The following is a 144,179-nucleotide window of genomic DNA, read 5'->3' as shown; positions in this document are numbered from 1 at the left end:
AATTGAACCTCCCCCTGTATGGAAAATTGACCCCCATGGTAAATTGAGCCCCCCTGTTTTTTTCATTCTAGATAATTATTAGAACATTATACATTATTTTAAAGCTTATTAAAGATTGAAAATCAAACATACCAAAAGGGGAGGTAAATTTTCCATGGTAGGAAAAAAAATACCATGGCTTCGTATAAGTGCTCTGAACATGCTTAAGTCTTTACCAACAAAATTTCATTCAAAATACTTATTGAAGCATTATGACTAGACCATGTACCTTGAATGCTTTGGTTATTTGAAATCCTAACATATAAAGGGAGTTAAATTTCCCATGGTAAAAAAGGGGGAGGGGGATCAAAATACCACTGCCAAGTAAAATTTTCAAAACATCTTTTCCAGCATGTTAAATACATACATACAACTTACTGGACTATTATAACTATGTAAAGGAGTTAGAATAGCAAAAATTTTTGAAATTAGAGGTCTATAGTAGGGGGTTCAATATACCATGGCAGGGGGGTCAAAATACCATGGCTAAGTAAAATTTTCAAAACATCTTTTCCAGCATTTAAATACATACAAACTACTTAGTTGAGTATTATTACTGTGTAAAGGAGTTAGAATAGCTAGATTTTTTTAAATTAGAGGTCTATGGTAGGGGGTTCAATATAACATGGCTAAGTAAAATTTTCAACATATCTTTTCTAGCATGTTAAATACAAACAAACTACTTAATGGAGAATTATTACTGTATGAAGAAGTTAGAATAGCTGGAATGTTTGAAATTAGAGGTCTATAGTATGGGGTTCAATATACCGGCCCTGGCAGGGGGGTCAAAATACCATGGCTAAGTAAAATTTTCAAAATATCTTTACCAGTATGTTAAATGCATACAAACTACTTAGTGGAGTATTATTACTATGAAAAGGAGTTAGAATAGCTAGATTTTTTGAAATAGAGGTCTAAAGTAGGGGGTTCAAAATACCATGGCTAAGTAAAATTTTCCATATGGTATTTTGACCCCGGGTTCACTCTTCAGGGGGTTCAAAATACCATATGACACCGGCAAATGAAAATATAAAAAAAAAACACACTAGACTTGCACTTTCTCAATAAGATTTTTACAGGCCTTTTATAGCTGACTATGTGGTATGGGCTTTGCTCATTGCTGAGCAAGTTTTGGTACAGTGACCTATTGTTGTTAATTTCTGTGTCATTTGTTATTTTGTTTTATTGGATATCTTACCACATCTTTTTTTTTATATAATGTTCTACTTTTAGGCAAAAATATATATTAAAATCATAGAATATCTACCAGCTCTAACTCAAAATATGGGCGTTCACTTCCCATATGTTAAAATTTACAAAAAACGTACATTCATTTGCATGTAATAAAGAAATTATAAAAGTATCGAATCAATGAAATAACACGAATAACCTTTTACATTTTGCCGCTGTGATAATAATTATAAGAACTATTACATGTACTCCCCTTTTTCAATTCCAACTACTGTAAATTCAGAAATTATTGCGTGCATTTATTATTGCGATTTTGTAATTTTAGACAAAAATGCGATTTTAATTTTTGCGATATTGAGAAAAATCCTGTTTAATTCATATAAAAGATTTCAAAATGCGAGTTTAAATTATTGCGATTATTACCCTGTCGCATTTTTCGCAATAATAAAAACATCAAAATAATTTCTGAATTTACACAGTAATTTATAAGCATAGCCTGATTTGAATTAATCTAACTTTTTAATTCTGTCCATGAAAAGTGTACTGTTCTAGCAAAACACATACTGATATAACTTTATTAATGAAGACATTTGACATAAAATTTTGCAAAGAAAACAAAATTTTAATACAACAGTAAATTGTTTAAAATATATAGTTTAATATGCACCTCACCATATCCATGTTATTATTAAATAATCATCACAGTTTGATATGTGCCAAGTTTTACATGAATAATCTACAGGGTTGGACCCAGATTTTTTGATAAAGAGGGTGGTGGGGTTACTCCCCAATATTTAAATATACAACATATATACAGCTGAGACAAACTGTTAGTTTTTTGGGGAATTGGAAATCAAAGTTTTCCCCGTGAAACAGTGCACAACCAAAAAATGTACATAAAATGTTTAAAGAGTTCATATTTGTTTTGTATTTTTTATCAATTTCTTTAAAAATTCCAGTCAGATAACCTAGTAGAAGCATGCACAGTACAATCAGGAATTAGTGAGAAACACATTTGGGGGGAAACAAGTATGTAACAACAGGAATCATAGCAAAACGACTCATACTCAAACAAGCATTCTGCAAGTATTGCATGGCAATACATAGTCCCCTACTGGTTAAAAATTCATGTTATTGCCTATTGGAACAAAATTCTTATTTGATCTATAACTTGTCATGGAGTAAACTGTATAATAAATATCAAGTCAATATATCCAAGCATGACCAAAAAAAAGTTTTGAAAACCGGTTAATTAAATGAATTTTCTAAGTCAAAGGACCATAACTCTGCACAAAATCATCAGACCGGGACAAAATTCAAACTTGATATGTTACTTGACATGATAAAACTATGTTCCAATTTTCAAATTAATATCTTCAAGCATGACGTAAAAAAGTGCAGAAAACTGATTATTTGAGCGAGATTTTCGAAGTCAAAGGACCATAACTCTTGCATAAAAACATCAGACCGGAACATAATTCAAACTTGATCAGTAACTTGTCATGATAAAACAATACACCAAATATCAAATCAATATCTTCAAGCATGAAGAAAAAAAGTGTGGAAAACTGATTTGCCGGACTGACGGATGGACAGACAGACGGACAGAGTGCAAACCTAAAGTCCCCTTCGACTTTGTCGGTAGGGGACTAATAATCTAAACTAACAACAGAGTAAATGAAAATTCTGTTTGCAAAAGAAAGAAACTCCTCCCTTTTTTCCGAAAAATCAAATGGTCATTAGTATTAATTTACTTATGGTGTCTGATGTAGACAACATTCTGTATATATGTGCCTGTCCCAAGTCAGGAGCCTGTAATTCATTGGTTGTCGTTTATTGGTGTGTCACATATTTGTTTTAGTTCATTTTTGGTACATAAGTTAGGCCGCTAGTTTTCTCGTTTGAATTGTTTTACATTTGTCATTTCGGGGCCTTTTATAGCTGACTATGTGGTATGGGCTTTGCTCATTGTTGAAGGTCGTACGGTGACCTATAGTTGGTAATTTCTGTGTCATTTGGTCTCTTGTGGAGAGTTGTCTCATTGGCAATCATACAACATCTTCTTTTATATATAACACAGCTGCCAAGCCGCAAATAAATGGTGATTTAGTCAACACACCAGGAGTCGAATTAAAAAAAAAACCACAACTAACATTGATCGTATATGAATTGTTTATGACTTACATTGTACTATCGTGAAAACGACTCCTGGACCCTAAGTGGTCTGTAAATAATGTGTCATAACATTTATCACAAGTACATAGTACAATAAGCATCACTCATTTTAGTGTGGGTATTGCTGTGTGTTTGCTTATTCCACATTGGGTAGAGGTATAGCGGAGGGTTAAAATCATGTTTAAGCTCGCTGAAATATTGTTTGTGCCTCACTCTGTCCCAAGTCGGGAAATTCTGGTCTTTTTTAGTCTTGAGTGTATTTTATTTTTTGCTTCAATTATATGTTTTGCCGTTAAGTTTGACGTCCATTTTCCCTGGACATTATATTATTGTTTAGGGGCTAGCTGGATTTTCTTTCTGTGTTGAATACACATCATAGATTCATACCTATGATGGCTTTGGGTCATTTTCTGCTATTTGTTCTGACATATTTCCTCGTTTCTATTCTCAGTTTTATATAATTTATAATACACATTAATTTTTGTCCGTTTTTTTTTGTTTTTTTTTCCCCATTTCCGTTAAAAAAAATTAACTTTCAAATGATTTTATGGTCGTGAATCACTCTTGTGCTGGGATCATTCGCAGACGATGTAAATTATATGGCGAAGAATCTTCAATAAATGAAGGATCGCTAGAAACTAAAAGAAGAATTACTTACATTATTCATTGTTTGTTTACAAGATATTACATACATTTTACGCATATTTCCGGGTCCTTTTCTAGTGTAAACAAGTGTGAAACTGCATCATAAGCTACTCAAATGAAGATCGTGTTCTAATATTTTCGATCTGCGTTTCAGTATTCATGAAAAGCAGCCCACGTGTTCGATTATTGTGATTTATCTTGTGTTTATTATCTTCTCTCGCCGGCAAGAACATGCCATTACCACAAAACGGAAGTGCATTTGCAACAATAAAAACAACAATAATAAATTTTATAAAATTCTCGAATTACCGTTTTCAATTACAACATTCTTTTGTTATATATTTAAATAAAATAGATTATTTATAATAATCAAAATTAATTATCATTGACAATTACGACAATAGGTATGACTTGCGATATCAATGCGCAACCTCCTGCGCAATTGGCGCGAAAATTTAAACCCGCGAGCTCCCTTAACAACCGATATATACTGATCCACATGGGACACATACATCTGTTTTATTCTGACAGAATAACGTTTTCGAATTAAAGACTTTTCCTGGTTCACAGCGTGTAAGTGTGGTGATTCCATTTACACAAGTGTAGTAGATATCACACCTTCGGTTATTTTCACTTTCATAGTTACCGTTTGCCCGACCTGAGCATTGAATGGCATGTCCTTGATGCCAATTCGTTGGTGGTATTTCTAACCGATCTGTGCATTTGCCATTGTATGGTTCCATGTTGGATGGACAGGGATTTCTACCATTAAAAATGTTTCTTTCGTCTCGACATTCAAAATATTCTCCTGCAATTGGATCCCTATATTTATTCCTGTATATTCCGTCCGCGAATCCAACACAGTCCGGTGTGAAGAAAATGCAGACTTTACATGCTACTCGACAAACAAAGCCTAGTGCAAGGTAGTCGCCTATTTTTAAGAAAACAATGATCAATATTCATTAAAGTAACATTGCTAGAAATTTTCAAAATCTTAAAATGCACAGATGTGTCAATATGCCTAAATATTCGTGGTTTGTATACTATGTTCCTTGCACAAATAATGTTTTATGACGGTGTGCTAAAATATTTATGAAAGACTGCAGATTGTTTAATGTTTGATAATTTCTTAATTGAATATTTTGACCTATTGATAAGAAACTAAACGCATCCTTTGCTTTCAATTATTTGGCTTTTGCTATTCCCGAAAAGAAAGTAATTTCATTCAGAAAATGGTTTCGGACGCAACAAAGGAGTAGGTTCGATAAGGCCCTAAAATTGCCCTTTTTTAAGCCTAAATTTCAAATTAAGATTCGTTGAACAATATCATAATGAATCATAGCTAATACAGTGACTAGTTAGGAAATAAGTCTTTTGTTAAAAATTAACGTACCTGCGTTTTATTCAGGACGTTATAAATAGTACTCATTTTGATTTTCCACGAAAAAATCAATGAAAATGGTAAATTTCCCTTGATTATTGAACAGGAAACATAGAGCTCATACGTCGACATAACAGATCTTTTGAAATAATGTTTGTAAAGACATTTTTCATGTCTAACTTGAATATCTAGTTTGTTGACGCCTACGCTCTATGTTTCCTGGTCCTAAATTTGGTTGAAAACCGGCCGATTTTGTCAAATTTTGCCAAAATCTCTTATCTTGACCTATTTTGGATGTAAAAGTCAACGCTTTAGAATAAAACTTTGACACAAAAAGTTTTGTTTAATTTCTCACATGTCTTTATGTAAACTTAAACATTTTTCATTTTGTAACATTGAACATTATAATCGGGGCCAAATATGGCCCTTACTGAATATTATACAATACTTTAATCAAAGCTGGCTTTATGGTGTACTGACTCGAAGACCCGTCTTATGCAGACAAAACGCGCTTCTGACGTACCAAATATAAACCTAGTCTCAATGAAGAGTTTTTTATGTAACACCTAAGTGGGCACTAAAAGGTAAATAGCTGTCCTCAAAATTCTAGCATCTCCTTTCGTCTATATTTACGTACGTTACTTTCTTTTGTTCTTTGTTTGAAATGACAATATTAACTGTTTATTTCTGTTGTTGATGCTGTTGTTTAGTTCAATAGTCATAAATAGATTAAGCGAAAACAAATCCTGTTAAGCAATATCCTCAATGTATTAAAGGTAAACTTATAGTAATCATTGTCTGTCTTTTGAGAACCATATGTTGACGGCTTCACTACAAACCAGTAAAAGTCTGAAATGGCTTATATCTGTACTTGACTGTACTGTTTTTTACTCGACCAGTCTGAATTGGTCTGAAATTTACTTGATAATACTCGACTGTAGTCTGAACTATATTTAAACGTCTGAACTTGTACTCGACATTTACTCGACCAGTACTTAACCATTTTATACGGGTCTGAACCATGCTCGACCTAGTCTGAACCATACTCGACCTAGTCTGAACCATACTCGACCAAGTCTTAACCAATCTATACCTAATTTTTGTATCTATCTATTGTATTTCATTAATTTAGGAACTATTTTTAACAACAGCTATTTCCCCTGGCTAGAAATTTGAACAATTTGAAATTAAAAATGTATTCATTATAGCATTGAATCCAAATTTTCACAATACACATAATATAACTTCAACACCATATTCATCAACACTTACATATATATATATATATCACCTTTAAAATTAAAATAAAACAAGCTAATCAAATAATCTCAAAACTGAATTGTGACTAAAAGTTTCAATGTTATTCAAATTTTTTTTAATGTTTCAGATATATATGTTATGGTTACTGGACAATTTTCACCATTAACTTAAGCCTAGTATAGATTTATGGTGTCAGTTGAGTTTAGTAAATAATGTAGGGAACATTTTTTTTTTATTAAAATATATATGAAATAGTAAATAAAGCAACTTAATAAATTAAAAAAAATTACACCTTTGTAATGTAAAATAAAAAAAAAATAATATAATCATGATGATAGAACTTCCATACCAATCCTTGATAACCTTTTTAAAAAGGAAATACGTTCCAAAGTTAAGGTAAAAATTTATTTCAATTAAATTTAAATAATGTTTGTCAAAACTAAAGATATGACATACAAGAAGCACTTTAATAAGGTTTAATTACCTCAGTACATGTGTGTTTTACAGGTAAAAAGAAAGCCCTATTTTTCTTAAACTCGTGTATAGCTTACTGTTCGGTGTGAGCCAAGGCTCCGTGTTGAAGACCGTACTGTGACCTATAATGGTTTACTTTTATAAATTTTGACTTGAATGGAGAGTTGTCTGATTGGCACTCATACCACATCTTCTTATATCTAATTACTTATCTAGTGAACTCAAAAGGCCTTAAGTTAAACAGGATGTTACAATTTTGAATGAATGTTATTTAGAATTTAATTCTCTCTGACCAGGTGTGATCTTTGTAATGAGTTTTCCCCAAGCAGGAGGTATTACTTTATACTTCACCACTAATCAGAAGAACAATTTTATTAATTTCTTTAATTGTTTATCCCTTTTTGATATATATTATATATAATATATCCCGAATTATTCTAATATATATATTTCTAATATAAGGTTAAACAATTTCAGTGATTTTGTTGGCTGTTGTTACTTCATTAAAAGATAATTATATAATTATTTTATGTAACCATGAAACATATTTTGTTTTTATTTAGGAATTTAGGAAAATTAAATAAAAAAAAAATGCCAAACAAGAAGCACCTCAATAAGGTTTAATTACCCTCAGTAAAGGTGATGTTTTTAGATAAAGGAAAATCGTTTTTTAACAAAAATCTTAAACTTTAAAATTAATATAATTAAAATATTATATAGGATAATTTGATTTAACTATCTCTATTTGATAAATCTGAGAATCGTGTAAGGATGTAAAAATCTGTTTATATATATATATATATATATATATATCTTTATTCTATTGTGGCTGTTGTCATGCCAGTTAAAAAGAAATTTAGTTTAACAGTCAAATTTAAAAACAAATAGAGGTTATTTGGTCAATTATGGTTCAGACTGATCGAGTATTGTTCAGACCTTTGGTCGAGTATGGTTTAGACTGAAAAAATAGGTCGAGTACAGTTCGAGAATGGGTTAAGATTGTTTCAGACTGGTCGAGTAATAGTTCAGACTATTTCCAATGGCAAAGATAAGGGTAAAGTACAATTCAGTACAGTCGAGTATGGTTAAGACTGGGGTCGAGTAATGTCGAGTAAAATTCAGACCAATTCAGATTGGTCGAGTAAAAATCAGTAGAGTCGAGCACTGTCAAAATTTTAATAACTTAGACTGCAAGTCAAAATTTTTATGGTTAATGACCACTGAAGATAAACATATACCTAAAACATTAAGTAATTTTCTTATCAAGAGTTTTGAATTGAGATCCACAAATTCTGTAAATGACTAAATCTCTTTTAGTTTATCTATATATATTTTAAATTCAAAAAATTAAATTAATACAAATTACTCTATCTATGTGTATGCATATTTCATCTATTTATATGTAAATGCTAAAATATATGCGTTAATAAATTGCAGTCAAATTTCTAAGGTGCTTATCCAATTCTTGCAATTTTTGAAAAGATTATATACATAAATATCTAGTAATTGGTTGCTGTGTGTACATGGGAGAAAACTACCCTTATATCTAATCAGTTGGGGCTGCATTTTCATGCAGCTCAAAACACCATATCTTCAAAGACTATTGGATACTGTTTAAAGGGGAATAATCCTTACATAAATTGATTGTATCCCATATTACTTTCTCTTCCATGTGCATGCAATAACTGTTCATTGTTCTATTGTGATGTATTTTATTTTATTATTACATTGTTATAACACAAATTATTGTAATCGTTGTATGAAATTTAAAACCCGCAAGGGTCCATAATTGGATTATTAAAGTATTCCTATTCTTATTCTTATTCTTATATGCCATTTCAGACTTCTACCGGTTTGTAGTGTTTCTTATCAACATGTACCATTTACTTATTTGTGATTATATTTACTTACATTGATTTTTTGTTTCATATCTAGACCTGCATTTGACCTCTTCATAACTCTGACAGGACATATTTGTGGTAGAGAATAATTCAGGGTAAGGACATTCATGCAAGTAGGCAGGTCTATGAACTATTAGATTGTATCTGTCACTGGTGGGAAGGGACGATACTGCTTGACTGCAGTTATAGTAAAGCTGACATTTATTTGGATGTGGTATAATTTTGTTACCGTCGTACAGACATGTTCGGTTTACATCTGCAAAACAATTGTATTTATTTCGAAAATAAATTGTTAACTACAGGATAACTAAATTATCAGAATTTTTTTAAGCATGCTTTTAATATAAATAGCGATTGTCACAAATACAATTGTTTAACTAATATAAGTAAAGGAAGTGATATCTTAATGTTCTGAAATGTGGCGTAACGGAAAGGTTAAATTCTTGCTTTAACTATGTCAGAGCAGCTAACCCAAAAATATTTATAAAGTAAATAATCAGTGTACACATTTACAATATGCAATAATCAATTCAATACTGTAATTAGTGTTAAGAGAATTGGTGTATGTCATGGGAATAAGACCCATTAATGATCATACAGCTGACCCTATATCGGTTCAGTCATCTGTCATTCAATATTATAGAATGGTGTGAAAACTTATGGTGATATGTTCATTTTAAATTTTCAAAAACATTGTGATTGGCATCGCATTATTTAATTCAGAATTGTAAAACAAATAACTTACCAAATGTTTTCTTTAAAAAAAACAAAGACATTTATCGTTTCTTTCAAATAAAGCAGCAACCAACTTTTGAAACATTCCGTCAAAGTGTTATGGTAAGTAAAAACTTCAATGCATTGGATTTTGCTATTTATTACAAATTTCTAATTACGTCACGATGTTCCAGAGGACAATCGGAAATTTCCATGAATTCTTTAAAACAATTGTTCTTGGCCTTTGGATTTTAATGTCCATATTTTCACTAATTTACGTCACAAATATAGGAAATGTTCGATCTATTTAATGTCATTAAGCAATATCACATATATTTTATAAATAGTATTTGTAACTTTAAAATGATGATATGCTACAACTAGGAAAAGGAAATAATTTTTTAAAACTTTTAACTATTATGAGTGCATAAATCAATGTCACAAATCTTATGTTATTCTTTTATGTGTAAAACAAAAAAATTAATTATGTCTTGCAATTCATGACATACTGCCTTTAATAGACGACCATACGGTATTAGTTTTTCTCATTGTTGAAGGCCGTACAGTTACCTATAATTGCTTACATCCACTTCATTTGAACTTTGGTGGATAGTTTATCTCATTGGCAATCATACCGCATCTCCTTTTTTATATTTTTTATATGCAAGTTTTATCTCACAAATTGCATTTGTAATCTGTTGATCTGTGTTCTTCAATGAAAAGGTATAGAATGATCTTCATTAATCAACAAATTCAACTGAAACTTTTTTGAACTTGCAAAAAATTTGATTATCTAAGTAGGAAGATAAATAAAGGCGCTGTTTAATACGATTTGGTTTATTATGTTCACATGGTAATTTGTGTCAATAATTGAAAAGCCATATCCCTCTTTTTCACTATGAAATCATATATTTAAATATGTTTCTGTTACTTTTAAAGTCATATTTCTTGGGGTTTTTTTTTTTCCTAACGTAATTTGGAGGGAATTTGGTATTTTTTTAAAACATATATATAGTGTCATGTAAGTTCATACGATTGAACATAATTATAAAACGTATTTATATGAAGAAAATATGTTGACATCACTCTTTGTGTGCTTATTCCAAAAACTAACCTTTTTCACACTTTGATCCTGCAAAGCCATCGTGACATAAACAAATCTCGTTCACGCAGGTTCCTCCATTCTCACAAGGATCTATCGAACACAGTTCTATGTTAAACGAAAAAATTTATTTATTATAATGTTTAAAACTGTTAACTGATGTTCATACTTAGTGACATTATCATCATAGTTTGTCAAATAGAACATAAGATTTAAATAGGGTTTAACAGCATTTCCGGAAATCACAAAATAAGCCTTGCATTGCCTTTTCATCTATTCATTTCAACAATCACAATAATAAATGCATGCAACAATATCTGAATTTACAGTATTCAATCAAATAAATGCAAGCCTCTAGAAGCTGTCGACAATTTACAAGAATAATTGTAAACATAATTCGAAGATTCATATTAAACTTAAATATCGTCTTGGATTAACAGCTACAGCTAGCATATCCTCCCAGTCTTCAATATATCAAGAGTATCGTTGATAAAAGACAGTTTAATCATAGGTCTCATGATAAACTTTTCCACTGTAAACAATCGAAAGCAACATATAGAACTTATAATAATTTACTCATTTAGATATATTGTAGTGAAAATATGCATCAGTTAGTATTTAAGCTTTGTGAAATTACAATTTGTAATGTGCATATGTTTAAAGGATGAGATACAATTATTCAATTCCATGAGAAAACGTGTATCGTAACAGCTTTCTGCCTCTTTAAGATGATGGGCAATCGGTAAATTATACCACTTAGCTTCTTTTCTAGATATAAATTCATTAGGAGTATTATCGTGAAACTGCGAACAAAAGATTAAAACATATGGCAGGCTTGCGTAGACAAGATTTATCTAATCGCAAAGATGTTGACTTAAATGTATATCATTGGTAATTTCAATCGAAGTTGAGAAACTGTCGCTTATTTTATGAAAGTATAGATTAAGTTTTGATTAATCTATCAATAATGGAATAACCACCGAATATAGTTTTTCGGGAAGGTATTTAATTTTCCTTTATAGTAATTTAGTCAAAGTTCTAGTCTAACGAACATATGCCAATTTAATGTGAGTTTTTTTTTTTTTGGAAGAACTCTCGCCATATCTAAGGTATAACTTTGTCGGGATGCTGCTTTAGTTTTTCATTGCACAAAAATAACTTAGGGCAACTATAAATACATCAACGTCTTAATGTACCCATGGGCACATAAGCTCTTCCACTCTACGCAGTAAATGTCATCCGTTTGTCCTTTAAAAGAAATCGGATGGATAGTAAACATTTCAAAAAATCACGGTCAGGGCTAACGTTATAAACTAATTGTCTAGCATTGATAAACATGAACACTACTGTCGTTTTAGTGAGAAAGCATACCGGAACAAACATGACTTTCAATTGCTTTATTAGAGTCGTTTCCGCAAAAGGTACTGTATAGTTTTTCGTCTGTATCTGAAATTAGAATTGAAAGGCCAATGTACGATTTGGGGTCAAAGGAGTATGGTCACTAAGGTCTAAATGTAACCATTAAATTAGGCTTTACATCATCATATATAAAAATAAACATTTGTGCTCAGAGCTCAGATGTATTCATATTTCTAGGCGAGTGTTTTCCTGTCTCATGTTTATTTTCGAAAAGTTTAAGTATTTAATATTTTACCACTTTTCAATCATTTGCCCAGTGTAACTGCATTATTAAGGTCAATTTCCTTTTGATTAATAATATCGCCAAAATTGGATTTGATACTAAAAGATGTATATTGGTTCGTTAGTTTTCTCGTTTGAATTGTTTTACATTTGTCATTTCGTGACCTTTTATAGCGTACTATGCTGTATGGGCTTTGCTCATTGTTGAAGACCGTACGGTGGACTAAAGTTGTTAATCTCTGCGTCATTTGGCCTCTTGTGAAGAGTTGTCTGATTAGCAATCATACCACATCTTCTTTTTCAATATTCATATCTTAGCGAACAAATAATGGTGAACCATGCATATAGCCAATGTCGAACAAAATGTCGTCAAAGATACTAGGCTTATATTTTCAGATATGTTTGCATTTGTTTTACATTAATTGCTGAAGATTATTTTCGTGGAATGTTAGGGTCAATAATGACCCTTTATGAAACTACTCCTTTTCCTTAAACTGAATATATATTAATTGTCGACATCCGGATATGGTGTACAAATTTTTGCACCTCATGTTTGCGGTATACCATCTTTTCTGCAAGTTTATTGTTTTCTGTTTGGTAATAGATAAATAATAAGATCTATTTTTTTACATCTTGTGATCCATTTATTTGGCAATCGCCAATGGCAGTCAGCAGGGTTTAAGAACATCTGTTGTTTGACCTGCTAGTCAAATGCGTTTTGTTAAAAAATACTTTTTAACTCATTTGATTTTTTGGAAAATGTTGTTTGTGCTGTATTTAGACCCCTCTACCAAGAAATTTATTTTGCATGCACACGTATTAAAATTGGCGATTTTTATCCAACGCAATCATAGGTTTGAACGTTGTTTTCAATTTAGACTTGTTCATATTTTTTCGTTTGGGCTTGTATTATATTTGCCTTCGGGTTTATATGATCCGTTCATCCTATTTTGACTCTTTCAAAATTCAAGAGTCTATCCTAAATTGAGGTAAATTATATGGCTTTCCAAATACCGTTTCGATTCCTAACATCACTGAAGAGACATTAATTGTCAAAATCCGGATATGGTGTACAAATTTTTGCACCTCATGTTTGCGGTATACCATCTTTTCCGCAAGTTTATTGTTTTCTGTTTGGTAATAAGTTAATTATCAGATCTATTTTGTTACATCTTGTGATCATTTATTTGGCAATCGCCAATGGCAGTCAGCGGGGTTTAAGAACATCAGTTATTCGACCTGCTAGTCAAATGCGTTTTGTAAAAATATACTTTTTCACTAATTTGGTATTTTGGAAAATGTTGTTTATGCTGTATTTAGACCCCTCTACCAAGAAATTTGTTTTGCAAGCAAACGTATAAAAATTGCGGTTTTTATCCAACGCAATCATAGGTTTGAAGGTTGTTTTTAATTTAGACTTGTTTTTATTTTTTCGTTTGGGCTTGTATTATATTTGCCTTCGACTTATATGATCCGTTCATCCTATTTTGACTCTTTCAAAATTCAAGAGTCTATCCTAAATTGAGGTAAATTATATGGCCTTCCAAATACCGTTTCGATTCCTAACATCACTGAAGAGACATTAATTGTCGAAATCCGGATATGGTGTACAAATTTTTGCACCTCGTGTTTGCGGTATACCATCTTTCCGCCAGTTTATTGTTTTCTGTTTGGTAATAAATTAATAATAAGATCCATTTTGTTACACCTTGTATATCCGTTTATTTGGCAATCGCCATTGGTAGTCAGCAGGATTTAAGAACATAAGTTGTTCGACCTGCTAGTCAAATTCGTTTTGTGAAAATATACTTTTTCACTCATTTGGTCTTTTGAATAATGTTGTTTGTTCTGTATTTAGACCCCTCTACCAAGAAATTTGTTTTGCATGCACACGTATACAAATTGCGGATTTTATCAAACGCAATCATAGGTTTGAACGTTGTTTTCAATTTAGACTTGTATATATTTTTTTTCGTTTGGGCTTGTATTATATTTGCCTTCGGGTTTATATGATCCGTTCATCCTATTTTGACTCTTTCACAATTCTAGAGTCTACCCTAAATTGACATAAATTATATGGCCTTCCAAATACCGTTTCGATTCCTAACATCACTGAAGAGACATTAATTGTCGAAATCCGGATATGGTTTACAAATTAATGCACCTTATGTTTGCGGTATACCATCTTTTCCGCAAGTTTATTGTTTTCTGTTTGGAAATAAATTAATGATAAGATCTATTTTATTACACCTTGTGATCCGTTTATTTGGCAATCGCCAATGGCAGTCAGCAAGGTTTAAGAACATCAGTTGTTCGACCTGCTAGTCAAATGCGTTTTGTTAAAATATACTTTTTCACTCATTTGGTATTTTGGAAAATGTTGTTTGTGCTGTATTTAGACCCCTCTACCAAGAAGTTTGTTTTGCATGCACACGTATAAAAATTGCGGTTTTTATCCAACGCAATCATAGGTTTGAACGTTGTTTTCAATTAAGACTTGTTTATATTTTTTCGTGTGGGCTTATATTATACTAGAATTCGGGGTTATATGATCCGTTCATCCTATTTTGACTCTTTCAAAATTCAAGAGTCTATCCTAAATTGAGGTAAATTATATGGCCTTCCAAATACCGTTTCAGTTCTTAATATCACTGAAGAGACCTTAATTGTCGAAATCCGGACATGGTGTACAAATTTATGCACCTCATGTTTGCGTTATACCAACTTTTCCGCAAGTTTATTGTTTTCTGTTTGGTAATAAATTATCAATAAGATCTATTTTGTTACATCTTGTGATCCGTTTATTTGGCAATCGCCAATGGCAGTCAGCAGGGTTTAAGAACACCAGTTGTTCGACCTGTTAGTCAAATGCGTTTTGTTAAAATATACTTTTTCACTTTTTTGGTCTTTTGGAAAATGTTGTTTGTGCTGTATTTAGATCCATCTACAAAGACATTTGTTTTACATGCACACGTATCAAAATTGCGGTTTTTAACCCAACGCAATCATAGGTTTGAACGATGATCTCTATTTAGATTTGTATATATATATATGAGTCTAAAAGATTGTGTAACAATACCGATAAATAGATGGAAAACAAAACACTAAAAAGTGTTGAATATCATCCCACAAAGATGTCAATTTTGATGATCCAATACCTATTAAGTTTACTGGTTGGTAGATTCTTATAGACTCTATATATATATATATATAGATAGATAGATAGATATAGTACAAGTATGTCTAGTTTGCTCAAATTTGCAGGATTAAATGTTAAATTTTTGTATATCGATGAATCTTTCCGAATTTGTTTTAAAATATTTAAAATATATAAAGCCTATAAAAGTCAGTATAATATAAAACGTAAAAAATAATGTGAGAAATAGATGCTATGAAATAATAAACAAGCTTTGCCCAAAAAGATATTTACACAGAAATTGTATTTCATAGTTTACCTACTTGATGACAAAATTCGTTTTTGTGGAAGTTTGTGATCTATATCAATTACACCGAAATGTTCAAGGAATTAAATACTTTTTGCAAAATTCAGGTTTCTAAATACTTTTATATCATATACTTACGCTTGTCCTTTAGCTCTGATAAATGATGTTTAGTTGCTAAAAAGGTGACAACTGCTGAAACTATTACAGCAATCAAGATACAAAATAGTAAAATAATTAGTTGTCTCAATAGACTTTGTTTTTTTCGATGAACCGGATTGTCAGCTTGATTTGACTCAGCATTTAGTGTTGGTGTCATTGTGGTGTAACCATGATTTGATGAATCTCTTTTTGGCGAGAGATCATCGTAAATGGATTTGTCAACTTTGGCAAGACATTCTTCATAGTCTGCAGTATTTTCGTGGTCTGCTTTCTTTGCAACAAAAAAATTGTTAGCATAATCATTTTGTTCCGTCTTTAACATCTTGGCAACTGACGTTGATCCTGTTTTTCACAAAATAAAACAAACTGTCCAAATATAAATACTTCAATTACAATATCTTTAACAGGGGATGTTTATATTCAGGAGATGATACAATCGCCCTTTATTACGAGACAACAGTTGTTTGCTGATGTTCAAAACTCGTAAATTCATAAGGGTCATAAGCTACGAGCTACTAAAAAAATTTAATAGAATATGATTTTAACAAAAAGTATATTTAAATCATTACTCCTTAAAAAAACAAGACGTACAATCCAAGACAACCAACATAAAACGACATATTGTCTGACAGACACAAAATGAGGTGTTATTAAACATGTTTAGGTCCATCTTCGCTTATCTAGATCCAACATTCTTACATTAATTAAAGTTCAATCGTGCAGTAATAATTCTCTTTTAGCAGCCACTTTGGTTCAGTTTTTTGTCAAAAAAGCTATGAAACATTGCTGATGAATAATTCGATCTCATTGAATCCGTATGCATGTGACAATCCATTAAATTCCTTAGTTACAAATGGATTACGCATGAACTAGACGTGTGAAGTTAATAAAAGGAAAAGAATGTCAACATTGATAATGAAAAATGATAAATAATTTGATTGACTGATTCAATCCACGAAAACTCATTTTTATACAGGTAAAAACGTTGATTAACATATATTCTTAACCTAAAACATAAAATCAAACAAACCTCGAAAAATCCAATAGCACGAGTTCGCTATGTACTTATATCTATATTAATGTTTATATTGGGTTATATGACTACGGCTGTCATGGGTAATTATAGTAGGTTAAAACGGAACAACACACGAAAAGCTGATACATATTATCGAGGTCATGCATTGTTAATTGCTTATTTTAGACATATTTATAATTAAAATGTGTGTTGTGGAGAACATGAAGTTGACAGCTAGTGCCCTTTAAGAGGATACGAATCAAGGTTACAAATAAAAACGGAACGAAACGTTTGAACTCCAAAATAGAGCGAGACAGGGTGCATAGACAGTGCATGCGTATCCTGCTATAGATGTATCACCCTTTATGCGAACTCACATTCTGAAAAGTTGTAACAAATTGAAATAGAACATAATCGGTAAATTTATAGATCAGACTGCTATCCTGGCATCTAAAGATCTAAGACACATAGTATCGTCTAACCAATTCGTGATACATACCGTTAAACTAACGTAGTATCGATTTCAATCGATCTTACTCTTAAATGCAAGGAGCATGTGCTTGTTAATAATATCCTTTTAATGTGATCAAGAGTGATGTTAGGTTAAATACCATACAATTAAGAGAGGGAACGTTGCTGCTAAGAAATTGGAAGAAGACAATTGGAAAGTTCAATTCATCACATGTGTCTTATTAAGGATGTAAAAAACAATTTAATAAGGTTTTGGCTCACATACAATTTTGTCAAATAATATGTGTTTGGAATGGCATTTGGTGACCAATCAGTCCTTGCAAAAAGTAAAATGACAAACATACCGAACTCAAAACTGAAAGTCCCTAATCAAATTGCAAAATCAAAAGCTGAAACACATCAAACGATAAGATAACAATTGTCCTAGTCCTAACTTGGTATAAGCATTTGTAGAAAAGGGTTGATTAAACTTGGTTTTATAGCTAGCTTAATCTCTCACTTGTATGACAGTAGCATACAATTCCAGTATATTGACAAATATATGTGAACAAAAAAAACAGATATAAAAGATAAAATGTCAAAAAATGGTACAGCAGTCAACATGGTGTTATTATCTTTATCACTATAAAAACAAACAAATAAGTAAACAAATAAAAACGAAAAGGCATATAGACAAAGCACATAAGCAGAAACGAGTCATAAAACTAATGAATAGTGAGCATAGCAACATACAGTGTCCCTCATTTTGAAGTTTATGTATACAAATGAACATCAATACCCTCATGGTGAATTTCAGTATATAAATATGATATACAACAGAATTAAAATTATTCAAATTCATCGCCAGAGAAATTGTAATAAAACAACCTCCAAACAACCTAGTTTGAATATTAAGTTGATATGTGTAACCCTCAACACAGCCTTCTGTTGATGGCGTATATGTATGGTCTGCAAAGAGGTAGTCCATGTAAATTAAAAGAACGAGACAACTGTCGAAAGGGCTGTGGTAATCTGATAAGAAATTCACCCATTAATACTTTTTTATTCATTTCAAAACATTCATTGTTAAAATCCAATAGGGTACAATCTTCAAATGACAACAGATGGATGCCACCAAGGATTTCGGATAGAACACTTTCAAAGCCATTTCAAAAATAGAAAAATAATGATAACACCTGTAAATATACAAAAAAAAAAACACAAAAAAACACGTCTAGGATACCAGGATTACACGTTAAAAGTTAAATAACAAAAATCCCGGTCTCCGAGGAAAACTCTAAACGGAAGTTCCCTAAGCAAATGGCAAAATCTACAGCTCAAACACATTTAACGAATGGATAACAACTGTCATATTCATGCCTTGGTACAGGCATTTTCCTTTGTAGAAAATGGTGGATTAAAACTTGTTTTGTAGCTTTCTAAACCTCTCACTTGTACGACAATCGCAAAAAATTCTATTATGACAACGATGTGTGAACAAAACAAACAGACATAATAGGTAAAAGTGTCAAAAATAAGGATACATCAGTCAACATTGTGTCATAATCAGTACAAAACAAGCAAATATGTCAACAGAGACAAACAAAAAAGCATAAAGCACATTAGCAAAAATGAAAGACAAGAATACAAAAATTTACAATTGCACAACAACACTATGACAGGATGTAAAAGTACCGAGCCACGTCAAATGAGAACTGCCACAAATAGGCTCAACAGTTAAAATAATAAATTTCAAAGACAAATAAAACAAAAATAGTTCTAGAACACGTTATTAAGATGATAAACAACGGCAGTACCTAGAATCTATACTTCAAGACCATCCTGTATTATTTGTGAAGTTGATACGGAATATATATAAAACAAGGTCTTGGTATCTTCGGATAATTTTTTAACGAGACGTTCTTTGGCACATTCTTGGTTCATCAACTTTCTGCGCTGACACTGGTGATGTTTTACAAAATCTGAGTAGCAGCTGCAAACTCTTGAATGCCGAATGGGTTGGGAAATGTATATTACATATTTCAACGCGCGTATCGTCGACAAAAGACTAATCAGCGGCGCTCGAGTGCATTGACAACCAAAACTTCCGAAACATTGTTCAATTGCGAATAAACTCTTCTCATAAAGCATTAGTCTCTAAACTTGATCTTCAGAATTCAAAACATTTACAACTTATATCTGCTATGTTTCCCTAAAGCATATTTTGTCGGCTTAATCATTGCAGAAGACGCCACTCTTATATATATTTGAATAACTGTCTAAGAACCTAAAGGTTTGAACCAATTACGTTCCGTATGTGTTATACCGGTATTGACAGTTGTGGGTTCCTTCAATGCATATCAGTTAACATTAACTATTTTAGTGATCTGGAATTGAGCCACATAAGCCAGGTTTATAAGTTATGTCTTTCTAAGGCTTGTTTATTTTAATATTAAACGGATCAAATTCTAAAAGAAGTAACCGAAAATATTCCACAAAAAACTTACGAGGACATATTGATTTATGTTTCTTTTATTCGTGGATATTTATTTATTAGATGGTTTGTGTTTGTTTGGTGTTTTTTTTTTTATTTTATTTTACTGTTTCTTTATAGAAAACAATATCTGCAAAGAACAAATTTACACATGGTTTAACTTGGGTGCCTATGAAAACATGGCAAACTTTTCATGTCTCGTAAAACCGTACAGATATACTTTACAATAGTCTCTATCATTACATTATATCATACTAGGACAGTACATTTTTTTTCCAACTATAATTTTTAGAACTTCTACAGATCATAGTTTCTACCGTCAAGAAAAACTAATTCTTATATGTTTATTTTTTATCTCCAGTCTATGTATAAAAATAATGGCTTTCACACATAGTCTTTTTCAAAATACGTTCAAATCCTTAATGTAGGTTTCAATCATAATTTCACACTAAAGCTTTTGATATAAAATTTAGGTACCGGAAGAAAGCGGTTGTTTTGGTGTTCTTTACATGTGTTTGTGTGTTAGACGTGCTTTTCAACTATTCTTTTTATGACCCCTTTGGTCATATGGCTCGGTTTGTTTATGTATTTTAACGTCCAATTTTTTTAGTTTGAGCGGTTCTAATGAAGACACATTCTAAACAGCGAATAATACCCACAACATGTGAATTTCATATTTGAAAATATTTTGCTTGATGTGATACTTTTCTCCAAAAAATATAATTGAATGGTTAAACAGAGATAATTTATATTTACCAATTGACACAGTAAACTAAATGAAATAAAAGTAACATTTCCAAATTGTACTGTTTACCTTAATCCTGAACTTCCGCTACAATATCCAGTCGACTCAAGTATGTTCAAAATATGCATTGTTTTGAAAACAATATTAAATTTTTACCTAATAAGATAACAAGCGTTTAAAAATAATCATATAATAGAAAACGTTATGCATTTTTTCTTCAGAAATTATATTCTTTTCTTTTAACGACAAAAAATTTTTTAAATGCAAAATAAGTTGACAAGGAAGTATGATAAATAGATGGACCAATAACAACTGAAATATAATATAAAGAAATACACTGAATGGGTTTAATTATATGAGGTAGAAACATCGAACGAAAATTTGTTTTTTAAAGTGTCATGGAATTGATCAGTGTTATGACTACGAGAAAACTAGCCAAATAAAACGTTTCTGTATGTATGATGACCATAACGAACTAAACTAAATTGGGTGTTATAGTATTGAGTTGATAGTTAAGAACGACGAATTATGATATTTGTTACATGCAAACACTCTGTTTAGATATTATTAATGAAAAGTTGGTAGAGTTGTCTTTGGGCGGTTTATATTATGAAAGTGCTCGATCATCGTAATATTCAAAAAGGAAAATGTTGGTTAATTACAAACAGCGTTAAATAACAAGCAAATTCAGATTTTTGAAAACGACGGAAATTACTAAATATTTGTCTATAATGAAGAAGAACTTCCCCCTCGATTGAACTCTATTTTGGGGTGAATTTGCAAACCTATATTTTCGAAAACAGCCTTAATAAGCGCAAATCCACTTGCCTCCACTAAGGTGAATTCATCAGAAAGGTCAATAGTTTATCAACTTTAGTCGGGCTAGGATTTTGAAATATATTGCTGTGTACGGTAAACGTAAATATTTTCGGCGATGGTGATATTTTGCTTGTTTTTGCAGTCCGGAAAATTGTGTGAGAATTTCCTCTATGCAAATATCTTGTAGAAATCAACTATATTGATTTTAAGGGCGAATCCTAACATCATCTTAAAGTTTTGAGTTTAGCTATCCAAGCATATTCGGTAAGTGCACTATATGTGAAACTCATTGCCTTAAATCTAACAGTTTGAGTCCCGTAACTCTGAAACGACTACCACAAAAGTATCGATAAAACGAAAAGAAAACTAATTTCATCTGTTCAAATATTTCATACAAAACTAATTATATTTTATCAAATTTTCTTCTCGAAACACAACTTACAAAATAAAGAATTAGAACGAGGATTTTACCACATATAAGGCAAAATGTGAAGAAGAAGACATTAATGTTTATGCGAATGTGTTCAGGCTTTGAAGTCGCTTATATAGAAATCATAAAATTTCATGGGTATTTCAACACTCGTACTACTTTTTTTTAATTCATCTATCGTCCAAGTTTAATTCAAGACTAATGTGTGCTCTCCTCAAACAATTCCAAACCAGTATTGAAACATATGCAAACCGCTTGATAAAGGAATAAAGTGTAGGCAATCCACATGAATAACCAACATATATACCAACGACAAACACTGAAGTGGAAATCCTGAACAATCAAATGTATGTTTTATGTTCTTTTGGAAAATAAACCAAAAAGGCAGAAAAACTCATCAAAGATACCAGGCTCACACTATTTATGATCTTTCAAATTTAGATCTTCTACCACTTTACTGAAATCCATTACACATAAGTGTCCTAACAAGCAACGTTATAGAGAATTTGCAGGTCAAATAGTTTAGGTTTTCCGTAAATTCGTAATGTTATTGAATTAGCTGTAATGCGTACACCAGGACTTTATGGTTTGCCAACAACATTCTAAAAAAATAAAAATTGAATAATGCACCTTATGTTTGCGGTATACCATCTTTTCCGCAAGTTTATTGTTTTCTGTTTGGTAATAAATTAATGATAAGAATTAATGGACTATGGGTATGACGTAGATATACCTAGCTATAAATACTGCGGCTATTACCTGTGCCAATCATGATTCAAAGTTTGTTTGTGCAACCAAAACAATTGGGATGGGCAAACAGTACCCTCCAAACTGGGTGGGTAAATTGTTACATCCTCTTGAGTCTCAGGCTCCATTACTTGAATGACTCTCATCCTTCATATTCCAAGTTATACTTGGATGAGAGTCCATTCTACTAATTACGCTCCTCGGCTCTTCGAGGATGTAACTATAGCATATTCAAAGTGTTGGCTCAAACAAGTAGTTCCCTGAACAAGAACAACTAACAGAGAACAAATCAGAATTTGCTGAATCAGTCCAGAATATACTGGAGACAAAGATAGTAGTCAATCTAACTAATCTTTCTGACTTAATAATAAATATAATCTAAATATTAAGGTAAAGTACCAATATTGTTAGTCCAGGTATAACAAATAAATAGTTTCAAAAACATTTAAAGTAATTTTGAAAATAAATATACAACAAAATATCTATTTCTCTCAATATATTTTGAAGTCTGAATTTCACTATTTTCAAGAATAATAACGTATTCTATACATTTAAGACAATTTCTCTTAACTATATAAAGAGCATAACACTCATACCACATCTTCCTGTATCTATATAACAAGTTTTGAATTTTCAAAATACCATTTGCCTGATACTTGCTTACAAACCAATAATTGTATATCTAAATATCTACTGACATATTATTCGGCAACACTTTTCTTAAATATTTGAAAGCGTTTAATTCTTTAGCCCTTCTTTTTTTTTGTACTCTTCTAACATGACACTCACTGTAGTTCAGATGTGTATGAAAAAACAAGAATTTGAAGACAAATTCAGGAGACAGTAGTTTAAATAACGATGTACACACAGCCAGATACAGATTTTTATTAGCCTTCAGAAGCTTTCAATATTATGTATACATGATTTATCTAATATTAATCCATGGTAAAATATCTAGTATATTTACAAGCTATAAAATGTCACTGCAAGTTCTACAAGTATTATCCCTTTGCTAACATTTGCAATTCAGTCTGTCTTTAATATTCTAAGAACAGAAAAATTGAATCAAAAGCTCAAGTAAGCAACGAAAGCTTCAAATAGTGTTAATATTCATAACTTTAACATAATTTAGCAATCAAAAACTCCTCTCTGAGTCATATTAAAAAGTCATAAATAGGTGATTACTGTCACACTAAGGTCACCTGTCAATTAAAGGATGACCTTTTTAAAACTAATTATAGATGTAAAAGATGATCAGCCTCTACTGTAGTTCTTATTCAGGACACTTAATAAAGTGACTATATTTACAAGTTTCTTCTTATTCATTTGTATCTAGAATATACCAACTACAATATAGTATTTGATGTCTGGTTCAGTAAATTTACATTCCATGTTTGTTTATGACAATGAGTATGTAGTATATGAGTAATATATATTTATATCAAACAGTATTGATAATAAATTGAATCTTAAAGTCCAACACTTCATACAGACTAGGTCTGCATCTAATGTACCATTCTGAAGTAAATCATCTAAAAAGTATCATCGTTATGATATTTCATTAAGTATAAACAAATTATACAAAAAACAAGTGTAGCTATTTAATATCTTATGTTATAAGAATAAATATAGATCAATATATCCAGAATTAAAACTTGATCCAGCGTGTTCTAAAAATCCTTAGATTTGAGTAATACTGTTCTGTGAACACTCATCTGATAATCTGATAATTTTCTTAAAAAAGAACTGGAGAAGGGTTACATAGTTTAAACTTCATTGTAAACTGTTAGAATTGAAAATGACCTTCACCCATCCTGATATCCATACACATGTTGGATATTGAAGGAATATAACTATTATTTTATATTAACCTATATCAGTCAAGACTTGAACTGCTCCTTTGTACAATATGCTTATGATACATCTTACATGTACTATTTTTCTATATATATACATCTTATGTTATATATGGCTATGTTATATTTAAAGCAATATAACTACATGTAATTAAGAAGAGTAAATTTAATTCAACTGAAAAGAAAGTCCAGTGTACATGTAAAGATTTAGGTGGTAAGCAAAACATAAGTTTGCAATTTGTTTTGCAAATTCTAATGCTTTATAGAATACTTTTCAAAGTTGCATTTCTCGATGGAGCATAAAAAATATATAAATGATATATAATATATATATATATATATATATATATATATATATATATATATATATATATATATATATATCATACTATGAATATGTCAGTTTCTTATAAACTGATGATACAAAAGCATCAATATAGCAATTCTATTTCAAGTTCATGGAGTCTAGAAAGATCACCATTTTCTATTTTAATTTCCAAAATGGATTTCAATAATACAGATGCATAGATGCAATATAAATTCTACATAAATTCATGTAATACTACTTTCTTCAGTATTTGCTATCTAACATGACAAATGTGTAGGAGATTAGTCCCCTAAACACTTATATACAATTGATTACAGAGATATGACTTAGCCTATAACAAGGCAACACTTAGTCACATAAAGATTAGTGATGCACATATCCAATGTACATTATAGTATTCCTTTTTTAAAAAGGAAAATATGTCAGATATTTCATGTCCAACATCAAAGCAAAATTTGCATGTTGAGAGAAAAATCTTCCTGTTTTGTATAGTTCTTTAACATTCATTGCTGCTACCATTTGCAATTTAATAAATATATTATAGCTTATCATATCTAGTATCATTACTGTGATTGTAAAGCACAATTTGTCTTATCAAAATAAGCACATTTATACAATATTTTCTGCAAGTCAAAATAGGGACTTTTGGAAAGAATCTTCCTTTCTTGGCAGAATCTAAATAATTTTTATAGTTGTATCTCAAACTATATTTTACAGTAAAAAGTTGTTTACTATTACTGATACCTTGTAGACAGCAAGATCAGGATCTACAATTGTGTTCTGATTAATGAGAACATAACGTTGAACTATTTCTTCAGAAAAGAGTAACTGTTTATCTATTCTAAGGCTTTGTTTGTTATATTCATAATTAATGTTATAACAATGCCAAGATATAAGACTGAAAAAACTCTATTGTCTTATTACAACTATATGAGGATATCTTTTAAAAAGATATGGAAATAAATGTACATGAATGTATCATTTTAAAAGTGTCAAATAATTTTATTCATAATCTGAAATCTACATTGATGAATTTCAAGGCAATGATAAAACCATCCAATGGAAATTATTTTTATTTCCTTCCACACTATGCATATATATGGAAGTTTTTAACGACCTTGACTGACATAAACAGCCCTTGCATGGTCGGTAACACCATGGATGGTATGTCAAACATCATAAAGATTATCCTTGAAAAAAGGAATTTACATCTGACCAATGCATGTCATATATATAAATTTTTCAGAAGATCCTTTGATCTTTCTTTTTTAATATTTGATATCAACTAGTATGCTTTGATATATTGGCATCACACTTCTCACAATTTACAAAATTATTATCATATTGTACTTATTCTTTTTCAAAAGCAAAGAACTTAAGTTAACAATAAGCAATGGGCCTCTGCTTTATTTTTTGCCAAGATAAAGATATAAAATTTTGCAGGATATTGTTTGTTTATCTTAATCATAGTAAATACATGAGATTAACTTCATGTACAGAATTATGCAACAAAAGTTATCAATCACATAATATTATTTCTGTAAATGTTTCAACTGTAACACAGTTTTACTATCTCACTAAGAGCTTATTCATTACAAATATACATATTCTGTACATATTCTTGATAGTTTCAACAATATTGTAAGTTCATTCGGAACAGTTGTCACATTTATGACACACCAAGGACTTATAAAAGTATCTAGGCTCATTAATTGCTTTAGACAAATAAGCTTTTAAAAATCAGCTATTTGAACATTATTTGATATAAAATATCTTTAGCAAAGGTTTTCAAATACCTTAGATTGGAAGTGGCACATAATACCTTCCGTATTATCACTAACTTTGTCTATTTATAGTAACACACATACAGGTGTATATCGACAAGTAGTCTAGCATATTCCAATGCACTACATTACAGTTTCTTATATTGGAATAAGAAATGTATTTTAAGCACAACATTTTGTGATAATAAAAACTCAAATATATTTTCTATATTTTCTATAAACTGTACGTCACTACGTGGTTACATTATAGCAAGAATATACGAGTACACCTTCGTACATTTTGCACTTACCTTGAAAATCAAGAAAGATATTCTACTCATATACTTCTGTATAGAGATTCATTCGTATTAATATAACTACGATAATGTATCAATTTATTTAGACAAAAAATGTCAAAATTATTAAAAAGTGAACACGTTCGGTCCACCATTGATTACGTGATAAGCACCTGTGTGATTCACACTACAGTACACGTGTATTTTAGAACAAGGTTTAGCAAAATATAAAAGAACAACGATAAAATACGTTATATTTAACGAACTTGGATATTAAGTTCTCAAGATAACTAATGTTTATAAAACATTTTTTACTGGAACAACTTTCTCAGTTTTACAAAATCTTAAAATTCTGGACGTTGTCACATATTATAACGAGTTAGACACCTCGCTGCTCGAAAAATAATATGATTGGCACAGGTAATAGCCGCATTATTTATAGCTAGGTATAGCTACGTCTTACCCATAGGTCAAGGATTTTGACCTCTTTTAAATGAGATGCCTCGTTGTACATCGGGAAATGAATGCTATAGTTACATCCTCGAAGAGCCGAGGAGCGTAATTAGTAGAATTCGGGTTTATATGATCCGTTCATCCTATTTTGACTCTTTCAAAATTCAAAAGTCTATCCTAAATTGAGGTAAATTATATGGCCTTCCAAATACCGTTTCGATTCTTAATATCACTGAAGAGACATTAATTGTCGAAATCCGGACATGGTGTACAAATTTATGCACCTCATGTTTGCGGTATACCGACTTTTTATGATCCGTTCATCCTATTTTGACTCTTTCAAAATTCAAGAGTCTATCCTAAATTGAGGTAAATTATATGGCCTTACAAATACCGTTTCGATTCTTAATATCACTGAAGAGACATTAATTGTCGAAATCCGGATATGGTGTACCAATTTATGCACCTCATGTTTGCGGTATACCAACTTTTCCGCAAGTTAATTGTTTTCTGTTTGGTAATAAATTATTGATAAGATCTATTTTGTTACATCTTGTGATCCGTTTATTTGGCAATCGCCAATGGCCGTCAGCAGGGTTTAAGAACATCAGTTGTTCGACCTGTTAGTCAAATGCGTTTTGTTAAAATATACTTTTTCACTTTTTTGGTCTTTTGGAAAATGTTGTTTGTGCTGTATTTAGATCCATCTACAAAGACATTTGTTTTACATGCACACGTATAAAATTTGCGGTTTTTATCCAACGCAAGCATAGGTTTGAACGTTGATTTCTATTTAGATTTATTTATTTATATAGATAGATAGATAGATATAGTACTAGTATGTCTAGTTTGCTCAAATTTGCAGGATTAAATGTTAAATTTTTGTATATCGATGAATCTTTCCGAATTTGTTTTAAAATATTTGGAATGAAGCCTATAAAAGTCAGTAAAATGTAAAACGTAAAAAATAATGTGAGAAATAGATGATATGAAATAATAAACAAGCTTTGCCCAAAAAGATATTTAGACCGAAATAGTATTTCAAAGTTTCTCTACTTGATGATAAAATTCGTTTTTGTGAAAGTTTGTGATCTATATCAATTACACCGAAATATTAAATACTTTTTGCAAAATTCGGGTTTCTGAATACTTTTATTTCATATACTTACGCTTGTCCTTTAGCTCTGATAAATGATGTTTAGTTGCTAAAAAAGTGACAACTGCTGTAACTATTACAGCAATCAAGATACAAAATAGTAAAATAATTAGTTGTCTCAATAGACTTTGTTTTTTTTTCAATGAACCGGATTGTCAGCTTGATTTGACTCAGCATTTAGTGTTGGTGTCATTGTGGTGTAACCATGATTTGATGAATCTCTCTTTGGCGAGAGATCATCATAAATGGATTTGTCAACTTTGGCAAGACATTCTTCATAGTCTGCAGTATTTTCGTGGTCTGCTTTCCTTGCAACAAAAAAATTGTTAGCATAATCATTTTGTTCCGTCTTTAACATCTTGGCAACTGACGTTGATCCTGTTTTTCACAAAATAAAACAAACTGTCCAAATATAAATACTTCAATTACAATATCTTTAACAGGGGATGTTTACATTCAGGAGATGATACAATCGCCCTTTATTACGAGACAACAGTTGTTTGCTGATGTTCAAAACTCATAAATTCATAAGGGTCATAAGCTACGAGCTATTAAAATAATTTAATAGAATATGATTTTAACAAAAAGTATATTTAAATCATTACTCCTTAAAAAATCAAGACGTACAATCCAAGACAACCAACATAAAACGACATATTGTCTGACAGACACAAAATGAGGTGTTATTAAACATGTTTAGGTCCATCTTCGCTTATCTAGATCCAACATTCTTACATTAATTAAAGTTCAATCGTGCAGTAATAATTCTCTTTTAGCAGCCACTTTGGTTCAGTTTTTTGTCAAAAAAGCTATGAAACATTGCTGATGAATAATTCGATCTCATTGAATCCGTATGCATGTGACAATCCATTAAATTCCTTAGTTACAAATGGATTACGCATGAACTAGACGTGTGAAGTTAATAAAAGGAAAGGAATGTCAACATTGATAATGAAAAATGATAAATAATTTGATTGACTGATTCAATCCACGAAAACTCATTTTTATACAGGTAAAAACGTTGATTAACATATATTCTTAACCTAAAACATAAAATCAAACAAACCTCGAAAAATCCAATAGCACGAGTTTGCTATGTACTTATATCTATATTAATGTGTATATTGGGTTATATGACTACGGCTGTCATGGGTAATTATAGTAGGTTAAAACGGAACAACACACGAAAAGCTGATACATATTATCGATGTCATGCATTGTTAATTGCTTATTTTAGACATATTTATAATTAAAATGTGTGTTGTGGAGAACATGAAGTTGACAGCTAGTGCCCTTTAAGAGGATACGAATCAAGGTTACAAATAAAAACGGAACGAAACGTTTGAACTCCAAAATAGAGCGAGACAGGGTGCATAGACAGTGCATGCGTATCCTGCTATAGATGTATCACCTTTTATGCGAACTCACATTCTGAAAAGTTGTAACAAATTGAAATAGAACATAATCGGTAAATTTATAGATCAGACTGCTATCCTGGCATCTAAAGATCTAAGACACATAGTATCGTCTAACCAATTCGTGATACATACCGTTAAACTAACGTAGTATCGATTTCAATCGATCTTACTCTTAAATGCAAGGAGCATGTGCTTGTTAATAATATCCGTTTAATGTGATCAAGAGTGATGTTAGGTTAAATACCATACAATTAAGAGAGGGAACGTTGCTGCTAAGAAATTGGAAGAAGACAATTGGAAAGTTCAATTCATCACATGTGTCTTATTAAGGATGTAAAAAACAATTTAATAAGGTTTTGGCTCACATACAATTTTGTCAAATAATATGTGTTTGGAATGGCATTTGGTGACCAATCAGTCCTTGCAAAAAGTAAAATGACAAACATACCGAACTCCACGGAAAATTCAAAACTGAAAGTCCCTTATCAAATTGCAAAATCAAAAGCTGAAACACATCAAACGATTAGATAACAATTGTCCTAGTCCTAACTTGGTATAAGCATTTGTAGAAAAGGGTTGATTAAACTTGGTTTTATAGCTAGCTTAATCTCTCACTTGTATGACAGTAGCATACAATTCCAGTATATTGACAAAAATATGTGAACAAAAAAAACAGATATAAAAGATAAAATGTCAAAAAATGGTACAGCAGTCAACATGGTGTTATTATCTTTATCACTATAAAAACAAACAAATAAGTAAACAAATAAAAACGAAAAGGCATATAGACAAAGCACATAAGCAGAAACGAGTCATAAAACTAATGAATAGTGAGCATAGCAACATACAGTGTCCCTCATTTTGAAGTTTATGTATACAAATGAACATCAATACCCTCATGGTGAATTTCAGTATATAAATATGATATACAACAGAATTAAAATTATTCAAATTCATCGCCAGAGAAATTGTAATAAAACAACCTCCAAACAACCTAGTTTGAATATTAAGTTGATATGTGTAACCCTCAACACAGCCTTCTGTTGATGGCGTATATGTATGGTCTGCAAAGAGGTAGTCCATGTAAATTAAAAGAACGAGACAACTGTCGAAAGGGCTGTGGTAATCTGATAAGAAATTCACCCATTAATACTTTTTTATTCATTTCAAAACATTCATTGTTAAAATCCAATAGGGTACAATCTTCAAATGACAACAGATGGATGCCACCAAGGATTTCGGATAGAACACTTTCAAAGCCATTTCAAAAATAGAAAAATAATGATAACACCTGTAAATATACAAAAAAAACACAAAAAAACACGTCTAGGATACCAGGATTACACGTTAAAAGTTTAATAACAAAAATCCCGGTCTCCGAGGAAAACTCTAAACGGAAGTTCCCTAAGCAAAACGATGTGTGAACAAAACAAACAGACATAATAGGTAAAAGTGTCAAAAATAAGGGTACATCAGTCAACATTGTGTCATAATCAGTACAAAACAAGCAAATATGTCAACAGAGACAAACAAAAAAGCATAAAGCACATTAGCAAAAATGAAAGACAAGAATACAAAAATTTACAATTGCACAACAACACTATGACAGGATGTAAAAGTACCGAGCCACGTCAAATGAGAACTGCCACAAATAGGCTCAACAGTTGAAATAATAAATTTCAAAGACAAATAAAACAAAAATAGTTCTAAAACACGTTATTAAGATGATAAACAACGGCAGTACCTAGAATCTATACTTCAAGACCATCCTGTATTATTTGTGAAGTTGATACGGAATATATATAAAACAAGGTCTTGGTATCTTCGGATAATTTTTTAACGAGACGTTCTTTGGCACATTCTTGGTTCATCAACTTTCTGCGCTGACACTGGTGATGTTTTACAAAATCTGAGTAGCAGCTGCAAACTCTTGAATGCCGAATGGGTTGGGAAATGTATATTACATATGTCAACGCGCGTATCGTCGACAAAAGACTAATCAGCGGCGCTCGAGTGCATTGAAAACCAAAACTTCCGAAACATTGTTCAATTGCGAATAAACTCTTCTCATAAAGCATTAGTCTCTAAACTTGATCTTCAGAATTCAAAACATTTACAACTTATATCTGCTATGTTTCCCTAAAGCATATTTTGTCGGCTTAATCATTGCAGAAGACGCCACTCTTATATATATTTGAATAACTGTCTAAGAACCTAATGGTTTGAACCAATTACGTGCCGTATGTGTTTTACCGGTATTGACAGTTGTGGGTTCCTTCAACGCATATCAGTTAACATTAACTATTTTAGTGATCTGGAATTGAGCCACATAAGCCAGGTTTATAAGTTATGTCTTTCTAAGGCTTGTTTATTTTAATATTAAACGGATCAAATTCTAAAAGAAGTAACCGAAAATATTCAACAAAAAACTTACGAGGACATATTGATTTATGTTTCTTTTATTCTTGGATATTTATTTATTAGATGGTTTGTGTTTGTTTGGTGTTTTTTTTTTTATTTTACTGTTTCTTTATAGAATACAATATCTGCAAAGAACAAATTTACACATGGTTTAACTTGGGTGCCTATGAAAACATGGCAAACTTTTCATGTCTCGTAAAACCGTACAGATATACTTTACAATAGTCTCTATCATTACATTATATCATACTAGGACAGTACATTTTTTTTTCCAACTATAATTTTTAGAACTTCTACAGATCATATTTTCTACCGTCAAGAAAAACTAATTCTTATATGTTTATTTTTTATCTCCAGTCTATGTATAAAAATAATGGCTTTCACACATAGTCTTTTTCAAAATACGTTCAAATCCTTAATGTAGGTTTCAATCATAATTTCACACTAAAGCTTTTGATATAAAATTTAGGTACCGGAAGAAAGCGGTTGTTTTGGTGTTCTTTACATGTGTTTGTGTGTTAGACGTGCTTTTTCAACTATTCTTTTCCAAATTGTACTGTTTACCTTAATCCTGAACTTCCGCTACAATATCATGTCGACTCAAGTATGTTCAAAATATGCATTGTTTTGAAAACAATATTAAATTTTTACCTAATAAGATAACAAGCGTTTAAAAATAATCATATAATAGAAAACGTTATGCATTTTTCTTCAGAAATTATATTCTTTTCTTTTAACGACAAAAAAATTTTAAATGCAAAATAAGTTGACAAGGAAGTATGATAAATAGATGGACCAATAACAACTGAAATATAATATAAAGAAATACACTGAATGGGTTTAATTATATGAGGTAGAAACATCGAACGAAAATTTGTTTTTTAAAGTGTCATGGAATTGATCAGTGTTATGACTACGAGAAAACTAGCCAAATAAAACGTTTCTGTATGTATGATGACCATAACGAACTAAACTAAAGTGGGTGTTATAGTATTAAGTTGATAGTTAAGAACAACGAATTATGATATTTGTTACATGCAAACACTCTGTTTAGATATTTTTAATGAAAAATTGGTAGAGTTGTCTTTGGGCGGTTTGGATTATGAAAGTGCTCGATCATCGTAATATTCAAAAAGGAAAATGTTGGTTAATTACAAACAGCGTTAAATAACAAGTAAATTCAGATTTTTGAAAACGACGGAAATTACTAAATATTTGTCTATAATGAAGAAGAACTCCCCCCCCCCCCTCGATTGAACTCTATTTTGGGGTGGATTTGCAAACCTGTATTTTCGAAAACAGCCTTTATAAGCGCAAATCCACTTGCCTCCACTAAGGTGAATTCATCAGAAAGGTCATTAGTTTATCAACTTTAGTCGGGCTAGGATTTTGAAATATATTGCTGTGTACGGTAAACGTAAATATTTTCGGCGATGGTGATATTTTGCTTGTTTTTGCAGTCCGGAAAATTGTGTGAGAATTTCCTCTATGCAAATATCTTGTAGAAATCAACTATATTGATTTTAAGGGCGAATCCTAACATCATCTTAGAGTTTCGAGTTTAGCTATCCAAGCATATTCGGTAAGTGCACTATATGTGAAACTCATTGCCTTAAATCTAACAGTTTGAGTCCCGTAACTCTGAAACGACTACCACAAAAGTATCGATAAAACGAAAAGAAAACTAATTTCATCTGTTCAAATATTTCATACAAAACTAATTATATTTTATCAAATTTTCTTCTCGAAACACAACTTAAAAAATAAAGAATTAGGACAAGGATTTTACCACATATAAGGCAAAATGTGAAGAAGAAGACATTAATGTTTATGCGAATTTGTTCAGGCTTTGAAGTCGCTAATATAGAAATCATAAAATTTCATGGGTATTTCAACACTCGTACTACTTTTCTTTAATTCATTTATCGTCCAAGTTTAATTCAAGACTAATGTGTGTTCTCCTCAAACAATTCCCTACCAGTATTGAAACATATGCAAACCGCTTGATAAAAGAATAAAGTGTAGGCAATCCACATGAATAACCAACATATATACCAACGACAAACACTGAAGTGGAAATCCTGAACAATCAAATGTATGTTTTATGTTCTTTTGGAAAATAAACCAAAAATGCAGAAATCTATTATTGGATTAGCTGTAATGCGTACACCAGGACTCTATGGTTTGCTAACAACGTTCTAAAAAAATAAAAATTGAATAATTATTCGTGTGTTTCTTTGTCCTATATGTTCTCCCATTTATTTGTATTGTGGTCCTGTCATGTGATGTTGTCGTTTTGGTGTTGTGTTTGACGTTGCCATAAAAGCGGGAGGTTTGGCATGCCACAAAACCAGGTTCAACCCACCATTGTTTTTTCTTAAAATGTCCTGTACCAAGTCAGGAAAATGGCCATTGTTATATTATAGTTCGTTTTTGTGTGTGTTACATTTTAATGTTGTGTTTTTGTTGTGTCGTTGTTCTCCTCTTATATTTGATGCGTTTCCCTCAGTTTTAGTTTGTAACCCGGATTTGTTTTTATCTCTATCGATTGATGAGTTTTCGAACAGCGGTATACTACTGTTGCCTTTATTTTGGTTTTGTATTTCATTTTGGGGTACGAACGATGAAAGTACTTATAGTTCTTTAGATTTTGAATAACATTAAAAGGTTCCTAAACAGATATTCTTTATCAACACTTTAATGGTAAATAGTTACTACTCTTGCTGGAATCAGATATATATAACGGCAAAAGGTACGACTGGTTGGCTTTCCTTTGCTGGAGCCTTAAACGTTGAAAAGAGGACTAAGTAAGTAAGTATGTCCTCCTCAGGTTCAAATTTTGCATAATTATCTATTATGATCCTTAACGCGAGGAAGAAAACTTAGTAGGTAGTCATGTTTCAAAAACCAAGTAGAGGCAATTTTTATACTTTAATATTTCTATATTTTAACAAAGAATTTGTTATGTTAAAAATCATCTTTGAATTTCCATTAACAACCGTTAAATATGGATCCGCATGGGTTACATGCATTAACTGGATTTTGGCAGAACGAAGATTTTGAATCAAAGACTTTTCCGGAATCACAGTGTGAGAGTGTGGAGTTTCCATTCCCACAAGTGTAGTAGATATCGCACCTTCCCATCCGTTCACTTTTATAGTTACCGTTTGGCCGACCGGAACAGTCAACACCATATCCAACCTCCCAATAGGATGCTGGTATTTCAAATAAGTCTCTGCATTTCCCATCGTAAGGTGCCATGTTGGTTGTACAGGGATTCGGACCACCATACATATTTCTTTCATCTCGACATTCAAAATATATCTCTCCAGGAGGTGAAACATATTTATTTCTGTATATCCCATCAGTGAATCCAACGCAGTTAGGTGTGAAATAGATGCAGACTTTACATGCTCCAAGGCAATTATAGCTTACCGCGAGGTAATCACCTACATTAAAAACAAAGGCAAATTTAACATCCAAATACATTGTTAGTATAAGCAAAGTAATCTGACGATGGACAAATGCAAATCAATTTGTTAATATTCGTGATTTTATACGAGAGTTTTTTCTTGTTTTTTTTTAGTTGTTTGCACGATATCATTTTTTACGGTGTTGTATTAAAACACGTATGAAACCAATTTCTATAAGCACATCACACAGTAAATCATTTGTGAAGTACTGCAGCTTGTATATCCATGTATGAGGGCATGCTGTGATCACCGACAGGAGTATTTTGACGTAGGTCTGAAGTGCCATTAGCCTTCCTGAATATCTATCAAGCATGTTTGTCCAATTCCAGTAAAAATATACTTGAAGTTTAGAATTAAAAAACTTTTGATGAAGTCTATAAAAGTAAATTATTATTATTTACATGCCATGGCTAGGAAGATATTTCACTTACTATGTAGAAACATTGTACTACAACCGAAACAACAGATCTACAAAAACTGTTTTATAACAGGGATCATTATAAATTATAACAAAAGTTTTCATATATAGTTGATGAAGTAATAATTGTTTTTCCCCTATTAGTCTCCGTTAAAATGGTATTTCTCATAAAATTGTGCAGAATTTATCTTTTTTTTCAAATAAAGAAATACTTGGCATGAGTACAGTGTTACCCTATCCAGTACTACAGTGAAAATTTCACATAATATTTTATTGCATATAAGATGATGACCATCACCGAAAGTAAACCAATAAAATTTTCAGCCATTTTTTCAAGTTTTAGTAACCTGAAGTTTCCAAAATATTCTAAAAATCACCAAATAAAAAAAGAACGGTGTTTTGAAACAACAAAGATATATATTTATAACTCAGATTTTTTTTTCTTCAATGAAATGCAGGTTTAACTTCCTACAACTGTCAAATCTTAGAGAATATTTGTTTCGACCCTTTTTCGTATGAAACCGGATGTGGCGTACTATGATTTGGTGGTATTAAACCTATTATTATTACTATGTAGAAACATTGTACTACAACCGAAACAACAGATCTACAAAAACTGTTTTATAACAGGGATCATTATAAATTATAACAAAAGTTTTCATATATAGTTGATGGAGTAATAATTGTTTTCCCCTATTAGTCTCCGTTAAAATGGTATTTCTCATAAAATTGTGCAGAATTTATCTTTTTTTTCAAATAAAAAAATACTTGGCATGAGCACTTGCTTATACTAACATAGAATGTCTTACTGATTCATTAACAGAGTCCCAATCACTGTTTTATCAATATACTCAACTTTTCCTTTTTATCTCTGAATTTTATTTGTGCTTAATGTTTCTTTTATTTATCTTCAACTGACGAAATGTTCTTTTGCATTTATATTTTCGGTTGTGTTTGTGGAGTAGTGGAGTTGTAGAGTTGTCATTCATTTTCAAGGTAACATTTGAAGTATAGAAAATGTCTCTATGACATTTACCATTTTATTTTATTTATTTTTTTTTTTTTATATTTACTTACATTTGTTTTTGGTTTCGTGTCTAGACCCGCATTTAACGTCTTTGTAATGTTGACAGGACATAGTTGTTGTAGAGAATAGTTCAGGGTAAGAACATTCGTGCAGGTAGGCTGGTCTCAGAACTTGAGGAATGTGAGGATATAGTCTGTTCTCTGTTGGAAGTGGAGACACCACTTGACTGCAGTTATAGAATAGCTGACATGTATTTGGATGTGGTATAAGTGTATCGGAGTCGCATTGGCATGTTCGGTTGACATCTGAAAAACACCATTTTTATTTCATAAAATATAAAAGGTTCATATCAATAATTATTAAATTTATCCTGCATAAGGGTGTCTTATCATACATTAACCACCCTACAGATGTCGCTAGCCTGTATCTGTATACTATACAGATATCGCTTTGAAGCTCCGCCCACTGCCGGACTACGTTTGTGTATTGCTGTTGACGAGTGTTGTATGAACCTCCGTGCGTGACCTCAGAATGTGCATTGCAGTCGCATTGCAATGACATATTGCTTGACCTTGTGTGAACTATATGTTAATTTGCGTTCTGTTTGTTTTCAAGCATTTCTTTAAAGCAATATGAAATACACCCATTTTCTACTAACAGACAAACATGAATAGCAGGATTAACTCCATTTTCTACGGCACTTATCTTCAAGTTCAAAACTTGAACGTGTACATGAGTAACAAACATAATCAACTATGCAACAATGTCAATTTCAGCATGTTCAGCGAATGTCACGTTCAGTTAAAAATTCTGAAGCATAGGACAAATCATACACTTTTGTTTTAAATCGGACAATGTTTTGTTTTGTTTTTTTGTTTGTTTTTTTTTACTGTTGCAATTAGTTGTTATGTTATAATTAATAACTATTTACTTTGAGCGATGTATTATTGTTGTCCATGCGAGATTCTTTTCGGCGTACCCATCAGCTGGTTGTATGATTTTTTTGTAATATAACTACTCTTCAAAGGTAAAATAAACAGAAACTAATATATTTTAAATCGAAAATAAATGCAATAATTGTGAGTTTTTATGTCTTATAAAGAAAAAAAAATGTACAAAATAAATTGCAGGATAAAGACAATAACTGTTTAGTGTCTTTGAATATCAGCTGTATTTTTACTAGGCTCGAAACAGGGGTAATAGCTCGCTAAAGCTCGCATTACACCTGTTTATTAGCCTCGTACAAATACAGCTGATATTTAAAGACACTAAACAGTTATTGTCTATGTATTTTTCACATTTCTCGCAAAGTCTTGTCTAAATGTCAATATAATGATGTGGTTTTATGATGCTTGCATAAAATAAGGAGACATTCAATATTCATCAATTTGACCACTCTAGATTCGGGTTGAGATTTTGTGCGACGTTTGGTTCCTGCTAATGTTGATTTATACAAATAATTGGATCTGGCTTCCTTCTTTATATCATTGAAGGTTTTCTGTCCTACGAATTATTTATTGAATAAATGAGTAGAGACCGTCTCATGTCTGCTTAGTTGACTCAAATACAAGAATAACATTTCACTTAAACATTGTACGATATATAACTTGTTTGCTAAATATATAAATTAATTCGCTGTCATAAATTATGAAAAATTCGTCTGTTAAGGCAAATATATATATATTTATACATTGTGTACGCATTCGATCTAAAATAAAACAAACCTATTTCACACTTTGATCCAGCGAAGCCATCGTTACACAAACATGTATCATTTACACAAGTTCCACCGTTCTCACAATGCTCGATCGAACATGGCACTAAAATCAAAGGCATATTTTGTTCTTTTAAATGCGTTCTCTGGGTTAAGTTTTAGTATACAGTAAATCCATTTGCGTACTTTATGAAATTAGGTTTAAAGAACATTACTTTAGTTGCAATGAAATACCCTGACTTTTCAGTCAAATCATAGGTTTATTTGAAATAGATCCAGTATTTCATTTCTGTGATTTCATACACCAATTGTGTTGTCTGATTAAATGAAATAAGAGTGTGTAGAAATAGCTAGAATTCTTTGTGAACTTAACTTTATTTACATCAATATTAGTGCAAAAGAAAAATTACCTATGCAAGTTAATTTCTTACATGTGATTACAATCAAATCAATCAAATGGAGCTTTCAGTCTTCATAAATTGCTAAAAGCTTATCCCATCATTTCAAGATGAACTGATCATACATTTTGTCATATCTTGAAAACAAATATCGCAGAACCGAACTACTCTTTTGATTCCTTGATAGCTTATAGAAGACTTAATTTGTTCTTATTCGAATTCAACCTTTTCAATCCAAACAACAAAAAACAAGTGTCAAACTTTTTAACCGCTTGCACAAAAAATAATTGTTCAAGAGTTCTAATTTCTGTTTTTAAAAAGTTATATAAATCTTACCTGTGTACATACGATGAAGTTTTTGTTCCATCCGAAGAGTTACCTGCTTCATCTCCGACAGGCTTTGAGAAATCTTTATATAACTATCTACATCTAATTTCGTATTTCCAAAGTTTGCATTTTGAAAATCTGAAACAGAAGTGGAACATTGTTCCGAACTGACTAAACCAAACAGGGATATCTTTAAAATGGTTCTCAATAACATCACTTTTGTACTGTAGTTCATATCCGCGAATTTCTTACAAATGAACCCATCGTCTTTTGTAGTTTTATCATAATCTATAACAATATTTGTGTTTCTGTGAAAGCAAGATATTCTTAACACCTGAAGTGTTGATCGTTTAATTATTTAGTACAATATAATAAATATAATAAAATATCATGATCAGACCATGTAAGAACAAGTTTGTTTAAATATTACGCACTCTTCAGGCATAATACTTGAAACAATGTTTATCATGAATCACCAAATAACATCCTTACAACAAAGTTATATCTAGATATTATTTAGTTTGTGTTGCCGTCTTATTGACATTAACTTCACACTTCATGCTATTTATATAAGTATTGTTGACTTTTTTACATGCAGTTAGATAATGAAATTTGGTTATGAGTTACAGATCATTACAAATCAAAGAGGACAACATTTTATTTATTTTTTTGCAACTCTAGTGGTATTTTTAACATTGCCATATAAGCGGGAGGTTTGGCTAGCCATAAAACCAGTTTCTTAAAATGTACTGTACCAAGTCAGGAATATGGCAGCTGTTATCAAATAGTCTTTTTCTATGTATGTTGGCGCTTGTTTTTGTTGCAGAGCAGTGTTTCAGTTGTTCCGTTGTTTTCCTCTTATAGTTGATTTGTTTCCTTTGGTTTTGGTTTGTGACCCGGATTTGTTTTCACATAATCGATTTATGACTATTGAACAGCGGTATACTACTGTTGCCTTTATTTATCGATGTTCAAATGTACTAAATCGATTAAGAAGAGACAAGTCAATAAAACAAACACTGAGAGAATCTCATGATCTCCAAAATGACCGAGACCGACGGATTCGACAGGGTATGCGTCTCCTCATGGATGCATCACCCGCAATGTGAATCATTATTCTGTCAAAATGTCACAATCGGGAATAGGACACAATCGGTAACATTACAGATTAGACGACTTTACTAGTATCTAATGATATAAGACCGCGAAAACATGTCGCTAGTGAGGTGAGGCACCGACACATCGGTCAACTAATTCCTGATAGAGACTGTAAAATTTATGAAGTGTCGATTTCAGTCAATCTGCCTAATAACTGGAGCAGTTTTGGTGTAAAGAGACACTTCATATACATGTAATGTAGTCCGCATAGTGTGAACATGCACGAACTAACGTATTAGCTGAGATATGTTAACGCATTACGATGGGACAGAGGGTATGTTACTGCTGAGAAATGGGAAATTGACAATCATAGATTCTAGTTTGAATTCGTCCACCTTTGAAAATATCGAGGAAAAGATCGAGAAACGAAAGCAGACCTTCTACTTTCCAAAGTATCTTTAATATCAGGTTCACTAGGATATATGATATGAGATGTAAGCACTCATTCAAATGTGGGTTATTGAATGACAGGACATCATCAATATATCTGAAAGTAAAATGAAAAAAAATAGCAACATTTTTTTTTCTTTTTGTCTTTCAAAAGTAATTTGATGATATTATTTTCGGTATGAATTACAGTTTATGGCCAAATGTAGTAAATATCTTTTCAGATTTTATTTACTTGATCAGATTAAGATATTCCAGTTTCACACGGGAAACTCTTTACTAGAATTTACGACAAAAGGGACGATGATGGTCCCTAAGCTCTATCTTACGGTGTTTATATATCACAACTAATTCGCCCATGCCCATGTCTTTAGTCACGTAATAGATTTCAATGAATGATATCTTCGTATCACTGGTAAGTTATTTGTCAGGGATTTTCGTTTTTGTTACCGTGAATACGATAGCTTGAATTTTATCAGACGTTTCAAACACTAATATAATATACGGTAACGTTTGTGTTCCTTTAATGATACAATTGCAGAAAATAAAGAATATTAAACCATTCTTTCATGTCAACATAAAGCTGTTTTATTTGTTTTGAAGTATTTTTACGAAGCATATATTACCTTACATTTCGCTATATCATACTTAATATAAATCAAAACACTCTGATCGATTACAAATAAACTGATGCAGACTTCATATAGGGGCTTGTCAGGAAGAATTAAAAGAATCTAACAGTATCCTTCGACTTATAGATGATGTCCTCTCACTAAAAAAATTCAAAATATGGTGGCTATGCTGAACGTCTCTTTTGAACTTGATAATGAAATAATGGACAACAAAGATACAGTTCAGTGCCCTTCATATTGTACTTACATCTAAAAATTTATAATGAGGGTCGGTTGAGAAGATGAGAAGAAAATTTACGACAAGAGAGATGATTTTAGATCTCCATTTGATAACTTCCCATTTTATGAAGCAACATTCCAGCAATGTCTGCATATAGAGTATAAATCTCCGAGTTGATACGATATTCCATTGCTAACTGTTCCTGTTATGATTTCCTTGGTAGAAAGTTGTTACTTACAGGGAAACTATTGAATCAAAGGCTCAAAATGATTAAGTTGAAGTCATTCCTTCTAAATTTTTACCACTACCATGATTTGGTTGATAGTTATTGAATATCTGTGTCATAGATAATCCGAACTTATCACCCAAGTCTTAATTGCCATGAGCAACACGACGGGTTTAACTATTGGAAAAGGATCTGCCTACACCTCGGACGGATGAAGCTCCAATTTTAAGTTGGGTTTTTGAATACCTCGATGCGTAATGAGCATTATGACCAAAACGGACATAAAAAAAAAGAGCCAGATTCATCTAAGGTCAATTTTCAGTCCTCGGGGAGTTGGAACCTTAGTTTCTTTATAACGGCAAAATAGTTTACGAGAAAATACCAGAAGTTAACTATTTAACTCCAACAACCTGAATGAATTCAATTCTATTTCACATGTTCTCCCTCAGGCAAAGATATCCTTGGATGAATTTGGATATTTCTTTTTGGTCCCTTTCGGTCATATAGCTCCTAACGCTTCTACGTACATCCCTGGCTTTCAAATCTTAAGCTTTGACCGTTCCTGATGAAGGTAAATCCAAAAGTAGCTTTGTGAATATGAAATATTTTAAGCGTTATTTTAATTTTCTGTATGCAGTAATCAAAAAGTGAATAAATTCATAAAATTTAACTGATGAACAGTGATAATCAATTTGATCTTAACAACTTGTGTAAATTAAAAGGCATCTCTTAAACTTTCCTGTGTAACAAATGTACTGTAATCTCTATTGTAATTTCAATATATTCCTCGGTCTTATCTGTGTAAGTCTGTACATATGAATTACGTAATAATGTCAAAATGTGTGTATCTTCACCCATAAAATAGGGAAATATAGATATACTAGTATATAAATCTATGAAAATTTAAGACTCATACTTCCGTTAATATGGTGCGGTCGCATTAGGTATTGTACTGGGATAGGTTGATTTATGAGCGTTGTGTATTGTTGATTGTCATACTTTTGTTTCATTAACATTTCCAATTGATTTTACTTACATTTATTTTTGGTTTCGTATCTAGACCCACATTTCACGTCTTTGTAATTCTGACAGGACATAGTTGCTGAAGAGAAAAGTTTCGGGTAAGGACATTCGTGCAGGTAGGCAGGTCTCAAAACTTGTGGAATGTAAGGGTAAAATCTGTTTTCTGTTGGAAGGGGAGATACCACTTGACTTCAGTTATAAAAGAGCTGGCATTTATTTGGGCGTGGTATAAGTTCGTTGCTGTCGCGCTGACATGTTCGGTTAACATCTAAAAAAAATATAATTGTTATGCAACACAATAAAAGGCTTTTATCTTTGATTATGAAATATATTTGAAAAAAATCTGACACATCTATATCAATATCGTTATTTGCTTCTCTTAAGAGTAAAGCCACCAACCATTTGGCTTACATCATAAATACAGTGGCGGATCCAGGTGGAAGCGGGCGTTGGAACCCTCCTTGTTTTGACGATCAATGCTTTTGAATGAGGACATATGGTTGGAACCCCCCTTTATCCTGGGTTGGGAACCCCCTTTTAAAAATGGCTGGATCCGCCCCTGTTGTATAGACATATAGTATAGACACTAATCTATTACTGATCCCGTGTGTTGACCTCTAGTAGACTTGAAGCTGTCTCAGTGAGGAAATATCGCAAATCTATTCATTCAATTAAACAGATAAGTGTAAATTATTTCTTCCATATATAAGCCATGAAATGCATGTTATCATTAAGATTGTATACTGCAGCAATTAAAGAGAATTCAGTATTTTTAAATTTAACTCAAATACAAAAATAGAATTTCACTTAGATATTGTAGGCTTGATTGATACGGTGTTGCTTAGTCTTTAGTTTTCTATGTTGTGCCATCTGTACTATTATTTGTCTGTTTGTCTTTTTATTTTCGGCCATGGCGTTGTCAGTTTGTTTTCGATCTATGAGTTTGACTGTCCCTCTGGTATCTTTCGTCCCTCTTTTATTTCAATATGAAATGCATTTGTTAAGGAAAAAATATACCTGAATGGGTTAAATACAAAATACAACGAACCTTTTTCACATTTTGATCCGGCGAAGCCATCGTTTCACAGACATGTGTCATTCAAGCATTTTCCTCCGTTCTAACAATACTCCATCGAAAAAGGCGCTAAAATCAAAATAAGGCTTTGTTCATCTAAATGTAACTGTTTTCTGCGCTTTTTTATAATGTAAGGTAAATATCAAATAAATACCAAAACAATCATTTGATAAATTATTTTTGGGTGATTTTTGTATGAGTGTTTTGTTCAATAATTTTGCTTATAATTTCTGCTTTAATTCATGTTTTGTGATGATCTAAAACCAAACACGCCTCTCTTATGGCGGAAGAGTCGGTTTCACAGCACATTTTTATTAATTGTCATCGCCCCTTTCCCAACTCTCAGTTTTTAGGAGAAATTCTTTTTGAAAATCATGAGTTCGCCACAATAACTGAAGTGCATTCTGGTTCGTTCAGATCAGTTCAAATATTTCAAAAATATGAAGTCAATTTTGTACGGAAATGTTGCTTGCAGTCAGTTAATATCGGTTCATTTAAATTTAGATTTTATGAATATTTCTCAAGTCTTGAATTGTGTTTTCATTTGTTGTTTATATTTGTGATCAAGCTCATCCTATTCAATCTAAAAAAAAGTTTCAAATGTCTGCAACACACTTTTAATGAATACAAATAAGAATTTGCTTAATTTGATTTCTTACCTGTGTACATATGGCGAAGTTTTTGTTCCATCCGAAAAGATGCCTGTTTCACATCCGATAGTGTTTGAGCGATATCTCTATAACTGTCCAAATCTAACTTCGTATTGCCGAAGTCTGCATTTTGAATCTTAGTAACAGTAGTGGAATATTGATCTGAACTGACCAAACCAATGATGAATAAAACTAAAATTAATGACAACATTTTGTATAATGTGTCAGGTATCGTCGAAACAGCTGGAGTAAATAAACTCTCCTTATTCTACCAATACTTGTGTATCTGTCAAAGAAAGCTATTCTAAAAGCTAAAAGTGGGAAAGTTCAAGGTAAGAAAATGTCATGATCGGACGTAATTATGTATCATGGCGTAATTATGTAATACCGTTTAATATTTTTCCAGCTACTCTGCACTTTGGTTTTATAGTGATTAAAATTGTATTACAATGTTGTCTGCTGTACCTCTATTTGTGACATTTTTACCTATTATGTCTGTTTGTTTTGCTCACACATTGTTGTCAATATAATGGAATTGCATGCGACTGTCATACAAGTGAGAGGTTTAGCTAGCTATAAAACCAGTCTAATCAACCATTTTCTACACAAGGAAATGTATCTGTACTAAGTCAGGATTATGACCGTTGTTTTCCATTCGTTTCATGTATTTGAGTTTTTGATTTTTGCTATTTTATAAAGGACTTTCCGTTTTAAATTTCCCTTGGAGTTCGGTATTTTTATTATTTAACTTTTTACGAGACTTTTATGGTGTATGTCCCAACTGTAATGCGGTCATTCTGGTCATGCAAAGGGAGATATTTATGGAACGGCAAACTGTCATATGATATAATATGTATCGCCTTTGATAAGTATTTAGTATGACGATAATTTTTCACTTCTGTACTCGTACTATGAACAACAAATTTATTTTGTAAACAAATTTTTCGGTACTCCTAACAACAAAATTATTATATTTAAATTTACCTGTGTACGTTACTTTATTTAACGTCATTTTGTCCTATGTTAAAGTTGTCTTTTTGACATTGATACATCTTTTTTATTTATATTGTGTCATATATCAAACTTATTCGTTCAGTGTATATTTACTTGTTTGTGAATATGTCTTTTTGATCGAGTTAAGCCATTTCAATTGATATTTTATTGTGTGTCTTTTTATGTTGTAATGTTACACCACTGTTTCAGGTTAGGTGAAGGTTGGCGCATGTTAAAACTTTTAAACCCGCTGCATTTTTATTTACCTGTCCTAAGTCAGGAGCCTGTTGTTCAGTGGCTGTCGTTTTTTTTTTTGTTTTTTTTTTGTGTGGTTCATAAGTGTTTCTCGTTTCTCGTTTTTTATATAGATTATACCGTTGGTTTTCCTGTTTGAATTGTTTTACACTTGTCATTTTGGAGCCCTTTATAGCTTGCTGTTCGGTGTGAGCTAAGGCTCCGTTTTGAAGGCCGTACTTTGACCTCTAATTGTTTACTATTTACACATTGTGTCTTGGATGGATAGTTGTCACAATGGCACTCATACCACATCTTCTTATTTATATTTTAACGTTGAATGGTTCTTTATTTGTTACTAGTGTATCATTGTTATCTCTATGTTCATTCTTTTCTTTTAATGTCACCTCTTTGCACTATGCACACTTTTTATTCTTAGACACGTTTATATCGTATAGTGTTTCCATTTTGAGGTTTCTGTCCAACGTTTATGTGAGAAAGATAACTGACGGAAATTTAAAGTCGGTTACATTCTATGATAAAAATGAATTAGAACAAATATTGAATATATGATATATTCATGAAGGTTTTCAAATGAAATGGAGAGAAAAATATTATTCATTTGATGATTTTGTATAAAAACACTTGTTAAATCATTTTAATATGTATGTACATAGGTTGCGTTTAAGGATGAGATCAGTCAAAACTGGTGAGGTTAAATGGTTGAACCTCATCAAAGTTCAAAAAAACGTTCATAATTACTTTTACATTTCATAGAAGTACATTTTGTATTCAAAGGTCACTTTGAATCCACAATTCCAATGTTTGTTGTATAAAAAAAAATGTTGCAAATTGCATATTTTTCATTTGAATTATATTCTTCATTTTTATCAATTTTTGTAATGTATGCTACGGAAATGAAAAACTTGCAACTTGTGAAAAGTAACTGTCAAAAATATATGTGATTATTCCGCACTGCATTCAAAAGTTTGCAAAGTTTGGTAGTTTGACTCCAATAGCTTTCAATAACAAAAATATGAAAATAACGTGATCATGCACATTGATATCTATAGAAAATACTGAAATTTAAGCAGCAATTTTGCAAGTACTTTTACAAGAAGAACTCAAAATTCAAATGTAATCTCGAGCTCTATCGGCCGAATAACTAATATCAAAATGAGAAGATGTAGTACGATTGCCAATGAGACAACTTTCCACCAGAGACAAAATGAGGTAGAAGTCAAACTAAATAGCCGATTTTTAGAATTTAAAACGGTGAGTATAGGCTACAGGATACAACCTGCAAATAAGTGAGCCGTCTAAACTCGAAACGTGCCGGGAAAGTGGATAAGGTACAGTGGTGGGTTCGAGGGATTGGTCAAAGAGACAACACTCCAGAAATCTGTTTATCTACATTGAATAATATAAAACAAATTGCAGCCCTTTTTGTGGATTAAAAACTGTCTGTGCCTTGTTCCTTTGAAAAATTGGAAATGTAATGTAATAATCCACGGGATTCCAACATAGATTAGTGAATTTGAAAGTTCAATTTTCTCGTCTATACTCAAGTATGGGTGACGGTAAAGTAATCTTATCAACTACACAGCGTATGTGTATTTATATTCGCGCTTCGCTCTAGCTCGCCCCATATGGAATTTACTGACCCCATATATATCGTATTAGGTCACCAGCACACTATGTAACTAATAATATTCACTTTGACTTTTATATCTTACTCATTTGTTGTCTGAAACTATCCCTAAAAATATTTTTATACAAAATAGAACGAACAATTCAAGTCTTTCATAATAATTATTCCTAAAATGGACTTGCACCTGCTATAGTGCAATCCATGCATTTAGTATCTGATAAAAGTGTACCTTTAAACATTTACATTGTACATATAATAGTATATCTGTGGGGGCTAGGTGAAAGGTCGCAGACATATTGTAGAACGCAGACAGCGTTGTATTCGTTGAAAAGCAGGCAATAAAATAGTCGCAAAAGCAGAAGTTTCTCCCCTTTTCTAAATATTTACAAATTGTCATATTTGCCGAAATTGTACGCATATTGTCTAAATACCGGAGTCCTCTATCGGTAGATTGTGGCAAGGCTATAAATTTCTGAAATAACTATCGCGTGTTTACAAATGTTTATAAGAAAGGAATGTGTGTCTTAAAAGAAAGAGGATATGAGGCAGGCAATTAAATTTAAAATTTCAAAATAAATGAAAAAGGGATGTTGACAAGGGGACGAAATGAAAAACAACAGTCCACAAAACACAACATTCAACACACTTCCTGATAAAGTTGCTCTAGATATTTCACTAATCTCGTTTTCGGCCAGAGAAAGTCAGCATTAACACCGATCAACGTGTTAAACTGCACAGCGTTCTAGATAACTACTTAATTTGAACCTAAGATCTAAACTATTTTTATCAATTTGACAATGAATTTCAATGTACCGGAATGTATAATGCATACGGATAGTAATTCCTAATTTTATCTAAAATTCCTACCTTATCGCCAGTTATTAACTCAAAGACTATTTTACGCAAAAAAAGAAACGGACTACACTTTTTGACTCACATTCCAGATAACTAAGTTCTGTAAAAAAAAAACATTCTCCCGAAAATTTGTGTTCCCTGTGTAGTAAAAACGATACCGTAGGTCAACATTTTGGCACAAAAGTAGTTTCTAAATTCTTTAAAACTTAATAAAACAAATATAATTCAGCCAGTTATGTTGCCTAGACATAAAGGAACTTATACACATTGCATTGTGAATAAAAGGATCGAGTTTTGTGGTATACTTCAATGAGACATCATAATACTGTATGTGTTCCACTAGATGTATTTAAGGACCTATGTCTCCTTTTATTAACAATATCCATGACTTCAAATATTTAATAAATTATGTAGATTCCAAATAAATATATTTCTTTCCGTTAGCCTTGTAACAACACTTCCGTGCATGCCAGTATGACGAATTTGACCGCGCACTTTGGAACCTTGAAGATAAGAAAGATATAAAACGTGGTCTGATAGTCGACAGGTCTACAGACAGAAGAACAGGATGGGATCGTTTTCTTTGATTTGGTTTTTTACTTTTGTTGCCTCTGGTTTTGCATTATTTGCAACTCACAATACATTTAAATGGTCCGACTGTTGTAAGTATTCATTTTTATATTTGTAGTAACTGTCGGGAAACGGAAATTTTTAGGCAACACCTTTTATCATTATAAAAGTGTTTCCTGAACGGGATACAAATATTTTGATGAAAAGAACATTGTTGTTCCTCGTTTGACAAGCAATTCAATAGAAAAAAATATTTGATGCATGATTTAAAAACATCTGTTCTTAATTACACCAGTGTTATCATTATTTTCTGTTCCTTATTAAGTCTATCAAATACCGATTCGGTTGTATATTAAACATGGCAAATACTGATTTATAGCATTATTCAATTAAAGCTCACTTGACATTTTGTTCTTAAGTTATTAGCGTCCGTCGTGTGTAGTTTTCTATTAACCGTCGTCAGTCGTATGCCTCATCCATCGTTAACTTTTTTCTAAAAACTGTCTGCATTGAAATCTACGAAAGCGTATTAGGGACATAGTAAAAATAAAATTGGCAGTGAACTTTTTTTTCAAAGTCGATATTTTGACATTTCAAATCTTAAAATTTCGACTTTAACTTGAAATTTTAACTTTTCAAATCTCGAAAACTTTTACTTTAACTTTAACTTGAAATTTTTACTTTTTTTAAACTTGAAATTTCTACTTTTTTTAACTCAAAATTTCGACTTTTTTTAAACTCGAAATTTCGACTTTTTTTAAACAAAAGATTTCGACCTTTTTTTAAACTCAAAATTTCGACTTTTTCAAAATTCAAAATTTCAACTTTTAATGTCTCGAAATTTCGACTTTTTAAAACTGAAAATTTCGACTTTTAATCAGTATTTACACGTTTGCGATTATCACATTCACAGTTATTTATCAGCAAGCGGAGAACCATATACATCATAAGCTTGATAAGCATTTATTAATAAACTGAAACATTTTAAAGAGGTAATTTTAGATAGAAAAATAGTTAAATCAAATACATAGTTCAAGTTTGGACTTCAGATATGTGTATCAGGACAACCCCGTTATTCCGACACACCTATATTACGCCATACTTTTATTCAACAGTCTAATATATAAAGACAAGGGTTAATAGTTGTGTCATAAGAATGCCAACTTGTAGAGTTTAATCAATGTTCCAGAAAAAAGAACCAACATTTCAAAATTCCAAAACTAGATAACTGAGCAGCTCATGAGCCGTCCTGAATATGTATGGCATATTTACCACTTGATTTACCATTGCTTAAACAAGGCAAAGTCAGTGACTTGCTTTTGGGAAACCAAACAGGCCTTTAAAACTAACCATAAAACATGGGATGCTAAATGTCCTCAGATCTGACGATCCTATGACAGTGTCGTGGAAACTAAAACATTGAACATGGGAAAACAACATTTTTTTTCTGTCAACATGCATGTTCTTTCCGAATGAAACTCTTCAATATTAAATGCTAATCCATATCATAATTTAAGAACAAAACCAATTTCTGAATATAAATTTCTCAAAATGTGTGGATGACGCTTTAATAATTTGCGTCCATGTCTCCTACTTCTAAAATTGTAATAACTGTGTTTGAATACTAACTAACATCAAAGTTTACAAACCTAGAAAAAGTAGAAATTTCGAGATTAAAAAAGTCGAAATTTTGAGTTTTAAAAAGTAGAAATTTTGAGTTTCAAAAAGTAAAACTTCAAGTTAAAATCAAAATTTTGAGTTTTTAAAAGTTAAAATTTTGAGTTTTAAAAAGTAGAAATTTTGAGTTTCAAAAAGTAAAACTTCAAGTTAAAATCAAAATTTTGAGTTTTTAAAAGTTGAAATTTTGAGTTTTAAAAAGTAGAAATTTTGAGTTTCAAAAAGTAAAACTTCAAGTTAAAATCAAAATTTTGAGTTTTTAAAAGTTGAAATTATGAGTTTAAAAAAGTCGAAATTTTGAGTTTAAAGTCGAAATTTTGAGTTTACAGTCGAAATTTTGAGTTTAAAGTCGAAATTTAGAGTTTTTAAAAAAGTTAAAATTTCGACTTTTTAAAAAGTCGAATTTCAAGATTTTAGAAAGTCAAAATTTCAAGATTTGAAAAATTAAGATTTCGAGTTAAAATATTTAAATATTTAGGGAACATTAAATTTATGTAAATTTGATGGTGAAATAATGAATAAAATTTATCTTTTTGCGGTAAACGCTTTTATCAAGATATTACATCTTTAAAATTCAAAACTACCAAAAAATACAGATTTATTATTCAAAAGAAGGGATTTCAATCATTTTTTGCTAATTAAACTGCTTGCTTCACCATTATATAAAAATCATTATTTATCATGATTAAGTTATCATTTATTTAAAATGAGATTTCGTAATCAAAGATCAATTACAATGAATTAAAAAATAATAATTATGAGCAGTGCAGTAAGTATTAGTGACTATTAAATAAAGCTAAGCCAAATAAATTTGAGCTTTGATAAGGAGAAACGCACAAAATTATGGTTTGCAGACAGCATACACAGAATACGACAACATCTATCTACTTGTTCGGAGAGCTGCTGTTCTACCACTTCTACCACCGAACACAATAAAGATGCTTGGTTTAGAAAACATCGATGGCGCAGATACTAATATACCAACCTTGCTTTCACTTATTTCATTACTAGCTGCTGGCCTGCTGGATGGAAGGCAACTACAGTCTATGGAACCATTACGCAACAGAAGGTCATAATACACAAAATCATCTGGAAAGCATGCACACGCGGCGGCACGGTAGATTGAAGAAGTTGGTACCACACCCAAACAGCTTTAGTATGATCAAGCTGTTAGAAACGAAGAAGCCATCCACGCATGCACCCTTTTCCAATAAAGAGCTGGGGAAAAGAAAACATGTTCCCAAGAAAGAAAATCGACAACCGACTTGAAACATTGAAAACAGGACTACAGAATGAAGAAATTACTCCGATTCAGTATGCTGATGCTCTTGCACATTGACTTAAACTTAAGGGCTACTGAAATGTGTCTTAATGATAATTTTGTACTACTATGTATTCAATTTGATAGACATTATGCTAATACTATATGCTATAAAACCATTAAAAATTATTGTCATATATAAAACGTTTTCATTCTCTTTCATTTCCACAAGTTTTACCTGTTTTTACCTTGAATAATCAGTCAATTGTTGTTACAACATAATCCAACTTTAATCCAACTTAATCTCTTTGTTAACAAAATAATTCTGGGAACTCCAACATGAATTTTAATATTTTACAAATAAAATTCAAAATGTAGGAACAGCCGGGCATAGGACATTTGAGACAAAGTAAAAAATGCACATAGGGTCATTTGAGCGCCTACATCATAGGACATTTTAGCGCCGGAATATTAACCTTACCTGGATTTTCAAATAGGACGTTTCAGCGCCTGAATAAACCGAGTTTAAAGTTTTAGAGTTCATTCGTAAACCTGCATGGAAAATTTATTTCACACACAATGTTTAGATACAATTTGGTTGCATGTTCAAACATGAAGCTGTGATAATGCGAATATTACTATTGGTTAAAATACTGTTTGAAAATCGTCCTAGATTGAAATAATTTCAGTGGACATTAGTCCTATCCCAAGAAGTTTAAATACCTTATCTTATTTCAGCCGATCCAAATACACGTGTGCTTCATATGACCGGTTTTGATGTTTCTCCAAAGCCTGTACACATACCAGGAAATCTAAGTGTAACCATTGTTGGCGATCTTGCACACAGACTTCAGACGAACAGTCACTACAGATTAAATGTTACCATGGATAAGAAACTTCTAAGTAACTGGCACGCTGTTCCATGCGCTCATAAAGTTGGTACATGGTAAATACTTTTTGTATGTTATAAACACTACTTCATGGGTTTTCTTGTAGCTTCATACTTATTTTTACGAAAATAAATAAATGCATCAGACGCGCATTTCTCGACAAACTTTTCTCGGAACACACAGAGCCAAATCGTTGAAGACTCAATTCAAAGTCTAATGGACGCATTCAAATCATTTCATATAAACTGAACAACCGACCTTAGGAATAATTTTTAATTAGGGAGGTCGAAACTTTTTATGGGAGTCGGTGGGTTGCATTTCTTTTTTAAGGAGTTTTTTTTTTTTTTTTGGGGGGGGGGGGGGGTGTGGGGGTGGGGGGACGATATAGCCAAATTTACAAAAAATTCTGAACAGTCTTCAGTAGAATATCAATTCTTAAAATATAGTACGTTAAAACAATAACAAAAAAGAAAAAAAGAAAATTAGGAATTTCGTACTGTATATAAGCAACTACTGAACAGGATGACTTCATATCTTTCTTAAGCTAGGCAGTGATGAGTTGTAATGGGTGTGTGCTTGTGGTATCGGTCACACACCTACTTTCTTTTTTTTAGTACATTGCATTACGAGTTGGGGTATGCTTCGTGTTAAAATAAAAATTTGGACCCATCAGTCATTAGAATTTTGAAATTAAAAATCATCTATAATTTAAAACTTCTAGATAACTTTTTTTTTATTTTTCAGCGTTTACGACGATCCATGTGAGTTCTTACAAACATTCTCTTCAAACCACACCTGTCCACAAGCCTTCATCGACAATGGTCTAAGCTGTACATGTCCCTTTGATCCTGTCACACTAAATGTCAAGAATGCAGCCGTTGAAGTAAAAACGATTCCACAAGCATGGAGTTTCTTGGCTAATGTGAGTATATTCAAGGCATTGCATGACATTAAATCGTATCTGAAATAGCAGTTAAAGTTCATTACCTGAATAAAGTAAAAAATCTACATACCTTCATCTTCGCATTTCAGATTGAACATTTTACTTTGACGTATTTTTTATCATATTGTTTTTTTTTTTTCATGTTTGTCTTTGGTTTTTTTTTTTTCGGGGGGGGGGGGGGTAGGGGGTTGAACTAAGTAAGACTTAAAGAGACCAACAACTCGTGCAATCTCGTTGCCAAAAGGTACACTGGTTTGATAACAAATGCGTTCTGTACTTTTTGTTTTTGTTTTTGTTTTTCTCTTTTTTGTTATTTGTTTGTTTATTTCTATTTTTTCACTTTCAATGTTATTTAGCCTTTGTGCTTTAACAAAAACATTGCACTGATTAATCGCCGGTTCTATTTAACAGTTTATTTGTTTGGTTCTCCTTATCTGTAGAGAGATACAGCATAATCAAAATGCATTTCTGTGCCGTTTTCAAATATCCAATTTTAAGCAGTTTTGCCAGCATTGCGGTTTTTTTATACGCTCGTCAAAATTTTGACGGGACGTATTATGGTATACAAATGTCCGGCGTCCGTCTGTCCGTCTGTCCGGCATAAACATGTCGCACCGTAACTTGAGAACACCTTATCCAAATTTCATGAAACTTAATATAGTTGTTTCTTATAATGATCAAACGATCTGTATACTTTTTGGTGAATATAAGATTAAAACTTTTTGAGTTACGGGACTTTGTAACTAAAACAGGGGTGTGTTTTTTCACATGTCGCGCCGTATCTCAAAAACGATTTATGATTATTGCTTAAAACTTTACACACTTCTTAGTTATATTAATCTAAAGATCTGTATACTTTTTGGTGATGATTCAAAATTTTATCTTAGAGTTATTGAGTGTTTTGTAAAAAAAAAAGGGGGGTTCACATGTCGCGCCGTATCTCAAAAAAGATTTATGATTATTGCTTAAAACGTTACACACTTCTTAGTTATATTAATCTAAAGATCTGTATACTTTTTGGTGATGATTCAAAATTTTGTTTTTAGAGTTATAGAGTTTTTTGTAAAAAAAGGGGGGTTTTCACATGTCGCGCCGTATCTCAAAAACGATTTATGATTATTGCTTAAAACTTTACAAACTTCTTAGTTATATTTATCTAAAGATCTGTATACTTTTTGGTGATGATTCAAAATTTTATTTTAGAATTATTGAGTTTTTTTGTAAAAAAAGGGGGGGGTCACATGTCGCGCCGTATCTCAGAAACTATTTATGATTATTGCATAAAACTTCACACACAAGACGACGGGCGTATCATGTGCTCGTGGCGCAGCTGTTTATTTAATAACGGACACAATGCGAATAATAGGGTGCAAATTACAAATAACGTAATGCAAGTGACAATTTCCATCTTGTAGTGAATAAAATGGATATAGCTATCTGATGACACTCTCGTATTAAATGTGATGATTCTTAAACTAATAGTACATCTGTTTCTTCTTTCCCATCGTCACATGAACATCACGATCACGATGTGTTATATCTTTAAGAAACATTGGTTTACTCTACAAAACATCTGATCAATCATTTTGTCTGTCTATTGCAGGGTGATTTTAGAGCAAGAGTTGAAGTACTGGATGGTTCCAAAATGATCGGATGTTTACGAGCAGAGCTGTCCATTACGATACCATGTCATGGATTTTTGTGTGGTCGTTGATAAAAAGATCCCAAAAATTGCAATAAAGTGAAGTTATATGAATTGACATTTCCTATACTATTCATTAATATTGTTTGGGGTTCATTGCAACCTATCATACATGCATCATTATCGTTGTCTCTTTGTTTGATAAGCGAATCTAGCTCGACGAATTACGTACGTACAATCTCTCTCATCGAAAGATAACTTGACCTTGAAAAATTATCTCGTTTTTTTCGAATGTACATATTACAGTACAATTGGAATTCGGTAGGATCCAGAATCCTCCTAGTACAAGTTGGAATTCCAATATCCACTAGTAGAAATTGGGATATCCAGATTTGTACTAAGAGGATCTTGGATTTTAGGAGGTGATTACTAACAAAGACACAATAAATGAAATGTTTTGTTCTTATCTATAATGAAAATAAACAAGATAGCTAGTATGACATAATATATATAATCAAACTTGTCTGAACCTAAATGGGTCCATTACATTTGCGCGCATTTGGGGATTGAAGTTTATTACGTTTGCGCGCAGCTTTTGATTACATTTGCACGCATTCATTTTACAGGTAACACAGGTAAAAAAAATCAAGTCATTCATAATGATAAGTATGACTATAGTTATTATGAATTTTGAAAATACTTATCAAATTATATATTTTTCATATTGAATTCTAAAAAATTATAAAGTGATCATGAAAAATCCCGTAATAGCTTAACACATATTTGTAACTTAATTGCAAAATAAATAGTAAATATGTTTCCCAATTACCGAATAGTGATAGCTTTAGTATTATTTACTGAAGTTAGTTTGTAAAGTTGCGTCAAGGCAGAAACATGGAGTTTCGTTTGTCAGAAACAAGTCTGAGGAAAAAAATCATAAGTGTACGATGGATTTACTTTCCGTATCGATAGAACATTTAAATCAGGGGATATTTCATGGCAATGCACCGTAAATAATTGGAAAGGTATTTCAGCATATTCTCCATTTCCTCCAAATCTTTGGGCATCACGACCATCAGCAGAATCAATGCGTACTACAAACAGCCCGGAATCATTCTATGCTCACTACAATGAGCAATCTTATGCAGCACATTCATGTACTTATAGAATTTTTGTGTTTTGTGTTTTCTTAAAGCAGTGGGCTTCACAGATTCGGAACGTTACGACATGTAAAATCAGAACTTAAAATCTTTAGATTTGCTATGTTTTTACATTATTGCATGTATGTATTTCCAGGACTAAGTGCTTGTGCATAATAAAACGGACTTATCCTGCTCGAAAATAATAGTTAAAAATGAATAAATAAGTATAATCTTCCTGTATTCACCTGAGTTTACCTGTGAAATAAAGCGCGCAATTGTAACCAAAAGCTGCGCGCAAACGTAATGATTTTTGCGCGCAACAAATGTAATGGTAATGGTAATGCGCGCAAATGTAATGCACCATACTTAAATATTGTGAAACACTTCAATTTTGGCACAGTTTTAGTAAGTATCAGGACATTCTTAACCAAAACTAAAATTTTATTGGAAGTACTTTAGATATTGTCTATCATGTCTATCAGATAAAAATTAATTCATTTATGATTATGATATCTTTCGATACAAAATATAACAAAAACATGTTAGATGTTCAATAATGTTTCAAAATTTACATTCCGAGGACAACCTTGTTAATAAACGCAAAATATGGTGCTTTGCTTTTGCCCCAATTGGACATCATTTGCGCCAAAATAATCTTTCATTTGCGCCACAAACTATATTTCATTTGCGCCAAAATAAAACATTTCATTTGCGCCAATAATACAGGTAAATACAGGTAAATAGTATAAAAAATAGTTTTATTCAAAAGAGACTTTTAATAATAACTTTAAACACAGTTTTTGCTTACATAATAAAACATATTCCTCCGAAATCAGTCATCGTAACCACTATACACTGGAGTAAAATCAAAAGTTTGTTCTGATACAAGACTTGTAAGCAACGGCTCGAATCTTCTCATTTACACTGGATAACCTATATGTGTGGTCATAAAAAATTACAGACTTACTTCCTCTATATACAAATAAGGAGATATGATATGATTGCCAATGAGACAACTATCCACCAAAGTTCAAATAAAGTGGATGAAAGCCATCATAGACAACCGTACGGCCTTCAAAAACCCATTCCGTATAGTCGGTAATAACGGACCCAACATGAAAAATATGAAACAATCCAATTCTGAGAAAACTTACGGACACTAACTCAGAATTGACAAATTATGTCCTTCTTGACACATCAAACATGTGAACACTATATAATTTTAAAGCTAAACGAATCTCAGTTTTATATTAAAAAATAAGTATGAACTTAAGTTAGTTATCCAAGGGGACTACTTAAAAAAATCTTATTCACGATGTAGCAATATATATTTTAAACTTTTCCGTTATACGTTACCTGTAAAATGGCGCAAATGTAGTTTTTATTTTTTGGCGCAAATGACATATAACCTTGTGGCGCAAATGAAAGATCGGATTTTGTAAAAATTGGCGCAAATGCAATGCACCCCCAAAATCTGTTTTCTGAACTCTGTGGTTCATGTTGTAAAGTTAATACTGTTTGCTTATCAAAATACCATGAACAAAATATTAGCAATTAATTATAAATAAAAGAATTTAACGAAAGTTTATGTATTTTACCATATTTTGTTAGTAATGAAGTATTGAAAGTGGCATTATATTATTATTTTTCTACTTATCAAATACATCAGTAGATATAATGAATACTTGTAATAAAAAAAATTCCAGTAGAATCCAGAATCATACTAGCTATTGATTTTAGTAATATCTTGGATCCTACTGGAAATTTAGTACAATGCAGAATTCTCCTAGTACAAATCTGGATATCCACATTTCTACTTTTAGATATTGGAATTCTGATTTGTACTGGATTTTAATAACTATAAATCAGAATTCCAATTTCTACCAGTAGATATTGGAATTCCAATTTGTACTAGGAGAATTCTGGATCCTACTGAATTCCAATTTGTGCTGTAACAAATATATCGTTAAATACCAGTCTCGACAAATAATATGACGGTTTTGTTACTTTTAGAAACGGATGGTCATGGGATCGATATTTGAATCTGAAAGCAGTGTCATTATCATTCCTGGACACATATATGCGTTACTAGTTTATATTTTTATATTGTGGATTATGCATACTAATATCTGATATTGTAGTGTACCGGTGTACTCATTCCGTCATTAGATCAACCCTTCTTTTTTACCTCTGAATAAAGATTAAATTGTATGGGTATAGCACTCTTTTTGTGGGTAATCATATCTTTCCCTTTTTAATAAAAGTCAAGAAAAAAAAGAAGAAAAACTCTTGAAAGCGTACGACGCAAACAAACAATAAAACCCATCCAAGATATAAAAAACAGAAATACAAAGACAAGGCCATATAATAATAGTATAATACATAAACCGCGACACCTTGGCGTGGTGGTGACACAATTGTGTCCTGTTTAAACCGATTTACCAGGCACAAGTACCTAAATTTCGTGTCTAAACAGCAAAACAAACAATCAAAACAAAACAGAAGAGTACTTACCGGCAAAGTTACCGAATGATTGGTCATCAGTATTTGTATGAGATTAGCAAATATTTAAAAATGTCAAACCGTGTGCAGGTGGAAAAATTCAGAAATAGTTAGTATATGGTCATGGTTCAAAAGTATAAAAGACGGCTATGATTGATGAAAAATAAAAAAAAATATGTTTGAAATGCCTGTAACCTTGTAAGAAAAGACAAATGTTGCAAAATACACACGCCATAGGAGAAAACAGAAGGTCCTCAGTTCTAATGACTGCTTCAAATAGGAGCGGATTAGTTTTACGTGTTCTTTAATACAGGGTTAAATAATTTTATATATTTTTTTTTGTCTTTTGGAAGAGACACAAATGTTTATCTTCACCGCTTACGTTATCAGATAGATATAATTTTAATTTCTCATTTATATTACTCTCTCAGAGGAAATGCTCTTCGTTTTCAAGAATATGAAAAAGTTTACACAGCCTATCTTCTCTATGAACTTTAATAAATCTACCCTTTTATAGATTGTGATCACTGATACGGAATTGGGTGAAACACTTTCTTCTAATGTATTCCCAATATAGACTAACAAAACTTAATAAGAAAATTTCAGAGGGGTTTTGTTTCTGTAAAATAAAATGGATCACAACTTCTCCTTCTTCTTTCGGTTTAAATCTTAACCCTATGGTTGGTCAAACAACTATCATTAAATAACATTTCCGAGTTGTAAGTTGTATATCTATTTGCCAAATATACTACTGCGATTCTGAATAACCATAGAATTGGGGTTTTTTTATGTAAGAGTAAGCTTCCAGTTTTCACAAAAATCACTCACGACAGGTTATTTATACTATACTTAACAACACAAATAACGCGCCATATCTTACCATAATTTAGTTTCACAATTTCTTGTTTTTACTACAGATGTGTAGAAATATATTATATTTTGAGCACAACTTTCACATTAATGCAGAGTTTACAGAGAAATTTTCATTTTACAGGCCACAAAAGAGATTTCAATCTCAAAAGTCAAAAATTAAAAGTCTGAGAGAAGTCAATTTCAAATTGGTCATTAGACAAGAATTCGATTGGGAAACTGAAAACCAAAGAAATTTTCGTTGTTCTAAGGTGAAAAGTACACACGACTTTAGTTACAAATTTGGCAACATTTTTTTTGTAAAAAATGTGTTTTTTGATATGTTAAATATCAAAATTAAGAAAATTCTCATTTTCACAGAAATTGATGTTGATGACTTCAGAAACGTTGTTTCAAAATTTTGACGCATTTCAATCAATTTTAAAAAAGTTATATGCAATAGAAATGTTTACTCCAAAGAAACTAATAGATTTGATTTGATTTTTGATTTTTTGGTGTTTTAACGCCACTTTTAAGCACCGCTTTTGGGCTATTTCGTGGCGGCCAGTTTTTATTGGTGGAGGAAGCCGGAGCGCCCGGAGAAAACCACCGACCTTCGATAGGAAAACTGACAATCCTAGTCAATTAAGATTGGAGTCGAGTGCACCCGCACGAGCGGGGTTCGAACTCACAACCTCAGTGTTGACTGGCTAGTGATTACAGTAGTAACTACTTAGACCACTCGGCCACCGAGGCCCCAGAAACTAATAGAGGTGGTACGTTTATTTTGCTGTTGAGTATAGTTTGAAGAACTTCTTTACTCTCTGAGAGTATACTAATTAAATCATCAGCAAATAAAAAGGGATCCAAGTTGGAGTCATCTAATGTTGGTGGCTTGCAGTCTTAATTTGTTGTGGCTTGCTCGGGAACAGGACATTTGTGCTTTTTTACCTGTAATACAAAAGGACATTTCCGCTGCAAACACTATGGACAATTGCGCTTTAAATTTTGAATGAGTAGCTAGCGTTTTTTTTTCATTCAAGAGTCAATGGCCTTTGAAATCACATATTTTACTATGATACTAGCGAGTAAATTTACAAAACATAAAACTTAGTTAATGAACTCTGTTTTACAAACACCTGTGATACAAATAGTCATCCAAAATAAACTATCAATAGACCAATTGAAAGGTTACTTGAGTTGTTAATGTGCGCGACATTGGATAGTATATGAACAGGGATATACTATGAAATAAAGTGCTCGGGACAAGCCCCTCGCTCTAAATTTTATAGTACATACCTTTTCATAGACTAACCAATACATGGATTCTTATCACTGAACAACAGTCGGTTAACTACATTAAAATTCGTTATCTTGATGAACAGGGACCTCAGTCAAGATTTGAGAAAGAGAAACTAGAATATTTATTTGAAATGTGGGCGAAATACCAGTCAGGACAGATTACAAGAGCGATATTTGTTCATTACATAAGCTTCAGATATCAAGCGAAAACTGACCTGTGATGACTATACGTGTCTTCATGTCTTTGGAATATTTACTTTTAGCTATATATATAACTATTTTGGTGTGCTATGAAATGACTTTCAAACACGAATGTGCTATGAAAGGACTATTAAACTTTTAACCATAATGAACATTATGACTTTAACTCTGCCAGGTCAAACCTACCGGTCCTAAGCCCGGATAAACTAGGAGAAATGTCGTAAGAAGCAAATATTGTAAAAGCGCAAATGTCCTATATAAAAAGCGCATATGTTCTTTTTTAAATAGCGCGTGTCCTATTAATTGAAGCGCAAATGTCCTATGAAAAATCGCAAACGTCCCGCGCCGGCTTGCTCAAAGTCATTAATACAAATATTTAAAAGGCTATTGTTTTATTATTCCCGCATTTATTTTGGGGGAGGGGGTGAAGTTTTTTCACGGTAAGGTCGCTTCACGACTTTTGAGCCAAGAAAATCGTTGTATTTGTAAAAAAAAAAATTGACGCAAAAAATCAGGAGTCGTTGTTGCATTATTTGTAGATTTTAGACAATCTAAGATAATTTATTGTGCCACAGATACCATAATTTGATGTTTTTTCAACTGGTATTTTGATTGCATAAGTGCATAGTCCACAACTTTGATAATGTGCAAGTGTTCTGCCGTCTATGTGTATGTTGTTGAAATCATAAATTAAAATATACAATGGAAATGTAAATTCAATTTGAAAGTGTTTGTCAGATGAAAACATAGTACATTTGACTAAAAATAATTTATTATTCCAATATTTAGGCTTTATAAATGACAAAAGCAAGAACAAATTGTTGTTAATAATAGTTGTTCTAGTAAGCAGTAGGTCTTATTTCACCGCAGAGAGGTTGATGGAGCGAATGTTTGATTTTGAATAATCTCGGCATAATCGTTCGCGTCCGGAGCCAGTTCTGATAAATTGTTGGTGTAATGTGTGTGCAGATGCATCTTGGAAATTCTGTTCATATGCCATATATGACATATATAACGAAGGTCAAATAATCCGTATTCCATTCCCTGGCTTTGTTTAATTCTAACATCTTATGTAACTTTCAATTGATAAAGTTTAAGTTATCGTCCGAGTTGAGTTCTCAGTAACAAAGAAATGGATCTATATGGCACAGGTCAACTGCCTTCAATCAATAGAAGGTGACCCTTAATGACATTTCATTCTTTGACTTTGGTTAGCGTATGGGTAGCACTCATTGTTGAGGGCCGTACGGTAACCTATATTTTTTAATTTCTGTGTCATTTGGTCTCATTGGCAATCATACCACATCTTCTTATTTTTATATTTAACAGCGAGATGCATCCAGATTGGGAAATAAGAGTAGATGGTAACACTTTTAAACTACTATTATTGTAAGATTGAATTGATGTTTGAAATATAACAGAAAAATTACTGAAATATCTTAAACATAAATAGAAGAAAAGGAGGTCAATGCAGCCCGAGCGTTATCTCTAATATTTTGGGATTTTTAGACAACCGTTAAATTAGAGTTATCGATCTTTGAACGTTTCTTGTGTGTTTATTTTTTTCATTTTTTTTTTTTTCATCGGTTGAGTTGCAGTTACTTTAATGATATTGTAAAATATCCTGAAAACTTTTCTATACTTTTTAGCATTTCAGTACGTTAACGCAGAAATAATACATGCATTATATGTCTCTGTTTACCTAAGGGGTATCTTGTTTGTAAACCAAACTTAAGCAACTAAAAGAAAATCTAAAAAAAAAAATCAACATGACCAAACAACCGACCGTTCATCTTTTGTGGGGCATGTTTTTATTTTTTTTTTAAACAAATTGTTTGATTCCAAATTTAAAAAAAAAAAATTTGTTTCAGAAGGCAAATTAAAATAACGTAGTTTGTTTCCATTGAGAGGAAGGGGAAAAAATGAACATTATGTTTGAAAAAAAATTTCGTTTTTGTATATGTAAATGAAAAAAATAGTTTGTTTTTTATTTAAGTCGAAACAATTATTTGTGACGAGAAAAAAAAACATAACCCCCCCCCCCCCCCTCTGAAAGGTGAATAATCAGTGTCTAATGTTTAGAAGTTTCCCTAATCTCATAGACACATCAATGATTTTACATGCTATTCTGATTAATTTTCAAAATCATTTCAATGTTCACAAAAGTTAGACCATGACCAAGCAATGTGAGTTTGGTAAAGACTAGTATTAAAGATAAAGTTTTATCGTATGCCAAACAATCGACGACTCCAAGAGTCATTACTTGCGTTTGAAACCCCCTTTTCGAAAACAATTAAGAATTTTTAGAGTCGTATGTTATTTCAGACGTTGCCTATTATAGTTGATTTTTTTTTTTTGTCAAATCATTCAAAACCCGTCGTCTAAGAAAATTTGCATCCAATATACAAACAAAAATTATTGGTACGGGTTGTGACTAATGCATGAACATATATTGGTCCTATGCACGGGCCTGTATTGTTAGAATCATAAATGTAGTTCAGCGAACTGTTTGTATAAAGCTTGTTACTTCAGCGGGTAAGCAACATTGGCAATCCTTATTTGCTTATGAAGCTTAATAGCACGAAATTTTAATGTAAACTTATTAAATTAAGAAAACCAGCCGAAATGATAAAGAAGTTCTATCGAATAATACTGCAACACAGAAAAGGGGGATCATTACTTATCTAGATCACACAAGGTTCAATTCTTGAAAGAACTGATTTAAAATGTCTAAGGGCTACTACCACAGCTAATGAAAAGAGGTTACACTATGGCTAAGGGAAGCGCTGCTTCACACCCCAAACTTAAAAGTTGTTACACCATAAGAAAGAGCACACCGGCTGAAATACCTCGCCTACTTTACTGAGAATGATTGAATTTAATTTTGAAATTCTGTAGGGTCGGACAGGTATTAAGACAGACATGTACACCTTACAACCATTCTATAAACAAAATAAAGTTTATCTTTTGCTTATAATGATCTTGATGAATGACTGTTTAAAGTCCAGTGGCAAATTAAATGCAAATTAAGGACGAGAACATATTTTAAAAAATATGATATGAATATGAACACTGCTTTGTACTAAACCGACACGAAGAACTTGATTTTTAGCGTGCAAGTTCACAAAGTAACATTTAGCAGGTACTAGTCCCCCTACTCGGACACATTGTTCTGACACTCCGGACCAACAGTCTTCGCTCTTACTCCTAAATACCAATTTACCGGCAGGGAACGAACCCATGACCTACCGCACTCGAGGCGAGCACCCTACCACGAAACCACCAAGTCGATTCTTTTTTTATATTATATCTATCGTTGACCAACGAATGACATTTTTACTGTTTGCAGTTTCTCTCTATCTTTTATAATTTTTGCCCAAAATTAAAATAAAATGTCATTTAAGGGCGGCATTAACTCCTATAAGGAGACTACTGACAATCGGCCATGCGGGTCCTATTTGTAGATCTTGTATTTCTTATCCTTTTTGCTGTTTATAGCTTTTCTTTATCCGTTAAAGTTTTTGCCAAATATGAAAAATTGGTAGAAATCATCATTAAAGGGAAATAACACATATACGGAGTTGACAGAAAATTTCGGCCGTGTTGAAATATTTGTAGATCTTGTCTTGCCGATATTTTTTCTATTTAAATTTCTATCTATTACTCTTGGTTTTCAAAATAAAAGGCAAAAACGCAAAAATAATTGTAATAAAATGCTCCGACGCAGCTTGATACGACTGCAGAGGTTTGAACAGTTGCGGCAAGTATGGACACAACATTCGAGCTTGATATAGCTCTGAATTTGGATTGTGATCATTAAATATTTGACACAGCATAGGTTTCTGATACAGAATGAATGTGGTCTAAGAACTAAAAAAATTGAAATTGGACATTTACCTATTATGGTCAAACATAGATATAATAGCCATTATATAATGGCTATTATATCTATGGGTCAAATATCCAAAATCTAAATACATGGTTGGATATACCATATCAAAGAACCCCAAGAATTTAATTTTTGATGAAATCAGAGACATATAATACAATTATTATTGTATTATATGTCTCTGATGAAATCAAACAAAGTTTAATTTTGGACCAATTTGATAACGGGGCCCAAAATCCAAAATCTAAAAACATGGCTAGATTCAGCATATCAAATAACCCCATATGTTCAATTTTTGTTGAAATCAAACAAAGTTTAATTTTAGACCCCAATTTGGACCAACTTGAAAACTGAGCCCAAAATCACCATTAAGGGCAATAACTCATATAAGGAGTAGACTGAGGATTCGGGCCATGTTGACTTACAGTATTTGTAGATCTTGTCTTGCTGATCATTTTTTGATATTTAGATTTTTATCTATATATTTTGTTTTCAAGATAAAAGGCAAAAACGTAAAAAGTTGGTAAAAATCTTCATTTAAGGTTTATTACTCCTATAAAGAGTGAACTAACAATTTCAATTTTTCAACTTATTTGTAGATCTTGTCTTGCTGATCATTTTTGCATTTTAAAGTTTCTGTCTATCTACAGTTTTCAAGATAAAAGGCAATAAAATGCTTTGCTGGGGCGCAGCTTGATACGACCGCAGAGGTCGAACCCTGAACAGTTGGGGCAAGTATGGACACAACATTCAAGCTTGATACAGCTCTGAATTTGGATTGTTATTAAATATTTGACACAGCATAGGTTTCTGACACAGAAAGAATGTGGTCTAAGAACTTGAATTTTTTTAATTTACCTATTATGGTCCAATGTCCAAAATCAAAATACATGGTTAGATTCAGCATATCAAAGATCCCCATATATTCAATTTTTGTTAAAATCAAACAAAGTTTAATTTTGGACCCCAAATTGGACAAACTTGAAAACTGGGCCCATAATCAAAAATCTAAACACATGTTTAGATTCAGCATATCAAATAACCCCAAGAATTCAATTTTTGCTAAAATCAAACTAAGTTTAATTTTGGACCCTTTGGACCTTAATGTAGACCAATTTAAAAAATGGGAATTAAAATTAAAAATCTAAATACACGGTTAGATTTGGAATATCAAAGAACCCCAATAATTCAATTTTTGATGAAATCAAACAAAGTTTAATTTTGGACCCTTTTGACCTCAATATGAACCAATTTGATAGCGGGGCCCACTAATAAAAAATCTAAATTCATGGTTAGATCCAGCATATCAAAGAACCCCATATATTCAATTTTTGTTGAAATCAAAAAAAAATTAATTTTGGACCCCAACTTGGACCAACTTGAAAACTGTGCCCATAATAAAAAATCTAAACACATGTTTAGATTCAGCATATCAAAGAACCCCAAGAATTCAATTTTTGTTAAAATCAAACTAAGTTTAATTTTGGACCCTTTGGACCTCAATGAAGACCAATTTAAAAAACGGGACCCAAATTAAAAATCTAAAAACACGGTTAGATTTGGCATATCAAAGAACCCAATAACTCAATTTTTGATGAAATCAAACAAAGTTTAATTTTGGACCCTTTTGACCTCAATATGAACCAATTTGATAGAGGGGCCTACAAATAAAAAATCTAAATACATGGTTAGATTCAGCATATCAAAGAACCTCATATATTCAATTTTTGTTGAAATCAAACAAAGTTTAATTTTGGACCCCAATTTGGACCAACTTGAAAACTTGGCCCATAATCAAAAATCTCAATTCATGGTTAGATTCAGCATATCAAAGAACCCCATATATTCCATTTTTGTTGAAATCAAACAAAGTTTAAATACTGGACCCTATCTTGGACCAACTTGAAAACTGGGCCCATAATCAAAAATCGAAACACATGTTTAGATTCAGCATATCAAATAACCCCAAAAATTCAATTTTTGTTAAAATCAAACTAAGTTTAATTTTGAACCCTTTGGACCTTAATGTAGACCAATTTAAAAAACAGGACCCAAAATTAAAAATCTAAATACACGGTTAGATTTGGAATATCAAAGAACCCCAATAATTCAATTTTAGATGAAATCAAACAAAGTTTAATTTTGGACCCTTTTGACCTCAATATGAACCAATTTGATAACCGGGTCCACAAATAAAAAATCTAAATACATGGTTAGATTCAGCATATCAAGGAACCCCATATATTCAATTTTTGTTGAAATCAAACAAAGTTTAATTTTGGACCCCAATTTGGACCAACTTGAAAACTGGGCCAAAAATCAAAAATCTAAATACATGTTTAGATTCAGCATATCAAAGAACCTCATATATTCAATTTTTGCTAAAATCAAACAAAGTTTAATTTTGGACCCTTTGGACCTTAATGTAGACCAATTTGAAAACTGGACCCAAAATTAAAAATCTAAATACACTGTTGGATTCGGCATAACAAATAAATAAATGTGATCAAAGATTTTACAAATCTAATGCGCCATACTGTGCAATTAAAGATTTCTTCTTGAAATTTTTCAATATTTGAAATTTGAAAAAAAAATAATATTTGAGGATAATTTTTTTAATTTCTGAAATCTGAAATGAGAAAAAATTGACCCCCCACAATTTCTTTTTATCCCCCCCCCCTTTTTTCCCCCAAAAAATTCTTTCCCTCAAGATATGGTCATAATCTCAATTCAAATTTCCAATGGAGTTGGCAACCATAATTACCCATTTAAATTTACCATAGTGCTAACTTAATCTATTTTATAATAGAATTAAAAATATAGTGTCAAATCTTTCATATGGATTTTTTTGTAAAAAAAAAAGATGCAACATTTGCAGATATTTTTACTGGTCTTCCTTTATAAATATGCATTTCTTTAAACATAATTTAAAAGCAGTGTAAGGGAAGTAACCAAAACGTTGTATTTGGATTACCTCCCTTACACTGTTTTAAATTATCTTTATAGTTCATTAACCATTACTTTATCCATAATTTAAAAGCAGTGTAAGGGAGATAATTTCAATGATGTATTTGATTTATCTCCCTTACACTGCTTTAAATTATGTTTTGTACTAAAGTATTTATCCATTAACCAGGACAACCTTGTTTTTCCCCCTTTTTTGCCCCTAATTCCTAAACGGTTTGAGCCATAACCCCCCAAAACAAATCCTAACCATCCCTTTGTGGTATGGAAACTTGTAGTATAATTTCAGAGAGATCCATACACCGTTCCACAGTTATTGTCTGGAAACTAGAAAATGCTTATTTTTGGCCCCTTTTTGGCCCCTAATTCCTAAACTGTTGGTATCATAACCCCCAAAATCAATCCCAACCTTCCTTTTGTGGTATTTAACCTTATGATCAAATTTCAAAAAGATCCATTTACTTAAACTAAGTTAGAGTGCGAAAACCAATGTGTCTTCGGACGACCACGCCGGACGACGACGACGACGACGGACGACGACGACGACGACAACGACGACGCCAACGTCATACCAATATACGACCACAAAAATTTTTTGCGGTCGTTTAAAAACACGTCAAATTGGTAAGAATCATCATTTAAGGGCCATAACTCCTATTTTGAGGTAAACGACAATTTCAGCAATACAACTTATTCGAAGATCATGTCTTGCTGATCATTTCTACAATTTAAAGTTGCTATCTATCCTTTATGGTTTTCAAGATAATATCAAACTAACTTAAGCAGAAAACTGACAATGAAAATTGCTAATTAATTCAGTCACTGGACCATGATCCAGGGAGCAGGGCCTAAAAATAGTCGTCAAACTGATATGTACTGCTAGTAATGCAACTTCATACAAAATAGCATTGATCTATCACAAGTAGTTCCTACCAATCTAACAAAACACAAAAAATTGGTAAAAATCATCCTAAAATAGATCTGGTCTTGCTGATCATTTTTGCTTTTTATAGAATTTCTGTCTATCTATAAAAAGTTTACCAGATAATACAAATGTAGTCAAATATGAAAAATAAACTGTTTACACAGAGATATGTCTCGCCTGTCCGCATAAAATTCTTAAAAAGACAATCGGATGGACATTAACATTACTAATTAATTCTAAGTCGCTGGACCATGGACTAGTGGGCAGGGCCTCAAAATGGTCAACAAACTGAGATATACAGACAGTAATGTAACTTTATAGAAAATATAATTGTCAATTGTAAGTAGTTCCTATTAAAATAACTGAAGAAGAAAACTTAGCATTGAAAATTGCTAATTGATTCCAAGTCACTGGACCATGATCTAGGGGATAGGGCCTCAAAATAGTTGTCAAACTGATATGTACTGCTAGTAATGCAACTTCATGCTATCACAAGTAGTTCCTACCAATCTAACTTGGGCAGAAAACTTAACATTGAAAATTGCTAATTAATTCCAAGTCACTGGACCATAATCTAGGGGATAGGGACTCAAAATAGTTGTCAAACTGATATGTACTGACTATAATGCAACTTCATACAAAATATCATTGATCTATCACAAGTAGTTCTCATCAAACTAACTAAGCAAGAAAATTTAACATTGAAAATTGCTAATTAATTCAAAGTCACTGGACCCTGACCTAGGGGGTAGGGCCTCGAAATAGTCGTCAAACTGATATGTACTGATAGTAATGCAACTTTATATTAAATATCAATGATCTATCACAAGTAGTTCCTATCAAACTAACTTAAGCAGACAACTTATCAATTGTTGATGCCTTCCTTGCAGCCGTCGCAGGAAAAGCAATAACTCCTATAAGAAGTCATCTGACAAGTTTTGATGTAAATGGACTGTAGTTAGATCTCATCATATTGAACATGTTTGCCCCTGTCAGATTTTCTCTATCTATAGTGGTTTTCAAGATAATAGACAAAACTTGCACTTTACCCCTTTGTTCTATTTTTAGCAATGTCAGCCATGTCGTTTGACATGCGTGATCACTGGATACATTTTTAAACTAGATACCCTAATAATGATTGTGGCTAAGTAGTTTCAAAGGAAAATTTCTTTGTAAAAGTTAACGGACGACAACAGATGCCAAATGATTCAAAAAGCTAACACTTGCGCATTGGGCCAGGTGAGCTAAAAATGAAAAAATTCATAATTTCAGGGCAATAATTAACTCCTAAAACAAGTCGTCTGACAAATTTGCCCCTGTCAGATTTTCTCCATCTATAGTCATTTTCAAGTTAATAGATAAAACTTGCATTTTACCCAGATACCCCATTGATAATTGTAGCCATGTTTGGTTATAATTGGCCAAGGATAGAGGCCAATTGATGAGAATAGACCCTTCAGTTCATGTGAGCTAAAAGTCTGAATAAAAATAAGTTTTGTAGTGGTCATTGAACCATTAAAATGAGGTCAAATACAACGGACATGCCAGATGGAAACACTAGACCATAAGGCATATAGATATCAGATAATAATTTAATTTTGGATGTAACGCGTCTTCTGATTGGCTGACGTTGTTTTGTTTATAAGCTCATAGACATAAATTTTGTCATGTGACCGTGACGTCATCAACGTTTTTTCATGGTTTACTCCGGTTTAAAATGGAATTTAGAATTAAATTATAAGAAATGACTGTAATATTTTTTCTGTCTATTTGAAATAACATCAAAAATGTGGTGCACACTTTAAAATAACCCGCTACACGGGTTATTCAGTGTGCACAACATTTTTTATGTTATTTCTTCATAGACAGAAAAAATATTACAGTCATTCCTTAATGAATTACTCAGGTCCTTCTACCTTCTGAAACATGAAGCTTTATACAAAGAGTCAACTCCATCAAGTGTCCCTACTCTCACATTCTATAACAAATTTCTGACATCAGGTAGTCACAGGCAGGACAATTACAGCAATCAACATTAAACCTTAACTAAGCTCCTTAACCATCAAGTATTTTCACATTGTTTTATGTTTTGTCATTTTTTTTTTTTTTGTCCATAGTACAAATGTGACGAGTCTATCACTGATTTTTATAGTTTGTTCTAATGTTGTGTTTTTACACCATTGTCTAAGTTAGGGAGCATTGTTGAGCACTTGAAAACAAGTTTATGCCTGTCCTTAGCCAGGAAGGAGGAATTAGCTAATTTTCATCTTTTGAATTGCTTCCCATTTTGTAATCAATGGCCCTTTTATAACTTGATATACATCATGAGTTTTTCACATTGTTGAGGACAGTATGTCAACCTTAGTTGTTTGCATCTTTTTCCCTTGGTCTTGGGTTTATAATTATCTCATTGGAAATCATATCACATCTCTTTATTTTAATTTTAAAGGAATTCTCCAGAACACAGTTAATAGAATATTTACAGCTCTTATGGGAAACATCACTACACATATATAACAAATCATATTTCAAATAATTTTTTTTATTTCAACATTCATTATCACAATATAGAAAAGGTTTTAGTATAATAAATAGAAATGTTCATCAGTTAAGTTGGTTTCATATATAACGTCAGGTCAACATTTCACACAAAAATATTATTATCTTTTACATGGAACCTATTTGCTGGTTGATTCTATTTTCTCTTTACTTTTTTTTTCAGAGTCTGATACTTTTTCTTTTTTTTTCTATTTACCAAATGTGCCAATAGCATTGAAAAATACATTAAATTTACATGTAGTTTCTTTTTTAAAAGTTAAAATTTTGTATTCAAAAGCATGCACAGGAACATTTTGTACCTACATAAAGTTTACTAATGTTTACTGAAGTATATATTGTGAAAATTTGTTATATTTTTTGTCATAAACATGAAACTTGTTAGAGATGAAATGCTTGGCACATTTGTTTTTTGTTTTTTTTTTTCTTTGAAAAAATAACTTCCTACTCTAGTAACAAACAACAACCATGTACAAATTTACATGTAAATATTTAACAATAAATAATTAACCACTTGCCATACGATTCCATGTTTTTGATTGTTCAAAGGCATGTTACGCCATAATGGCCTGATTTTTTACACAAAATGACATCGTTTTAATATGAAGAATTACCAAAAGGATAGATATTACTGTACAGCAATTTGCTGTAGATATAGGCAAGATTTCATCTTGCAGCAAAGCCCTAAGCAATAAAATATTTATTTCAGGGCAAATCTGTACTTTTCCATATGGCCATATGAAAAAATCTTAAGCTGCAATGCCAAAAAGGTACTAATAGCAAAAAGCCTAATTCTTTCAAGTGTATGGAAGGCAATATACAAGGCCACATTGAAAAAACACAAAAAAGCTCCTGATCTTATTTAGTTTTACTTCCTGGATTTGTTCAAGAAGTTCTTAATAATTACTTTCTCATATATTATGTAAGTAAAGGATCTCTAATATACATTTATTATAATATATTTTCACATCTTTTTAGCACTGTTATTTAATTTATGTTACTCTAATTTCAATAACTTAACCAGGGTCTCAACACATCTTAAACGTCAATTGAAAACTGATGAAAGCCTTGAATACATGCAGATTTAATTCTTTCAACCTATAAACATGATAAAATTGCATTTAAATGTTTAAAAAGCAATAATTACAAGCAAAACCTGATTTGCAATGATAATTCTTTCTCTTTCATGTTTCTATCCTGAAGCATGTTTGCGCCTCTTTTAAAATCTTTTAAATCTATTTATCATGAATATTCAATGCTTGCATCATTTTTCACATTCAACTTTGAGATGGCTTCAACCCCATATACAGATCTACGATTCCGTAACATAAACATAGGGTACCTATCATTCAATGCCCAACAATTATTGACTGTTATTATTTACATGTTCGTATGAATGACTATGATATGATATTAATATTTGATCGACGGAATGAACATACATGTACATGTATTTGAATTCAATGAATGTTATGATGTAATAATCAGTAATTAATTACATTCGATTACATTAACCATACCCGTACGCTATTCAAAAACGCAAAATTAGACTCTATTAATCTCATTTTTTTATAAGCACTCTTCAATTATCCTAATTTTGCATTAATACTGTTCAACAATATAAAAAGTGATATTTTGACGTTTTTTATCAGCACTTTTTGTCTTGATCAAATCAAGATAGTATCATCTTTTCAAATGAAGGACTATATGCAACTATATAAATTAAACTTTTTGAAAATAAAACTTCCTATTCAGAATTAAAATCATCTTTTTTCTTCTAATAACAATATTAAAAATGATTTTTCTGAACAAAATTGAACTTTTGGCAAACATTTTTTTTTGTATTCCAGGAAGACTTGACTCCTTTTTTGCACCAATATTCAGAATTATGCTTTTTGACTTAAACTAGCTTCAAGGTAATATGGATTTTTATCGATAAAAGCACTACAAGAACGGGTTCAAACATTTAAGCAAATTGCATTTTTGAAAAATGTAAGGTTAATAAATAACGAAAACAAAACTTGTTATAAAACAAAAATACATCACAAGAAGAGAATGTTAACTTACATTGTAAGTAATTTTTGATTTAGTCAACTGAACTATCTATGCATTTCTTTTTCTTTTATATTTGCATTTACAGCATATCTAAAGTAAAGGCCGAAAGTCAATAACTTTTCTCTTATCGAAAAAAAACATCCCTGAGAAAAATCTTGACTATGTATATCGTCTTTTTCAAATGAATTAATACTGTTTAACAAACTGACAACTTAGTGGCACAATGTACTAACTCGTCGTAAAAACATGACTTTGACAATGTTGACCTCTCAAAAGCTCCACATACAATATTAAAGTTTGTTCACTACTGAAATGCTGTTCAGTCACAATCTCATAATGAAAACTAAATCTACCCTTATCATTGCCATAAAACTAGCAAAGATCTTACAATCATAACATCACTCTAATGCTTTGTGTGTTTGAACAGATTTTGCCCAAAAAAAATGGCTAATCTCATTTCGTATAACATGTTCAACATCATTCACGAACCATTTTCAACAAAAACATACATTCCCAATTGCAGCTTAAATGAACTATAAATCAGGATCATCCCAATTTTTGTATTTTAAAATTTCTATCCTCCCTGGAACTAATCAAGATTTCTTCATTTGATAAAACATTTTTGCTAAGAAAGGTAAACAAAAAGTAGTACAAAAAATGTAGTAGCAGACGACAGAAAATTTATATTACTGAACATTATTCCATACAACTTTTCTATTGAAAATGTCCTTGACATTGCTATTCAACTTAATTCAAAATGGAAATTATGATCGAATCAATGATGAAAAAATGAAATAAGTAAATAGAAAACTGAAATTTGTTAAATTTTGACATCAATTCAGAAAAATTTAATAGATTTCCCCTGTTCATTAGTTCAAATAATCTACAAGACACTTAAATACAGTCACAACAAATAAAAACAGTATCACTTATTAATGAAAGACTATCACAGAAAAATGGCCACTACCCACAATGCACCATTGGCCATAAGACTAGATACATTGTTCGATTGTTTTTTCACGTCATGTGCTGCATCACTGCTCGTAGGGAATACAGTAACTCTCCTTGTAACCGGGCTTCTAACAACATTAAGTTCACATGTACCTGGAATAATAAAGATAATATTGTCAATTTGGGTTTTTACTTTTATCCATGGAAGTATACAATGTTTAAATAGGATGGTAGTGGATTTCATTGGCAAACAAAATAACAGTGTCTGTGGTTATACATTTTGTACATGTATGTTGTATATAAAGTTAAGACTTAAACATACTTTTAAGGTTACTTAAAGCTAATCAACCACATGTTTAGTGTGTAAAGTGTGTAGTCAAACTTTTTTTTCAATATGTATGGCAATGAAACCTACAAAATTCTATCCATAATAACTTTTTTTTTTAAATCGAATATGTCCTTTAACAATTCAACATTGATTTAGTTGTTGAGACAATGAAGATACTGTGCTTCTTTCAAAACAAATTGTTGAAATTAATTGAAAAAGTTATTCAATAATGTTCATAACACAAATATTTTTTTCTTAAGAATATATGTGAAAAAAGCTGCTCATTTTTTTAAGCTTTTTTTTTTCTGTGTAATTCTGATTAATGCATCTAATATTTTATTTGCTTTATCTGTGCATACTTTTGAATAACTCTTACAGATTTTCAAAAATACAATTTTCATTTTTATAATAATTTTCAACATACCTTTTCAGAATGTCTGAATTCCTGCATACAACTGTCATAATCCTTTTTAGTCAGTCTTTCGGGATAACATGTCACAGTTTTTATGTATGATTTTAAATTCCTATCTAACAATTGGTTAACTTGGGAGTAATTAAAGTCATCATGCATGATGCCATAAAGGCAATGTATGTAATTCCAAATTGCACATCTGAAAGCACTGGTATCAACATTTTTCACTTTCCCCATTCTGTAAAAAATAGAATAACAACAATTAAAAGCTTGCCACACAATTATTATTCTAATTTTCTATATTCAGTCAATATTGTCTCAAAACTTTTTTTCAAAAACTTGTGTTCATTTTAAATGAAACCATAAATAAATATATGTATAAAATAAGTATGAAACCATATAGCCGAATAGTATACTTTGACAAATGGTTAGAGTTACCTCCCTTACACCACTTTATAAGATTTGCACTTGATAGATATAAGAAGATGTGGTATGAGCGCCAATGAGACAACTCTCCATCCAAGTCAAAATTATAAAAGTAAACCATTATAGGTCACAGTACGGTCTTCAACACGGAGCCTTGGCTCACACCGAACAGTAAGCTATAAAGGGCCCCAAAAAATTACTAGTGTAAAACCATTCAAACTTGATGCCTAAAAGAATGGAATTAGGTACTTACGTGTAGTATGTTAAATTTATGGCAATGTTGAATCGATCTTCTAAATTACTTCCTATGTCGGATAATAAACGATTAGCTAATGAGAATCCATGCTCCTCCCAATTATAATCTTGTGCTCTGAATGTAGGTATAGAGTCTAAATTGTCTCGTTTAGCAAAATCCTGATAGCAGAACTCAGGATCTTCACAATATTTTAACACTTCTACTCTAGGTGATGGGATCGATGAACTTATTACTGAAAAATTAAGTTTGAAAAATGACACTCATGGTTATTTCTAAACTATCTTATTGTTGGATTTATGTGTATGTATGTTATAAATCTAAAGTTTTTTGTACAAAATACAATGCTACTATTACTCTAGTATTGAAAAATATTTTGTTTCTGAAATTTTTTTTATTCTCTTTAGATTTTCCAATTGTTTGTTGGTGTGAAATCCACTTTTAGCACGCTTGCAACCAATTTCTATTGGTGGAAAAATCCTGGATGTTTGTTTGGATATTTTGTTCCATAAATCACTCATGTATCTTTTGCAAAAATGGTAACTATACAATAGTAACTTGTTGAGACACTTACATTCAACACTTTGATTTTCTATTGATTCAAATCTTTTTAATCTTTCTTCCTCTGTTGGATCATCACTGTCATCTTCATTTAATTTTTTCATCCTTTCCATCAAAACTTCTATTTTTACTTCTGGTTCATTTCCCTAGAAACCAAAACAAGAGATTTATAGCACACATATATATAATAAATTTTAAAATTGAAATAATCAAACATCATTTCTCCAGCATTTTACATAGACTAGGGTAGCCTAAATTGAAGGATGATGGACAGCAATTTTTCCCTAGTCAGAATTGGAAATAAGATAGCTTTAACGTTTCTCCTGCATTTTAAACAGGCTATGTAAGCACAAATTGAACAATGGACTGCAATTTTTTCCTTGCCATAAAATGATTACACCAAATAAAAAAAAACTATTTTTAAAAGCCAAATACCTTTTCTCTTACAAAGTTTTATTTTATCAACCTTCACCAATTTAACCAAGGTCGTCACTTGCGATCAAATATTTAGTTCATCGATAAAGGTGAATGAAATTGATAATCTCCACGTTTAGTTACAGGTGATGTAGATAAATTAATACATGATTACCTTTAAATCTTTTGGTATTACATCTATTTTTAAACACTGGACATTAAGCAAACAATAATTCATCATTCTATATTTAATTTTAGTCACAAGAATTAGTTCTTACGTGATAAGAATAACTTCCTGAAGACTGATTAATAAGTTAACAACATGCAATGGTTACCTCAATCTTATGTTGCACTTTGTATATACAATAAATATATTAAAATTCTATGACATTAAACAATCCAGAAACAATCAAATTATAATTCAAGGAACCCTATTATCTACTAGGCACAATTGTGTGAAATTAGTATACAATGTATATGATTTATTCCAAACTGCCCAAGAAATAAAATCTCCACGTACCTGTGTGTCACTATCGGAATCATCGCTCATCGATAACCGGCGGTGTAATGACTCTCCATTATGATCCAGCTCATTCCGTACACCACAACCATACACAAAACTACACATGGCATGGAAGTGTGCCATTAAACATATAGCCTGCATTAATTCTGAGAGTGACCAATTGTCTTTTCCTCTTGTTAATTTCTGAAAAAAATAATACGTTTTTTTTATTATTTAAATTCTTGAAGCACTTTTTATTTTTGTCATGTGTATTATCATTTGTTCAAGTCATCATCTTATCTAAGTAGATGCCAAAACAAATTGAGCAGCATTTAGGACAAGAACTCAAAGCGTTTTATTTTATTAAAGTGACATTCAATATAAAACTTTTAGCAACATACAAGTAACCAGTTAATAATGAACAGGAAACCAGAACTGACACTTCCTTGACCAGTAGATAGTTCATTTGATAAAGACATCATTATAATACTTTTAGGATAAAACTCTTCTGGCCAGAGATGACAAGAGTTATAAATACTACAAGGTTATCCAAGTGTATAATCTGTCATTAGGACAGTCCACTCATCATGTACTTGTACAAATGTCTAGTCTAATAAGTGTACCCACTGACTACAATATAGCATGATTCATTTCTTCTTCATAAATGCAAATTCTGCTTTATTTTTGTTGGCATGGAATTCAAAGCTTCAAACAATAATGAAGTTATTTTAGTTTACATTCATTTTTTTACATTGCAACCAAAAATGTTAGGCCAAATATTCACATTAGCAACTTTATAAACTCACTTCAATATGAGATTTATTTATCAACCATGGTCTGTGTGCCATTAATTTGTTCAGTTCAAACAGGTTCCTAATTTTCTTTGGAATATGAGTTGGTCCCTTTAACCAATCAGGATCTCCATTTTGTAAGATGAACTCTTCTTCATGAAGGTGTATTAAATATGTACACTGATGTCGTGATGCAGCCTAAAAGAAAATTGAAAATATACTCCATTAGTTTATGAACAATATCTAAATGCAATACAAAATAATAAAATATAATAAAAGTATTTAAGATATATTTAAATAAGTTATTTGATTTGATTTCTGCTTTAAATATTCTCTTCATTTATAAAATTTGTTTCAAATTATCATTTTCAGTCTGTTTTTTTTTTTTTTTTTTGGGGGGTTTTATAACAGAGATACAGCCACCTGGCCAATATTTCTTCAAGTAGCCTTTCAATTTTAATTCAACAAAGGGGCTTCAAACAAAGTAAAAGGGACATGCTTGTTACACTTGAATGAACCCATTTTAATTTAAATTTCCAATAGAGCTCTTTAGAATCCAATAAACCCTTAAGACACATTTTACGACCTTTGTAATTGGAGACCGTAATGACATCATTGTATAACCAAATCACGCCACAAGTCACACGAGCGATTTACATTTGTCAGCTGTTTAAAAAAACTGTGTTTGTGGTAAACCAAACGCTTGTCACTTATATGTAAGTTTGTTAGTTGCTACAGGCCCTCCCATTTAAATTAGTTTGTGGCTATACATTATTATGTACAGTGTGTGTATTTATACCAAACCTAACATTAGACAAACATTGCAAAATTTGTGTTTACATGTATCTTGGCATCAGCTTTTTCCGCTGACCTTCACAAAATAAATATCTAACAATCAATTACAGGTGTCTTTGTCAGCTAAAACCAATTACGAACTTTATGTTGTTTTTGCAACTTAAGCAAAAAGGATGAAAATAGCATTTTTCCATTATTTTTTCATCCTTGACAATAGCACTACTTTACATCTATGATTATAGTCATTAAAAGTTGTTTCAAATCACCACTTCACTAGTAACTACATGTATACTAATAATAGTTATTTAAAGTATTTTTATCCTTACCATGATGGCAATGTAGTGTCTGAAATGAAATGGTAAAGGTCCATCTCCACGGAGCAAATACTGCTGAGTCCGCAGGAAATTTTCTAAGTAAGTTGGGTGGTAGCCCATCAATTGAGTAAGATGGTCCAGCCTGTTATTTTGTAGAAATGCGTCTATAAATACCATTTGTGTCTGCAAAGACAAAAAAAAACATCATAAGAAATGTTAGTCTATATTTCAAACTATTTCATCCAATCAAAGAACATTAAAATGTAAAATTATTGGAAGGAGATGGTCGGGTGGTGTTCAAAATCCATAGGCCTCATAAAATCACAAGCTTTAAATACAAACTAGTTGCATCTTAAATTATATATACAATTTGTATAAAGGCAATATTATGAACTTTGTGAAATCTGATAAGTTTCGATTTAGCCAATGATCAGAGAAACTTTCTAAAGACCCAGGACTTTATTGTATTAAAGAAATTTTATAACCATATTTTTTTTAACTTATTACCTATTTACAAAATGCCAATATTTTTATTTTACAGTTAATCTGCAAATTAAATCATTGTATTTTAAAGATGAAATTATCTGTTTTAATCTTTCTTATAATGACAACTGGATGTGTGTACATAATTATGTTATAAATTTTAATATTGAATAAACCTAATAAGAGTTATCAAATTAAACAGGTAAATTATCACCTGACAGATGGGAAGTGTGTTTGCCTAGCAATTTACAATTTTAACACTTTAATTATGGTTTTCATAAGTTTATTACACTCTTAATGATATATTACATAATTCCAACAAAATGCCAAAAAAACTTGTCAATATGATAATCTAGAATTTAAAAGACAAAGCTCATTGTCTTGATTAAACATCAATAATATCAGTGCAGTGATCTATCAAAAATAGCTGTAATCAGCAAGCTCTGGCTAATTAAGTAATAATTTAATTAAAGTCATGTTTATGAGTTCTGTCAAGTGTGACTGACTGATTACCTGTCAACTGTGCTTTGACAAATACATAAAGTAGAAGGACATAACATCCATTAAATTCAGTTATTTTTGGTAAAACATTAAGAATACACCCTCTCTGCACAAATCTATACTTTATATTTTTTAAATTAAAAAAAAAGTTATTGATTTCATCTGTTTTCTTAAAAGGGTGATTTATTTCAAAATGTAAAAAAATGTCTTCTCCCAAATCATGTGAATCAAATCCCAAATGAAAAATTCCTTTTCAAAAAGTTTACAAATTTATACTGAGATATTAATCACAAAAAATTTCATTTAAACAATGGTCTTAATTACATTACATGTAAATACATGTACCTCTTAACTTTCTTTCAAAAAATCTTACAAACTTTTTTTAATTGTTCTCGCTAACCAATGCTAACTGTTATTTACCAAATTTTTTCTAAAATAAATATTAATAATTCTACCTTCTTATTTTGAAAATCCTGAAGTTGGATCATCATTTTTCTTTCATTTAGTATATAATCCACAAAAACAAAATAAAAACTTTCACTGATATACAACTAAATCACAACCTAACATCTCAACATCCTTGATTAGAATAACAAGATCCTAACAGTTTCATCAGCTATTTATGTATTTCTTGATTGCATCACCCTTCCACAAACCTATAGCATGTAATTGCATCAGCACGTCAACTAATCTACCCAATACAATTTTCTTTTTAATACAATCCTTTTAAAGTGATTTCCTTTTTAAATAGAATTTTAAACTAGTGTCAACAGGAACAAATTTTTGAAGTGTGACCATTGGTTAATATGATTATAATAACTTTTAGTTTTATTCACTTGTTTAAATGAGAAACAGGTGAAAAATTAAATATTGAATAAAACATGTTACAAATGTATGTATTGATTTATGTAACAATTATGTATTTTAATATTGAGGTTTATGCAATGTTTTTCTTCTTAGCATAAGAACAATCTTTAAAGGAGACATTTTAATTCTTGCAGAAAACTTTGTAATAAATTTATATAATTTAGCCCTAGACTTACTTTGAAGACGAAATGACAAATGTAAAAGAAACAGTCATATTTTTCAATAAATACTTGTGTAACATTCTGGAGTGAATCAGCCTGTATACACATGTTTCAGTCCTTACCCTGGACACATATGTTTCAGCCCTCACACTGGACACATGTTTCAGCCCTAAGACTGGACACATATGTCTCAGCCCTAAATAGTATGAAAAATTTATCGAGAGGAAAAGGTGGATGAAAATTTAATCAAGGTTAATTATTGTTCACAACATTTTCAAAGGATGGTGAAAGGGGATGGAACTGAGTAATTACATTCTGCCACTGATTTTGCAATGGACCAACTTATCTTTCTTTAGTAGACCAATAGTGTCCTCTGCTATGATATATAAAACCTTCTGATTTGAACTTTATGTGTTCATAGACAGTTCAGTTGTTTAAAGTTGAGCTATCTTGGCTAGCAATTTGAGAAATACTTCTTAAATAGTACTTCTCCTTATATTACTTTATGGAGAATGTGATCTACTTGCCAAAAGCAAATATCAACTGATTTAATACTTCTTAAAAATTGTACGCATACAAATCTATATAAAAAATTAGTTGTTTCAGAATCTAAAGGACTTATGGGTAATTTCATTGTTTGAACCCCAAATGAAAATAATGTTACATCATCAGTTGCATTTCCAATTATCAAATAACAACCTCTTGGTGTACTCTTTTGAAAATATTACCCAGAATGCATAAAGATTCTGAAACAGCAAATTATTTAATGTGGTAATTACCTGATCTTCAGTAGTGTTGACAGGTATAATCTGAAAAGAAGGGAAAAAAATATAGAATTCAAACAAAAATTGATTTTGTATTGAATTAGAAAACAATTTCATGAAATAATAGTTACAATTTTTTTTTTAACTACAGAGTATTTGCAAGCAAAAAAAAAATTTTACCATAAACTTTTAAAGGTTTTTCTTTGCACACCAGGAACGGTAGAGATTATCACTAAATAATTTTCAGCTGATTTAGTATTTACATGTAATTTTTTTGACAGAATGAATGATATATATAAAGTTGAGTGGACATAAGTCAGATGACCAAGGATGACCACTGTGCATAGGTAGAAAAAGCTTAATCCCAAAAGGTCCCAGTGATCCTTTGCCTACTCAATTTTAAGCAAGCATAACTTGAATATTAAGTTGCCCAATCAGCCAATATCATCCTATAGTTTATTTTGTTTAGTTTTATGGAAAAGATTTACTTTACTTCTATGTTAAAATTCAAATTACATTATCAAATTAAATCGAACTATAAAGGTTTCATTAACAAATTGAAGTAAAATCCCCCAATCAAAAAAGTATCATTATTAAACAAACCAAACACAGTCACAATACACATTTAATTAAATATGCATTATATCGATTTGGAATTTCCAAGTTTTCAATATATTTAAAGGCTGTGTCTTCTAGCACATTACCTCGACAGTTGTTGTATAATGTATATTACATAACAATGGATTGATTGTCTGACAAGACCCAACACATCCTTTTAAACCGGCCGCTACTTTTAAATAAACTGAATAATTTTCTTTACTTTTAAAAAAACCTTTTATTTAATGTTGGAACAAATGCTTTTTTTTTCGATTAAGGATATCGACAGAATCCTAAAATTCTTTGTTCGCCGTCCAGTCTAAAAACAGCTGACCGTAGCACAATCGGACACCTGTCAGGGGTCTTTCCCACGGGAGATTCAGCAAATGTCTAGTTTACCGGAGATTGGCCGGCGAAACAATACAATAGTTTTATTTTTTAGTAAATTTCATATGTCTGAGATAGAATATAATACAATTAAGATAGTTTTAAATAAAATTGTAAGTGCCTACCTCTTTGAAAATCATACTATCATTTTTTGACAGACGTGACTTTTTCCGTGGATCTTGGAGATATTTATTCCTATTGCACATACCACAAAAGGGTAATATCACAGTTACCGGCTCCGTATTGCCGTTTATGAGATCAAAATTTAAATTGCAAGAGCAATTATCAAAGTATCCTGATAAATCATACATTTATGTTTGCACAGAAAATATAACGTGTAGTTCCTTCGTTGGATTTGAATGAATTAAAACAGCTGATAAATTTCAACAATGATGTCAATATATGTAAATTTTATTCATGATGACCTTTTAACTCGTGATATAACCAACCGCAGGCGAGATACGAGTCACATGTTCAGAAATTTTCCACAAGATAAAAAACAAATTACGTGCCAATTTGTTTACATTTCTCGACTTAATACCAAAATTTGGCCGAGGTTATATAGGAATTACTCAAATACGTATTAAAATATGGCGAATAATAGAAACAGTTGAAAAGAACAAAAATGTACCGGCTTTACAATGTGCCGAAAGTCAAATTTGATTGGTTTAGAAAGAGGTCGAACGACTACGTGCAATTTATTGGCTAAAACTGGAGGTGTGTATCGAAACGACCTTCAACTTACTATCAAAATATCATATTGTGAAAAAATATCTACCTAATTACGTTTTGAGATGTAGATCCAAGGTTAAAAGAACTTTTAATGTTAAAAATAAGGTTATTTTCTTAAATTTGGTCAAAAATTAATCCTCTCCACTTTTTTTACGATCTATACAAACAAACATACATACAAATAACAAAGTAACTTTTAGTCATATTTTTACCTCATTGTCATAAATAAATTACTTTATTGGTATTTCAAATACAAAAATATTACATAATAATAACTTGTTGTTTTGGGTACTATGGTTTTTGTTGTAAAAGTTGTTTATTACATTATTTGATAAGACTAAAATAAGTCCTAAAGTAAAAGTAATCTTAATCTCTTGTTATCCTACCAGATGATTTTACTCTTTGGTAAACCTTTTTTTCATCTTTTTTAAAAACTCAAAATATTCAATACTGTTTGTGACAAACAAAGATTAATAAAGCAGCATAAGCGAACATTTTCTATTCTATGAACCCTTACCCTGAGAGAGTCATCCATTCAATGCGCTTATTGTAACACCAAATATATCCTGACTAAAACAACTTTTTTATTGTAACATCCTTGTGTGTGGGTATTTATCTTCTATGTATAACAAAAATATTTGTGTGTTCATGGCATTTTACATGTTCATTTATTTTTTACCACTTAATCTCATAAAATTGAATGATGCAAGAAGAGAAAGAAACAAAACTTGAATTTTGGCCAAAATAATAAGAGATAACCAAATTATCATCATGTGTTTGTCAATTTGCTTTAAATATTAAAGGATACTCTAATTTTTAAAGATTGAAAATAAAATAATAGGTGTCTGCTGTAAGGAAAAAGAGTGCTTTTCTTTTTATTTTACCTTAAAAAATTGAAAATCTGCCTTGAACAAATTTCAGCTTTATTCATGTGAAAAATAGGTGAAAGGTCTGGCACGGGGGGGGGGGGGTCCCTTCCTATATGAAGGTATACACATATGTGCCGCTGGAATGGGTCCCTTTTTTGATACGTCAAATATATCAATGGGGTGCAATTTTACCGAGGAAATATATCAATAGGTAGTAATTGACCAATTGTGATATATCAATGGGTCATAATTTTTCAGTTTGTTGTGCAACGATCTTCACTGAATTTCCAAAACTCTTTGTCATTAAAATTTCCACATCTGCTGAAACTTATTGACACATATAGGTACTATTTGAGCTGATAAATATATGAATGGGTTATGATTTCCCTGTGAAATATATGTATTGGTAGGGATTTCACAATTATTCAATATATGAATGGGGGGGGGGGGGGGGGGGGGTGGGGGGGGGGGTTAAATCCCAGCTGCACAACTGTACCCAAAATCCCACGTTGAGACCCCCCCTCCCCACCCCCGTGAGGTCTGGGAAACAACCATTGGTTCTAAAGCAAGTTGTCGCAGCCCCCTTAAAGCTCCTGACATTTTAGGATTTAGCTGTTTACATTTTCTCTCTCTATCACAGGCCCTGCCTATCTGATATCATAGATATCAATTAAACCTACTGGTGTAGTGCATAGTTTGGGATAAAAAGTTTTACAATGTTAATCTCTTTGTGTTAACACACAATCCCATTGTTGTATTCATTTTCGTTTTAGTAGTACTGGTAGTCAAAATGTTTCGAGTGCCTCAAACCAACTCGGTGGTCTCGTGGTAGCAACCTTGGCCTCCAGTTCGGTAGGTCGGGTAAGGTGACATGTCTTCCTGCACTGTTACCATGTGAACTAGCACGTTAAAAATCCTGGATATGCATACTGATTGATATTTTAGTCTTAGATGCATGATTTAGTTGTTATTGGCTTTGAACTAGCTGTCAGCAACCTTGGCCTCCAGTTCGGGAGGTCGGGTAAGGTGACATGTCTTCCTGCACTGTTACCTTGTGAACAAGCACGTTAAAAATCCTGGATATGTATCCTGATTGATATTTTAGTCTGAGATGCATAATTTTTTTATTAGTTGTTATTGGCTTTGAACTAGCTGTCAGTAACCGCAAGTACTCTCAGATCTGTACTTAGTGTCTTTTTGTTGTGAGGATGTATAATTACCCTGCCACGTCCACTCTGTGTTTTTGTTAGGTAGATGTATTTCTGATGTATGGACCTGATGAGTTAAGCCCTTTTCAACTGATTTTTATAGTTTGTTCTTATGTTGTACTGTTACACCACTGTCCCAGGTTAGGGGGAGGGTGTGCGCGCCTTCAAACTAGTTTAACCCTGCCACATTCTGTATGTGCCTGTCCCAAGTCAGGAGCCTGTAATTCAGTGGTTGTCATTTGTTGCTGTATATCATATTTGTTTTTCGTTCATTATTTTGTACATAAATCAGGCCATTAGTTTTCTCATTTTGATTGTTTTACATTTGTCATTTTGGGGCCTTGTATAGCTGACTATGCAGTATGGGTTTTATTCATTGTTGAAGGCCATATGGTGACCTATAGTTGTAAATTTCTGTGTCATTTGGTCTCTTGTGTAGAATTGTCTCATTGGCAATCATACCACGTCTTCTTATTTTTATAGTAATTTTTTGCTGGATGTTAAGCAGCCAGCCATCATCATCATCATCAAGTGCCTCAATACTTGATGTCAATGTCATCATCATCACCAAGTGCCTCAATACTTGATGTCAATGTCATCATCATCACCAAGTGCCTCAATACTTGATGTCAATGTCCCTTAGAAAACTGTAAGCATAGTTTTGGACAGAGATTCACTAAATTTTTAGAGAAAAAAATCATAAATTTCTGGAATTTGGTTTTAGCTGAAATTCATTATGATCTGTTATTGTTGTGTAATCTAATTGGAAATCTTTAAACATTGAACATCATTGCATATTTTTTGTCATAATTCTACTTAAAAAATACTTCCAAAAGTAGTCATTTACTTGAATGATGCATCTACAAGATGCTATATTATCAAGTAATGGTGATGAAGGAAAGAATTTTATTATATTCTCCCCAAATTAAACAGTCAGCATGCTTTGATTGAATGTATCTGATGCCAAAATTTATTTAATATGCTTTGAAACCATAGAATAGAATATTTATGTTCCAATTAAGGACCCTTGATGGAAACATACAAAACAATACAATATGATTTGAAACATACTATCAACTAGAGAAAAACTGTTTTTGTTTTCAACCTGGAACCAAATATGTTCTCACCTATTTACTTTACAGAAGTCAAACACATGATAAGTTAATAGTACCGGTACATCATCTAAACACCATACTAGTAGGCTTTAAGGCCATAGTGACCCAGAAATTGTAAACAAAGTGGATTGCTGAGGCTACACTAATAGTGCATAATTAGAGGACTATCAAATCATAGCATATTTCTATTGACTGGATATTCAATTGATCATAATTTTTAGTTGGTTTTATGGCCAATAAGTAAACTTCTTTCCCTTTCAGGACATTTACATTGTAGGTATAGAAAAGAGCAAGCAGATTGTGAAGTTGACTACGACTGGAGGTAATTTTAGAACTGGAGTATCCTTTACCCATGAAAAGGCAAAAACATATACACATTGTTCAGTTATAAACACTACAGTCTTTTGTCATCCCCTTTTCTTCTTACTTTAACATGTTTATTTAATGATACAGCTATTCCAGTTTTGTCTTCTACTTTTTACATGTTTTTCAATTGCTTTGAGTGGGTCTTGATGTATTACTTTATAAGCAAAGTATTTAAACTGAAAGATGGACTTTTTGATATGCTCTAAGTTTCTATGGGCTTTATAAGTTTTGTTTGTTTTTTGCTGTGCATGTACTGATTTTGTGTCCCCATATTCTTTGTTTTTCAATTCTAGTCACTTCAGCTAAAAAAATTTTTTTTTTAAATTGTCTTCAGTAATTTTTCTACGTAAAGGATCAAATTCATTTTGAACTATGGAAACCACACAGGATGATAAATCTGCAGAAAACAGATTTAAATCATGTAGGAAAATCATTGTAATAAAATGTGACCATGAGAAATTATTGTCAATATATACAAAGATCAGCTGATTTTATAATAAATTTGGTTGTTTGCCTCAGAGCATTATACATTAAATTGGTCATCCAAAACAAACTTAGATCTGTATGTAACAAACTACAGATAAATATTGACCGGGAGTCAAATCCACAGGCTATTTTTCAAAATTAAATAACATTCATCTTACGTTTTTATGATAAACGAAAGGAAAATCATTGTTTAAATGTAACCAAGCTTTTTGGCCACTTCCCTTTTCTTTCCTTTTTTATTGATATTTCAGTTTTATTCTTTGTGATCTTTTTTTGCCAGAAAAATGGAAAAAATGCATTACTTTTTGCAAATTTAAATCAACCTATACCATTCAAAGAAGATAAATGAAAGCTTTGCCTTCACTTCTATTCTATTAATGGAATATTAAAAGGAATTTAGTTTAGGATGCATAAAACTTAGATGTGCAAAGTTATTTGTTCTTGAAATTTTTATATATATCTGTAATGCTGAAATCACTGCATAATATCAGAGACATATAAATACATAAATATTTAGTATATATGTCTCTGATAATATACTTTGGATATATTCATTTTCGTGGCTACTAATTTTTGAGGATTGAGGAAAACTTGCATTTTCATTGATATTTGATTTCGGTTTTGCAAATGTCCGCAAATAAGTCTATAGAAAATTTGTCAATTGTTGAACTTTTAAATTCGTGGTTCATCTGTACACACGAAATTCATGAAAATTGGTATCAAACGAATAGTAATTAATCCAGAGTACAAATGTAAATCTATTAGAAATTTTGCACATAATCTATTCAATTATCCTACATTTCATTTTAGCCTTGCATTATTGAAAAAAAAAGTCTTAAAATTAAGCTTAAACTTAACTTAGGATCTTGAATGCTTAATTTTGAATAATTCCTGATTAATAACATCAAAAGGTTGCATCCATCAAAACTGATTTCAAGTCTTCAACATCCTTGACCTAGCTTTAGATAATTAGAAGCATCCAGCTGTTAGCAGGTGTTATATAATGTCAATTGTCAGCTTAAAATTATATAATTTATTTATTAGGATGAATATCACATATTATGGACAAAAGCCAACCCTTTGTGTACAAGATATTAATTAATTAATATGTTAAATTAATTTCTGGTGTGTTGAATACCAGATTGGACATCATAAGGCAAAGATCAAGAAGGCATAGACCAGGCAACATAATGCACAGACCAAGCATGGAACATCATAGGCATCATAAGGCACAGAACAAGCATTGCACATCAAAAGACATAAACCGGGCACCATAAGGCACAAACATGATGCAGGCAGAACAAGCATTGGACATCATAAGGCACTCACCACAAATCTTTATTGTAGTTAGGGAAATTTTTTTCAAGGGGCAAACATTTTAGACTTTGATTTAAAACAAACTATTCATTTCAATGATATACAAAATGTACAGGAACAAGAGCTTTTTGGTATTCTCTCCTGGATCCTGAATCTTCTCTCTCCCCCCCCCCCCCCCCCCCCCCCCCCCCCCCCCAACACAACCCCCTTTCACACATAAGAAGATTTTAGTCTTTGCATACAAGAATGGCCATTTAACTATGAATGGAAGTTTATATTTTTTTTCAATTCCACTCCAGCCTCAATTTTTTTTTGCGCACAAAGCACAATTTTTTTTTAACAACTTAACATTCAATTTAATGGCATGATACCTTCATTCAGAAATTTGTTTTCACTCTTTTCTCCCTTGTCAATATATTTTTTCTGCAAAGATTTTTTTAATAGAAATGTAAACCATACCCTTCCCTCAGAGTTGAATGTTACTGTCCCTAAACAGTCCATAAAAAAGCTGTAGAAATCTACAAACAGAAAATAAATAAATGGGGAATGTGTCCATCTGACACAGATGATGCCCCCGCATGCATATCATATAAAGTTATAAAGGGACATAACTGAAGAATGGTAAAAGTGACGTTACCCAAATTTGTACTTGATCTAAGTTTTGTGGTAATAAGTATTGTGTATAAGTTTCATAAAATTTGGTTGAGGCAAACTTAAGTTAGAGAACCGAAATGAAAAATTCAGCAATTTTTCCATTTGTCAAGGGGCCTAACTCTAGAACAATAAAAGTGACACCCCAAAATTCAAATTTGATCTGTATGTTGTGGTAATAAGCATTGTGTATAAGTTTCATAAAATTTGGTTGAGGCAAACTTAAGTTAGAGGACAGAAACGAAAAAATCAGCAATTGTTTCCATTTGTAAAGGGGCATAACTCTAGAACAATCAAAGTGACACCACCAAAATTCAAACTTGATCTGTATTTTGTGGTAATAAGCATTGTGTATAAGTTTCATAGCATTTGGTTGAAGCAAACTAAAGTTAGAGAATGGAAACGAAAAATTCGGCAATTTTTCCATTTGTAAAGGGGCATAACTCTAGAACGGTTAAAATGATGCCACCAAAATTCAAACTTGGTTACTTTTATAAATTTTGACTTGGATGGAGAGTTGTCTCATTGGCACTCATACCACATCTTCTTATATCTATTGATCTGTGTTTTGTGGTAATAAGCATTTTGTATAAGTTTCATAACATTTGGTTGAGGCAAACTAAAATTAGAGAACGGAAACCAACTTTGGGACGTACGTACAGAGACGAACATGGGTATAACTTTATGCCCCCTCCGCTATGGCGGGGGCATAAAAAAAATCCCAGGTAAAAAGTCTTTGTGTCCATCCTGCTTATAAAAAGTTAAAAGTTATTCTATTATTCTTCAATGTATGTTTACTTATTAACAAGTGGGGTTCTTTTTTTTGACAGTCTGGTTTGATTTGGAAATTAGAAATAAAATAAAACATTTTAAAAACAACAAATGCAATATGTATACAATTGTTTTCCATAGTTTTACTCTTTGTTTCAGAGATATTCATCTCTCCTGCACAGCACCTATTTTACCTTGTCATCTACCTGAGCCATGCTTTTAAACACCTTGATGGATTGCATCACATCTAAATATAGAAAATCACCTGACAAGCAAAAATAAAACATGCAAGGTGACTTTCAATTAGTCAACTTAAGATTCTGTACAGTTACATTGCATTCTACCTAATAAACAAGACTCAGTTAATGAGTTTGAAAGTGCACATGGTTATCTTTGATTAGTTCATTCATGTAATCAGTAATCTGGATAAATTTTGAATAGATCAAATTTTTTAAAAATAAAGGTTTCACTACTGTTTAATATATCCTTTAATTTTGGTTACATTTAAAAAAAAAAGTTGCAATTGTTAAAACTTAGCTTTCATAAAAGTTATTAAAGTGGTTCTGATTTTCATTTGATGATAAATCTAATTGAGTTACAATATTAGACTCAAAGGAACAAATATGTCTGTCTCAAATTATGGTGCATCACTGCAATCATGTATTATGAACCCATCAATAAAAAATAAATCAGAAATCTTTGTAAAAGGTGTCTTTTTTACCCTTCATTAAAAGAGGTAGCACCAATTTCCAAGTATTTGTTTCACTCCCAGGGCCAAAATGTACAAGATATGAAATTCTACTGGAAAGAATCCATATCTTATAGTAAGATATTTTTCATCATTTTAAATAATTTTGAGGGCTATACGTTGCTGTTGAAAGTATTTAGATACAAAATTGCAAATTTTACATATTAAGGATATATGATGCTTACCAAAATGAAGTATTTAGTACTCTAAATATAATTTTTAGTTTTTTCAAAAATTGTATTTTTCATGGATATTTAATTTCGTGGTTTTACTTACTGTGGATTCATTATTATTCGTTGGATACCAATTTTCGTGGATTTCGTGGGTACATGGAAACCACGAATTTAAATGTTCAACGAATTACAAATTTTCTATATCATTATATGCAGACTTTTGAAAAACCATGAAATCAAATATCCACGTAATGCAAGTATTCTTCATTCCACGAAAATTGGTACCCAAGAAAATAAATGAATCCACAGTTAGTCTGCATACAAACCTAAAGAAAATTTGTACTTCATTGAAAATTTAAATTTGTGCTTCACCTGAATCCATGAAATCCATGAAACCTGGTATCCCACAAATGATAACGAATCCACAGGGATATCAAAAGTCGTTCAATACAAATTGCCAAAATGTTTTCAGTGGTAAAAATTTAAATGAAAAAAAGAAATGTCTGACTAATGACTGGATAATAGATTTTGATCATCACTAGACAAGAGATTAAAAGTAATGCCATTTAAACTACCCATTAACCAAATGAAGTAACGGTAAGCTTTAAATGCAAGATTCCTTTTTTCTACATAAAATTTATCACCCTAACATTTTAATCCTTTTTATAATAAACCAGAAGTTGTTTTTTTTTTAATCATAGGAAATTAAAGTTTAAAAACTAATTACACTTCATCTAATAAAAAAAAACCACCAGACTTAAGATTCAATTTCCTTATATATATATAACAAGGCCAAGAGATTTCCTCAATTATGTAAACACCATGACACCACTAATTCATCCTCATTTAGAAATAATGGAAAATTTACATCATTTTTTATTCTACTCAGTAGTTTTCCAGTGCTGCAAAAGATCAATAAGCCATGGTTTATTATTGATGATATTTAAGGTAGATTAAAAAGTTGTTGGAGTCTCAAATCCAGATATACATTGCACTTTAAACATAAAAAAATAAACTATTGTCCCTGAGGCTTGCATGTGGTAAGCTATATGCAACTCACAAGTATAAAAATAAGACGATGTGGTATGACTGCCAATGAAACAGCTCTCCACCTGGCAATTAGACCAAAAGTTAGCAATTAGAGGTAACAAACAGCCTTCAACCATGAGCAGAGCCCATACCGCAGGGCCAGCTATAAAAGGCCTTGACATGAAAAATGTAAAACAATTCAAACACAACAAACAACAATAACTGAATTCTGGGCTTCTGACTTGGAACAGCCACATACAAAGTGTAGCAGGGTAAAACGTGTTTGCAAGGTCTGATAAAAAAATATATATTGAACCAGGGGCCCACATGTGTCAAGCTAAGTAAATCCCAAGAAACAACAGAATTAAACAATATCATATTGATTAATAAATAATGTATATTTATTAACTGTGTATGGTTACCTATAATTGCCTACATCCACTTCATTTGAACTCTTGAGGATTATTTGTCTCATTGGCAATCATACCACATCTCCTTATTTTTATATATAAGTTAAAGAAAATATATATTTTGCAGAAGATTTATAGACCAAAAGTACCAAACCTTTCAAATTTATTTCAACTTGCAATATTATAACTTAGTTAAAATAAAATGCCAAACTCGTTTTTAAAAGAACAGAACTGAAATTTGTTTCAGAGTAAAACTGTTAAAACTGCACTGAGGGTCTTTGTTTAAACTTTTTCTGGTGTGCAGAAAAAGTAAAGAAATAAAAGATGTATGAATGTCAAAGATGACCTCAAAATTTTCAAAATCTTTTTGTTATTTCTTTGTGTCATTGAGTTGCTTGCTTTCTCAATTCACATATATTTCTGTATCTCTTACAATCTTCATATCAACTTATTTCATAACTTCAAAAAAAACATAACTCAACAACAAGATATATGGATATATGAAAGTATTACTGAATTAGGTTCAGAACCCAATGTAGAACTTTCATTGTCCAAGTCCAGTTTGCAAGTTATTCAAATGTCTATTGTACAATGATAAAAAGGACAGCTAGACATATAAAAACCCTGATAAACATTTTAGTGACATTTTTTTTGTGCTCAAAAGGAAAAGGAAATGCTATAAAAGCCATGTTTTTTTACAAGAACCAAATAAACTTTGACAGAGTGTCAAGCAGTTATATCAAACATAATCATAAGTGACAATTTTTTTTATTATTAGAAAATCTCCTAATTAAGTGACCAGTTTCCTGGGTGTGTGTCAGTATGTCCAAATCATACAAATTAAACTATATCTATCTGATATATGACTTGGAAAAAATATTAGTAAGACGGACCAGAAATCCAACAACACAAGTTAACCAAAACAACATCAAGAGATCAGTTCCTTCTATGCTAATTGATATATTATTAACAAAATTAATAAAACTTCCAAAAATAAATAAGTAAACAGGTTCAGACATCAACCTTACAATTAAAGCAAAACAATTCAGAGATAAGGTCCTTCTTTGTCCATTAATTTTAAATAAATTTTAAAACTAGATGTGTCTGTATGACACGAATGGCCCCACTTGCAAATTTTTAAAAGTCCAAAGCCTGTAATTTCGGCAAAAAATCAGCAGAGAGGAACCAAACGTTATCTCAATCTGTAACTCATCATAGTAGACTCACATACTAAAAATCAGCTCAATAAGTGAAGACGTTCAGAAAAACAGTCTGTATAAATGCTATTTTCACTAAATTTTTAAAGTCCAAAGCCCGTAATTTTTTTCGCAAAAATTAGCAGAGCGAAACCATACCTAAACTCAATCTGTAACTCATCATAGTAGACTCACATACTAAAAATCAGCTCAATATGTGAAAGTGATTAGAAAAAAGTCTGTATAACTGTTTGTTGCAGAATGACAGAATGATGGAATGAAGGATAAGGATATAACTGTATGGCCCCGACAACTTTGTGGCGAGGCCATAAAAATAAAGGCAAACAGGTTATGCCAACTAACCTACAACAAACAAGAGTGCACACACTGGAATGTCTCGCCTTCTTTACTAACCATTGATTTTATGTTGATAGTCCTAAATATAAAGCTTTACTACAAGTAACACATAAACTTAACATGATCCAAGAAAATGAGGTCAAGGTTAGATAAACCAAACGAGAAATACATGTACACCTTACAATCATTCAATAAACCAAACATAGTTGACCTATTGCTTATAATTTCGAAGAAACAGTCTTAATCAAGAAAACTTAACATTGACCAATGAACCATGAAAATGAGGTCAAGGTCAGATGAACCATGCCAGGCAGACATGTACACCTTACAATCAATTTATGCATTAAATATAGTTGACCTCTTGCTTATAGTATCTAAGAAACAAACTTAACCATGAAAACTTAACATTGACCAATGAACCATGAAAATGAGGTCAAGGTCAGATGATACCTGCCAGACAGACATATACACCTTACAATCCTTCCATACAACAAATATAGTTGATCTATTGCTTATAGTTGAAGAAAAACAGACCAAAACACAAAAACTTAACACTGAGAAATGAACTGTGAAAATGAGGTCAAGGTCAAATAAAACCTGTGAGACTGACATGTACATCATAAAATATTTCCATACACCAAATATAGTTGACCTATTGCATATAGTATTAGAAAAAAAGACCAAAATTCAAAAACTTAACTTTGACCACTGAACCATGAAAATGAGGTCAAGGTCAGATGACACCTACCAGTTGGACATGTACACCTTACAATTATTTCATATACCAAATATAGTAGACCTACTGCTTATAGTATCTGATATATGGACTTGACCACGAAAACTTAACCTTGTTCACTGATCCATGAAATGAGGTCGAGGTCAAATGAAAATTGTCTGACGGGTATGATGACCTTGCAAGGTACGCACATACTAACTATAGTTATCCTATTACTCATAATAAGAAAGAAATTAACATTACAAAAAATGTTGACTTTTTTTTCAAGTAGTCTGAGTGACTGAACCATGAAAATGAGGTCAAGGACAATGAACATATGACAGACGGAAACTTTGTAACATAAGGCATCTATATACAAAGTATGAAGCATCCAGGTCTTCTAGCTTCTAAAACATAAAGCTTTTAAGAAGTTAGCTAACGCCGCCGCCGGATCACTTTCCCTATGTCGAGCTTTCTGCGACAAAAGTTGCAGGCTCGACAATAAAACCAAAACAATGTAAGAGATAACCTTGGTTTTAATGAAAATCATTCAAATTAATTTTCATCAGAGGTAAGAACTTTCCCTATGAAGGTAATAAAGTATGAAGGCATAAAAAGTTGACAATTAAACAAGTCCTGAGCCAAAACAAATTTGGAAACTAGTGCTGGTGAATAACAACCGTATCATTTTACACCATTATTGTTATGCAACAATGTATCCGTACGCTAATTTTGAAAGACATTTTCTAGATTCATGTAAACAAACATTAACAAAACAATTCATTTGCCTTTGGTTGTAAAGGAAATGTCGGACTTCAACAGTACAAGTACATATATCTGGAGAAATTACATAACTGACTGTCACCATGATATAACATTAGTGTGATTATACTTAGTACTACCACTTACATATCTATATTTTTAACATCAGCAATATGTTTTTCATTTCCGAAACGGTAAAAATGTCAAATGTGATTATTCTGAGAGTTTATATGTCTTGTATATGCAATAATATACATTCATTCAGAGAGTACTTAGTCAGAATGGTTGCTGCTGACATTCAAAAGAATTGTTTGGATTGTTCTTAGACAGGACCGTTTTATGAGGTAATTATGATTGGCAACTGACAAACAGGACAGCAACCGAACCCTTGTAGGGCATTGGAAAAATTGGATATAATTATCTATGGTTAACTCTGATGTCAGGTATTGTGGAACCTTGGTTTTTTTACAAAGTTTATTAAACTAGAAACAGGATAGTCCTAAAAAGCAGCATTTATAGCCACAATAAAAAATAAAACTCTGTCAAGATATATCAAGTATCATTGGAAGTCAAAATCCTTATCGGAGTCAGTCACCTAATTAGGTCTATTGAAGTATGAGAACTTTACTTTAGGATACCAGTATAAAATTAATCTATCCAGTGCAATGTTCTCACAAATGCCAAAACAAGCTAGACTTAATCATTAAGGTAATTTCTCCAGAGAACCCTTTACAGCATGCTGAAGTCTTGTTGTGAAACAGAATTCAACATCCTAAGAAGTTGTTTGCCCTGTTATGTCTAAATAGGTAAATGTTGTGTTCATGGTCACTAGACTAACCTTCCAATTTCAACCCAATTCAATTTTTTTTACATCTGAAACAATAGTATTTCACAGACCAACAGTACCATTTTCAAATTTGTAACAGAGTCACCTTATCATAATAAGGAAGACAATTAGTATTTGTAAACAATAAATTCAACCACCATTATAATAGACTGAGCTTTGAGCACTGTCTTTTAAATACAGAGGATGTGTTGTAAAATGTTGGCAAAAAACTGAATTAACACAAAATTTTGTTATGCAAAAGACGGTATTTTTCATTGAAAAAGCTCATAAAAGATTTGTTTTTGTTTCTTATTGAATTGCAAAAAATTCAATCTTATCTGTGGTATTTCAAAAAATCCAACCACATATGTAAGAAGCTATTATAAAACTAAAAAAAAAAAATATAAAAATAAGAAAATAAGACAATATTTCTACAGATTTTACTTAAAACACAGATATATGTCGTGCAGATAATAAGGCTACCTCTAAAAGTGTAGATACAAAGTTGGGTCATAATTTTCGTCTTGCAGCTATAACGGACCACTCCAAAAATAAGGTACCTCTAAAAGTGTAAATACAAAGTTGGGTCATAAATTTCGTCTTGCAGTTATAACGGACCACTCCAAAAATAAGGTACCTCTAAAAGTGTAAATACAAAGTTGGGTCATAAATTTCGTCTTGCAGCTAATACGGACCACTCCAAAAATAAGGTACTTCTAAAAGTGTAGATACTGTAAATTCAGAAATAATTGCGAGGTTTTTATTAATGCGAATAATGCGATTGAGTGAGTGTCGCAATAATAAGAACTCACATTCTGATATCTGATATAAATAACTGTATGCAGATTTTCCTGCAATCGCAATAATAAATCTCGCATTTTTGTCCTTTTCGCAAAAATCGCAATAATAAATGCACGCAATAATTTCTGAATTTACAGTACAAAGTTGGGTCATAAATTTCGTCTTGCATCTATAATGGACCACTCCAAAAATAAGGTACCTCTAAAAGTGTAAATACAAAGTTGGGTCATAATTTTCGTCTTGCAGCTAATACGGACCACTCCAAAAATAAGGTACCTCTAAAAGTGCAGATACAAAGTCGGGTCATAAATTTCGTCGTGCAGCTAATACGGACCACTCCAAAAAGGTGTTTTGGATTATTTAGACCTTTACCTTCTGAGGCTTCTGTCAATAGTATATTTTACCAAACATAGCCTGATTAAGGTCTGGTACATTTGTAACATTTGAACATGCACTCACACAAATATAGACACTCATAGGTTATATTAAATGTCATCTTGTTAAATGTGAAATTCTGTACCAGGACCAATAAATTCATGAATTAGTCCCAAATATATCACAAAATAATGAATGGCATTATCCATTATACAATATTTCATTATTATTGTATCAAATTAACAAAAGAAACTTAATATCATTAAAAGCTAGTGTTTCCCACCCCCACACCCCCACAATTGATGCATGAAACATTACATATGTAACTATGTACATACATAAGTAAACCTGATCATTATAACTCTTTATGGGCAATTTATATGTATCTGGTTAAATCTTAACAGTTTTTGACAAAGTCATTAACCATAGACATGGGGGAAATCAAACTGCAAGCTTGCATATTTTTTATAGCGGTCATCAGATACAAAAAGATAACCTAAGGCCAAAAAATGACATATTTATGAGCAAAAACTGTGTATTACATATAAAAAAGATTGATATCTAACTAGCCAATGGTCATGGATGTATGATTTTATAATTTTTTCATATATGATCATAGATAATATTGCCTTTAATATATTTTACATATTTTTTAGGGAATAAAGATTGAAACAAATGTTACAACTTTGAGTCTGTTAAATCTCATGAAACAGTCGCCAGATATGACAATTTGATATCACACATAGATAGTTCTTTCTGGATTTTTAAGTGTTGATGGCCAGATAGAATCTAAAAGACCTTTGCCTTTGGGTGAAATTATTCATAAATAGTATACCATTAACAGATTTTACAAGTATTTAATTCTAAGAAAAACTTCTCTTTTTTTAACTTTAATTTATATCACAAAACTGCTATTTTCCTCTGAAAATTTAGCATTCACAGAGTAACTCAAGTTGAATCTAATAAAATTTTATTGAAAATATGTTTGAAGTTCGGTAAATTGAACTTAGATTTATAATTGAAGTCCTTAGATACTGGACAGTTTTTACCATCTTAAAAGAACTTTAGATCTGTAATGTCAGTACATATAAGGAAATAATATGAGAAAGAACACAGACCTCAACTATTGATAATCTATTATGTTTTTAACTGTGACTGGTCAAAATTAATGCATGTAGTCTACAAATTATGCAAGTCTTAGCAGTAATTTCAACTCTATACCTTAGTGCAGGAAGTGTTCATAAATAAAAAAATGTGCTTTTGTCAATAACAGTATTATGTAATTGTTAAGAACAGTTGACTTGAATACAATTACTAATTATTTATGTGTTAAGCCTTTTCTAGCTGATTTAAAGGCAATATATGGTCATAATTTTGTATCTTTGTTGTTGTATATTATTAAATAAAGAAAAGCTTCAAATTTGCCACATTCGCTACAATTATTGTGCTGGCTTTATTTTTCTGTTCAAGAAAGTCATAAAGATTACCTGATTTACAGTAGGCAATAGATACCATTAGGACAAAATTGTTTGGTTTTTTCGTTTGTTTTGCATCACACCAATTTTTTAAACCTACTAGCAGAGAAAAACAATTCAGTGGTTGTCGTTTGTTGCTGTGTTACATAATTGTTTTTCGTTCATTTTTTTGTACTTAAATTAGGCTGTTAGTTTTCTCGTTTGAATTATTTTACATTTGTCATTTTGGGGCCTTTTATAGCTGACTATGCGGTGTGAGCTTTGCTCAGTGATGAAGGCCGTACAGTGACCTATAATTATTAATTTTTGTGTCATTTAGTCTCTAGTGGACAGTTGTCTCATTTGAAATCATACGACATCTTCTTATTTTTATAAACACACCATTTAACATGTTATATAGTTGATACCTGTTTTGCCATCAAAATCTTTAATAAATCACTCATCAGTATAGAATGTTTTCATTTTGAAATAATGTCATTTTTTTTTGTTTGTCTCCGACCACAAAGAACATACATTTGCTAATGTGTAACAAACGAAAGAACAACTTTGACAATATCTGTGGAAAATTAGATTTTCTTACATACAGTATGCTGATGAGAAAGTCTGCAAAGTAGAGGCGAAGGATACCAAAGGGACATTCAAACTCATAAGTCCAAAATAAACTGACAACGCCATGGCTAAAAAAGAAAAAGACAAACAGACAAACAACAGTACACAAAACACAACATAGAAAACTAAAGACTGAGCAACACAAACCCCACCAAAAACTGGGGGTGATCTCAGGTGCTCCGGAAGGGTAAGCATATCCTGCTCTACATGTGTCACCTGCCATGTTGCTAATGTTAGTACAAATCTGGTGATAAGAGACAATGCTTTATACTAACATAATGAGGTCTTTCAATTCACTTGAACAATAAACACATTTTGAGAGAATTTAAGGCTTATCTAGTACTGAATTGTCACTGGACCTTATGATTTAAGCAGACAACAATCAATCGCTATTGAAATTTGTATAGACTCACCGAACTATTTGGTATGAAGTAACTTGGTCCCAAAGTGGAAGGTTTTGGCAGTGTTATATTTTCTCTTTCCTGCAAAGACAAAAATAAAATGTAAATTTCAACCTCACACCATACATAGACATAAATTACATCATTTAATATGCTCTCAAATATAATTCAATTTCCAACAAAAAATGTTACAATATCCTTCAGATCTGTTGAGCATTTAAGTACCCACTGAAATATATAATTATCAGACTGACTTGAAACTTAAAGGTGTCATTTTGTATACATTTGGGTCACTTGTGAAATTTTCACTCATGGGCCTGCACTAAAGTTCTAATTAATAACTTAATTTCTTTTAAAATCATATTTAATAATTTGAAAGTATAATTACTTGAATATAATCTGCCAATTTAATTGAAAAGACCTGTCTGTAAATTTAATCCAATTGAAATCAACTCTTCTATATTGTTACCCTTAAGAGAGCATAGCTTTCAGTAAAACAGCAAATTTATGAAATCAGATAACTCTACAGGCACTTTTCATAATTACACAAAACGCATTGAGTTTCAGCAAAATCAAGTACATGTATAGAAAAATTAAGAAGAATGTTTTTTAAAACACAGACTTCTGAGGACACCAACATTTAACACAAAGATAAAATCAAATAATCAAAACTAAACACATTAAATAACAAAAAACAAAAAAAAAAACTTTAAATAACATACATTTGAAAGGAAGAAGGAGACATTTGGTATACAAATAGGTAAATACTATATTATTCCTTTGTAGTCTTTCTTAAAGGTATAAAAACTTATCAAAGATACCAGGCATGTAATTAAATATGCCAGACACCTGTTTCATCTAAAAATATACAAGACTCATCAGTGGAAACAGTTGGAAGGCCAAATCAATGACAAAGTGTTTTTGAAATTCAATAATTCCCAAAAGGTGTGTAAATGCCTGGGGTTGAGGAAAACCTAAGTGTTAAGAAAAATGATACCCTGGGGGGCAAAACACCCACTGGAATGACAGAATCCCAGTGGTTTTGTTAAAAAAGACAAAGATATATTGATTGATTGATTGATTGGTGTTAACGCCACTTTCAGTACTTTTGGCTATTTGGTGGCAGTCTGAGTTTTTATTGGTGGAGGAAGCTGAGGAGTGGCCAGAAAGAACCACCATCAATTAAGATTGGAGTGGAGAACACCTACATTTTGTACCATGTGTGGGGTTTAAAACTCACTTTTGACAGGGTAGTGATACAGTAGTTGGACTACTTAAGACTACTCGACCACTGAGGCCCAATTCAGACAAAGATATAACATTAAGACCTACTGTTTTTTATGTGCAATGGGATGTCATATTTTTTTTCAATGAAAATAGTATAATAATTTAGCATACTCTTTATTTAAATATGGGTAACAATCTATCTTTCTGCACAGCAGATGTTCTTTTCCAATAGTACAAATTTATTATGCAATAATACTGCATGTCAATTAACACAGTTAAAACCCTGATCAATCAATTACGAATATATATCAAAGACCCTGACCTTGTCAATCTCTCACCAGCTTGAAACTTACACATCATTCAATTCAAAGGATAAATATAAGTTTATTTGCCCAATTTTTCATCACCAGATATCAAATTTTAAAACTTTTCACCACCAGATAGTCAGTTTTAAAACTTTTCATCACTGATTTTGTTTATTCAAATGCTTTATTAACACAAATCATATTTGTGCAAGCATTTTATCAAAAACAAACAAATACAACATTTGAAAGACAAGTCTAATGACCTGTTTGTACTACACAAAGCAGGAGGTCCACCTATTTTTAATAGCAGCACCACATGCACTTTGATGTTAAAACAATAAAAATATAATCTCCCAGTGATTTGTAGTTAAAACAAAATAAAAAAAAAACACTGGAGAATAACTGCTGGACAGGGCTTCATATTCTGCATGCAGCTGAGGTGCATATATGTTATGTAACTGGATCATCTTTAATAGATAATTATTTTGAAAAGAGATTTATCTTTATAGTCTGATTTCCAACATTTGTTCTAGTGCAGGCAGGTCAAACTTAAAGTCCAAAAGCCACACATACTGTTAAAATTACACCATATTACTTATATGACAAATTTTAACACTTTTCTGTGTAATAAATATTAAATAGGATTTGAAATTTGAAATCTATACATTGTTGGGAAACCAAGGGTTTTAAAATCATTTAAGAGTAAACTTTAGAGTAAACTTTGGTTTTTTTTCCTGAGAACTAACGTTTCATTTTGTAAATATGCATCTACCATCCACCAAAGAATAAAAGTCCAGACCTTGAAAAGTCTGCAAAAGTTCAGATAAGATAAAGCCTCAGTCACCATATAACAATAGCGATCAATTTGTCACTCCTGAGTCACCCAAAAATATGGTCAAGTTGACAACAGATTACTAAACATTTAATTTTGGAAAATGACTCAATTCTCTGATTCTGGCAAATTTGCTGTCTTCGGATAAATTTATCAAACAGATATAACTGAATATATTTATAACAGATACTTACTTGACTTTGCAATTTTGGTCTTTTGCAAGATAAATATAAACCAGAAGGAAATTACACCAAACTGACACATAACCACAATGTTTAGATGGGAGAGTTTTTTTAACCATTATACTGAGGGTGGTAAAGGGTTATTTTCGTGCAATGTGATCACCATTTTTTATTTGACATTCAACGTGTATTTATACTTTTTTATGTGACATTCAGTCGTGCAATACAGGTGCCTAGTTCAATGTGTTCTGATTATTTAATTTTACGTGCATCGTGATTTTCAAATGCTTAAATTTGCGTGCTCAGTATTTTTCAAATGATTAAATTCATGTCTGCGGTATATTTGCATTTTAAAAGTTAAGAAGATCCTTATATTCTTTTTTAAAAGCTGTAAACCATTTATATCATAAATGTGTAGTTACTAAATCGGGAATATCAAGTAAAAAAGAGAGTTTATAATAATAATAATAATAATTTTTTTATTTCCAATTGAGAACCCATTATGGGCATAATGAGTACAGTGATTTTTTTTTTTTGATTTTTTTTATATATATACAGGAAGACAGTGAATTAGTCACAAAAGGTTCACATCAAAGTCTTGATTTCATGATAAAAATAATTTCACGTTCAAACAAAGTGACATTATGTCTTATTTTACGTTTTTTCCGTGCAAGCACCCTGACCCTCCCTTTACCACCCTCTATACTGGCTAAAAGGTTTTGAAAATTTGACAATATTTAATAAATTAATACAAAAAAAAACCATCAACCACTAAGAATGTCATATTATAAATTTAGATATATATTTAATTATTGCAATAGTTTATTATTGCCAAAATCCCAACAGAAAAAGTATTGCAAAAACAAAAACTTGCATATAAAATTTTGGTCGCATAATGCATTTCTTTAAATAGTAATTCTTACAATTTTTTGTCAATTGTTCAAAAATTCCAGTTATAATTGCATGAAAAAATTTCAGAATTTATAGCAATTCAGCAAAAAACTTGCACCAAGTGGACTAGGTACTAATAATATTCAGTGACCATATATCTGTCCTTCTGACAAAGTACCTCTATTAACATGATCAAGGTAGATAGTTTATGGAGACATGTCCCTATACTGTCCAATGTAAAAACAGACCAATAAAGTCACAACCGTCAGTATCAAAGAGAAAACTCTGAGAGTAAATCATTATTTTATGTGTCAGATTTTACTGAAACTTCACAGGAGGCATACCACACACAATAACAATATTGCTATAAATATTCTTGTAAATTGTACAATATGTGTGACCAATTCATAAAATTTTGACCAAGGTTACTTAAGGCTGCTAAATTTGTAATAAACAAATTGCTTTATGGTTTGAACTCTCATAACTAGAAATAACAAAGTCATAATAATATTTCCATAAAAGAAAAAATAATGTAATAAAATTGTGAACAGGTACCAGGCTTTTCATTTTTTTTTTATTAATTGTGAATTTTCAGACTAAACATTTTTTTTTAAATTAGACCTGGGAATTTCCCAAAAAGAATATGTTGAATGGCTTTTCTCTCTATCAAAATTAAAAATAAATTAAAAATATAAATTAGCAAAAATAAAATTGAAACCTTAGAAAAAAACACAGAGATATCTGCCTGCATGGTTGGTTTACATCTAAAGTTGTTTCAATATATTTGTTTAAGCATTGAAATATTAATGTTGATGAAAACAGGAATATATTTTTTTTAAAAGTTGTATAGAAATTATCTGTTACAACGAACCAAGGAAAGATGTGTGCAATGCTGTTATCATATCACAGTCACCAAAGTATTGAAAGGTTGCATTTTCATGAATATGGCTTTTTGATATTGTGCTAAGGTGATGAACTTAACATGTATAATTCTTATATTTTCCTTGCAAATCGAATAAAAAAAAAAAAAATAATTTCTGCTGTTAAAATGGTCATTAATAATTTTACATTTTTTGCTAAATTGGTGAAAAATCTGGCGCTAAAATGGGTTATTCATTGGCGCTAAAAGGTCCAATTTTTTTCTGCTAAAATATCCTATTGATTAGGTTAGATAACCTCAGCTGACTTAAATTGGGGCACTGTAAAGATTTGACCAACTATATATATATTTGGTATTAAGCTAATCAGTATATTTGATATTGATCTTTTCACTTAACCTAAAGTAAATCAATGTAACAATGTAAATGAGGTCAACAGAAGAATAAAAGAGAGGCTTTCAGTTTTTATTAATGTCTCAATTGGGTCAAGAAATCCACTAAAATATTATTTATCAATCGACTATTTTCATATTACCAACTTTGACTCTAGAGTATATAATTTTTTGACAGGTAACCTTCTCTGTGGAAGGACATTCTGGTACTCAGTCAAGTAAGAGCAATTAAAAGAAGTAAAATCAAGCTTACATTCGGTGCAATTTTGGAAAAAAATTCACGGTTTTCCGATGATTGTTGTGTATAGAAAACTTAAAACATTTTTTTTTCGGAAAATTACACCGATTGGGTGAAGGAATCAGCTAAAATGTTATTTATTTATCAATTTGAGTCAAGAAATCAGCTAAAATGTTATTTATTTATCAATTTGGGTCAAGAAATCAGCTAAAATGTCATTTATTTATCAATCTGGGTCAAGAAATCAGCTAAAATGTTATTTATTTATCAATTTGGGCCAAGAAATCAGCCAAACTGTTATTTATTTATCAATTTGGTCAAGAAAGCAGCTAAAATGTTATTTATCCATTTGGGTCAAGAAATCAGCTAAAATGTTATTTATTTATCAATTTGGGTCAAGAAATCAGCTAAAATGTTATTTATTTATCAATTTGGGTCAAGAAAACAGCTTAAATGTCATTTTTTTTTTCAATTTGGGTCAAGAAATCAGCTAAAATGTTATTTATTTAACAATTTGGGTCAAGAAATCAGCTAAAATGTTATTTATTTATCAATTTGGGTCAAGAAATCAGCTAAAATGTTATTTATTTATCAATTTGGGTCAAGAAAACAGCTAAAATGTCATTTTTTTTATCAATTTGGGTCAAGAAATCAGCTAAAATGTTATTTATTTATCAATTTGGTCAAGAAATCAGCTAAAACGTTATTTTTTTCTAATTTGATTGTAACCAATATTACATAGAAATTTTAAGATATCCTTTACAATAATTTTAGGCCACAGCTGCATACTGTCAATAGTATCATTTTATGTGTACGCTTGAGTGTGCTGAAAGCATGATTTCGGATATAAAATGGCTCATGAATAGGTAAAAGGAACTATAAACATCCCATAATTGACCGGCAAAGAAAGGTGAAACAAGTGAGTTATCCCCAACTCCTAGTTACATGAAACCATAAGGGTAGATAACTCAAGGATTTTATTCACTACTGACTGCTCATCAAAATTCAATTATGTCTTCCAGACTTTAAAGTTACTTTATATGTCTTTTTGAAAGACAATAAACAATTTAATTAGTATATTTTTCCCTTTTCATTTTTCAAAATGCAGTTAAGTAGTACCGGGGGTAGTCTGATAAAAAAAATCTTTTGCAATTCCTGGAAATTCCATATTTAGTCGCCTCCATACCCAACAAGAAATGATTGTAACAGGATGCTGTTACGAAGTCTCCCAAACGAAGCTCCCATAATTCGTAATTCCCAGGGTCGCCTGACATTGGGCCACATCCAGTGAAAATTGGTTTGGTCCAGTAAAGTTATATGCATTAGTGATGCCTGGGGACTAACCTTGTATATCATTCAAATCATCTTGGCATGACAAACCAGAATATATATGGTTTAGGGGTGGGGATCTCGACCATTTACAAGATACTAGAACATTGGGGGTGGGGAGGAACCCCTGGGGACTGGCCCTATACGTCATTCAAATGTTCATTACATGAGGAACAGGAATATATATGGTTTAGGGGTGGGGATCTCAACCATTTACAAGATATAAGAACATTGGGGGTGGGGGGAACCCCTGGGGACTGACCGTATACGTCATTCAAATGTTCGAGACATGACAAATAGGAATATATATGGTTTAGGGGTGGGGATCTCGTCCATTTACAAGATATTAGAACTTTCTCAAATGGCAGGGGGTCGGGATGACCCCTGGGGACTAACCTTGTATTTCATTTGATGTGCTTTATCATGACAAACCAGAATATATATGGTTTAGGGGTGGGGATCTCAACCATTTACAAGATATTAGAACTTTCTCAAATGGCAGGGGGTCGGGATGACCCCTGGGGACTAACCCTGTATATCATTCAAACCATCTTAGCATGACAAACCAGAATATATATGGTTTATGGGTGGGGATCTTGACCACTTAGAAGATATTAGAACTTTCTTAAATGGCAGGGGGTGGGGGTGACCCCTGGGGACTAACCCTGTATTTCATTTGATGTGCTTTATCATGACAAACCAGAATATATATGGTTTAGGGGTGGGGATCTCAACCATTTACAAGATATTAGAACTTTCTCAAATGGCAGGGGGTCGGGATGACCCCTGGGGACTAACCCTGTATATCATTCAAACCATCTCAGCATGACAAACCAGAATATATATGGTTTAGGGGTGGGGATCTTGACCACTTACAAGGTATTAGAACTTTCTTAAATGGCAGGGGGTGGGGTGACCCCTGGGGACTAACCCTGTATTTCATTTGATGTGCTTTATCATGACAAACCAGAATATATATGGTTTAGGGGTGGGGATCTCGACCATTTACAAGATATTTGAACTTTCTCAAATGGCAGGGGGTCGGGATGACCCCTGGGGACTAACCCTGTATATCATTCAAACCATCTAAGCATGACAAACCAGAATATATATGGTTTAGGGGTGGGGATCTTGACCACTTAGAAGATATTAGAACTTTCTTAAATGGCAGGGGGTGGGGGTGACCCCTGGGGACTAACCCTGTATTACATTTGATGTGCTTTATCATGACAAACCAGAATATATATGGTTTAGGGGTGGGGATCTCGACCATTTACAAGATATTAGAACTTTCTCAAATGGCAGGGGGTCGGGATGACCCCTGGGGACTAACCCTGTATATCATTCAAACCATCTTAGCATGCTAAACCAGAATATATATGGTTTAGGGGTGGGGATCTTGACCACTTACAAGGTATTAGAACTTTCTTAAATGGCAGGGGGTGGGGGTGACCCCTGGGGACTAACCCTGTATTTCATTTAATGGGCTTTATCATTTAGAACATTTTCAATGTAAAAGATTGTGTCTATCACAAACGGTTTTCAATTTATAATCATTTGAAAATTTTAAAAAATAAAATCCCATAGGGTTCTATAGTAAAACCCTCTTTTCCTTTTGCCCCTCAAAGTACCCCTTTATAAACCCCATTGCACAAACAAAACCCTGATTGCACCACTAGACATGTTAGTCTAACATATTGTGAAACCCTAAGTTAATCTGACAAGCGGTTTTGGAGAACGGGTGCGGACAAGTTCAAATTTAAAAGCGGCGGAAGAAGAAGAAGAAGAAGAAGAAGAAGAAGAAGAAGAATAATAATAATAATAAGAACTGAGCAAAAACAATCAGTCTTCCCAAACTTCGTTTGGGAGACTTAATTATCACCATAAACATCAACATGGTTTAACAGAAGTCATAGTAAAGCAATGAAACCTGACACTTTTATTGAGCAAAAAACCAGAATATCCAGGGAAAAAGACAGCAATCAAAGTCAATCATGTATCAAATTTGATATGATGATATAAAGAATTGATTATCCATGTTTGGATTGCTATTTCAGAATTATACTTTTATTAGTTTTAATAAGACTGAGTTTCCTAAACAAGTAATTACATTGAATGATTGTGTAATTTGTTAGTAGCTTCCTGGTTATCATAGCATGCTATAACTTCAAATGAGCTCATTGGGTGAAAGAAAGTTTCTCTATAAATGATTTCCTGATACATTTTTCCTAGAAATACTGTGAAATGAGATACAAATAACTTAAGTCTGCTTATAATAATACGTGACTGTGGGGAAACATGCACAAAATAAGAGTGAGAAGCAATGCATAAATACAACATTGTATAGAATGCACAGTCTACTACTAATAGAGGGGAGATAATTCATGAAATGTTACTATAATTTGCCTTTTATGGAATTGCCAGGCCAACTGTAGCAATAAAATTGCATAGTGAGGATCATTCACTCACTGGTTTCTTTATAGGGCCCTGTCTGTCTTTAGAAGGTTAATGAATGATTAAATTTTTTCTTCCAAGGATACTATAAACAAGAGTGCACACCTGAAATGTCTCAGCTGCTTTACTGATCTTTGAATTTATGTTGAAAGTCTGTAGTATGAAAGTTTTGCTACAAGTATCACATAAACTTAACATTATCAATGATAAGAGGTCATGGTGAGATGAACAATGCCAAAAAGACATGTACACCTTATAATCATTCCATACACCAAATACAGTGGTCATATAGTTAAAAGTACCTGAGAAACAGATCAAACCACAAAATCTTAACGTTTACTAATGAACCATGAAAATGAGGTCAAGGTCATATAAACCCTGCCAGACAGACATGTACATCTTACAAACATTCCATACACCGAATATAGTTTACCTTATAATTGCTTATAGTATCTGATAAACTGACAAAATTAGAAAAAACTTATCATTGACCAATGAACCATGAAAATGAGGTCCCTGCCAGTCCATAATGTACACCTAACAATCATTCCATACACTAAATATATTTGACCTAATGCTTATATTATTGGAGATACAGACTTGACTACTTAACGTTAACCTGAATGACTGATCAATGAAATGAGGTCGAGGTCAGGTGAAACCTACCTGATGGACATGTAGATGTTGCATGGAACCCATATACTAAATATAGTTATCATCTTACTCATAATAAGTCAGTATTTCACTCGCCAAAAAACTAAAAAAAATTTCAAGCAGTCACTGAACAATGAACATATGACAGACGGAAACTTCACAACATGAGGTATCTGTATACAAGGTATGAAGCATCCAGGTCTTAGAACTACCTTCTGAAATATAAAGCTTTAAACAAATAGTTTATCCATCGCCGGTTTGTAATCCCTGATTGTAGTCCCTTTCGTTGTAGGCGAGACAACAACTGATTTAGATATAGACACAGGGAAGGAACACTTGGTTTCTCTAGTATAAGACTCAGATTTGATACACTTTACTGAGTGTGCTACTGCCACCTAACTTGCTTTCGTACATTGCAAACTATAAACTCAAGATATACCCAAAATTTACCAGAATACAGAATAAATCTGAGAAATGCTAAAGTAATGAAGCTAAGTATGTTTAGAGTTGCCTGAAGTTTCCATTTATAAAATAAAACGTATCATTTTCTCTTTATCATAAAAATTGATTATATTTGTAGTATTAAAACATTAAATAAGATTCTTTAGGTACAAGAACATGGAAATTTTTTCTGACCAGCTATAATTCTCTCAGAGGATTATTGTTTTAATCAACTCGGACAATATATTTTTCCACTGAATATTGAACTCAAACATAAGTAAGTAAACATAACGTCAGGTGACGTAGTATTGACCACAACAATTGTCATTTTTAATATAATCGGTAATCTTGTGGTCAATGTGTTTAATTGGCAACCCTCCTACATATTTACCCAATCTTTATACAGTTTAATCAGAGTGTGAAAACAACATAAATGTAAATAGGAATTCATTAGGTTAATAGAACTACTGGACATTTGCCACCATACAATAATTAGTAAATCTGGTAAATCATTAACCAAGATCTAGATAATCAAAAATGAATGAAAAATATATAATACATTAAAAAATATTATGGTTAGGATTATTGTAGTAATTTAATTTCTTTTAGTGAATATTTTCCTTCCTCTAAACTTGAAAAAAAATTGTTCTTCATGAATTAATGATTGAAGCATTGCAATAAAACACTGTCATGTAATGTTTTTGTCTTTATTTCTATGGAATAAAATTACAAAAATAGCTGAGATAAAACTGTTAAAAATATTTTTTTGCTCAATGATACAATTTAGAGATATATTTTGCATAGAGTGCATTAAAAAGGGGGAGATTACTTTTACTTAAAAAACGTAAAAAACACAAAAATTAGACAAAAGTCTAGTTTCTGTCATATTTGACATTTTTAAAGCTCTTGTGTATAGCTGATAATTTTTGCTGCTAACAGTTTCTACCTATGTATTAGAGTTTTTGAGATAATACATGCAAAAACATGAATATTTGTCAAAATTGTAATTGATGGGCAACAACTCCTTTCAAGAGTTGTCTGATAATTTTGATGAAATAGGAAGTAGGTAGATCTTGACTATCTGAGCATTTTTGCCCCATCATTTCTTTATAAAAACTAGAGGCTCTAAAGAGCCTGTGTCGCTCACCTTGGTCTATGTGCATATTAAACAATGGACACAGATGGATTCATGACAAAATTGTGTTTTGGTGATGGTGATGTGTTTGTAGATCTTACTTTACTGAACATTCTTGCTCCTTACTATTATCTCTATCTATAATGAACTTGGCCCAGTAGTTACAGTGGAAAATATTTTGTAAAAATTTACAAAAATTTACAAAATTTATGAAAATTGTAAAAAATTGACTATAAAGGGCAATAACTCCTTAAGGGGTCAATTGACAATTTTGGTCATGTTGACTTATTTGTAGATCTAACTTTGCTGTACATTATTGCTGTTTACAGTTTATCTCTATCTATAATAATATTCAAGATAATAACCAAAAGCTGCAAAATTTTCTTAAAATTACCAATTCAGGGGCAGCAACCCAACAACATGTTGCCTGATTGGTCTGAAAATTTCAGGGCAGATAGATCTTGACCTAATGAACAATTTTATACCATCAGATTTGCTCTAAATGCTTTGGTTTCAGAGATATGAGCCAAAAACTGCATTTTACCCTATGTATTATTTTTTTGCCATAACGGCCATCTTGGTTTGCGGGCAGGGTCATCGGACACATTTTTTAAACTAGATACCCTAATGATGATTGTGGACAATTTTGGTTAAATTTGTCTTAGTAGTTTCAGAGGAGAAGATTTTTGTAAAAGATTACAAAAATTTACGAAAAATGGTTAAAAATTGACTATAAAGGGCAATAACTCCTTAAGGGGTCAACTGACCATTTTGGTCAAGTTGACTTATTTGTAGATCATACTTTGCTGAACATTATTGCTGTTTACAGTTTATCTCTATCTATAATAATATTCAAGATAATAACCAAAAACGGCAAAATTTCCTTAAAATTACCAATTCAGGGGCAGCAACCCAACAACGGGTTGTCCGATTCATCTGAAAATTTCAGGGCAGATAGATCTTGACCTGATAAACAATTTTACCCCATGTCAGATTTGCTCTAAATGCTTTGGTTTCAGAGATATAAGCCAAAATCTACATTTTACCCCTATGTTCTATTTTTAGCCATGGCGGCCATCTTGGTTGGTTGGCGGGGTCATCGGACACATTTTTTAAACTAGATACCCCAATGATGATTGTGGCCAAGTTTGGTCAAATTTGGCCCAGTAGTTTCAGAGGAGAAGATTTTTGTAAAAGTTTACGGACGACGGACGCAGGACGACGGACGCAAAGTGATGAGAAAAGCTCACTTGACCTTTCAGGTCAGGTGAGCTAATAAGGAGATGTGGACTGTGATTGCCAGTTTAATGGTGCCAATAATATAAAGACAATTACAAACATGTATTGCATTTTACGATTCTGTTCTACTTTTAGCCTTGGCGGACTTGTTTATTGACTGACAGAAATAAAATACACAAATTGTATACGAAGTACTACCCAATGGGTGATTTATTTCAAGTTTTTAACATGGTTGAAATTGGTATTGTAGTTTCAGAGTTAAAGATTTTTGAAAAGTTAAAGACATCAGACAAACGATGACGGCTGACACCAATTGATGGCAATATATACCTCACTTTGCCTTTTAGCATCAAAAAGCGACAACCTAACATTATTTCGATTCAATTTGCTGTGTTTAATAGAAAATTCAGAGTTTTTGCATAAATTATATCAAGGTCCCATATCATATACTTGAAAGGATTTTTCCATAAAGATCAATACTATATGTTATTTATTATTACTTGTAAGATATCATTAGCACCCATGGCCAAATACCAGATCATATAATACAGTGTGTACTTTAACTGTGAACACCTGACAAAAATCTCTGACCCTTGATTTTGAAATGCGATTGTCATTGTTTTATTTTAATTTTCTTCTTAGATATATACATGTATAGTGCATAACAATACATTTAACCGATATCAGGGGCAAAAATATGATATTTGATACAGATCTAACTTTTTTCAATTACATCTTTTTTTTTTTTGGCTGTTTGGAGATCTAAAAATAAGTGGTCTGTCATCTTTTTCAATTTCTCTCTTTTAGATCATGAACAAAAAAATCAAGCTTCGCCAACCTGCTCTTTTAAATTCTAATTTTCAACCCACATGCCCCATATTTAATCTTATGATCTACACTGGGTCAAACTTAATTCAAAAATATTTTGGCAAAGATTTAAAGTAATATACTTTACTAACACAAATACCTATATATATAAGTATAAAAGACAATATAGACTAAAATCCATGATAAAGGTTTTAAAAACAGGCGATACATGTACTTTACTTCAACCAGAAATATTCCATAGGATTGGTAATACAATCACTTTACTGTAAACATTTTAATAAGCACTTATAAGTTAAGACCATCGTGTCCGAGTACTGAACACCTTCCCTTTTACAATTGTCAATGAATTTAGTATATCAATATCCAGTAAAAAAACAAATCGGTTAAGTTTTTCATGCAAAGATTTCAGTACAAATAGATTAACTGGTTTTTGCCCTCTGTTAGTTATTTTTTTTGTTTTAGTTTCATAGTAAACTAAAAGTTTTCATTAACTGCTAAAAAAATTCTGTGAAATTTCTAACAATTTCAAAAGAGAATAAATCAGCCAAAATAGGAATAAAATATGTACTACCTTCCCATGTTTTATGTTTCTATGTGGCCATAGAGAATAAGGATAAAAGTTGACAAGTTGGCAAGGCTTACAGCAAAAAGAAATCACAGCTTCCAGATGCTCCCTAAATTGCACACCATTAGAAAAGTAAAAAAGAGATTAAATCCCAAAATAAAATCATAGTAGCTCACAGTAATTTTAAATAACCATTATTATTTGGATTCCATCAATTTTACCATTTTGAGACAATTTTAGGGATATAAAAGTTCTAAATCAGTGGAATTGAACTAGAGTAGGCAGTAGCTATTAGCAAACTAAAGTAATCATCTGGAAAGCTTTTTCGCTATTTTGAGACATTTCAAGGGCTGATATAAAGATTGCAGTACAGTAATAGTTGAAATCAGTCTAGTATCTGGTCCAGTATTTCATTGTAGGTAGTCATGAGGGTCTGGTTGGGGGGTCCTTCATTTCTATACCGGTACTCTTTAATTTTAAAGGCCATTTTTCTCTATTCTTATACTTTTTGTCGATTATTTTCTAGTCTTTATATCTAGCACATCATTATTCTCTACTTTTTATTTTTTTGGTCCATTTTTCTCAATTTTTTTTATATTTTTTGTCTATTATTCTCTATTCTATATACCCCCATCCACACCCTCATTCATGCTGCGAACTTATAATTTCCTACTCAAGAGCAACATAAAGTTATTTACCATTAAAAATTGTTTGTTATAGAAGGACAACAGATAAAACCCAAACGGAATTATTTCAATTCTCAAGAAAGTTTCACTTATGTACAAGATTTAAGTTGTAAACATCTTCATGTATGTTAAGACAAGGTAATTATTAATGTATTGATACAAAACAGCCACAAAAATTTGCTGAATGAAAAATGGTTTTTATCATTGCTGTTATAAATCTGAAATGGTGGAGTGTTCAAAAATAATTATCTTAAACATGGCAGAAAAATCTTTGGCAATTCAAACTGCATGGTAGGAATAAAACCTTTAAAATGTTCTAGACCTTCTTTGTTACTGTGGATTCATTTATTTTCATGTTTACCAACTTTCAGTGGTAAAGGCACCCAATCTGATTTGTTCTCCCATTTCTCAGGCTGCATTCTTTTGTGGAAAAGATTTGGCAATCGCATTGCAATGTCAGGCTATATTCATGAAAATATTTATTTACATTTTCTGGTATTATTTTGTTGTTGTGATGTTGTCTTATTGACATATAACAGACCTATTTTTGTATTCATATTATGTATTTTCAGAGTCTGTTTATCATTCTTGTAAACAATGTTGATTTTAAAAAGTTGAAAATGTACCTGCTTATGTTCTGAAGACCAACAAAGCCAAAACAGTTCAACTAAGGCACAAACTATTTTACAAATTCTTGAAATAATTATTTTAAATTTTTAAATGGTTCTTGAAAGGATAAATTTAAGGCAGGGATCATTCATTTCATGCAATTTTAAGTCATCAGGTTAATTTATTTCTTTTTTTCAAAATTTACTTAAAGTATTTAAACAATACAAAACTGACAACCCCCCTTTTTTTGTTCCTGATTTTACATGGTCATTTTGGCCTCACCTAGTTTAATCCAGTGAGTTTCCAGCTAGTGAAAAAAACAACAATTTAACCTTGACCCTTGACCAGTACTGGTACAATGGTACCTGTCTGTTTACCACAAAACCCCTCTCAATTAAGTAAATAATCAGGGATAATAAGCTTTCAACAATTTAAGTCAACAAAATAATGGATGACAAACATTACGCAATAATCACCAGTTCATCTGGACATTTAATTTGAAAAAAAAATCGGTGAATTGTAAAATTGGACAATATAAATAATCAATTCAATTGAAAGTTTAACATAAATAAGGAAAACAAAGTTAATCCTTTAGAAGACAGGTTAAATCTAGTATTTGCAATCAACCATTATGATGACCTTGCAATTTTTACATGTTGGACAAAACCCATCAAATGGGGATGTGTTATTACTGCCTTTTCCCAATAGAGGCAATAAATGTGAACAAAATACACAAGATTTATTTTTGGAGGATATTTTTTCATCAGATCTAAAAAAAAAATAATTAATAATTAAATTTTAACTATATTTTTGTGACAATTCAAATATAGGTAGTTATTTTTAAAATCATTAAAATTAATATTTTGGCATTTGGTTGGGATATTTTATAAGGGAAAAAGTACATCCCTTGGAATTATTAAAAACATGTGTTGTTGGTCATGTATAGATATGTATAAAGGTAGATAAAACAAGAATGTACATGTTAAAGTGCTAAGTATTCCCCCACTCATATTAAAAAGTATTGGAAAACAGGAAAAAAGTAAATTATTGATCTGAAGAGTGCTGACACATTACAACTCATCACTATCTAGCTGCTGACCAAACATGAAGTCATTCTGTTCTGTAGTTTCCAAGAGTGACAAAATTTTTTTTTTTACAGACGTCAGACAGACAGACAAGGGGATTGCAATATAGCCCCCACTTCTATACATGTGTACAATAATTATGCATGACACTCAAATTCTTAATCCAATAAAAGGACATTTCAATACATAATAAACTATTAACACAGAGATATGTCTCGGTCTATTCGTTATTTTGATAATGTGTGTTGAAATTAAAATAGCAATACTTATCATGTAAGTTATGCAAATATTCAAAGTGAATGAACCATGACTGAAGGTACAGGGCTAAACAATCTCCATGGAAATGAGATGTACCAATGCTAATAAAACTGCAAACCAAATACCATTGACTTTTCATAAGTCGTTCCCTTTAAACAATTAAACCTATACTCAAACATTAAGTAAACTATGTAAAAGTCAATGAACCATGATGAGGGGGTAGAGCTATATAATCTCCATGGAAATGTATAAAATTGAAAATGGAAATGGGGAATGTGTCAAAGAGACAACAACCCGACCATAGAACAGACAACAGCAGAAGGTCACCAACAGGTCTTCAATGCAGCGAGAAATTCCCGCACCCGGAGGCGTCCTTCAGCTAGCCCCTAAACAAATATATATACTAGTTCAGTGATAATGAACGCCATACTAAACTCCAAATTGTACACAAGAAACTAAAATTAAAAATAATACAAGACTAACAAAGGCTAGACGCTCCTGACTTGGGACAGGCGCAAAAATGCGGCGGGGTTAAACATGTTTATGAGATCTCAACCCTCCACCTATACCTCTAGCCAATGTAGAAAAGTAAACGCATAACAATACGCACATTAAAATTCAGTTCAAGAGAAGTCCGAGTCTGATGTCAGAAGATGTAACCAAAGAAACTTGCAAATGCCAATACATTATCAAACCAAATATCATTGACTTAACATTAGTGGTTCATCTTAAACTGACCTAATCACAAACTAATACATGTAATCTAAGCAAAAGATTCAAAGTCAATAGACCATGACTGAGGGGTAAGGACCAAAATATTCTCCATGGAAATGAGATGTGCTAATGCTTATACAGCTGCATACCAAACATCATTAAACTACCACTAGTGGTTCACCATAAACTAGAAATCACAAACTAATACATTGTTGATGCCGCCGCCGGAAACAGCATACCTTTGTCTCGCTTTTTGACTCCGTCAAGGCGAGACAAAAACTGTCTTTTTCCGAGATTAAATGTTGGGAAAAATTTGGATATGGCTAATCTTTGTTTTCAGTGATATCAGTTTATAAATTTTTTTACTTGACAAATTTGAGGTGTAGTCCGTGAATCATTTTTATAATTTTGTCATCTCAGGTGATATGAAAATAGTATTATACTCATATTTTGGATAAAATATTAGTCAACAGAAGTGGACTGATATATTCTGTCAAATATGTACATATGAACGATAACAATTATTGTGCCAAAATTATATCTCAAAACATAAAATTTAAAAGTCTGAAGTGTTTTTGAACTGTAAACTGTCAAAGAGTCCTACATAGCAAACAGATCAGATATCAGCATATTGTTGAATATAAGGAGATCAAATTTCAAAGACAACTAAAGTCTTAACATAAAAATAAAGACAATTCATAACTGACATGATTTAAATAGATCCTTCACATTAACAAACAATCCAGATCATTTTTTGTTTTAAATTGAACTGATAACAAATAAGATTTGATCACTTCTATTGTAAAAATCCTTGACATATATTATTCAAAAATATTATTTTTGTCCATATAAGATAAGGCTCACAACAGGCGATAAATCAGTTTTTGACTTGTGAAAATAAATTACCCTAGATTTCGTGTCATGGTGACTTTAACATAGAATGAACACTTTTAACTTGTTTAAATAGGAGCTATAAATTATAAAGTGCATGTTTCATTATTTTACAAGACAAGTAAGAAACACTTAGTTCAATGTTGTGTAATTCTATTGTTCATTTAAAATAAACTGTCGACACAGAGATATGTCTCGCCTGGGCATAATTTTTATAGTATACTTTAAATGGAAACACTTTAAACATGCAATCTAAGCAAGTTTCAAAGTGAATAGAGCATGACTGAGGCAGCAGGGTCAATTAATCTACATTTAAATAAGATGTGCCAATTCTTATACAATTACATACCATATACCTCTACTGAACTTGATAGACCTAGGTCCAGGGAGATTACACTTTAACCTGAGTAATTCAGTTTCATCCATGCTTTTCAGGAAATTCATGTGATATAACCTGAATAATTCATTCATTATATTGCGCTGCTATACAATGGCTAGACATCAACGCCTAAATGCATTGACAATGAAAAATCCTCAATTAATCATTTAGCTCAGGATTTACCTATCACAATAAAAAAGAGCCGACTGCTGATTGGTCGCCTCTCCCACAGGGCACCAGTCAAAATCCAGGATTGGTGAAGAGTTTTTAGTGTGTTAGGACTTCAGGCCCTCGCAAGAAGAAGATTGATTACGGGGAGGGACTGAATTATTAGGGTTACATGTGATACAGAATTTAAATAATCTGTGCTACAAAGAAGCTTAAAATATATTCATGGAAATGGTTGATACAAGCATTCCAGTGATTTTTAAGAGTTATGTCCCTTAAACAAGGTCTAGTTCTTTACTTACCAAATACTAATAAAGATGCTAAGATAAAAACATATTTTAATTGCCAGAACAGTGAAAAAAGCTCATCACGAAAATTACACTACTTTACAAGTATCTTAGGATTAAGACATGTTATGTTCTCAGCCATTCAGAATGAAATTTCATATAAATTTATAAAGCTCCAGATTGAAGTGGTATACCTGTAAAGACCTTGTGGATTCTGTTGCAAGTAATCCAGCCTCTTTAGGTTCTATTGTGTTGCTGTCTTATTGACACATCACCCACACTCATCTGAATTTTCTACACAATAGATCAAATTTTCTTTTTGATTATAGTTTTTTGTCACTTTTTGTTGTTCCTTTTCCTTTTGGCCCTTACCAATTCCCCTGGGCCCTCCTGTTTTCAATATTCTACATCACTGAGAGAAACTGGGCTGTGTCTAGAAACAATATAAGTGCATTCGGTACAGTGTCACTCAGAATGTCAAACAAGATTTCTATCAAGCGTGTCACCTTTCAAAATTCTGTAATACAATTATATGTCCTGACATAAACATAGGAGACATGACCACCAATGTGAAAAGAATGGTATCTCTCAGACCTAGTTAATTATAAATGTTATGTCAGTCACATCAAACTATTTCAAGCTTTAAAATTTATGGGATATCTTTACAGTACAAAAATGTATGGCAAAAAATCAGAAGCAAAATACATTGCAAAAGCCCAAGTAATGGCTGTGCTTCATTTTATAAAATCAAACATTAGAGTGCACCAGAATTAGCCTTTGAAGTTCTGGGTATGTTCAAAATGCCATGACTTCTTACAGTGCACCGAAAAACCAAAGTGATAGAATTAAATGTAGACCATAAATAGAAATGAAACATGACAGTGCACTAAATTTTTGTTTATCATTACCAAATAAGTAAATCATTTGAGGTCTCATGGTGAGTTTTGATACTGTTTAAATATAAGAGTTTTATTTGCTTATCCAAGCCTTTGATCTGCTACTCTTGACAAATATGGCAAAATTTACAGTATACTTTTAAGCATAAATCTGTTTCTTGAAGTTGTTAAGGTGACAAAAACTAATTCATACAGAAACTTGTAAATCAGTTTAGGAAGATTTAGTTGGATTTAAAATCTTTAAATTGGAAAAAAAAAATTTGGGGGGGGGGGGGGGGGGGGGGGTTAATTGTTTTTACTCGCTTTTATATGTTAACAGAATCATAAAAATATTCTCTTAAGAATTTTGAAATTTTAACTTTGCAAAAATAAATCCTTAACAGAAGTTGATCTTTGTAAGTGTGTGTCACAACAAACGTGACAAAGGTCATCACAAAATACCATGGTCAAAACCTTGTTAATCTATTATTACCATGTTTTAGTTTGTGTGTTAAGATGAATGGTTGAAATACCCAATGACTGCTGATCTGATCTTTGTGAATTCAAGGGTAAAATCTGTCACAAAAAAAGTCATAAGACCATACTTGCATGTGCTAACATAATGTACAAAGACTCTTGCATTGTGAATAATTTTTTAAGGTTTCCTTTAAATCAAAACCATCTTCAAATATCGCAAAAAATGCTGAATTGTTCAAAAGAGAGCAGAATTAAAAATTATCAGTGTAGTTGTTCAGAAACTGTGGATTCATTATGAATTGTGGGATACCAATTTTCGTGGATTTCGTGGGGATAGGTGAACCACATAGTGAGTGTTCGACCAAGTACAAATTTTCTATAGGCTTGTATACCGACTTTGGAAAATACATGAAATCAAATATCAATGAAAATACGTTTTGTCCTCAATCCACGACAATTGGTAACCTCGAAAATAAAAAATCCACAGTAAAGAAAATGACAAATCACTTCAACTTCCCATTCCATTTCTAGCGACACATTTTTGCTTTACGTGTTTTTATTAAACACCTTGTATGTAATGTACTTGTAGCTTGTATTACAAAATGTAAAAAGGTAGGTAGGTAAAGAAAAGTACACACTACACTATGTCCAGACCTTCAGAAATAATGACAGCTCAGCAAAATATGCTTGCTGTCACAAATCTTTATTGGAGACAATGTACTTTACTAAGTCATAGTATTTTACATCAAAGTTAATTACAACTGGGATCAGTACCCGGTCACAGGGTTTCTATATGAAATATACACTGTCAAAGGCATATAATTTGAAACCTAGAGTACTCAATATTCATGATCAAAATTAATTGTTAGCTCAGATTACATCAATCCATTTCCCAAACCATAAGGCCAGAAATTACTGAACTTACGACCCATAAATGAGGATTGCCTTGGACAGGTGACAAGTTACATGTGTTAAGTCTAACTGCGTTGTGTAAAGTGAAAAAGATCAAGTGTTAATGTGTGATTAAGTACAAACAAGATTAAAATTACTTATCCAATGCGTAAAAAAAATTTGAGATTGAAGTCCCAACAATGTGTATAGGCAATCCTTTTTTATTTTATAATCTGATTAAGCGCAAGCAATGGTGTTATTTATATCTAATGAATTCATTTCTTTTAGGTCAAAGACATTTTTAATTATTTAATACATGTACTCAAAAAAGTAATGTACATGTATCTGTAAGTGAACTATATATAGGGCAAAAAGAATTTCAGCATGTTTAAACGTTTTTATTTCACCTTTTCAAATTATGTATGAAAATTTCACTGTGAATGAGGTGTGAGTGCAAGAAATAGTTTATACTATATTTATTTTTGGTTTCACAATTCAAGATAGAAACATACTTTCAACAAGAACCTAGGACAGACCATTTTAGAAATGAGAGAATGCACTGTTTGTTTTAGTTTTTAGCAGCTTTTTGGGCAACCTTTACACAAAACAAAATTAAAATAGCGGTATGTATTTTTTAGACATGGAAACAAATATTTTTTACAATTTTTAATTCATTTCATCCAAATTTGATTCTCATAAACAAATTCTTTAACTTATTTTCTTTTCTTTTTTTTTAATTCTGTATACCATGTTGACCTGTACATTGTTTTCTTAAGCAGCAATATCCAACCAACAGCTTAAGCTACCTTCACTGCTTACTGTAGCAGCAAGCACATTTTTATCCTGTTTTTTAAGTTGTGTGCCAATCTTTATTTCCTTGTTCAAGTTAGTTGCCATCCTGTTGGTGGCTGTAAAAACCCATAGTACATGATTTTATTGTGATTTAGTTTTACAAGGTACCTGTACATGTATGGGATAGAAAAGAAAATAGGGAGATTTGTTTGAATTTAAAACTGGTGTAACACCCCAACATTACATGTATGTCTGATTTAATAGGAGTCCAATGAATAAGGTGAAAGACAATGATCTTTAATTCTCCAAGAATAATAACTTTGGTCAGACAATTCTAACCCACCTTCAGGCTTGCATATTCAACATGATCGACTTTCTATGAAAGCTAAGCTAAGCTAATGTACTGGTACATTTCACATGCAACTTGAATATATAGATCTGGACTGGCTGCCAATAATAAATCACGTTTTCCAGATAAATGGTCAAGTCAACTAAGATTAGGTACTACAGAACCTAAAGCTACTTTGAAATGCTGCCATAGGTCACTGCTTCATGTACATGTGACCTGTTGCCAAAAAATAGGATCACATTTTTCAGGTAAATGGCTAAATCAACTAAATAAACATAAGGTTCAACAGAAGCTAGTATGAAATCCTTTTATTCGTCACTGCTCTGCCAACAAAAGGATGCAATTTTTTCAGATAAATAATGGCGAAATCGAGTAAATATGCAGTACACCAGAAGCTACTATGACATACTGTCATAGGTCACTGCTTTATCCTTGCTTACAAACAATATGATAAATCACATCAGGAAGGAATAACATGTAAAGCCTGTTATTATGTAAATAATATTAACAGCTCATTAATAAAGACAGCATGTTTATGATTGTACCATCTTCCTTCTCAACTGTTTACATGTTTGTAACCATGTAGCTTCAGAAATGCATTTGTACCTAGTATGTGCAAATTGCTTTTCGAATTTCTTTACATTCATTGACTGTTCACTATATGCAATGGACCCAATGGTACTATAAACTTCTATCATCTAGGCAATAAGCGTCAAACATTTTTTTCTTCTGAAATTGTTCAATAAAATGCTTCGCTGGGGCGCAGCTTGATACGACCGCAGAGGTCGAACCCTGAACAGTTGGGGCAAGTATGGACACAACATTCAAGCTTGATACAGCTCTGAATTTGGATTGTTATTAAATATTTGACACAGCATAGGTTTCTGACACAGAAAGAATGTGGTCTAAGAACTTGAATTTTTTTAACTTACCTATTATGGTCCAATGTCCAAAATCAAAATACATGGTTAGATTCAGCATATCAAAGAACCCCATATATTCAATTTTTGTTAAAATCAAACAAAGTTTAATTTTGGACCCCAACTTGGACAAACTTGAAAACTGGGCCCATAATCAAAAATCTAAACACATGTTTAGATTCAGCATATCAAAGAACCCCAGGAATTCAATTTTTGCAAAAATCAAACTAAGTTTAATTTTGGACCCTTTGGACCTTAATGTAGACCAATTTAAAAAACGGGACTTAAAATTAAAAATCTAAATACACGGTTAGATTTGGAATATCAAAGAACCCCAATAATTCAATTTTTGATGAAATCAAACAAAGTTTAATTTTGGACCCTTTTGACCTCAATATAAACCAATTTGATAGCGGGGCCCACAAATAAAAATTCTAAATTCATGGTTAGATTCAGCATATCGAAGAACCCCATATATTCAATTTTTGTTGAAATAAAAAAAAGTTTAATTTTGGACCCCAACTTGGACCAACTTGAAAACTGGGCCCATAATCAAAAATCTAAATACACGTTTAGATTCAGCATATCAAAGAACCCCATATATTCAATTTTTGTTGAAATCAAACAAAGTTTAAATACTGGACCCTATCTTGGACCAACTTGAAAACTGGGCCCATAATCAAAAATCTAAACACATGTTTAGATTCAGCAAATCAAAGAACCCCAAGAATTCAATTTTTGTTAAAATCAAACTAAGTTTCATTTTGGACCCTTTGGACCTCAATGTAGACCAATTTAAAAAACAGGGCCCAAAGTTAAAAACCTAAATACACGGTTAGATTTGGAATATCAAAGAACCCCAATAATTCAATTTTAGATGAAATCAAACAAAGTTTAATTTTGGACCCTTTTGACCTCAATATGAACCAATTAGATAACGGGGTCCACAAATAAAAAATCTAAATACATGGTTAGATTCAGCATATCAAAGAACCCCATATATTCAATTTTTGTTGAAATCAAACAAAGTTTAATTTTGGACCCCAATTTGGACCAACTTGAAAACTGGGCCAAAAATCAAAAATCTAAATACATGTTTAGATTCAGCATATCAAAGAACCTCATATATTCAATTTTTGCTAAAATCAAACAAAGTTTAATTTTGGACCCTTTGGACATTAATGTAGACCAATTTGAAAACTGGACCCAAAATTAAAAATCTAAATACACTGTTAGATTCGGCATAACAAATAAATAAATGTGATCAAAGATTTTACAAATCTAATGCGCCATACTGTGCAATTAAAGATTACTTCTTGAAATTTTTCAATATTTGAAATTTGAAAAAAAAATAATATTTGAAGAATAATTCTTTTTAATTTCTGAAATCTGAAATGAGAAAAAATTGGCCCCCACAATTTCTTTTTATCCCCCCCCCCCCTTTTTCCCCCCAAAAAATTCTTTCCCTCAAGATATGGTCATAATCTCAATTCAAATTTCCAATGGAGTTGGCAACCATAATTACCCATTTAAATTTACCATAGTGCTAACTTAATCTATTTTATAATAGAATTAATAAAAATATAGTGTCAAATCTTTCATATGGATTTTTTTGTAAAAAAAAAGATGAAAACATTTGCAGATATTTTTACTGGTCTTCCTTTATAAATATGCATTTCTTTAAACATAAGTTAAAAGCAGTGTAAGGGAAGTAACCAAAACGGATTATTTGGATTACCTCCCTTACACTGTTTTAGATTATCTTTATTGTTCATTAACCATTACTTTATACATAATTTAAAAGCAGTGTAAGGGAGATAATTTCAATGATGTATTTGATTTATCTCCCTTACACTGCTTTAAATTATGTTTTGTACTAAAGTATTTGTCCATTAACCAGGACAACCTTGTTTTTCCCCCTTTTTTGCCCCTAATTCCTAAACGGTTTGAGCCATTCCCCCCCAAAGCAAATCCTAACCATCCCTTTGTGGTATGGAAACTTGTAGTATAATTTCAGAGAGATCCATACACCGTTCCACAGTTATTGTCTGGAAACTAGAAAATGCTCATTTTTGGCCCCTTTTTGGCCCCTAATTCCTTAACTGTTGGTACCATAACCCCCAAAATCAATCCCAACCTTCCTTTTGTGGTATTTAACCTTATGGTCAAATTTCAAAAAGATCCATTCACTTAAACTAAAGTTAGAGTGCGAAAACCAATATGTATTCGGACGACGACGCCGGACGACGACGACGACGACGACGACGCCAACGTCATACCAATATACGACCACAAAATTTTTTTGCGGTCGTATAAAAACATTAAACAGGAGAACACAACTGTTTTGATAGCAGCTAGTTAGTGTTTAGCCATAGTCTAATCAAAATCTGCAATAACTGATCTTTTGAGCCGAAAATGACATCAAATGTGTCATTTATATTCAAATTAAATTTATGTCAGGTTCGATTGATTGTTGATTGCTTAACAACCAGTGACAAATATTTCATGCATGTTCAGGACAAGAACAAACGTCAGGTTTGAAGGTTACTATCATTGTTCAAAATAACTAGAAGTACCAGTGGTAAATTTGTCTTTTAAGATTTAAGTTTAATCTCTCAATGATAGTTTATATATATATAATCAGCTTCAATGAAATAGTTATAGATTATCGTTGGTTATCTCAACGAGATTGATTTTCTCGCTTGAGCCGGTACGGCGAAAGCGAGAAAAACAATCGAGTTGAGATGACCAATGATAATCTGTTTATCGCTATTTTACCTATGAAGACGTTGTTAATTTCTTTGACAACGGCACATCTTCCCTTAGTTTCTAGCGATAATTTTCATATCACTCGACTCCGTTTTCATATTACTCGACCCGCTGAGAACGGAAATTATCAGTCAGCAAGATCAAAGGAAAAATTCGTAAAATAGCGATAATATATAAATAACACTTAGCTGAGAGGGTGATAGAGCAGATTGTTACCCCCGAGGAAACATTGTCAACTGAGGCGAAGCCAAGGTTGACAATGTCTTTTCGAGGGATAACAATCTGCTCTATCACCCTCTCGGATATGTGTTATTTAATTTATTATACTAAATGTTCTGTTATTACTGTCTATAAAATTTCAAATTCAAAGTAATATGACTATGACGTCTTGTACATACCAACCATCCTTATTTAATAAAGCGCATACTTGATGAAGCATCTCCGTGAAGGGTAATAGAGTATTTGCCATAGGATAGAGTATATTATCTCCCTCGTATCAACCAATCAAAATATGTCATTTGACATGAAGTATAACATGAAGTATAATAATATCTATTAATCTTTCTTGAAATTGTGTTTCAGTCCCTGAAGTACATGTAACTGAACAAATGCATTATTATCTTCATTTACACCAAAAATCATTCACACAAGTGTATGCATTTCTTGCAAGTGATTACTTTTCTAACTGAAAATTTTAATGTGATGAAACCCTAATTGATCTGGCAGAGCATCAGTCAATCTCAAGTGAAGTCACTGAAGTCCAGGTGTTGCAATAGTGATTTTTCACATCAAACAAATTTACAAAATTAGCTCTTGATGATGAATAGTTGCATGAAAAACATTTAACATCAAGGGGCAAATATTACCTGCATTATCAGGACATAACATCATGAACATGTTAATGTAATATGATTTTGAATCCGGGTTTGTAATTGAACGACTTTTAAGGTGCTACTTCATAAGGTAACATTCTGCAGATAGGCATGTCACCCTGTAACCAGGAAACATTACATGTATTCTGACTTTGAGCTGACAAATCTTTGCTGTTTCTCCTAAATTTTGTGTGCTTTGCGAAGAAGCAGCAAATACAAGTTTTGAAGGCTTTGGTTTGATCCAGCCAAGGACAAAACCAGCAACCACCTACACTTGAGTTAAGCACACTGTCATGAGACCACTGATTGAGTCAGTTACATCAAAGTTCATTATCTAATCATTCGAAACCAACACACAAGGCTCACCTTTGCTCCTTTTTCCAGATACATTTGAACAAGCTTCTTATATACATTTGTAGTCATGATTTTATTGATTTCTGATGTTTCATTGAACTTGTTTTCATCGATAGTAAATTAAATTACAAAAAAAAATATTCAATCTTGTGTGGAAAACAATAGTTCAGTAGTATAAACTTGTCATATTCAGTCCTTAAAAATGACAGCCAGACATCAGACCAATCTCTGACTAGTCATTTTATTCTTAATTAACTCAGATTATAAACTTTCAACAGTATTCTTAAACTCTGTGTAAAACATGGATGATTTCTGTTATACTCAAACTTCCTTTTCCAGTTACATGAAGGAGGCAAAACTTGCTAAACTTTACAACACCTCATTTTATTGTCCAACTGTAGAATTTGCTCAAAAAATTCAGTAAGAGTCATTACTCCTGAATTTAACCTTCAATACATGTATTGAAGGTTAAATTCAGGAGTAATGACTCCTGACATGTAAATGTTATCATGCCATTACTCTAGTAAAATGATTATCTGTCAAGTGGATCCTGATTTATCAAGGATTCATAAGAACATTATGAAAACTGTAACCTATCTATACAAGATACATGTAATAGGTCAGAAAAACTATGGAACTAGTACAATAGCCTTGGTTTTGTGTAAATACATGTACTTTTGAATATTTGTTACCACTTAAATTCTTTAAAAGGAAGTACATGTAGTTCAAGATTAGCAAGGTTAGAAAACAAGATGTCAGTGAACTCTACCAAACTACAGTTTGATCTTGACTGACAATTTTGTTTGTCATACATGTATAAGGTTATGCAAAAACTTCAATTTATAAGAGAAAACAAAATTTAAAAAAAATTCTCACTTGACTATTGCATGGATGCTGTGTTTAAAGACCTCTTTATGTTTTATGGCAGCTTTTTCTACATTACTGACCATATATGTATCCTTCATTCTATTCAGTAAAAGGCTACATGTGTATGTCTTAAAATGAATGAAACAGGTACATTTTTTATTCTGAACAGGTGTCAGAATAAAAATGTTGTGTCAAACTTGCTGTGTACATGTAGCAGTGACTGTCGGAGTAAAGACTCAAGGATACCAAACTTCTTCATTCACAAACAAAATGGTCCATGAAATGCTTTTACATTTTTATCTTCAAGTCATAATACTGAATTTTCCCATTAGCATGATTGGAAGTTGCAGTCAATAAACACCAATGGCGTACAAAACATTTCCAATTTCCTAATGTCTGTGGTGGGCAGGCAAAGTTGGAAAGGATCTTTTAAAAATACAAATGTAATTGCCCAATAATAAAGTTTTACATTCCCTTATGAAAAGTACAATAAATCAAATTGACTAACCAAGTCACCTTCCACAAGCTATTACTAAATGACAAAGACTCTTTTGACACATCAGAAATCAGGGTTCACGCTTAAAATTTTTGGATGAGTTCAGGGACTAAGAGTTAGTCTGAAGTTACAAATGTATGTAAGGAAACAATATGAGCCTGATGAATCTATCTTTGCAATACAAATTACAGTGTTAATGTACTTACCTGAATTTCTGCTATCAATTCGCTGAAAAATTCCCGCACATCTTCAAAAGGACACTGATATGCCAATCTAACAAAGTCTGGTAAATGTTCCTTCAGTAGAGGATGAGAACCATTTTTCTGTCCATTGCTCATAGATATACCGTTTTTCTGACGATTGCACATAGATATACTGTTTACAGGGCTACCATATCCTTCAATCCACGAGTCTGTCAGTTTGGATATCATGTTAAGACCCTGCTTTCGTATAGACTCATTCCGTGTAGATAAACAATGAACAAGACGAAGAGAATCCTCATCTCTAACTCCACTTGCCATGGATGTATCTATAAATAGAAACAAAACATACCAATAAAAGCTCAATAACTATCAACTTGGTTCTTTACGAGTCATGCATTAGACATCAGCAGTGATATTAAAAAAAAAATAAAGAAGAATACAAGATTATTGGTTTTAAATTAACTAACTACATTCTATTTTCTATCTAAATTTTCTTATGGTAATTCAAAGTGCAGTTTCATGCCGAATTTGTTGGCCTGTTATTAATAAATTTGAATGATAAACAATAAATTTATATGACAGACTGTACACACAAGATAATTCAGATACAAATCACTCTTGCTGCCATTAAGTGATTCACTGTAAAACATGGTAACTAGAGGTTACACTCAGATGTTGGTCTATATCAAATCATCTTAGAATACAAACAATGATATCCAGAGAGATATTTTCAAAGTGAATTACAAACAACAGCCATCATTCGCTGTGGACATCCAACACCAAAAGTCTTAAACTAAATCACCTTGTGTGTACAAATATTATGTAGTGAGTTATATTGAATAACATCTGATTTCATTTTTATTGAAAATTTTGACCTCATTTTACATGTAAATAATTTAAAAACATCTGAAGCTAAAATCAAATGTACAATTCACGACATTGTAAACTTTACGTCACGATTCTATCTAAATATAGAAACATTGTTATGATGCTGTATTTGGTAAGTTTAGATTGTGACGTAAAAATTATTATGTGTAATATATTTTGTGTTACATAATACATATATTTGTTTGTAAATTTTTAATATAAATATTGCATACATGCCTACGCATGAGTTCTAGAAGGGAGACCCTCTTTATTTCTAAATATCTCTTTTTGGACATGTCCCCTGCAAGCGAAATCAAAATCTCTGTCTTTGACAAAAAAATACACTCTTTTTTCACACCCTTTCTTCAATTTGTTGTTTTAATAGCATTTTCTGTGATTGTTTTTAACTGTATTGCAAAAACAAAATTTTCATTAAAAAAGATGACATCACACATAATCTCAAAACTTAGTGGAATCTGGAAAGAGGGAGAATTCCCACTTGGAACCTCCAAAAGGTTGGCAAGTATGTTATTAAAATATATAGCATTTGTTACTTATCAATATAGACCAGATGATGAGTCAATAACAAGAGTGAACACGTTGAAATGTCTCATCTGCTTTACTGATCAGAATTGATTTTCTGTTGAGTCTTTATAATAAGTTTTTACTACAGGTATCACATAAACTTTACATTATTAATGACCCATGTGCCTGAGGTCAAGGCCAGATGCACCCTTCTCAACATACATTCCATACACCAAATATACATTTGTAGTTCATTTTTTGCTCATTTTTGCTCATAGTATCTGAGAAACTGACTTAACCACAACATTAACATTTACTTGAGTATCATTGCATGAAATCTTCTCAAGTACAGACATCAATATTTATAAATTTCAAGGCTTCAGGAATCTTAAAATATGCAAGATCTAATACAAACAAGCATTCAGAGAGTATTGCATGGATAGTCCCCTACCGGTTAAAAAATCATTATACTGGAACAAAATGCAAACTTGATCTATAACTTGTCATGATGTAAACTATATAACAAATATCAAATAAATATCTTAAAGCATGATGACAAAAAGTGTGGAAAACTGATTATTTGCATGAATTTTCGAAGTCTAAGGACCATAACTCTGCACAAAATCATCAGACTGGAACAAAATTCAAACTTGATCTGTAACTGGTCATGATAAAACTATATACCAAATATCAAATCAATATCTTAATGCACGAAGAAAAAAGTGTGGAAAACTGGTTTGCCAGACTGACGGAAGGACAGACAGACAGACACAGATGGAGTGAGTGCAAACCTAAAGTCCCCTTCGACTTCGTTGGTAGAGGAATAAAAAATAGAATGTACAATATTAAAGGACTACACAGTTGTCAAGTATAACTTTAAATCCAGTTAGCCCTATAAAATATAATGAGTAACAGACCTAGCGTCAGATGAACGATGATATGTGTGCCCATTCATTAATATGACATTTTTACATTTGGTGAATAGGGTGTGTGGTTATGTTAGAGAGTAGGGTGAGGGAATATAACCACCATTTGTCTTACATGTATGTATCTATCATGAGAGCTGCATCTTGATATGAAAACTAGATCTTCATGATAATTAAACCCCCTAGTATGCGGTATACAACAATATAATATAATCATGCACTATCTTCAAAGGCCTTATCACTATTTCAAAAATATGCAACTGTTGAACGAGATTTTGGGACACTTCAACAATTGACATCATAAAACATTCACTTTTGCATTGTTGAGTCTGACAATTTCTCTTATGACATCAAAATTATGAAAACTTAAGTCACTTACATTAATGGCAGGTAAATAGCAATAAGGTGTATCTTTCCTTAACTTACACACTGATACATCTTTACAGAAGAGAGGAATCTACGATGTACTGGTACACTAAATGTACAGATTTATGTACTGGTAGATACCGGTGTTATTCAGAGCACCCTTTAAGAACTGCAATGGTAAAGTGGTATCTATGTAGTACAGTACACTACCTATCACAATTAGTCGGAGATGTGTCACTAACATATCCACCATCGAGGACAATTCCCAACCCAACACCAAGGGAGTGGTACGACACCTGGAATTCTGTTATTATGGTGGAGGAATCTTGAGTACTCATGTGTAGTAACCAACGGGCAACTCGGCAGGAACAGACAAACTGAAGATTGATCTCCTGGTCAAAGTCGGAGGCCGCTTTGACACAGCTGGGTAGGCCCCCAAAGTAATGTACCGGTATGTGGAGAGGTTGATAATGATAGGGCCATTGCACACCTGTGAAAATGATTTGGTCAAATTAGTGATAGTTTTACTGTTTACTGTTTGCTGTCGTTTCATCCGATAATGTCCACATACAATTGAAAGACGTATCTTTTTTTCACAATCTACATAAATCAGCTGATCCTTATGCCGGATGTCATGACATCTTCTGCAAGGGGTTTTCCGTTCAGTACACCCGTTGGAGTCGATATCTGAAGGTAATTCCTGTCAAATAATGTTTTGTGTAACTTACCTTTGTCATTTGTTAGAAAATATAGCTAATTTTAATGATTTACACGGGAATTTTCTCTATAAATGATAACTTGCTACCAAAACGTCCATGATGAAATTCATCGGCGTGACTTTTTACCCCAATATACCCCAATATACCCCAACATACCCCAATATACCTCAAAAAGCAGTTTAAACATAATTTGGTTGAATAACAATGTTACACTAGGCATTTAAATGTTATTTTAACGACATTAATACTTTATTTTATGAATATATTTAATTTTAAATAACTTTTTTCCTCGTAACTTGTTCTGTTCATGTCAGCCGCTTACGATCACAAAATGACTTTTTACCCCAATATACCCAAATATACTCGAATAAACAGTTTCAACACAATTTCCACGATAAGGAATGATATAACAAGCAGATATATTAAAATTGAACACAACTGTTTACATTTTTTGTGCATTTAGAGGCTTTTAAACTGTTACACGGGTTCTTTATTCATGTATTGACGAAGGTTACACTAAAAACCCGAACGAACGAACCTAACAATATACCGGTAAATTTTTGCAATTTCTTTTTTCTCCCTTAAAATTTTGAGATTGTAAATGCATTTTGTGTTTTGTTTTCTATATGATGTTTTTTTCTAAAATAAAACTCGAAATTTTTTCTCAAATGTGGAAATATTTTCTCAAATATTTGTTTTCTTTGAAAATAATATATAATCCTTATATGTTAAACATTTAAAGTTTTCTTTTTATGTTTATAAAATGTTTGTATCTTTCACTCAGTTAGGACATTGGTCAGCGGAAATTCTATGTTGGTCAGGTCGGTGTGTTCACGCTTCTCGGACCAACATCTGAAATTGTTTGTCATGCCAAGAAATCCTTGCTCAAAACTCCGATGCCGTCCCTCCTACGGCATCCATTACTAGTTAAAGATTAAATAGAAAAATATAAACCTTTCAAATTTAGCGTTTATAAAATAAAAATATTCCCTGTGGAACACCCCCAACCCCCTTTTTTGCGCTCTCTATTTTCAACCCTCGAATTAAGCTTTCCAATCTAATTAATTTAAAAATTAAAACCTAGCTTTCTAACCGATCTATTCGTGTACCGTACCGGCAACTCTCGTTATTTTATGAGAAAATCTACAATGCCGTTATACACATGCGTGTTGTCTGCTTGGAGTCTCCGCACAGGCACTTGACTCAGAATAAATACCGAATATGGAAAGTGGAACTACAATTCAAAACATAAAGTCCGAAGGCACATAGAAGAAATTTTTTTTTTTTTTTTGCAAAGGATGCCGTGGTAACCCTCCATGTGTTCAAAATATACATGAAATATCATGACCCCGAGTTTTCGATCTGTTACATGCCAAGAAATCCTTGCTCAAAACTCCAGTGGTCCTCCTACGGCACCCATTTGTAGATTTGATTTTATTCAACAAAATAATGTATGTCCTGCATGTACGTATCGCTTTGAACACGGACGTATGCCTATACCAAATGGTCAATATTAATCATCCATGTAATTTGCTCTATGGTAATTTTTTAGCTTGTAAAGGTAAAAAATCCATGTCGGAGAAAGGTGGGTTTTTTTTGTCCAAGAGATTAATGAAATTTACCGGTAAATGGAGTTACAGTGAATCCAATTCAATTTAACAATGGTGGGTTGAACCTGGTTTTATGGCAAGCCAAATCTCTCTCTTATAGGCAATGTTAGAAATACCGCTAAATTGACAATAAAATTTGTATTTATGGCGAAATAATACACTATAAAATCTTGAAATTACTGAGGCAAAGGGTTTTTTTTTAATTGCGAACATATCAAAAGTATTATGCAGAAAAAAAATCGGCACTTTACAATCTTTAATTAAGCACAAAAAAATTTATCAATAAAAAAAAGAGTGCACTCAAATATCTTGGCTGCTTTATTTATCATGATTGAAGAATGTTGAAAATCTGTAATATATCTTGATTGCTGTTTCATTGAATATCTCACATCTACTTTATTAATATTCAGAATGCTTTAAAATTGTTTTTAAAATCAGGAAAAGAAACTTGAATTGTGTCTTGTGTCTTACTAATCGTTGACTGAGGAAGAAAAAAAATGAAGACACATATTTGCTAATTCAATCTTTATATTTCTGTGCTCTATGACGGGTACGTCATAAGTATAGGAGATATCGATATGGCGAGGAGTGAATTAATCGGGTTATAAAAAATTGGTGGTTTTTTTTTCGAATGATTTTGATTTTTTTTCTAAAATAAAATTTTCTATACAAATTCGCATTTTTGCTATTACAAAGGTATATATAGCTATTCTATAAGAATTAAACAACTTGAATGATACAATTGTCCGAGGAAAATGCTTTTGATGTTCTGTTAAAAGAGGAGAAAGTTTAAGATATCCAGGGGACTCCACAAGATTTGAGAAAGAAAATCGTTTTTCCAATTTTTAATCATATAAATTTACATACTCTTAAATAACTAGTTTCTAATTGAAACAGTGTACTTGTCGGATTTCCTATCAGAGAACAGAATTAATCATCATTCTATAGAGAAACACTAAAGGAGGTTAACTTCACTATCTATTTGTATGTAAAAAATATTTGTACTTAGAAATAATTTCATTCCGATATATAAAACAGCAGAAAACCAAACGAAACAAAACTAAGTACATGTATAGATGTATAATCTATGGTACATGATATGAGCGAATGTAGGACAGAAAGTCACAGGACAAAAAGTCACAGACAAAAAGTCACGGACAAAAAGTCACAGGACAAAAAGTCACAATTCAGTTTTGAGATTATTTTTCTTTAAACAAGAAAACACTAATTTAAAAAATTAAATTTTATTTTTTTCTTGAACTATTATATTTGAAGCAACTTTGTAATTAGAATTTATTCAATAAATATCAATAATGATCAAATAATTGTTATGAAAACAGTATGTCAAAGTGGCTTGGTACTTAAATGGCTTCATTGTGCCAAGAAATATATCCTTTGCATGATTAAAATTTAATAAATTTTCATTTATCAAGGCTTAAATTTCTTAAACCTAAAAACTTAAACTTAAACTTTTTGTCCTGTGACTTTTTGTCCTATCAAATTTGTGACTTTATGTCCTTAGACTTTTTGTCCTGTGACTTTCTGTCCGTTTACCGATATCAGCATGTGATTTACAGCTATATTTCAATGTTTTTAAAAGAAAAAAGCAATTTATTGTAGTCTCATTATAATAGTGTTTACCTGCTACTTAGCATTATGATAATTGTTATGTTATCTGTTTTATTTGTTGCTGTTGTTATTCGTATAGTATGTTTCTTTTTGTCAGAATTGCAATATGGTATTTTATGTTCTTGCATACTATAGAGACGTTAATCAAGTTTCTTGTTTTAAATTCTGATAGGTCGAGTTATCATCAGACTTCAAAATGTTGAATTAGTTGAATTGTACTGCTAATTGTAATTTTAAACTTAGTGATGTGCAATTTGATAAGTTATTCAATAGATTACACTCGTGTCACAGGATATCGATGTATACCCTAGGTGGTCATTCAGGTTCAATAAACAATGACAGGATGTTGTTGATTAATTCATCTGTTGAAACAACAGACCAATCCGCATTATTTTCCAGGACTCACACGCAGTACTAGTTATCTCTCATACCTCAAAATACAGAACGCATCAGCTCAATCAACATTGTGAGGGTCTTGATGGGGTTTATAGAATCAATGAATAGTATATTTCAATGTGAAAATAAATTTTGAAAAATGAATTTGACTCTGTTTTCCTCTTTGTTTCTATCATTTATCATATATTTTGTTCTCCATAATCACAAAAACGCACTACCCTTAAAGTATTAATAACATGGAACAATTCAGAAACAACTCAAAAACATCGTTGAACATGTATAATTAAATCTATTTTATTCAAAACACTGTTCTCATAACATTATAGTCATAAGCAATAAGGATAATCCAATCAATTTTGTTGATTGTATAATTCACGGCTGAGTAGTTGTGTAATCGTTGACACGTGCCCGCATTATTTTATGAAAATAACGAATATCTCTCGAAGAGCGCATTTCTTTCTTACACAAACGATACAAGCACACGTTTAGATCATTTGTTTCTAACATACGTTTGCAAAGTTTGCATAAACTTTGACAAACTATACACTCGCTGCAAATGCGTCTATAGTTTGTCGTTCGTCGTTTGTTAGTACCAGAGACATATAATACATATGTATGTATTATATGTCTCTGTTAGTACAAACGATGAATTTCTTTCTAACTTAAACATTTAATCAATACCTAAACATATTTTTCGCACTAAAAAAGATGTATGTTCTTGCTTGTCATAACTCAAAACAATGTCTAAAATTACTAAAATTTAGGTATTACCATCCTTTCTTTCATTTCTGTTATCTTCAATAAAAAGGCTTATCATCACTATCTTCATACATTTATCTGATGAAGATGAAGAACTGCCAAAAAAATTAAATATGCATAGAGGAGCGATGTCCTCTGTGTCTATAACATCTTATACGGAGGCTATTTTCCCCGCGTAATAAGTTCAAATACCAACAACATGTGAATGCTTTTTCAGTTCAAACAGGGTCAGTAAACACTGATTAAACGATGCATTTGTTTCTACTTTTGTAACGTTTAACAAACTATAACAAACGGCACACAACGTTTACCAAACTTTGGTTAGAAAGAAATGCACACTAAGTTCGTTTTTAAAATCTATAAAATTACCTCAGGGACTCGGTTTGCAGATTAAAATTTTGTTTATTTTTGTTTTTTAAATCTTTTTTTCGTATTTCCTGTCTATTTGAATTACATTACTCACGTTTTTAACGTTGGCATCAATATTTCTTTGTTTTCTAGCAATGTGCAGTTTACTATCCATATTCGTATACTGAAAAATCCTAGGAAATATTGTAAGATCTTTCTCTTATATATTCGAACAATTGTCAACACATTATTTGTGACTTTATGTCCTGTGACTTTCTGTCCGTTTACCAATGAGCATATGTAATTTTTTATGGAAACATATTGGCTATCAAAATAATTTTGTTTTTACTAAGTATTAAATCAATTTAAAAATACTGCTTGTCCACTGTAGCCCATATTAAGGAGTATTCTTTGAAATAAAAAAAAGAATTTTGTTCCTGGATGTATTTTTATTAGTGATATAAGTTGGGAAAAACAATGTAGTCAAAATTTAAATCATTACGAATTTCTTTGACATGGTACATTCTGTATAGCTATATAGGATATAGGTAGTGATATTCCTTGACATTTCCGGGTATTACAGATCAACATGTATATTACCTGAAAATGGCAGAGTGTCGTCCCATGAGGTCCTACGTATACAGGTTCATGTTTTAGAATGGCGTTCAATACCTTTCTCTGATTTAATAACATTTTATAACATTCACATTTCTGAATGCTCTATATATCAATTTCATATTTTATTTTCAGACCGATGAGAATATACTTATATTCAAGGAAACATATTGAGTATCAAATTAATTTCGGTGGTTTTTTTTAAATTGGTATTAAATCAAAGAAATTTAAAAAATACTATTGCTTATCTGGTATTAAGCAGTATTCTTGTCTGTTTAGGGGTACGTCTAAACACCGCTCAGGACCTCCTGAGTGCACTCAGGACATACAATGTGCACTCAGGACCCTTTATAGTCATCGTATTTGCACACAGGATGGATGAATATATTCGTTACACGCTGCTTATTTAAGAGTTGAATTTTGGTAGAATTTTAAATCAAACTTAGATAGATATGTTAATTCTTATGAAATAATGAGGGCGCGTGTCACTGATTACACAACTACTAGTCGTGAATTAGCCAATCAACAAAATTGATTGGATTATCTTTATTGTTGTTTATACATTGTGTTGTTAGTACTGTGGCATGTTTTAAAAAGAATAACACGATGTTATTAAGTTTTGTGAAAGTTGCAGTGTAGAGACTGAAAAACATTTTCTTATGGAGTGCAAACTTTATGACGATATTCGATATAACCTTTTTCATGAATGTTCAAAATTTATTCAAGATTTTCACAGCCTTGATATAGATAACAAATTATTGAAATTATGAACTGGTCCTATATTTTCAATGACAGTATTTAGAATTTAAAATTAATAAGACAGATCAGTATTTATTTATATGATTTTCTAAGTTTAATATCCTGGCTGCGTACGTGCTGGCCTTGGTCTTTTCCTTTGGTTTGGCTTACGAGCAAGTTTCTGGGGTTTTCGCACTTCAAACTCTGTGCACGAAGACTTAGTCGTGGTATGAACGGATTTCGTTTACTTACAAATTATTTAGAAATAATACCCAAATATGATAATTTTTAACTTTAATGAGAAAGATAAATCTTACTAAATGCGGATTTGTTAAAACATTCGTATTACTCAAGAATGAAATTACTGGACAAGAACGATAAAAATGAGAAAGAACACTAACTATATGAGATTTGCTTATTTGAAAAGCGTATTTCGGTAAGTACGGCTTCTACAGTTAAGAACGGGTTCCATTTACAAAACGAAATCTGAATTCATGAAACGTATGACAAATTTATTTCCCTTTTCAAACTCGTTCAAGGAATTTACATGTATTATTGGACAAGAACGAGTTTCAATAGGGGAATAAATCTAACTAAATGAAATTTTGATTGAATCGTTATGTTATTCATACACAGCCTCTCATTGGTCAAAAAGTGTTTATTATTTAAATGAATCTCATAGACAAGAAAATAGAACAAAACACACACACACACAATTATATAAATAAGAATTAGAACGCAATGATACCAATAATTTTTTTTAATTCAACCCTACTTTTTAGTGAGTGATCAGATTAACTGTTAGCTTGAAAGTAAATTATAAATGGTGTTTCACCGATTTTTTTTTTACCATGGAACAATGCAATTAAAGTCTATTGTAATATATCTAGAGATATGAAAATACGAAAGAATTCTTCTTCTTAATTTTTGAAATAAGAATAAAACTAAACTTTTTATTGCACGAAACTTAAATAAAATACGAACATCTATACAAAGAAAATAATAACGATATTTTTAAAATCTATTAAGTTAATGAAATGAAATGAATTGAATGAAAATTTCCCAACTATATATGTAGATTTCTCATATTTCCCGACTGGCTTCAATACTCTATTATTACAAACAAAAAGAAAAATGTTTATTTAACGTTTTTTTTCTAAAACAATATATCTTTATTGTTCTTCATTTTTCAAAAAAATCTTGATTTTGTTTGTTTGCCAAGCTTACTTGTATGAGGTTAGCACCATCACTAATCCCTAATTATTAAAGATCAAACGACCTAATCAACATGATAATTGGCATTCAATATAATCATCGGTCATGCCTGACATATTTCACAAAAACGGCGCGTGCCGATGAAAACTTCAATAACTCCTTAAATGTTAAAATGATTTTATCAAAACAAAAATTATTAGATGAAGAATTAAATTATCTATCGAATGCATACCTTCACCACTCACTAAAACATATATTTCATGTCCTGAGTGCACTCAGGAGGTCCTGAGCGGTGTTTAGACGTACCGTCTGTTTAGAGTCGGAATAATGTCCCCTACTGAAGAATATGAATGACAAGTCTTACAAAGGTACAAGATATAAAGCACATAGAAAACCCGATTCTTTCAGTCTGTCTTAAACAATTCACAAACGTTTTCTTGCACTAAATACTAATATAAAGGAGCATGTTTCAGCCGAACTATGTATTTTTTCGGTTCCATTCTATCTACATAGGCAAAGTAGTCTTGATGTTTTACCAAATGATACGAAAATTTTAACATTTGTAATAATTATTACTCCATAAATCAATTTCTGAAATGACATTTCGTTCATAATATGCATGAAATGTTTGCCACTGGACGTTAAGCAATCAACAATCTAAAATATGAATTCAACAATTTAAAACACAATCGTATCCATCACTTGGTGCATGTCTGTTGTCTGTTAAACAGTTAACTTTCTGAATTCGTTTTTGTGCAGAAATAAATTCCTTAGAATAGTTTAAGTATGTAAATATATTCAAAGGGTATCTTGTGGTCTTGCGGTAGTTGACATTATCAAATGTTGGATCCATTATTTGCTGTTCGTCGTCTGTTTATATTCTAACCCCCACTTACATTTTTCTTTACTTAAATAAAAACTCGGCTAAACAATTTCCGATGTTTTATCATTTATTAAACAAACTTTATTTGTATGTGTTTCTACTGAGATTTAAAAAAAAAATGTGAATCACGTTTGTTGTGTTTTCGGTCTATATTATGTTATACAATTATAGCCTTTGTATGAGGTCGATACAATGATATATTGACCTAAAAAAGTATATGGACTGAGGACGATATACTTCTTTGGGTCGATGTCTCCTCTATTGACCTCATGCATAGGCTATAATTGTTATATTATTAATTTACTACCATATTTGTATCAAAATCGTCAGTGCAAGTATATTCTCTTTTTTCGATCATTTAGTTGTTTTTTAGGCAACCGTACGACCTTCAATATGGAAAAATATGGAAACTGTAAAGTTGGTTATAAAAGGGCCCGCCTCGACATGAAAAATATGAGACAATTCCTTGAGAAAAGTAACGGCCTAATTTATAACAAAGCATTTACAAAAAAAATAATATCAGACTTGAAGTAACAACAACCACTGAAGTACATGCTCCTGACTTTGAACAGACACACAAAGAAGGTGGCGATGTGTAGGTCCTTTTTTGGTCATAAACCTCTTCACTCCTATCTTTTTATGCATTCTTTGGCTTTCAAATATTTTGCTTTGAGCGTTCCTGGAGAAAATTGCTGCACGGGACTTTTTTTATCTTCATAGATGCATACGAAACTTCAATGAATTATTGAATTTATCAAAATAACGACTATATCTGATAAAAATTTATCGGATAAAACTACCATTTATTAATATGAGACAAAATATATCATATTGGAGTCAAATTTCTCCTATGGATTCATAAAGGACAAAAATATCCTCAGTAACGGAACAAAAATACACCCATGGTAAACAAAATCAGTCACTTTTTAATAATCCTAGAGGGTTAACAAAGTTATCATGAACACGATGAAAAGTTAATCCGAGAAAGTGTTAAATGTTTATTTTAAATAAATTAAAGAATTATTATGATAATACCACAAATTTAACTATTTTATCAGAAAATCAATAATTGTAAAATAACTTAAAACCCGTAAACACAATTTCAAGTAAAAAAAATCATATATAAAAACTTTCTAAAACGGAATACTTGATATATTTGCCTGATCCTTTACTTTATTTACAAAATGCCTTCAAATACATCTGATGTTTATTTTTTTATTTTATATGCCATATAAAATGTATTAACCTAGTTTAAATGAAAATAAAGATCAGAGAATTAAAATATTGTTGAAGAGAAAATACATATCCGTGTTAAATTCGCCTCAGTTTGTTTATTCAGTAGTAGAGAATTGATAAGAAGTAGTGGATTCGTAAACGATAATCAACGAGCGACTTTAGTCGCAAGTTGATTATCGTTTCCGAATCCACTACTTCTTATCAATTCTCTAGCTTAACCCATTTCTAGTAAAACGACTGTCTGTTTTACGTTTTGACAATGAATCAACGATATCTCATAAAAATAGTTTCGTATTTTGTCTTTTTTATTCTATAATAGCTGGAAATGATTAAATCCACACGGTTCGCATCTATATTTAGACATTTGACAAGTTAACATAAGTTTAAAATAACTTAAATGGGGTGTTAGCTCCCCTTTTTAACACCAGATTTTATTTTTGTATATAATACATATTTCATATAATGTTTAATCATTACAAATTATTTAAATTGAATAGATTTTGGTATATTTAATTTATTCAAAAAGACGTATATTAATATACAGAATTTATTTATCTTGTTTTGAAAAGTTAAAAAATTTTAATTACCAAAATTTAGAACCTTCAAAATGTATTTATATAATATTTAGCAACTTGAATTGGTATATTGGAGATTAATCACCGTGAAGCCGTTCTTAGTCAGATAAATATTAATAGCGTTGATGCCATAAACCTGCCATTTCATGATAATGCTCAAATTCATGTTGCTTTCCATAAGTATTAAAAGTATGTGCTAACGATTTAAATTGAACAATTATATTTAAATTTTGTTTAAACTGTTTCCGTTTCATTAAGTTAAGATTATTTTAACGTTATTACATTTGGCATATATCGTTCACCGGTCAATAAACTAGTTTTATCTGTGGTACGCATTCTGAATCCCCATCAGAATTGCTCTTGCTACGGACTTACAATGAATAAGTATGTGGATTTCATTCATTTACCATCAAGCTGTTCATAGCCGTGATCGTCTAGTCGTTGGTAACGAATGTCATAACGGTGATATAAGCAGTGCAAAGTTCGAACCAAGTATCCGGAATGAAATTTTTTCATTGTAATTTTTTTCTGCACCAAAATATTGTTTTAATCCTAGAACATGTAAAAGTATTATATATATTTCATTTTCATATAATTGCGATGATTTTGTTTCTGTTTTTACTGTCAAAGAAGTAGTTTTAACCCATTTCTTAAAAAAAACAACATAACACACAAAATAAAAAAAAAATCAATAAACATGAACAAACCAAGATATATATATATTTCATTAGATTACAAAAGTGAATTATCAATGAGACAGAAATACAGTTAAATGACATGTATTGACAATTAAGCGCTTTAAGAGTACTATTCATATAATGATTGATGTCAGCCATCGTGGTCTAGTGGTATCATGCATAGACTGAAGAGTATTGATTATAAAGAAAATACGCGCGGGTTCGAATTCTACACATGCCACTCGTTTTTGAGAGGATAAAAGATCGTAAGTTAAAAGGTTAAAGTTATAATTTAAGTTCTCTTAAGTTAATACTGTGG

At 31.6% G+C, this 144,179-nt stretch overlaps 2 protein-coding genes across 4 annotated transcripts; one reads left to right on the top strand and one right to left on the bottom strand.

Moving 5' to 3' along the window:
• The first annotated feature begins 49,518 nt into the window (after positions 1-49,518).
• Positions 49,519-56,074, top strand: LOC127724123 (ganglioside GM2 activator-like). Its single transcript, XM_052230982.1, has 4 exons — positions 49,519-49,639; positions 53,224-53,431; positions 54,120-54,297; positions 55,922-56,074. The coding sequence occupies exons 1-4, from the start codon at positions 49,546-49,548 to the stop codon at positions 56,030-56,032; spliced, it is 591 nt and encodes a 196-aa protein (XP_052086942.1). The 5' UTR covers positions 49,519-49,545; the 3' UTR covers positions 56,033-56,074.
• A 16,186-nt stretch (positions 56,075-72,260) lies between these two features.
• LOC127724120 (sestrin homolog) lies at positions 72,261-133,289 on the bottom strand. Of its 3 annotated transcripts, XM_052230977.1 has the most exons (11): positions 133,189-133,289; positions 129,780-130,102; positions 101,257-101,325; positions 82,884-82,913; positions 80,105-80,275; positions 78,999-79,181; positions 78,211-78,396; positions 77,290-77,422; positions 76,716-76,950; positions 76,049-76,274; positions 72,261-75,449 (listed from the first exon to the last, which is right to left on the bottom strand). In XM_052230977.1, the coding sequence occupies exons 2-11, from the start codon at positions 130,092-130,094 to the stop codon at positions 75,363-75,365; spliced, it is 1,635 nt and encodes a 544-aa protein (XP_052086937.1). In that variant the 5' UTR covers positions 130,095-130,102; positions 133,189-133,289; the 3' UTR covers positions 72,261-75,362. The 3 variants fall into 3 exon arrangements, with proteins under 3 accessions (XP_052086937.1, XP_052086940.1, XP_052086939.1); XM_052230980.1 differs by lacking the exons at positions 101,257-101,325; positions 129,780-130,102; positions 133,189-133,289 and adding an exon at positions 85,102-85,181; XM_052230979.1 differs by lacking the exons at positions 101,257-101,325; positions 129,780-130,102; positions 133,189-133,289 and adding an exon at positions 83,978-84,252.
• Between the last annotated feature and the right edge of the window lie 10,890 nt (positions 133,290-144,179).

Source organism: Mytilus californianus, unplaced genomic scaffold, assembly GCF_021869535.1.
Source record: "Mytilus californianus isolate M0D057914Y unplaced genomic scaffold, xbMytCali1.0.p SCAF_14, whole genome shotgun sequence".
In the NCBI taxonomy this organism is placed as follows: domain Eukaryota; kingdom Metazoa; phylum Mollusca; class Bivalvia; order Mytilida; family Mytilidae; genus Mytilus; species Mytilus californianus.
Note: the sequence above shows the minus strand (reverse complement) of the source record. Positions and strands in the feature narration are given on the sequence as shown.

Excerpts from the sequence above, each read along its gene's own strand:
- LOC127724123 (XM_052230982.1), top strand. The coding sequence starts at position 49,546 with ATGGGATCGTTTTCTTTGATTTGGTTTTTTACTTTTGTTGCCTCTGGT. Across the intron at positions 49,640-53,223 it reads ATTTAAATGGTCCGACTGTT|CCGATCCAAATACACGTGTG; the intron begins GTAAGTATTCAT and ends ATCTTATTTCAG. Across the intron at positions 54,298-55,921 it reads CATGGAGTTTCTTGGCTAAT|GGTGATTTTAGAGCAAGAGT; the intron begins GTGAGTATATTC and ends TGTCTATTGCAG.
- LOC127724120 (XM_052230977.1), bottom strand. The coding sequence starts at position 130,094 with ATGGCAAGTGGAGTTAGAGATGAGGATTCTCTTCGTCTTGTTCATTGT. Across the intron at positions 78,397-78,998 it reads TAAATAAATCTCATATTGAA|AAATTAACAAGAGGAAAAGA; the intron begins GTGAGTTTATAA and ends TATTTTTTTCAG. Across the intron at positions 75,450-76,048 it reads AATTCAGACATTCTGAAAAG|GTACATGTGAACTTAATGTT; the intron begins GTATGTTGAAAA and ends TTATTATTCCAG.